Here is a 143,798-nt window from a genome sequence, read left to right on the forward strand (position 1 = left end):
CTGGAGGCTCAGGGTGGCTGGAGCCCCTCCAAAAATTTAGGGATTGCACTAATAAAGAAAGAAAGAAAACCCTGAGCTTGGAATTTAAGCTAATTTATTTCACTTTATTAAAAGTGGACAAGTTTAGTCATGGTACAAAACTACTCATTAGAGTGATATTTAACAACTATTAGTTTATTATTTCTTAACTTTATTCCCACCCCCACAATAAAAAAAGTTGTCTATGCCCCTATAGAGGCTGCAGTCCCATTGTTCTAGGCACTGGAAACTCTAATAAGATGGACTCTGTCCCCAAATGCTTACAATCTAAGTATAATTCAAGGAAGAGGAGGTGAATGCAGCAAACAGCTAGGGGAACACAAGGTAACAATGAGACAGTTACTTCCCACCTTCCTCTTCCTGGTGTGGGGGGTGGACTGAGGTAAGCCTTAGCACCCCCTCGCCACGAGGTCCCCCCTCACTCCTCTTTTTCCCCTGAGGCCCCGCCCCCTGGCCAGGCCGGAAGCCAGAGTCAGGGTTTGGTAAGAGCCACCCAGGAAGCCTGGGCCGCTGTGGGGAGCTCTGGACCCTCCACCTGCCCTGGGTGGTGTGCCCCAGGAGGTGGGGACATGGGCCAGGGGCTGTTCTCAGGCTCCCTCGGCCCAGGACAGGGGGAGGGTCCAGGACTTCTGTCTGGTCAGGGGGTGGGACCTCAGGGGAAAGAGGAGAAGCAGGGCGGGGCCATGGAGAGGGGCAGGACCATGGAGAGGGATGGGGCCTCGTGCCACCCACCCACCCCATGCCCCGAAGTCCCAGCTAGGGTTGCCAGGCATCCGGTTTTCGACCAGAACGCCTGGTCGAAAAGGGACCTGACGGCTCCAGTCGGCACTGCCGACCGGGCTGTTAAAAGTCCAGTCGGTGGCACAGTGGGGATCCAGGGCTAAGGCAGGCTCCCTGCCTGCTCTGGCTCTGCACGGGTCCCTGCGGCCCCTAGGCACATGGATAGACAGGGAGGCTCTGAGCGCTGCCCCCGCTCCCAGCGCCGGCTCCACAGCTCCCATTGGCCGGGAACCATGACCAAAGGGAGCTGCGGGGGCAGTGCCTGCAGGCCCCAACATCTTTACCCAGTCCGGATCCCTCTCCTGCACCCTAAACCCCTCATTCCCAGCCTCACCCCAGAGCTTGCACCCCCAGCTGGAGCCCTCACCCCTCCAGCACCCCAACCCCCTGCCCCAGCCCAGAGCCCTCTCCTGCACCCTGAACCCCTCATTTCTGGCCCCACTCGGAGCCCGCATCCCCAGCCCAGAGCCCATACCCCTCCCTGCACCCCAACCTCCTGCCCTAGCCTGGAGCCCTCTCCCGCACTCCAAACTCCTCATCCCCAGCCCCACCCCAGATCCCGCACCCCCAGCCATAGCCCTCTCCCCCCTCTCGCACCCCAACCCTCTGCCCCAGCCTGGTGAAAGTGTCAGGGATGGTCTAGCTGTTTCCTGCAACTCCTGCCTCAGCGCAGGGGGCTAGATGAGATGATTTCTCAAGGTCCTTTCCAGGCAACATTTCTATGATTCTATCGTTACATCCTCTGATTCCTGTGATATAGCTATCTAGTCAAACCAAATGTGTTTGCAGTGGGCTTTGTCGAAATCTTCAATTCTCTTTCTTCCTAACATGATTACTATAAATATTTATATTCATTAATTAGGCTCAATTCTCCCTTTGCAAAAAATTACTGAGGGAATTTTGAATCAGTGCAGACAGACAAAGGAACGGGCCATGATTTTCAGCAGACAGATAAAAGAGCCAGGATAGCATCTGCTGTTCAGTAACATACCTCATAGTTAAAGGAAGACTGTGCCATCTAGTAGTTAAAACAACGGTCTAGACGCTAGAAAGATCTTGAGTTCTTATCCTGGCAGAGCTTGAATGAGCATAGGGAGGCCATTTGATTTGACAACAGGTAGGTTACTGGTGTGTTGAGACCATAGCCTATCTTGCTGACCACTATTGTCTCATTGTTTCCTGGTACTCCCCCATCTGTCTGTTGTCTCTTGTCTTATACTTACATTCTAAGCTTTTTGGGGAGGGACTTTCTTTTTGTTCTGTGTTTATACAGTGCCTAGCACAACAGAATTCTGGTGCATTACTAGGATTTATACACACAACGATAAAATAAATAATAATGATCTGAAATCCCAATCCAGCCAGCTGGAATGCTAGGTAATCCCAAAAAGCAGGGCCTTCCTAAAAGATCTGTACTTGGCTTCCTAGAATATAGCCCGAGGTTGAATTAACATTTCTGTAATCCCCACTGTGAAACCCAAGTTGTTGCGAGCTCTGCCCACAGGGAGAGCCTTGGCAGCAGGGCTCCACCAGACAAAACCTGTTCCTCGTGGGCCTTATCCAGAGCCCTGAGATCAATGTAAAGATTCCCAGTAACTTCAGTGGGCTTTGGATCAAGCCTATTAAGAATGTTCAATTATCCATCTTTTAATTTATCACTGAAATGTCTATAAAACTCCCCAGGGATGCGGGCTAGGGTTTAAAATACTCCTACCCTGCATAATTTCTTCCTCTTTTCATAAAAAGTAAGAGGAACTGGTGATTATGCTAATTGCCTCGAGAGTCGGAAGAACAGAGATTTTCATGGAATTTGTCTGAATTTATTATCACTGCTATATATTTGACTAAAGAGACCCCCTACGATTAAAATATGTTCAGGGTTTTATTATGGGTCTTTTGGCTTGAACTGATTGTGCCTTCAATTAATTGCGGTCTAATTTTTGGATTTTAATAGCTCTGTCAAACAGGTCTTCAAAATATCTACGTCTCTTATTTATTTACAGGAATCATTCATCCATTGATGGCTATTGATTTGGCAAATCCATTTGAGCTAAAATGCCGCTGAATAAGTATCACGGTGGTGTTTTTATTAGTTGAGAAGAAAAGCCTTTCCCAGGCTAACCTCTTTTCTTGCTGAGCTTCTCCTGAGGGCTGATGTGAAAATAAAACCCAACTATGGAAGCACTCATGTGGATTTTCAGAAGCAATATTGTGAGAATGCTTCCCCCCACTGCCCCTAGAGCACTTTCACATGGATTGAAGATGCAGGTTGGTATTATCAGCAGTAAGAGACTGATTCAACAAAGCACTTAAGCATGTGCTTAAGTGATTTGCCAAAGCAGGGCCTTCAATCTTAAAAGGGGAACCAAGGAAGAATAACATGGGTATTATTTATCCAGATTTGCTTTGAATGGCTGAATGCCCTTTAACTTTAGCTATGTGGGAAGAAACATCCTTCATCAGAGGGGTAGCCGTGTTAGTCTGAATCTGTAAAAAGCAACAGAGGGTCCTGTGGCACCTTTAAGACTAACAGAAGTATTGGGAGCATAAGCTTTCGTGGGTAAGAACCTCACTTCTTCAGATGCAAGTAATGGAAATTTCCAGAGGCAGGTATACCTCAGGTTTCAGAGTAGCAGCCGTGTTAGTCTGTATCCGCAAAAATAACAGGAGTACTTGTGGCACCTTAGAGACTAACAAATTTATTAGAGCATAAGCTTTCGTGGGCTACAACCCACTTCTTCGGATGCATATGCATCCGAAGAAGTGGGTTGTAGCCCACGAAAGCTTATGCTCTAATAAATTTGTTAGTCTCTAAGGTGCCACAAGTACTCCTGTTATTTTTAGGTATACCTCGTTATCTCCATACTGATTTATACCTGCCTCTGGAAATTTCCATTACTTGCATCTGAAGAAGTGAGGTTCTTACCCACGAAAGCTTATGCTCCCAATACTTCTGTTAGTCTTAAAGGTGCCACAGGACCCTCTGTTGATCCTTATTAGTGTTGATTTGATGAGCTTTGAGAGCTATATGACTGTTTTTACAATATGCTCTTGAAGGGTTGGAAACTGACAGAGCAATGTAAAAAGCGGCTGAGGTACAGGGAGTGCTGTGGAGTTGGATCCTGCATTACTGGCAGCATTGCGGTGCAGCCATCAAGTTACGAGCCAAAGTGGGGAGGATACAGCTAAGCATCTCTTCTTTGCTCCCACTGTACATGCTTCCTGTCTCCTGCCTCTGTCCCGTACTTTATTCCCATGAAATCCCATAGCCCAAAGTCACTGTCCCCCTGGCTGCATGATGCTTGTGTTCCCAAAACTAGTGCCAGCTCCACACTAAAAAAGGTTTGCCAGTATAGTTATCCCAGCAAATCCTACTCGTATAGGCCCAGTTTATACCAGCAAAAAAGTGCTTTTGGTGGTATAGCTTATACTGGTCCAGTGAACGAGGTAAGCTATACGGTACTGGCAAAAGCACATTCTGCCTGTATAACTGAGTCAGCACTGGGGCTTTTGCCAGTACAGAAATGTCTGGTCTGTCTCACATGCCCCCCCCCTCCCCAATTGACATTACAATCCAGGTAAAAGGTTCTAGGATAGGCCTGTCCTTCCCTAGTCTAGGTTTGGTTATTAACCTAGCCTGGCTGTTAAAACGTCTTCTATGCTGCTGCTCTGAAACACAAAGGAACCTCAAAGAGGTTGAACTAAAACCAAATGTCCACAGGAGCCAACTCCTCCAATGGTCCCCATCCAGACAAAAGGGAAAAATTAATCCACCCCCTTTGTCTAGGTGAGGTTCCTGTGTCTAGCTCTTGGGCCAGACCTTCTACGCCTAACCCTTTCCACAGACTGCTTCCGACTGAGCACTTATCTCAGTAATTCATGACATGCCTTTCATTAGCATCTTTGCCATCAGAGTCACTTATAGACCCCTGACAAGTCCAAATGATCCATATATGCTTCGTTCCAATCATTAATACAAGCCATTCGACTGCAAATGTGTTCTCTGGCACCAATCAGTGGATCATTGACCTTACCCATATGTGCGTCATTAGTGTACATTTTAACTAGATAAATGAGAAACCTTATATTGTGAACAATTAATTTCACATGTAGAAATATACCTCTACCCCGATATAACGCAACCCGATATAATATGAATTCGGATATAATGCGGTAAAGCAGCGCTCCGGGGGGATGGTGCTGTGCGCTCTGGCAGATCAAAGCAAGTTCGATATAACACGGTTTCACCTATAACGCGGTAAGATTTTTTGGCTCCCGAGGACAGCGTTATATCGGGGTAGAGGTGTACATGCATTTATGGCCGTACAAAGTTAGAGATCTCAAAGGAACTAAGAGGGATTGCTAGAGGAAATGCAGCATGCTTGATAAAGAGAGAGAAAAGTGTGAATGCACGTTTATCTCTAGACAGACGGATGGATCCTAGCAACATTGCACAGAAAGACAAAGTGAGACACAGACGCATTCACAAGCTGACTCACAAGTAAGCAGTCAAGTGGCAAACAATTGACTAATGTAGCCGTGTTGCTGAGTCTCTGAAATGCCTGCAGTCGGTGTAATGTGCTATGTATGCAGACATGAATCCTTTTTCGTGTCCTATGATGCACAATATACTCCCTGCTCAGGGCTACTCACATGGCCATAGAGGCAATTGTGGGACATACTACCTATAGAAAATGCTGTTCTTGCTTTGGACATATATTTGTGGGCCATGGGAGAACATTCATTGCTTTAGTGCTATTCAAAACAGTATCCAAAATAAGAGAAGCTGCAGAAAGGATTTCACTATGAACACAGGCCCAGATCCTCAAACGTATTTAGGCACCTCTCTCCCATTGATTTCAGTGGAAATTAGAAGCCTAAATACCTTTGAGGATCTGGGTGACAAGGCATATACCTTTTGACCAATCTATCACATGTATGTACCCAAGCTGCTGCACCATCAGAGATACAAGAATACAACATTCTGTGGAGCTGAAAAGTAGTACCAGGCACCATAATGGACCTCTTATTATTCATTAGAGAATCAAGGGCCAACCAGGGAGTTTGAATCCACAGTACTGGTGGCCCCAAGCATTCAAGAATCAAAGGTTCTACGATGTTAGCACTGCTTCTTTTCCAGTTAAACCCAGTCTAATCTCATTTTCTCAATAGGATGCATTTTCCATTTCATTGCACATTAAACCAGCTTTCTGATTTTATCTTCATGGCAGCAAGGATCTGCCTAGAGAAAGAGCAATTATTAACTAGAAGACAGCGTCTTTTTCAATGTGATTTATTTTATGAGGGTTTCTGAAATAAATTATCAGTCTGCGATTGGCCATAAGGGAGAAGCACATAAAAGCTTACCACATGCATTGAACATACCATCTGGTATCCTTTACAAACTAGATTCAGGGTGGGTCAGCTAATTCTTTAGAGTGCATGATGTACACAGTGCACAGTGATGCATGGATATGAAAATGGAAGTAACTCAGTAAGAACCAGCTCTGCGTAACTGCAGATTAATTTCACATAGTTTACCATTCTAGTCCATTGTAAGCTTTTGGCGATTTCTTTCTGTCTGAACTACAAGTAATTTTGTATTCCAGAACTTTTATTGGGCTAAAAAATAAAAATCCTTCTATTAGACTGGGTGTTAAAGATGCTTCTTTTCTCCATTCTGTAATGGGTCCGAGTAGCTGGATTCACACAGCTGGTGCAAAAAAAGATTTTGTTATTGTTTCTCTGGATAGCTTGTTTGTGGTATGCACAGCCTGGAGGGTGTGATTGGATTTCCTGGCTCCGATGTTTGTCATCTCCACATCTCTGCTGTTGTCCCTGAAAAAGATTAAATCTGACTTGGTAGGAACAATGACAGCTCAATGCCTGTGAAATATAATTGAAGCACAATATGCAAATTCCACCCCCTTTTTTCACTCCTGCAACCCCAAGGAAGCCAATGTTTGTATTCATGGAAAATGCAATTGCTAACAGTTCTCACATGGAATAGCATTGCTGACACTTTATTCATATTTTAAATTCTAGATTAAGTATTTCCTAATGATCTTTCCCATATCCCAATCTACAATGAGTAGCTAAGGATGACAACTCTGCCACTGAAGAAAAATACAAGCTACTATAGAGCAGGGGTGGGCAAACTTTTTGGCCTGAGGGCCACATCTGGATATGGAAATTGTCTGGCAGGCCACAAATACTCACAAAATTGGGGGTTAGAGTGCGGGAGGGGGTGAGGGCTCTGGCTGGGGGGGCGGCTCTGGGGTGCAGGAGTGTGGGACCCCCGAGGGGTTCGGAGGGCAGGAGGGGGATCAGGGCTGGGGTAGGGGGTTGGGGCACTGGAGGGCGTCAGGGGTGCAGGCTCTGGGCAGCGCTTACCTCAAGCAGCTCCCGGAAGCAGTGGCACATTCCCCCCTCCGGCTCCTGCGCGGCCAGGCAGCTCTGCGCAGTGCTCCATCCACAGGGCCACCCCTGCAGCTCCCATTGGCTGCGGTTGCCAGGCAATGGGAGCTCCGGGGGTGGCCTTGTGGTGGGGGCAGCGTGCAGAGCCCCCTGACTGCCCCTACACGTAGGAGCCGGAGGGGGAACATGCTGCTGCTTCCGGGAGCTGCGCAGAGCCACGGCACATATGGAGCGGGCCAAGCCCCGGACCCCACTCCCCAGCAGGAGCTCAAGGGTCGGATTAAAACGTCTGAAGGGCAAACCCACCCCTGCTATAGACTGTACTTGTAATGTGGCCTATGTTTAATCATAGCCTTGTGTATGGTTACACAAAACATCCTTTCTGAAGTCATCATTCGCATGATACATTCCCAAATGAATCATGCAACATAATGTCAAATAGTTTTGTTTTTGTTTTTTAATTAAGGGCCATATTCTGCAATCAGATACTTTCACATAACTTCCATTGACCTCGTTTACAGTTACATATTTTAGAATGAACAAATAATATTGACTGGTAGATCCAGCATGGGACTGGAAGTCAGGACGCCTGAATTTTGTAGCTGGCTCTTACACACAGTTGTGTGGCCTTGGGCAAATCACAACCAAGGCTACATTTTCCAGCCTTCGTGTCTTTTGCACCTGCAACATATGCATTTGCACACATACACAAAATATGCCTTCACACAAAGAAATGGAAGACTGTATGTGCAAATAGGTATCTTTGGTAAAAATGCACAATCCTTTCTGTTTCCTGGGGGAAGAAGGAGGGCAATACATACCAGATCTCTCTCTCTTCACGCTTGCAGTATTATTGATGTGATGGATCTAGGGCAGTGGTTCTCCACCTTTCCAGACTACTGTACCCCTTTCAGGAGTCTGATTTGTCTTGCGTACCCCAAGTTTTACCTCACTTAAAAACTACGTGCTTACAATATTGGCTATAAAAATACAAAAGGGTCACAGCACACTATTACTGAAAAATTGCTTCTTTCTCATTTGTCTATATGAAATTTTAGTTTGTACTGACTTCACTAGTGCTTGTTATGTAGCCTGTTGTAAAACTAGGCAAATGTCTAGATGAGGTGATGTACCACCGGAAGACCTCTGTGTACCCCCAGGGATACGCATACCCCTGCTTGAGAACCACTGATCTAGGGCAGCTTTAGGTCAACATTTAAGGTGATACATTGTAACCTTCATTAGCTGCACATATGCTCTTTAATTAAGATTCCTGGCTACCAGGTTATTCAGTACAGCGTTCGCTAGACAGTCTGGGGGCACTGAGCAGCTGCCATGCTTGGACACCTTAATCTGGAGTATGCTACTAAATGAACCATTGTGAATGGCATTTTGTTGGCAAGAGGGTACATTTTACTATTATATTATTTCCTCATTTTTCCAACTTGGTCAGGGCCGTTCTGGTACAATCATCAGTGGTGATGACACTGGCCAGACAATCTAAAAAGCCAAAGATAAAATTACAGTAGTAAAGAATTGCTGAAGCCGGCCTAAATGATCCATTGTATTTCATTAAATGCCGAGTGAGCTGATTAGCAGAGATACTATTAAATCATCATTTACTTCATAAAAGGATTGGGACTGTAGTTAATATATTTTGGCTTAGGCAATAATAATTTATGTAAATAAATTGCATCAGCAAAGCTATTACATTCTCATTCCTATTTCAGCTATGGTAACATTTGGGGCCTCTCCTTGGTCCTCTTGAAGAGAGTGGTACTTTTGTAAGTGATTTCAAAGGGGAGCAGGAGCAAGACCTTGGAAAGTGATAAAAGAGGTACATTTATGACAACAGTCAAATGCATAGAATGAGGGGCCCAATTCTTCAGACATGCGTGTACTCACATGAATACATTTCACTGAATTCAATGGGACTACTCAGATACAAAAATGTTTGCAGGATCGTTACTACAGTTTGGAGTGTCAGGCAGGAGAATGTCCCAAAATCCTACCTAAATATATCACCAGTGCTTGGATATAATTTTAAATAACACATTGGAGGGTTTATGCTCATTAAGATGAAGACTCGATAGCAAGGGCTACATGTGCTAGGTACAATATATGGAGCTCATATATTGATAGATTCATAGATTCCAAGGCCAAAAAGGCCCATTATGATCATCATCTAACCTGGCCTCCCGGATAACACAAGCCATAGAACTTCCCAAAAATAATAGATCTTTTTGAAAAACATCTAATAGTGATTGAAAAATTGTCAGTGATGGAGAATCTACCATGACTCTTGGTCAATTGTTCCAATGGTTAATTACTCTCACTGTTCAAAATGTAGACCTTATTTCCAGTCTGAATTTGTCTAGCTTCAATCATTGGATCGTGTTAGACCTTTCCCTGCTGGACTGAAGAACCCATTATTAAATATTTAATCCCCATGTAGGTATTTATAGACTGTGATCAAGTCACCCCTTAACCTTCTCCTTGCTAAGATAAATAGATTGAGCTCCTTGAGTCCTAGATAGATCGCTAGACAGGCTGACAGATAGTGACACCTACCCCCTTTGTAACAGAGTAAGATCTTTGGATGGATGGTGCTATATAAATGCAAAGTGATGTTTATTTATTATTTATATATATAAATTTATATTGTTGCTACAGCTGCTTGACACTTTTCTGATAAAAATTTTTTTAAATAAAAATTAGGGTTTCATAAAAAATGAAGATCTACAAGATCTTCACCAAGCATTCTCAAAACTACGATACCTGCACGAGGAAATAAGGAAACAAATCAACAGAGCCCGAAGTGTACCCAGAAGCCTCCTGCTGCAAGACAAGCCCAAGAAAGAAACCAACAGAACTCCACTGGCCATCACCTACAGTCCTCAGCTAAAACCTCTCCAACGCATCATCAGTGATCTACAACCCATCCTGGACAACAATCCCTCGCTTTCACAGGCCTTGGGAGGAAGGCCAGTCCTCGCCCACAGACAACCCGCCAACCTTAAGCATATTCTCACCAGCAACCACACACCGCACCATAGTAACTCCAACTCAGGAACCAATCCATGCAACAAACCTCGATGCCAACTCTGCTTACATATCTACACCAGCGACACCATCACAGGACCTAACCAGATCAGCCACAACATCACCGGTTCATTCACCTGCACGTCCACCAATGTAATATACGCCATCATGTGCCAGCAATGCCCCTCTGCTATGTACATCAGCCAAACTGGATAGTCCTTACGTAAAAGGATAAATGGACACAAGTCAGATATTAGGAATGGCAATATACAAAAACCTGTAGGAGAACACTTCAATCTCCCTGGACACACAATAGCAGATGTAAAGGTAGCCATCCTGCAGCAAAACAACTTCAGGACCAGACTTCAAAGAGAAACTGCTGAGCTTCAGTTCATTTGCAAATTTGACACCAGCAGCTCAGGATTAAACAAAGACTGTGAATGGCTATCCAACTACAAAAGCAGTTTCTCCTCCCTTGGTGTTCACACCTCAACTGCTAGAAGAGGGCCTCATCCTCCCTGATTGAACTAACCTCGTTATCTCCAGACTGATTCTTACCTGCATATTTATACCTGCCTCTGGAAATGTCCATTATATGTGTCTGACGAAGTGGGTATTCACCCACGAAACCTTATGCTCCAATACATCTGTTAGTCTATAAGGTGCCACAGGACTCTTTGTTGCTTCATAAAAAATGAAGCATTTTATGAAAAAAATATTTTTGACCAAAATATTCAGGGTTTCTTCAAATAGCTAATCCCCCCCCCATTATATTCTTCTTGTATTAAGCAAATCCCCAGCATTTGGGGGTTTAAGTCAGAATTTTTCAAGTTCTGATTACTGGTGGTAGGGCTGTGTTTGTTTTCCTTCCCTGAGAGCTGCTGTTTCATTGTTTGTTTCATATTATATAATGCCAGGGTCATGTGACTTATTATTTCACATTAGGCTGTTGCTATTTTATTTGTGCTTTTCTTGGCTTCTTGCAAGGGGTTATTTCCATGATTAACCTCACTGGTCAGTGCGCTATTGTTATTTGTTAATGGCCCAAGCATGGGATTCTCTCGCCTTCTTCATTGCCGTGAACGACTCTGCCCCTCACAGCTGCACCTCTCTTGCCTTCCACTAGGGGCCGCTGTGGCGCCCTCAAAAATCGGCAGCGGAGCAGGGAGGGAGGGAGCCTGGACAGGGGAGGAGGCTGGAAGGTGTCACGTGATCCATCTCGCGCCGGGAAAGGCCGCTCGGGGCTCGGGGCTCGGGCTTCGGGCCGAGGGTGGGGTTTTTATCACGTGACCCGTCTTTGGGGCGAGGGGGCGGGGTCCGATCGCTCCTCTGTCCGGAAGGGGCGGGGCTAGCGGACGTGACCTTCCTGTCGGGTGGAAGAGACGCACTTCCGCTTCCGCGTGCGAGGCTGGGTCGCGGTGCTGCTGTTGGGCCGGCTTCCTCCCTGCTGCCCTCGGTCTGCGGCGAGCGGTTCCCTTCGCAGGTAGGGCGGCCGCTGACCCCGGTCGGGCCGCGGCCTCCAGCGCGGGCGGGGGAAGGTGGCCGGGCGGGACCTGGAGCCGAAGGGGCCAGAGGCGGGGATGGCTGAGGCGCGGGGGTCGGCTGGGGGCGGGCCGGGCTGAGGGGCTTGGAAGGCAGGTGGGCTCAGGGGCCCGAGGCGGGAAAGGGGGCGGGGGCCGGCTGGGGGCGCCGGGGCGGGCCGGGCTGAGGGGCCTGGAAGGCAGGTGGGCTCAGGGGCCCGAGGCGGGAAAGGGGGCGGGGGCCGGCTGGGGGCGCCGGGGAGGGCCGGGCTGAGGGGCCTGGAAGGCAGGTGGGCTCGGGGGCCCGAGGCGGGGGAGGCTCTGGCTCAGCCGGGGTAGCCTCCGTAGGGTTTGTTCTCAGATCGTAGTTGTGGCCTCTGTGGGTCTGATCCTCTAGCCTGGGGTCAGGCCTCTGGTTCCCTCCAGCGCCCCGCGGGTGGGGGAGGGAGGGTTGTGCCTGGGGATGGGGAGCAGAATCTGGTCTCTCCGCCCTGCATGAGGTGATCTGAGGATTTATTTTTAACGCGGTGGAAGGGCTGGTTTGCTTATATTGGAAGCCGCTGCTAAGCCCTTGCAGGGTGTGGATGTGGATGTGGATGTGTCATGCGAATCGTGCAGACGAGTGTTCCAAGGTACCTGTGTGACTCTTGCTTAGGGGATAAGCCACACTACAGTTCCGTACACTAGAGGTTGCTGACCTAGTTATTGCCTCCTGCTAGGTGCAATTTATCGCACTAAAAGTACTATGAAAAGGAGGTGCCTCAAAGTACAAACACCATATGCAACCTACAGAGTCATCCATCAAAGCTGCTATTTAATGCCACTTTGCTGTGCGCACAAACGAATGCCACCCTTGGGATGACACGAAATATTGCACAAAGGAATTCAGTTAATGCGGCAGCATGCTGTATTACATCAGGGGGCATTTTGGTAACCAGTTGGTTTGTTGCTTAGTAGCTGATCATAAAAATAGCATTTATACTAATTAGTGCTGTGTTCTTACACAACATGTAAAAAGCAAAGAGGTTCAGTCTAAACTTTGTTCAGCTATATATAGTGTAATAGTACAAAAAATACTGTGTTTTTTGATTGTCTGTTTAAAAAAGCATCCATTAAGCTTATAAATGCTTATTAAAATGTATATAAACTCGGGCACAAGGACACCTCATTGAAGAAAGCCTTTGGTGAGCCTATTTCCTTTCAGTATGACTTTAGTTCAGATCATGTGAGATGTAATACTTAAACTTTTGTAAGCTGTTTGAGTTAGTATCACATGACATTCTGATTTTAGAATTAATGTGCAATATTATGTACAAGTTAAATAGATTAATTGGCTAATTCACAGATTTGAAGATTCCCCACTGACGAATTTGAGCATAGATTAGTGGGGTTCTGCTGGGTTGGGACTAAGCCTGACACAGCAACATTTCCATCAATGAATTGGAAGTGTCACTGATAAAATTTGCAGATTGGCAGAGTGGTAAATAAGGAGCACTGAGTACTCATACAGTGTGATTTGTGTCACTTGGTAGCCTTGGCCTGTTCAAACAAGATGGGTTTCAGTACATCTGTATGCGGAGTTGTACATCTAGGAATAAGGAGTGCAGGCCATACCTGTAGAATAGGGGGTCTGAAGTCTGGAAAGCTGTGACTTTAAAAAGGATGTAAGGTGTCTTAGTGGACAAGCATCTGTGTATGAGCTCCCAGTGCAGTGGTGTGGCAATATGGAGGTGATTTTACCTCTGTATACATAGTCATCCTATTCCATGTGTTAATCCCATCAAATGTGGACAGAACTTCAAATCCTCTTCCTCCAAGAGCCAATTTTCTGATGCTGTAATTAAGGCTACGAATCTCTCACGGAAGTCAGATTCCATGATCTCCGTCACTTCTGCAATGGCTGGCCCGGGGGCCGCATGAGCAGCTCGGGCAGCTACACCAGCCACTGCTGGCTGGGGCAGTCTCAGGCCACCGCACCTCCCCCCCACCCCAGCAGTAGCAGGAGTTTGCGTGTGGAAGGGGGCTCTGGGCTGAGGCAGTGGGTTGGGTTAGGGTGCGGTGAGGGCTCTGGTCAGCGCTTACCTGGGTGGACTCCTGGAAGCAGCGACATGTCCCTCCCTCAGCTCCTAGGCGGAGGCGTGGCCAGGCAGCTCTGCACGCTGCCTCCGCCCACAGGCACCACCCCCACAGCTCCCATTGGCTGCAGTTCCCAGACATGTCACCGCTTTCAGGGGGCTGGGTAGGGACCCCGCCAACGCACCTCTTCCCCCACCCCACACACACCTCCCCAGCACCCAAGTTTTAGTTAGAGGCATATAGTAAAAGTCATGGACAGGCAACAAAAATGATTAGGGGTATAGAACGGCTTCCATATGAGGAGAGATTAATAAGACTGGGACTTTTCAGCTTGGAAAAGAGGCGACTAAGGGGGGATATGATAGAGGTCTATAAAATCATGAATGGTATAGAGAAAGTAAATAAGGAAGTGTTATTTACTCCTTCTCATAATACAAGAACAAAGGGCCACCAAATGAAATTAGTAGGTAGCAGGTTTAAAAACAAACACAAGAAAGTATTTTTTCATGCAACGCACTGTCAACCTCTTGAACTCCTTGCCAGAGGTGTTGTGAAGGCCAATTCTATAACGGGGTTCAAAAGGGAGCTAGATAAATTCATGGAAGATAGGTCCATCAATGGCTATTAGCCAGGATGGGCAGGAATGGTGTCCCTAGCCACTGTTTGCCAGAAGCTGGGATTGGGTGACGGGGCATGGATCACTTGGTGATAACCTGTCTGTTCATTCCCTTTGGGGCACCTGCCATTGGACAGGAGGACAGGATACTGGGCTTGATGGACCCTTTGGTCTGGCCCAGTATGTTCTTATGAATTTTCGTTTACTGCCCGTGACCTGTCCATGACTTTTACTAAAAATACCCATGACTAAAATATAGCCTTAGCCATAATCCTGTCACACCACATGCTAACCTGTCTTTGTTTATGACTTCCCACCACTTTTTGGGTTGGCTTCTCTCTTTTTCCTTTACTCTTTATCTGTTGGACTCTCTTACCCACATAGTTATCAGGACTGTGCTTTACATGACCAAACCATATTTTTTTCATGTATGGATATTATTTCAAGTGCATCTCTAACATTCATGTTCTTCCCATGGCCTTTCCTGCTTACACCACTTATTCACCTCAACATTTCCTTTTCTGTGGGACAGATCACTTGCTCATGTTTCTTCTTTGTTGTCTAACACTCAGGCTTGACCTACACTAGAAAATTAGGTCAATTTAGCTGTGTCAGTCCAGAGTGTGGAAAAATCCACACCCCTAAGCGGCATAGTTAAGATGACCTAAGTCCCCATGTACAGACCACTAGGTTGGCAGAAGAATTCTTCCGTTGACCTGGCTACTGCCTCTCAGGAGGTGGATTATCTACGCCAACCCTCCTGTCGGTGTAGGTGTTATCTACACTGTTGCATTTTAGGTGTAGAAAAGCCCTCAGTACCATATACTAAAACTGGATAGACCACTGTTTTATAGATATTTACCTTTTAATCTTCTTGTCACATACTACAGCACTTTTCTCTCTCTCTTTTTCTCTCTCTTTGAGCCAGGCATTTATTATCCGCGCTCTAATTTCACCATTTTTCCTGATTCTGAAACCCATATACTCGAAACATTGCATTTTCGGTAATGTCTGCCCATCTAGTTTCAAGGATAATTCTTCGGTGTTCATGTTATTGAAGTTATATACCATATACTTTCTTTCCTCTGTTTATTTTGAGCCCATCTCTCTTCAACACATCTCTCAATTTATCAGTATCCTCTTCTAGACTTTCTGCAAACAACTTGCACCAAAGTTCTGTATATTTCTTGTGAGGTATCCAGGATGAGCATAAACAAGAAAGGGCTCAGTGGTGGAATGCAGTGTACACTTCTGGTATCCATATCTTAAAAGTATGTTGAAAAATAAGAGAGGGTGCAGACAAAAGCCACAAATTATTTCAGGGCCGGAGAAAATGCCTTACAATGAGAGACTTAAACAGTTCTATCTGTTTAGATGATTGAAAAGAAGATTAAAAGGTGACTTGACTAGAGTGTAAATACCTTCAAGGGGAGAAAATATCAGGTACTACAGCGCTCTTTAATCTAGTGGAGAAAGGCATAACAAGAGCCAATGGCTGGAAGCTGAAGCCAGAAATACCAAGAGGAGGTGATGGATTCTCCATCTCTTGATGTTTTTAAATCAAGAATGGATGTACTTCTGGAGAATATGCTTAAGCCATACCCAAGTTACTAGGGTCAGTACATGGGTAACAGTGAAAATGAATGGCTTGTGATGTACAGTTCAGACTTTATCTAATGGTCCCTTCTGTCCTTAAACCCTCTGAATCTGAGAATAGAAGCTATGTAATGCTAAGAGAAAGTGAAAGAATAAAAATGTGGTGAGGCAACAAACAGAAATCCCAGCAGGAAGGAAAAGAGTGGGGTAGGAATATGAAAAGAGAAGTTTTAAGAAACTTACATGCCCAAATAGTTCAGTCTTCTACGGGAAACACTCTTATTTTGATTTTTAAGGTGAAGTAAACTTGGCTCTTGAGTTGTAAATAATTTTGATACCAAGGGCCATGTGTGTTTATGGCAATTGCCCTGCCATTCCTTATGCCTGTCCTGGAAATAGCTGTTAGTTAGTTCCAGATAACATTTAAAAATCCTACGAAGCCCTTTTTCCTGTTCAAGCCCAGTTGTGGTGGCACAAGGACAGATGATCAAATCTCAGTAGCTAGTTAATGACCGAATTATTTGCGCATCTCCTCCACATGTATTTATAGTCCTATAGTGAAGAATGATTGTGCGGGTCAGATTGAATGATATATTTGGTGTGGAGGGGGACTGGAAAAAGTGGCAGGGCTTCTCATAAAGCATGAAGTATAGAAAAAGAATGGCTAATAGATCACCAGCACTTAATGTTAGGGTTAACTGAGTAGTGTTGGGAAGGGGGGAGAGAGAGAGAGAGAGTGAGTGAGTAGCGGGAGGGTTGGATATGATTTTAAAAGTCAGTGTAAATGTTACTTGTGACTTCAGGAGTGTGTAGTCCAGTTGTTGGTTCTGCTGTGGAATTGGAGGCTGCTGGATGGAATTGGAGGCTGCTGGAATGTTATGCCCCATTTCATCTCTGGATTGGAATAGTGGGGTATCTAGCAGGCCTTCTTCTTACCCTAGATGCTGGGGGAAGAGGGAGGTGGTTGGCATCTAGAATCAGAAGCTTTTCACAGACCATTCTGGCAGCTCCATCTCCCTTCCCCTGATTCACCCTGTTGTGGCTGTATATGTAGGTGGAGGCTGCTGAGGCTTGGTGTCTCAAAGCTGCTGGATCTGTTGGAGCAGGGCATGGAGCTGGCATGGAGGGTGTTTCCAGAGGCAGGGGTCTTTATAAGACAGAATTTCCTTTGTCTTGCCACAAATGGAGGGAAGCGTGACTTGGGTTTGATTTCTTTCTTTCAGTTCTGTAATCATCCCCACTCCCTGCCAAACTCTTAAACTAGATAACGCCTTTCCCCCTTATGCCCAAAAAGAAGCATTGGAAATAGAGTACTTCATCTTCCAAATTCTTGCGCAAAAACCATGTCCGTTAAATTAATTGGCTTCATTTTTGTTCTGTGTAAGTGATAGCACTTGTGTAATGGTTTTCTAGGAAACGTATAGCAAAATAGCTGGTTTAAACAGGAAAATGAGATTCCATATACTGTTAACCACCCCCTTTTCATAAAATGAAGTCAGCATCTCATTTGCCACGAATCCATGTAATTATGAGCCCATGGCTAGCAGTGACTTTAAAATGGAATTATTGGATGGTGCTGAATAAAAATACTTTCCACTTCTGAGTCCAACTAGCTGTGGAGACTAGGTGGGTGAGGTAATATCTTTTATTGAACCAACTTCTGTTGGTGAGAGACCAGCTCTTGAGCCCCACAGCTCTTCTTCAGGCATATGAAAGGTACTCAGAGTATCACAGCTAAACACAAGGTGGAAAAGATTGTTTAGCATAAATAGTTAACGTGTATTCTAAGGGACCATTCAAGGTAGAGTGGTTTCTCACCAACAGAAGTTGGTCCAATAAAAAATATTACTTCACCCACCTTGTCTCTCTAATATCCTGGAACCAACATGGCTACAGCTCCGCTGCATCTAACTAGTTGTAGGCATATATGAAGAGTATCAAGGGAAAAAGTCAAATGAAGCCTTTACAAATTGATCTGGCATTTTGCCAATTGAGACTTTAATTGAAGCATAATGACCATACTGGGTCCGACGAATGGTCCACCTATCCCAGTATCCTGTCTCTGACAGTGGCCAGTGCCAAATACTTCAGAAGGAATGAACAGAACAGGCAAATTTAGATTGATCCATCCACTGTCATCCAGCCCCAGCCTCTGACAGCTGGAGGCTTATGGACATGTGGTTGCATCCCTGACCATCTTGCTAATAGCCATTGATGGACCTATCCTCCACAAACTTATTTAATTCTTTTTTGAACCCAGTTATACTCTTTGCCTTTCCAAAATTCCATGGCAACAAGTTCCAGAGGTTGACTGTGCACTCCGCGAAGAAGTACTTCCTTTTGTTTGTTTTAACCCTGCTGTCTATTTCGTTGGGTGACCCCTTGTGTTATATAAATGGGTAATACTTTCTCAGACTATTCATGATTGTCTAGACCTCTGTCACATCCCTCCTTTTTCATCTCTTCTAAATTGAACAGTCCCAGTCTTTGTAATCTCTCCTCAGGTGGAAGATACTCCATACCTCAAACATCTGTGTTGCCCTTCTCTTTACTCCAGTTCTAATATTTCTTTTTTAAGATGCAGCAGCCAGAACTGTACAGAACTGTATTCAAGATGTGGGCGTACCATGAATTTATATAGTGGCACTATGATATTTTCCGTTTTATTTATCCTAGTTGTTCCTAATATTAGCATTTTTGATTGCCACTGCATGTTGAGCAGATGTTTTCAGAGAGCTGTCCACAATGACTCAAAGACCTTTCTTGAGTGGTAACCGCTAACTTAGACCCCATTATTTGGTATGTATAGTTGGGATTGTTTTTCAATGTGCATTACTTTGCACTTATCAACATTGAATTTCATCTGCCATTTTGTTGCCCAGTCATGCAATTTAGTGAGATCCCTTTGTAACACTTCCCAGTCAGCTTTGGACTTAACTATCTTGAGTAAGTTTGTGCTGTCTGCACATTTTGCCACCTCACTGTTCACCTTCTTTTTCAGATCATTTATGAATATGTGGAACAGCACAGGTCCCGATACAGATCTTTGGGGGATCTGTATTTTCACTGCGTTGAACAACTTGAATGGAATATTAATTTAAATATAATTTCTAAAACATTTTAGTGAAAAACTACATAAAATATAATTAATTCACCTTAATGTATCTAATATGTTTTAAGGGTTTACTTTTAGGGCTCTGGAAAGGGGAGGGGTAAACTGGTATGGCAAGTCTACACTAAAAATATAACCACGGTAGGGGATACTAGATTGTCCTCTGACCTGGCACCAGATACATGCATGAGATTAGCCCATTTATGCACAGAGCATTTAAATTTTACTTGATGTCTACTAGTTTGAGGGTTAGGCCTACTTGCCAAAGTAAAAATTATTGTTAAAACCTCACACCAGGCTATGTCCTTTGTAATTTAACGGAATAAAACAATTGTGCATTGTTTTTAACGGCAACATTGTCAATCACCACAGAAAAACGTTCATTGACTATATTTGACTAATTTTACAGATATTTAGCTAGTATTTTTCAAAGTGTTTTTTGGTCAAATGGTGCAAAACATGTTGAATGTACCATTTGATAAATATATTTGATGAACGCTGTTCAGCCAGCCCTATTTATATTGGTTTTGCTTTGTTATTCTTTCCCTTTCCGGATTCACTGCCCATTGTCTTTTTTCTATAATAAATCATGAGTATCTATTCCTGAGCTGGCTTTGTGGTCTGTTTCTTCTCTTCCCATTATGTTTTGTATTCTAACTCCTGCCCTAGAAAAGCTTTACTCTTTCCCTACTTTCCTCACAAATCTCTTCAGGCCAGAATAGATGATAAAATGCTGCCTTCTGGCCTTAAGCTCTGTCCATCAGTCTCGCCAGCTCACTCCTGCCCACCTCATGCCTATCTATGCACCATAGGGCTTAGAAGTTAATTGGAGATCTAATAGCCTGAAGATTAAATCTACTAGCCAGAGATTGATACGAAGGCCAGGTCTGCACTACAGACTTTTGCACCTCCACTTCTTTATGCTTCCCTCTAGCCTTCCGGCCACAGTGATGAAGGGCCATCTGCCACGCATTCTATCCCTCAAGATTTCTGGTTGCTAGAAAGTATCTCCACTACTCTGCACCTCCTTTGTTTGTGGGCATCCTCAATGAGTAGCTCAAGGGCCAACCTTTGCCAACCCTCAATTTGCCCAAGCAGCAGACTGAAACTGGTTTGATTCAGCTCACTGCTGCCCATGCTGCTCCAAATAGGAGCAATAAAAACTGACAAGATGTCAGTTTTCACCCTGCTTCAGTTTGGGAAGGTTCTGAGCAGCAGTAGACAATGGAATGGTTTGTCTTTAGATTCACTAAGACAGCATCTGTTTAGTCAGTTCACATTTTGAAGGTTGTCTTCACAAATTTAATGCTACTTAAAATGAGCATTTAGATTCTGCAGAAACTGAGGGCAGTTGCCTGGGGCAGCTTCCAACTTGCCTTAAGCACATGCAATTTTTAAGTTCTGGTTATATGGTCCAATTACAGGATAGGTAGGTCCCCATCTACCATGTTATGACTGGTTCCCTGATGTGCTGGAACTGCAATGTAGACAGAGGCCCTACTAAAACTGTCTCTTCTCCCATGAGAGAACTACCTTAGTCCGCTCTGGCAACAGATCGATATCTGTTCAGCTCTGAATCCTGAAAACAAAGCCATGGTTGGGGAAACACTGACATCTAGTAGAGTAGAACTGCTGTGTGTACTGAACCTAGACAAATAGTCAGGAATTAGTTTCCTTACAAGCTCCTGCCTGAAACACTTTGAGAATTGCTTTCAACTAACTTCATTTTTATTTTATTTTTTTCAGTAAAATGTCTGGAGCTGATGACTTTTCGGTAAGTAATCACATTTTTTTTTCTTAATCGCTTGGCCAAGCAACTTCATTCTGAATTCCAGACAGTTATTTAAGAAAAAATGGGGAGGTGATTCTTCTGGTGCTGCAGTTGTGATATTAGCTGTGGAGTGAGTAGATCAATTCAGAGGGCTAAATGTACTAAACTGTCAGCTGGTCTCCTTGGGACTTTCAGGTCTGAGATTAGTATTGCAATGTAATTCCAACATGATGCCTTCAAGGTAGTTATGTAGAAGATGCTTAATGACCCTTCTCTCTGGGTTTGCACTGAAAAGTTTGTTTATTGTCACATATGGTATCTCTCCTTTTGTCTTCAGTTTTATAGCTATAGTATGTCAGAATACCTCTTAACTTCTATTCTAAAGTGAAGCTGTTCTGAAGAGAGAAGCTATATGAAATTAAGCACAACCATGTAGGCGCTAATATAGCTTTACCTAACAATATTGTCCATCATTTGTAAATGTAATGGATTGCCATGCACAGCTAGTGATTACAATAGTAGGCAGTTTGCAGTCTCACTGGTGCTCTATTTTCTAGTTGGCAGATGCTTTACCGGATCATTCCCCTGCTAAAACCTCCAAAGTGAGCAATACAAAATCTGGTCAACAAACTGGTCAGCCAACACAAGGCTGGCCAGCTTCCAATCCTTGGAACACCCCAAGTGCTCCACCTACGGGGCCATCTGGATTGCCACCAAATACAACAGCCTCCAGTGTGCCATTTGGACCTCCCCCAACAGGAATGTATCCTTCAATGCCACCTGGACCGCCTGCTCCATTTCCACCTCCTCCTACTGGACCCTCTTGCCCTCCTCCTGGTGGTCCATATCCACCCCCATCTGTGCCAGGTCCTGTCCCACCAGGGCAATATCCTCCACCAAATATGCCCTTTCCAGAGCTTCCAAGACCATATGGTGGTCCAACAGAGCCAGCTGCACCTCCTGCTCCTGTTGGGCCATGGGGATCCATGCCTTCTGGAGCATGGGGAGCAACAATGGGAGGGCAATATCCTGCACCTAGTATGCCATATCCACCCCCTGGGCCATATGCCACTCCTACCCAGACACCCGGGGCTGCACCTACAGTACCGTGGGGTACTGTCCCACCTGGAACATGGGGACCTTCACCACCTGGTCCATTTCCTCCACCCACGGGATCATATCCAGCTCCAGGACTCTATCCTACACCCCCTAATCCTTTTCAAGTGCCATCTGGTCCTGCTGGTACTCCATCAATGCCTGGTGGTCACCATGTGAGTATTTAAATTGTACTGTGTTGAACAATTCCAAAATTCATCACACACAAGTGCTGATGTTGGGCAGTGGAAAGACCACTTAATAAAATGGTATGGACTGTTAGAACTGCTTTGTATTTTTTCCAGTCAACAGTTTAATGAGAAATTAGCTGCCTAGTGGAGTTAAAAAGTATGGGAATGCTCAGTTTAGGCAGTTAACTCAGATTTGAAATACTATTAAGCCTGAGAAGTATGACAATAGTCTTTAGGGTTGTATCTTATTGGCCTGCCAAAAATACTTCCATTTTAGGCATCACTTTGATTTGTTTTCTAAGCATGAACATGCAGCTGGGACCCCTTGCTTAAATGAGAGAATGGAAAGAATGATTTGTATAGAGACTAGAATCAAAGGCGATGTCCACTCTAGCACTTTTGTGGGTAAAACTTATGTCAATCAGGGGTGGGGGGAAAACACCCCCCCCCCCCCCCCCGACTGACATAAGTTTCATTGACATAAGCACTGGTGTGGACAGTGCTATGTTGGCGGGAGATGCTCTCCCACTGACAGCCTTACTGCCGCTCGTTGGGGGTGGTTTAATTATGCTAACTGGAGAGCTCTCTCCCGTTGGTCTCTAGTGTAGACATAGCCTTAGATTGTAGAACTATGGGTAAAAAACAAAACAAACCACTATAGTAACAATTGACTTGTACACTTAAATTTGTCTTTGCCTTTAATTGAGACATTTGCTTAGTGCTGATTTGAGGATGTATTGTCTTGCTAAAGCCATAAATTGACCTTGAATTTCATTTTTTAATTTTTACAGCTTTACCGTTGAATTCATGCTGGGCAACAAAGTACTGTAGCTTTCCACCTTCATCCACTATTTACAGAGATTTAAAAAAAAATGTGTTTCAGTAACTTTTGGAATTGTGACGAGCACTCGCCTCTTGTACGTACTTCTGAGGTATGAAGGAGCAATCTGCATAAATTTTAACTTGCTCATATGCTGGCATCTTTTGGTTTATTAAAGTGAATTAGGATGAGCAGACAAAGTCAAGTCTGGTGGTTCTTACTCAAGGCAGAGCTTCCTTTGGGGGAAAAAAGGAATTGCCAAGTGAGTAAGGATTACAGGATCAGGCCTAAAGTCTTACTAAACAGTTAAGCATTCACTGACATTTAATGTTTAAGTTTTGATACCAGACTTGTGGGGGTCACTAAATGGATGGATGGTCATATTTTGTCTATTTTCTGGTTATTCCAGGATATCAGTAAAAACAACATATTTTGAGATTTCTTTGTGAAATCTCTTAATATTTTAAACATGCTACAGTAATTCAACATACTAAAGAGAAATGGAGCATGTGAATTTGAAGGTGTTCTCAGCATTTATATAAATATACACTCAAGCAGAATTTCTCTCAGATTCTGGGACTACAGCGGAGCGGTCATAGGCCAAAGTACTTAGTCTAACTTGTATGCACACCTGTTCACATTCGCAAACAGGCATTTATGTGCAAATGAAGTAGCTGGATGTGCAGTTCAGTTAATTTAAATTCACAAATGTGAAGTTTGTGCATGGAAATGAGGGCATAATTTTGCCAGACCAAAATTAGTAGTGGTGACTAGAAGTTTGGCTTGTTCTCTACATGAAGATAAACTGATTCCCACTGGGAGATAATCCTGTCTCTTAACTTGGGTTCTATCCATCTGAAACTTGGCTTTGCTGCCAAGCTGTGTAAACTCTGCAGAACTTTTATTCAGCATCCTTGGAAATTAAGCCTGAGTTTAAATTAAAGTAGTCCAGTGGCAAAAAGCTGCTTTTGGCCTTCCACATAGTCCTATCGCCTAGATAGAGCCTTAGAATCCATCTCCCTTCTGCCATAGTTTGAAAATGAGCCAGTCTTATGTCAGAGCTCCATTGAACATAGTAATTGGGTAGTCCCTTTGTTCATACCTAGATGTATGTTGTACCTCGCTGAATGACGTGATCTGATTTGGTTTTAATTGAATGACTAGAATTCTGTGTAGCTGCCTTTCATCGGAAGGGTCACTGCTATCAATTTCATTCTCCTGACTGAGAATCTTTATGGAATTATCATACTGGTAGTTTTGCATTACCAAGACATGTTCTTCACTGAGACTTGGGCTTTTTTTAATTCATTATGGTACTTTGATTACCTAGACTTTCTGTGACCATGCAGAAGTTATTTTATCTCAACCTGGGAAATCTTAATTTAGCCTCTGGTGGTGGAATTAAAAAACTGAATTAGTAATACTGACGGATTAGTAATACATCGGCTCATTAGGAAATCCCTTTTCATAGTGGAACTGTGAAATCAAGGTAACTTTCTCTTCCCTCCCTTACTATGGACTTCTGCATGCACAGAGTAGTGGACTTTTAAAAATAAACTGACTGGCCTGGTAGTGATGTTGAATACATAGCCATAGTCTCTATGGCAGTTGCAAGAACCCTGAAATAAATTTTACAGAATAGTGCAGTCTGTGAAGGAGCTGTGGCCACTCGCATATTGACATGAGGTCTAATAAATAGCCAAGGTAGGTGTGTTTTGTACTAGGAAGACAATAGTGGAACTGAACACAACAAATTAAGATTTGTCCCTAATATTCAACATAAATCATAGTATCTATGAACACTGGAAATCAGAACCAGAAGAAATATTTTTAAATCGGCTATTTCATAAATTTAGTGTAGAATATTATTCCCATAGAATGTAGACTTCAAAAATTCATTGTTGAATTGACTTAAATTTCTCCAAGACTGATACGACTTCTACACGTGACTATAGCAAACATGCTTTGTTGCATCTGCTCAAGTGCATTCGACATGTGCGGCCTTAGTCTGTAAATTGATCTAAGGAAAACATAAATTATTTAAATGAATTGATCCTATAGTCACAATGTGGGTTGAACGTGCACTGGTCTGGATCTGTTTGCAGGGGAAGGGGCCAGATGTAGAAAATACAAAGTTAACATATCAAATTATTTTTAAATGGGGTTTTCCAAAAGTAAATAAAATAAATGTCTGGTTTCTTCCTGGAATAGGCAGGATTTATTACTGGAAAGGTTAGGCTAAAATTCAGATACGTATGGGACACTTTTTCATATTTCTTGAAGTCAAGAAAAACTGTTTCATATCCCCTTTGTTTTGTGAGCAAGGGTCCTTGCATAGTAGCAGTGATAGGGTTTATCTGTTAATGTATTGTATAAAAACTCAAGTTGTCACTATATGCTGTGTAGTAACTTTATCACATGTAATGTCAAGTGTGAGCAACTTCTGGCCTGAAGCTTTTGCAATGGAATTTGTACATTTCTATGCATCATTTAAGTTAAATTGCTGAGAAGTTTGTTTTGACTTGTGCTTTGAGATTGGCCTACTGCATTTGTTTACAATATGAAATATAAGCAATCACATCTTTAAAGTATAGACTATCACCTGCTGCTGTATTTTCTTTAGATAAGACAAATATTGCTGTACGATAGTGAAAAGCTATAAAAACAGGATTTGATATTTTTTGAAAATGCTGTCACTTTTGTATAAGATTAGACATTAAACGTATTTTCAAGACTGATGTTTTTCTGTCTTTCAATTCCTGCTTTTACCCACTTTTGCCACACTTCAAAGCACAAATTTCATATTGATTCTGAATAGCAAAAACAGGACTTCCCTGAGTGAAGAAAGTAAGAAAAAGCTGAACATAAATTTGGAGTTGTTTGGCCTCTAAAAAAGCTGCTTGTGACCCTTGGATGCAGGATATACAGAAAGCGTGGTTGTAACACTGCAGTGCTGTCTGTAGCACCTCTTATGTGGAGCCTGTTTTTAAAAACTGTCTTGCTAGCTAGTGGAAATTGGACATCGTGGACGTGACTTGTTCAGGATTCTATAGTCCTTTGGCCTTATCTATATTGGGAGAGGTACCATTTTATAAACTGTACACCTTTTCTCCTAGTCTAGACAAGGTCTATGCATATGTACTCCTTGTATACCACATGTGCCTTCCCGGGAAAATGAGCTGACCAGTGCCTGAAAGGTCATGCTCCCACCAAATGACTGGAGGATAGCTAATGTGACGCCAATTTTTAAAAAGGGCTCCAGAGGTGATCCCTGCAATTACAGGCTGGTAAGCCTGACTTCAGTACCAGGCGAACTGTTTGAAACTATAGTAAAGAACAAAATTGTCAGACAGAGATGAACATAATTTGTTGGGGAAGAATCAACATGGTTTTTGTAAAGGAAAATCATGCCTCACTAATCTGCTAGAATTCTTTGAGGGGGTAAACAAGCATGTGAACAAGGAGGATCCAGTGGATATAGTGTACTTGGATTTTCAGAAAGCCTTGGACAAGGTCCCTCACCAAAGGCTCTTAAGCAGAGTAAGCTGCCATGGGATAAGAGGGAAGGTCCTCTCATGGATTGGTAACTGGTTAAAAGATAGGAAACAAGGGATGGGAATAAATGGTCAGTTTTCAGAGTGGAGAGAGGTAAACAGTGGTGTCCCACAAGGGTCTATACTGGGACCGGTCCTATTCAACATATTCATAAATCATCTGGAAAAAGGGGTAAACATTGAGGTGGCAAAATTTGAAGCTGATACAAAACTACTCAAGATCGTTAAGTCCCAGGCAGACTGCGAAGAGCTACAAAAGGGTCTCTCACAACTGGGTGACTGCGCAACAAAATGGCAGATTAAATTCAGTGTTGATAAATGCAAAGTAATGCACATTGAAAAACATAATCCCAACCATACATATAAAATGTTGGGGTCTAAATTAGCTGTCACCACTCAAAAAAGAGATCTTGGAGTAATTTGTGGAGAATTCTCTGAAAACATCTACTCAATGTACAGCAGCAGTCAAAAAAAGCGAACAGAAAGTTGGGAGTCATTAAGAAAGGGATAGATAATAGACAGAAAATATTATATTGCCTCTATCTAAAGCCATGATACGCCCACATCTTGAATACTGCGTGCGGATGTGGTTGCCGCATCTCAAAAAAGATGTATTGGAATTGGAAAAGGTTCGGAAAAGGGCAACGAAAATGCTTAGGGGTATGAAATGGCTGCCATATGAGGAAAGATTAATAAGACTAGGATTTTTCAGCTTGGAAAAGAGACGACTAAGGGGATGTGATAGAGATCTTATAAAATCATGATTGGTATGGAGAAAGTAAATACAGAAGTGTTATTTACTCCTAACACAAGAATTAGGGGTCACCAAATGAAATTAATAGGGAGCAGGTTTAAAACAAACACAAGGAAGTATTTCTTCACACAACGCACAGTCAACGTGTGGAACTCTTTGCCAGAAGATGTTGTGAAGGCCAAGACTATAACGGTTCAAAAAAGAACTAGATAAATTCATGGAGGATATATCAATGGCTATTAGCCAGGATGAACAGGGATGGTGTCCCTAGCCTCTGTTTGCCAGAAGCTGGGAATGGGTGATACAGGATGGATCACTTCATGATTACCTGTTCTGTTCATTCCCTCTGGGGTACCTGGCATTGACCACTATTGGAAGACAGGATACTGGGCTAGATGAATCTTTGGTCTGACCCAGTATGGCAGTTCTTATGTTCAGCCAAAGTAAAAGTTGCAAGAGAGAGAGAGAGAGAGAGAGAGAAAGTTTAGGTAGGAGAAATTATATCTTCCCTCCTAGCTTACAAGGTAGCAGAAGTTGTTAGGGGTGATAATTGTGTTTTCTATCATTGAAACCATGTACACTTGCCTAATGCTGCTAGCACTGTAGTATCTAGAGCCAGCCTGCACCTCTCCTTTCTGGTCTGAGTGAATCCCCTCAAGTGATAGGCCTCTTATCTTTTCCTGTCTCGGTGGGATTTTGCAATTTTTCCACTCTGACACTGGGACCTGGGTACTGACCTATGTATACCCCCTGCTTATCGTCCTGCAGGAGCGCCTCTGTTTCTTTCCTTTGGGAACCTATAACCAGTGATATTTACCAACCACCTTCTTGAAGTATTTAGTCGTTGGAACAAGTATATGAGAGGATATTAAAACAACTTCTCTCTCACCACTAAGATGTTACCTCACCCACCTTGTCTCTCTAAGCTAGCGTGACCAGACAGCAAGTGTGAAAAATCGGGATGGGATGGGGTGGGGGGTAATAGGCGTCTATAAAAGACAAAGCCCCAAATATTGGGACTGTCCCTATAAAATCGTGACATCTGGTCACCTTACTCTAAGCCTCTCTCATGTCTAATTTGATGCTTCACTACATGCCAAGTTAGAAAGCCTTTCCTCTTAATTTACAGGTACAGAATAGAACCAACTTCTATTCTTCTAGCAAGACCAGATCCTCCTGTGTGTGTCCGTGGGACTCTGATTCTTTCTGACCAACACCAGTTTCACTGTTACTCAAGGAGAGTGGGCTAGAGTCATTGAGGCTACCTGCACTGGTGTTCTCCTAATGAACCGTTAGTGTAAGCTGTTAACTTTAGAAAGGGCCTCCTCCCTTTCCCTAGCTTCACGCACCTATCTCCACCCCCATGTCTTGGAACACAAGCACGTGAAATCACATGTTGGGATACAGGCCTTGTCTGCACTTAAAAGGGTTTGCTGGTATAGATACACCAGTAGGGGTAAACTGGCAGCCTTCCCAGTGGTATAGCTTAAACCAGTTCTCCGAATGAAGAAAACTACAGCCAAAATGCTGCTCTTGCAGGTACAACTGCATCTACACTGGAGCTTTTGCTGGCATAGCTCTGTCAGTCAGGGTGAGGGGGGGGAAAAATCATACCCTGGCCAATATGTATACGCTAGCAAAACTCAAGTGTAGACCAGGGTGAAGTTGGAGACTAGCTGTCTGATTTGTGTGGAAGTCATGTACCTTATGGCTTCTTTGCATTCTCCTACTGCCATGTTTCCACTAAAGGCATTATACCCAGAGCTCTGATCAGCAGCTTGAAACTCTAGAAGTGTTTGCAGTTAACTGTAACCGAAATCTAATAGACTGTATAGAGTCTTCCTCTATCAGGATCTCTTTCCCATTATTATGTAGAGGCAGCACCTGACATTGCTGCAAATATACATCCCTTCCCATATCTGATTAAACACACACATGGAATTAGCTCTTTCTCTAAGGAGCCTTTTTGAGAATCCAAAATCAAAAGATGAGAAATGACTCGAATTCCCTCTGAGATGCTCTGGCTGTACATAACTGGTGTGAGGATATTTAGTTTGTTTACATGGATCACAGATAGTAAAGTATCTCATAGGCTCACTTAAAGAAGATTATTATTACTGTTTCTTTATCAGGCTGGAGCTCTGATCACATGACCTGAGGCGTTGTTAGGAATAGAGTGTATACAAAGGAAGACTGAGTTATTTGCGAGCTATTACTTGTATTTGACTGAGCTGTTCGTAGATGCTGAAAACTGAAACTACTTACTCCAGTGTTGTTCTTACCCAAGGTTAAGTATTAAATTTCTATGTGACAGCCTTGTGCAAGTGCTCAAACCGTGGTAACGGTTATCTGCATGATTTGAACTGTGTGTGCGTATTCCCTTTCTGACCGGTCAGTCACCGGTTGCTTTTTTTTTTTAGGGATAACTCAGACCCAAGTGCAGCTAGAATATGATAACCGTAAATGGGCTTAGATGCGCAAAGCATGAATGCATGTAGCATAAATGGAAATAAGTGCTCATGCTCCTTGGGAATAGTCTATTACACAAAGGGGGGGTTGTTAGCCGTGATCCAGAAGACTGCCAGAGAGACAGTGTCATTAGGGCTGTCGATTAATCGTGTGAGTTAACTGCAATTAACTCAAATATTGATTGTGATTAAAAAAATTAATTGTGATTAATCGCAATTTTAATCACACCATTAAACAATAGAATACCAATTGAAATGTATTAAATATTTTTGGATGTTTTGTACATTTTCACATATATTGATTTCAATTGCAACACAGAATACAAAGTGTACAGTGCTCACTTTATATTATTATTTTGATTACAAATATTTGCACTGTAAAAATGTGAATTGAAAAATGCTATTTTTTAATCCCCATACAACTACTGTAATGCAATCTCTATTGTGAAAGTGCAACTTACAGATGTTGATTTTTTTGTTTGTTAAATAACTGCACTCAAAAACAAAACAATGTAAAATTTTAGAGCCTACGAGTCCATTCAGTCCTACTTCTTGTTCAGCCAATCACTAAGACAGACAAGTTTGTTTACATATGCGGGAGATAATGCTGCCCTCTTCTTATTTACAATGTCACCTGAAAATGAGAACAGGTGTTCGCATGGCACTTTTGTAGCCACCATTGCAAAGTATTTAAGTGCCAGATATGCTAAACATTCGGATGCCCCTTCATTCTTTGGCCACCTTTCCAGAGGACATGCTTCCACGCTGATGATGCTCATTAAAAAAAATGTGTTAATTAAATTTGTGACAGCTCCTTGGGGAAGAATTGTATGTCTCTTGCTCTGTTTTACTCGCATTCTGCCATGTATTTTATGTTATAGCAGTCTCGGATGATGACCCACCACATGCTGTTCGTTTTAAGAACACTTTCACTGCAGATTTGACAACGCAAAGAAGGTACCAATGTGAGATTTCTAAAGATAGCTACAGCACTGGACCCAAGATTTAAGAATCTGAAGTGCCTTCCAAAATCTGAGAGGGACGAGGTGTGGAGTATGCTTTCAGAAGTCTTAACAGAGCAACACTCCAATGTGGAAACTACAGGACCCAAACCACTAAAAAAGAAAATCAGCCTTCTGCTGGTGGCATCTGACTCCGATGATGAAAATGAACATGTCGGTCCGCACTGCTTCGGTCATTATCAAGCAGAACCCGTCATCAGCATGAACGCATGTCCTCTGGAATGGTGGTTGAAGCATGAAGGGACATATGAATCTTTACCGCATCTAGCACGTAAATATCTTGCAACACCAGCTACAACAGTGCCATGCAAATGTCTGTTCTCGCTTTTACGTGACATTGTAAAGAAGTGGGCAGCATTATCTTCTGCAAATGTAACAAAACTTGTGAGTGGACTTGTAGGCTCTAAAGTTTAACATTGTTTTAATTTTGAATGCAGTTATTTTTTGTACTTCTACATTTGTAAGTTCAACTTTCATGATAAAGAGATTGCACGACAGCGGTGAATGGAGAAATATTTCTTTTTTTACAGTGCAAATATTTGTAATCAGAAATATAAAGTGAGCACTGTACACTGTATTCTGTGTTGTAATTGAAATCAACATATTTGAAAATGTAGAAAACATCCAAAAATATTTAAATAAATGGAATTCTATTGTTTAACAGCACGATTAATCGTGATTAATTTTTTTAATCGCTTGACAGCCCTAAATATCATCATCATTCTCTACCGTTGGCAGCCTCTTTGGCACAGCGGTTACTTTAAATTTCCATCTAATCTTTCTTTACAGACATTAAACTTCACACGATTCCTGTGGCATTTCCCCATTTTACTGCTAGGAAATCTGAGCACAGGCACCCAGGTAATCAGTGGCATAGCTTGGAACAACTGCCAGTCCTCAGAATTACTGAATAATACCAGCTGCCTTTCGGCTGCAGCTTCTGTGGCTTAGCTACAAAACATCCTTCCTCCCTCTGTTATTTACTCTTCGTATTGTAGCTTCCTCCTCCATGATGGTGTCTTGCTGGTTCTGCACGAGGCCTGTTTCAGCAAATGCTCACCCTGAAGAGCATCCACGTTGAGGCGACAGGCAGCAAAATCTATCTTGCCGTGTTCTAATGAACTCATATAAGCTTCTGTTCTAAGGCTGGTTAAACATACAAATGACAGATCGCCAGGTTTGCAGGCCTTGTTTAACAGAATAGCCTGAATCTACTATAGTTTTTCTTGGGGGCTTGCAGATTGACTTTTTCTGCCAAAATTATAGCAAAAAATGGCACGTATGCAGAGTCCCAGTTTGGACAATAGAGGGCATAATGGCTATTGGCTTAACAGACAGCAAACTGTAATTAACAAGAGCTGATGCATCTCCATTGATTCTCTCCACATGGTCAGACACAATTTGCTACTCAGTAGTGTCTCAGTGAATCTAGCAACCCTTTCAATGCTTCATACTGCACCACCACACTAGGGCAACTTTCTGTTTTGTCTCTGCCTGGTGCTAGCCCCATGAATTGCTTCTGCCCTTGTTTCTGAGGGGAGAGCAAAGCCAGCATAACTCATGTACTCACTCATGAGTTAACGGGGTAGTGGCCTTGTTTTACTCACTTCAAATCCATCAGCCTGGAATTCTCCTCTCTTAAAAATCTAGACTTTATTATAGGTTGACGGTGGCAGATCTCAGACCTTCTCCCTCAGCCGCAGGTATGACTTTGAATGCTGCTGTTTTCTTCCACCTGATTTTCTTAAGTAGTATGAATCCCAGTCCATTTCAGCATCAAATGTCTTCACAACAGGCATTTTTATGATCTCTCATTTAGTTTGATTGTAAAGACAGAACACAAATTAGTAGCTTCCAGAATAATACACCCTCAGTTTATAATAAGACTTAATATACATTTATATTAAATTGTGTGCCCAGGGAACAGAGTGGAAGAAATAGCACCTGGAGGAAACAAATTCTATACGAACCATCCCATGTAACTAACAAGGCTGATCTAATTTGATTCTTTTCTGATTTAATGTGCTATAGTAACTAGTCATGGATAATACCCCAATCATCACTGTTCTATATTAAAAATAAAAAAGTGTCTCCCTTAAGCTAAATTCATCAAGTGCAAGAGACACATTGTTTGGCCCTCTATCAATCAGATCAGTTTGAACAGCCCCATCCTTTCTTCCTGAACCTACTGCAGATCACTGTTCCATGTAACATCAAATAGGGCCCTTACTCTCTCCCACTATCTTCCCCTAGACACAGCTTCTTCACCTTGCTCATTCCCACTCTAGCCCCCGTACAGGGCACAGGTCTATGATAGGAGTGGGTGGATGAGGTTCTGTGGGTTGCAATGTGCAGGAGGTCAGACTAGGTGATCATGATGGTCCCTTCTGGCCTTAAAGTCCACAAGGTAAGATGGGATTTGGGAGCTTGGGGAGGGGGAGAGCTGGAATCTATTTGATGTCATGAGGAGAAAAGGAGCTTGAATGGCTATTGTGGGGGGTGGAGCCTGTCAGGTAGAGAAAGGGAGAGTCTTGGAGGAGATAGAGGACCTTCAAAGGGTACCTATGCTCATCTGAACCACACACTAGAGGTTCACCCATTGTTAGGCAATGGTGGCTAGCAGATAGGGCACCAGAATGGGGCTCAGGACGCCTGGGCTCTACTCCCAGTGCTGCCCTTCTGCGTGAACTTGGGCAAGTCACTTCACCTCCCTGAACCTCTGTGCCTTCTCCCCCCACTTCCTGGCCTTGTCTGTGTAGAATGTAAGCTCATTCAGTGCACCCTATCAACAGTTCAGTGCACCTTCAGCTGTCCTAACAGAGGAGGATATTTAATGTCTGGCTTGAAGTTAGTTTTTAGATTTTTTGAGCTCTAATTTCTATATATTAGGACCGAAATTGCTACCGTCGTCACTTTAGTTTATCCTTGGAAAGCAGCTTCACATTCAAATCGACAGCAAGAGGCATGGGGGGCTCACAGGCCGAGTATGCAGCGCTCCCAGCTACAACCTTCTGCCTACTATAGAAAAGCTGCACCGTGTTCCACTCACTGGCATACCCAGCACCCGGGCAAGTGGGCTCAGCCAGTGGGGTGAGGAGCTGCCTTTGCTTTAGTTTTGCACGAGGGGAAGTGAAATGCACCATCCAGACTTCGACGTTTGTAAACCATTAAGAGAAGAAACTACACCCGGATTGTCGGCTCTACAAACAGCTGCTGTGCTTCACAATGGAAAAACAAGCAGGAGCAAGTCACCATTTGGCTACTATGTGCAAAGGTGGTGCCAGCTCCTTGCAAGAGGACATACCACAGATGCCGAATGCAGGAGCAGTATTAGAAGTATTTAAGTGCCTTGCTCCCATTGAAATCACACCTGCTAGCCGACATGGCCATGCTGGCAAAGCCCCCAGTCTAGATCCAGCTATGCCAACAGAAGAGTGGTTCTGTCAGCATAGCTAATGTTGTTCAGGGAGGTGGTGTTACTGCCGAAACACTCCTGTCGACAGATGCAGACTCTATGCTAGGACTCTGCCAGTATAGCTGTATCAGCAGAGCCTGCGTAGTGGAGACGAGCCTCTTGTCATTTGCTAAAGGCCCCAGAGGGAGAGTCAGGCAGAGCTGGGGTCAGACCATGGTTCCATGCTTTGAGCCAGAGGTATGAATTGCAGCGCCAGGAGACAGCCTTGTGGTAGCTTTGCTCGAGCCAGTGCACTAAAAAGCATGTGGCACGTGAATGGCAGACGGGGCTGGCTGCCCCAAGTACAATCCCAGCCGAAATGCCAGGCACGAACTTGGGCCGTTCCTGGCTCCCAGTCCTGTGCTCACACCACTCTGAATAATTATCTGCACGGCCAAGTGCGTTGTGTATCTTGTACCCTCTCGTAAGCATTAACAGCCATGTTTGAAATGGGCAGCCATTGCTCAGTGGGAGAAGGAGGCCCGAAGCCTAGCTGGCCTGGTAGTAATAATGCAAGTGAGATATTTGGTCAGTGATCATGTGAATGAATTAAATCACATAGGCCAAAAGCGAGGGAGGCGATTCACACGGAGCTTCACGACAGTGGCATTTGCTGAGTAAAAACTGTGCTAAACCGAAGGCTGCATCACTGCCCTGCGTAGCAGCCGTGGCACTTGGGGTGGTGGGGGTTACTCTGCTTTGCAACCCACCCTGGGCAATGTTTGAAAGCTCCCCGATGGCAAAAGCCATTGTACTACGGTGCTAGAGCTCGGAGCTGAAGAGCTGCCCAGACTCAGCCTTGTCCTAACACGACATTTCCTTGCTCTCCCTTAATAGGTTCAGATCAGGAGTGGATTTACCAGGAGACAAACCGTGCAGTGGCCCAGGGCCCCCAAGGACGGGGCGTCCCCAAAATGCAGGACAAATATCTGACAACCTGCCCCGAGTCCTGGCCAGCGGCGCAGCAGGGCTCAGGCAGGCTGCCTGCATGCCGTGGCTGGCGGCCCCACGCCGCTCCCAGAAACGGCCAGCTGCTGACACGTCTCTGCGCACCCCTGGCGGGGGAAGGGGGGCGCTCCATGTGCTGCCCCCGCCCCAGGCAGCGCACAGAGACCCGCTGCCCCCCTCTCCGCAAGGGGCGCGCAGAGACGTTCCAGCAGCAGGGCTAAGGCAGCTCCCTGCTCTCCCGCCGTGCCGCTTCGCTCCCAAACTTCCTCCCAGAGCCCGCACCCCCTCCTGCACCCCAACCCCTTGCCCCAATCAAGGTACCTCACTTTAGTTTCATTTACTTCCCATTACTTATAGGAGGAGGATGAAGAAAAAAAGAATGAAAAACGGGGCGGGGGGGGGGAATAAGAGAATATTCTGTTTCTTGGCTGAGTCCCGAGGGGGAGGAGGGGGCGCGAAAATGAAGCTGCACACAGGGCCCCACTAACTCTAAATCCGCCACTGGTTAAAATCACAGCAGAGAACCCCCCTGACCCCTGCAATAAGCCCTGGTGCCTCCCAGCTGCTAAAGCACTACCTCCCCCAGCCCAGCCACTCGAAACTGCCTCCCAGTCAGTATAAAATCCAGCTGCACCCCCCTCACACCATGACTGTAGGGCCAGATTTTCAGTTTCTGAATCGGACTCCCACGCACGCCATCAAAAATGACTTAGGGCATGAACAAGGCTGTGCCGTCCCTCTTTGCTGGAATAACTCCCTTGTGGTTTTGCAACTTAATTGTTTGGCAAGTCAAACAATTGCTTAACTGTTGGTGGCCTATCACCCGGAGGACCCAGGAACTGCTGTTCATCTGGTCCCTACCCTAACTGCCTTGGGTGGCTCTCCCAGGAGTTAAAACTGCTGCTGGCATAGCTCGCCAGGTTATTGGACCTCACAAGCCTTCAGCACCTTCTCACGGTGCTGTCCCTGGGGAAAGTTTTTCAATTTCAAAAGACTATCTAGGCCTCATTGCAATAATATCTGAGCTACTGCAGACTCTAGCTTTGTGGTCTTATTCTGCCTAGGACTGTGGTGAAGGATCCGGAGTTTTCCAGCCCCGGTTTTGCTGTTTCTAATGGTAGTACATTTCCACAGTTACAAATCAGCCTAAATTTAGAACAAGCAGCTGGTCAGTGGGGCTTTAGTAGTGCAATGAATGCATCTTTTTGTCATAAAGAACCATCAGTGGTTCATAAAATGTTCTGAATCCTTTCAGGGATTTCTAGCAGTTTCTTCCTTGGTAGAGAAGGTATGTGTGTGATTCCCCATCCAGCGTTTCTCCCAGGAGGCCTGAGCTAATGTCTGCGCCCTGTGTGATGCACGGTTCTTTTTCACTGCCATGTGCGTGGCAGAGAGCTGGTGGAACTATACATGCTGCTCGCCAAAGGTGTGTGCAGAGGGATTTGAGTTAGGTGGGGTTTGAGACGCGTGCCTGTGACTCAGGCTTTGGTATGTGGAGCATGTTTGTAGAGTGAAACTAAAAGCTTTACCTCCCTGAAAGAAGTGGGTGCAGGGTTCTTGAATCTAGGGAATGCCTCGAGACATATGAAACACTTGCTCTGGCCAAGGCATCTCCAATCCCCTGATTCCCATCGCCTGGAGGGAGGAGTCACTCTTTGAGAGAGGAGGAGATGTCAAGGCTGCTTCTGCTCCCCGTCGGAAGCTGATTTTCTGCTGAAACTAGCTTCCTTTGGGCTCTTGCTGCACACTCTGGGTACCACCCGGGCTTGTCCCCAGGATGCATCATGCTACTACCCTCTTTGTCAGTTGATGGGTTTTAGTGCCCATTTTAGTCACATGGCCAGTATCGCCAACCCTGTGCATTGAAAAATCATGAGTCAGGCCCCCAGAAGTCCTGAGATTGGCTTTACAATCCTGAGATTGTTTAAAAAGCAATGAATGCTGTGTTGTTTTTCTCTGCCTTCTGGTTTCTGTGCATTTCAAGCTTTCCTCCACCACCTGGAGAGAGAGAAACGCAATTTATTGTTTTAAATGCAAGCTGAGATTCTCGTGCAATCTCTTGACTCCAGCAGCCAGGCAAATATGGCAAGCCTCATGATTCACGTGAGAGCTGCTAATACTGCATGGCCATATTTTAACCCATGAGATTTCAATCAGAAACCCCAAAGATTTATTGTTTAGTTATTTATGGGTTGGTGTTTTTGTTTCCCTCCCCCCATTAAAAAGTTGATTTCTTCAAAAAGCTTAATAATATTCTGTGACTGTCACAGATACACAGGGCAGAATAAAGCCAAAGGCTGAAAGTAACAAACACAGTTGAAGGAACTATTTTCATCCAGTCCCTCCCCAGCCTTCTTCTGGGCCAACATTAGCCAACCCTGGGTGCTCCAAAACGTGAAAGAAAGGCAGGCAGTTACTTGGAAAAGGGTATGTCACTGTTACAAGGCTAACTGCACCTGTGAGCCCTCTCCAGTCTGAGTGTCCCCTTTCAGATGACAGGCCCTGTGCCCTCTCCTCTCTCGGGGTGGAAACCCGCAATTCTCCCATTCTTCGACTGGCCATAGCCCCAACCATGTGTCCCAAACATGATTTCTCAGCAGGTCCAACTGGGCTTGGGATCTGCAAGTCTTCCCACAGGAGCTGTGACCAGCGATTCATACAGTGACCAGACAGCCTTCTTACACCAAGGTACTGTTTGATCTTAGTGGTAGGAACAGTAAAAAGTAAAGCATGGAGGCTCATCTGCTTCAGACTCCCTTGCAGGACTTGTCTCTGTGTCAGCTCCCAGACACCTGCCCCTGTGAGACAGAGAGAGAGAGAGAGAGAGAGTCACTTTTTAACCCTTTTAAGTCCTATTCAACTGCCCACTCGCAGCCTTTGCAAACAGCTGTGTAACTTTGGGCTGGAGCCAAGGTAGTGGGATTTTCACAGCTAATGGCCCAGGCATTGTTTCTTACCCTCCTGACCTGTTTAGTAGCCAGTGATTTATCTGGGCCTGTTGTGTTATCTTCCTGCTTGTTTCCTGCCAAGTTAATAAATTTTACTAACACGTGCGTGCAGTGGATTAATCCCATGTGGTCATACAGGAAACATTCCCGTGACTGGGTCACATACAATGCTCATGAATTAATACAAAACAATATTGCTAAATTATTACATATGAGCCCCTCCTCCTTCATGGGCTAAGCTTGGGAGGGTGGGGGGAGAAGTAAAATAATAGAAATATATAATAACTGACACCGTTCAAGGGCTGGAGAGGTGTTTTAAATGGAAAATCAATTATATTTAGAAAGCGTGTCCATATATTCTGGAGCTGTTAAAGAGTCAGCATCACTAACCTGAGACACGGCATGCCCTGATCAGTGTGATCCATGTACTTGGTTCCCCCAGTCCCTCTCCTAGCCTTGCTTTATGCCCTGATCTGTGGGGGACCCTAATCTTGCAACTCATGTTGGCAGACCACTGCGCCCATGCGGCGCCCCACTGCAGCTGCAAGATCAGGGCCATAAATTGCCAGGTCTTCAGGTCAAAGACCGTGTTTCTCCTACCAGGCTGTCATATTTTTGAGTGTTGAATAAATAATAAAGTATAGGTGTGTGTGTACGTAATATACAAGGATCCCACCATTGGCATGCAGCCACTTCTGGGGTGGAAGGCAGAAGCTGTTAATAGTGCACAATAACACTCTGGGACAATTCAAGGCAGAGAAGTGATAACTGTGAATCATAATATTTTTTGGAAGTGGTTTTTGTGTTTCTCTGGCAGCAAACCACTGATTCTATTTCTTATTCCCAGGAGACAAAGCTTAACAATGACAACAGCCACGCCTAGGAATGTGACCACATGAGTACGGATCCGGTGAGTCATGCTATCTAAGGCAAAGTACACAATACACACTGTTAGTTCTCTCTAGACCAAATAGTTCTGTGTGCAGAGGGCTGGTGGAATCGAGCCCTGTAATAGCTACAGGGCCATCGGCTCCCTGCTTCTAGGCAGTGCTGTTTATTGTAGCAAAAGGAAAAATGAACCAAAAGCTGAGGGTTTGGTTCATATTTCAATTTTCATCAAAAATTTTCTTTAACTTTTTTTTGGGTTTTCATCAAAAACAAAAAACAAAGCTGGTTTCTGTTTTGTTTTGCTTTTGTTAAAAACTGGGGGGAGAGGGGGGAATCAGGTTGGGGTTTTCAATGAAAACCTGAAAATGTTCAGCCCCACAGGCATTTTTTGTGAAAAGTGCGTTTGTCAAACATGCCCTTTTCTGTTGGGGGGGCGGGGGAAGGAAGGCATTTTAATGGAACACTTTGGCCCTGCTCTAGTTAATGTTCACAAGGGATGAATGGCATTGGTGCCTATGCCACAAGGTTTTGTGCACACTAGTTTGTAACATGGTTGGCTCTGAACATGTCCTCGTACACCCTGGTTAATACTTACTCAAAGGCCCTGATTCAGGATAGCTCTTACGCATATGCTCAAGCGCTACACTGACTAGAGAGGCTTTCCTAAATCAGGGCCTAAACGCTATTCACTTTTGCCTGGGCTGCCACAGGTTGTCTTTGTGCAACATTGCCTTTGCATATTTAACCCTGCCTGTGTTACTGGTTTGGCTGGTTCTCATTTCTCCCAGCTTTCCATCCAGCAGAAAAATCCCAGGATGCAGTGACACATGTGCCTCCTCTAGGCACTTTCACCCCTGCTTAGGCAGTAGGGGACAGCTCCCCTGATTGTCCCAGCATGCACCAATGCCAGTGAGCTTTAGGTGTGTGTGTGCATGCAAACATGGCTGCATTGTGGAAAAAGTTGTTGTAAGTAGAAAATTCAAATCCCAATTTCCAAATTATTAACATGCAGCCAAACCTCCAGCCCTGCTCTACCTCCCTCTAGCTGGCCCCCTTTAGGGCAGAGATACCCCACATAGAGCTGTGCTCAGGGCCGGCTCCAGGGTTTTGGCCGCCCCAAGCAGCCAAAAAAAAAAAAAAAAGCCCTGATCGCAATCTGCGGCGGCAATTCGGCGGGAGGTCCTTCGCTCCGAGCGGGAGTGAGGGACCGTTCGCCGAATTGCCGCCGAATAGCTGGACGTGCCGCCCCTCTCCGGAGTGGCCGCCCCAAGCACCTGCTTGCCAGGCTGGTGCCTGGAGCCGGCCCTGGCTGTGCTCCATGATTTGCAAAGCTTACGGACCCCCTGCATGAATTCCCATGTGCAAACAAGCCCTGTGCAATGGAACCACACTACACTTATTCACCCTATCGAATTTTTGCTGCTGACCTAGTATGTAATTGTGAGGTGGTGCATTAATTTAGATGAAATATATGGGCCCAAAAGTCAAAGGTGTTAACATAACCCAGTCACTGTCCAACATTAACCAATTTTAAACAAGGTTTGGGATGCAGAGACCTCAGCCTGCCTGGTGCCATGGCAAACACGCCATTAACAAGCCTTGTAACCTTTTGTTAAAGACACAGAAAAGAAGGCACAACGGTTAAGACATTTGAACTCTAAAGTAGTAAATAAGGCTTTCATGTCCACAACATCCTTTGTTCCCTTTCCCTTTAGCTGGAGAGAGTTTTCGAAGTAAAAATCCCTTTGTTTGACAGTCTCTTAGATGGGAATAACTCTCTGTTGGGTAAAAGGGAAGTTAGTTGAGATGAGCTGGAGCCAGGGGTCTTGGAACAATTTGTATAGTGGGGGTGCTAAGAGTCATTGAACCAAACTGAAAACTCTGTGGATGATGGAAACCACTTCAAGCCAGGGGGTGCGGCCACACCCCGAGTTCCAACACCTATGGCTGGAGCTGCCGCTGTTGTTGTTAAAGACAAATCCCATTTAATCCCAGGTGGAGCCGATACAGGTGGCAATGTTATCTGGGTCTCTCTCTCTCTCTCTAGCCTGGTTTGGTCAGGACGTCTCAGGATTAGGATGTCGAAGGTCCAGAGTCTCAGAAGAGGTGGGGGTGGCAGTCTTGACGGTGAAGCATGGTTCAGCAGCCTCTGTCTGTTCTTCCTTATTGTCCCCCCAAAGTCTTTCTTTCAGGACCTGCGGTGGGGTGTCTGCCACACATCAGGCCTGAAGGGGTTAAGGTGGCTAGGTGGGCCAATTAACTGCTTAGGCTGCACATGGAGGAGGAAGAGGAGCCAGGAAGCAATGAGAACTAATTAGAGATGAAGTTCAGCTGGGGAGGAACAGGAGGGGCCTGTATAAAGCCCATCAGCTGAGAGCAGGAAGGGGTTGGGTAGGCCAATTGCCCTTATGTTCTGTCTGGCTAAAATTATGATGATAATGGTGACAGAAAGATTGGTGGCCTGGTTGGAAAATAATGGCATTACAGATAAGGTGCAGAGTGGTTTTAGGAGAGGAAGCTGCTCCTTGCTAAATGGGAAAAGGGAATACCAAAAAGTATGAGGCACAAGGGCTCCATGATAGCGGTCTTTCTAGATACTGAAAACAGGGCCGGCTCTAGGCACCAGCAAAACAAGCTGGTGCTTGGGGCAGCACATTTTTAGGGGCGGCATGGCCGGCGCCAGAATGCCGCCCCTAAAAATGTGCCCCGGCCGCCCTAGCTCACCTCCACTGCTGCTGCCACGGCGCGCGAAACAGCTGATTCGCGCGCCGCGGCCGCTCGGAGTCTCCCCCTCCCTCCCAGGCTCTCAAACCTGGGAGGGAGGGGGAGATCCCGAGCGGCCGCTGCTCCCCCTCCCTCCCAGACTTGAGAGCCTGGGAGGGAGGGGGAGAAGCGGCGCCCGTGCCTTGGCCACTCGGAGTCTCCCCCTCCCTCCCAGGCTCTCAAACCTGGGAGGGAGGGGGAGACTCCGAGTGGCCGCGGCGCGGGCGCCGCTTCTCCCCCTCCCTCACTCCCTCCTAGGCTTGAGAGCCTGGGGAGAGGAGGCAGGCTGGGGATTTGGGGAAGGGGCGGAGTTGAGGCAGGGCCGGGGGTGGGGTAATTAAAAAACGGGGGGGGGGGGGCGGCCAAAATTGTTTTTGCTTTGGGCAGCAAAAATCCTAGAGCCGGCCCTGACTGAAAAGGCATATGACATGCGATGGAGGGAAGGCTTGCTGTACAAAGTAGGTGCACTAGGGATAAGGGGAAGAATGTATGGATGGATTAGAGAATTTTTGAGTAAAAGGACCATGCAGGTCTGAGGTGGGAAAGTTACGTCAAATTTATATAATATTAAAAATGGTACACTACAGGGAAGTGTTATCAGCCTGACCTTAATTAATATTATGGTCTAGTTATTACTTAGTCCTGCCTTGAGTGCAGGGGACTGGACTAGATGACCTTTGAGGTCCCTTCCGGTGCTACACTTCTGTGATTGTAAGTGATCTCACAAAACAAATAAGTGCCAGAGTAGTGTCACTCTGTTCACAGATGATTGTGATCTGTGCGTTAGGAGCAGGAATATTGAGGTGTCAGAAAAGAGAATCAACAAAGCATTAAAAGAGACCTCTGACAGGGGAAATGCCTGGGGTTTCAAGTTTTCCACTGCTAACATAAGAACATAAGAACATAAGAACGTCTGTACCGGGTCAGACCAAAGGTCCATCTAGCCCAGTATCCTGTCTACCGACAGTGGCCAATGCCAGGTGCCCCAGAGGGAGTGAACCTAACAGGCAATGATCAAGTGATCTCTCTCCTGCCATCCATCTCCACCCTCTGACAGACAGAGGCTAGGGACACCATTCCTTACCCGTCCTGGCTAATAGCCATTAATGGACTTAACCACCATGAATTTATCCAGTTCTCTTTTAAACTCTGTTATAGTCCTAGCCTTCACAACCTCCTCAGGTAAGGAGTTCCACAAGTTGACTGTGCGCTGCGTGAAGAAGAACTTCCTTTTATTTGTTTTAAACCTGCTGCCTATTAATTTCATTTGATGACCCCTAGTTCTTGTATTATGGGAATAAGTAAATAACTTTTCCTTATCCACTTTCTCCACATCACTCATGATTTTATATACCTCTATCATATCCCCCCTTAGTCTCCTCTTTTCCAAGCTGAAGAGTCCTAGCCTCTTTAATCTCTCCTCATATGGGACCCGTTCCAAACCCTTAATCATTTTAGTTGCCCTTTTCTGAACCTTTTCTAGTGCCAGTATATCTTTTTTGAGATGAGGAGACCACATCTGTACGCAGTATGCGAGATGAGGGCGTACCATTGATTTATATAAGGGCAATAATATATTCTCAGACTTATTCTCTATCCCCTTTTTAATGATTCCTAACATCCTGTTTGCTTTTCTGACCGCCTCTGCACACTGCGTGGACATTTTCAGAGAACTATCCACAATGACTCCAAGATCTTTTTCCTGACTTGTTGTAGCTAAATTAGCCCCCATCATATTGTATGTATAGTTGGGGTTATTTTTTCCAATGTGCATTACTTTACATTTATCCACATTAAATTTCATTTGCCTTTTTGTTGCCCAATCACTTAGTTTTGTGAGATCTTTTTGAAGTTCTTCACAGTCTGCTTTGGACTTAACTATCTTTAGCAGTTTAGTATCATCTGCAAACTTTGCCACCTCACTGTTTACCCCTTTCTCCAGATCATTTATGAATAAGTTGAATAGGATCGGTCCGAGGACTGACCCTTGTGGAACACCACTAGTTACCCCTCTCCATTCTGAGAATTTACCATTAATTCCTACCCTTTGTTCCCTGTCTTTTAACCAGTTCTCAATCCATGAAAGGACCTTCCCTTTTATCCCATGGCAGCTTAATTTACATAAGAGCCTTTGGTGAGGGACCTTGTCAAAGGCTTTCTGGAAATCTAAGTACACTATGTCCACTGGATCCCCCTTGTCCACATGTTTGTTGACCCCTTCAAAGAATTCTAATAGATTAGTAAGACACGATTTCCCTTTACAGAAACCATGTTGACTATTGCTCAACAGTTTATGTTTTTCTATGTGTCGGACAATTTTATTCTTAACTATTGTTTCGACTAATTTGCCCGGTACAGACGTTAGACTTACCGGTCTGTAATTGCCGGGATCACCTCTAGAGCCCTTTTTAAATATTGGCGTTACATTAGCTAACTTCCAGTCATTGGGTACAGAAGCTGATTTAAAGGACAGGTTACAAACCTTAGTTAACAGTTCCGCAACTTCACATTTGAGTTCTTTGCTAAAACCAAAGGACTGATCTTTACAAAAAGGAAAGTTACAAAGGAATGTAAATGGTATCTGTATGGAGAACGAATAGATATAGTTAAAAGGTTTAAATTCTTAGGGGTAATCATAGAATCATAGGACTGCACTCAAGGCAGGACTAAGTATTATCTAGACCATTCCTGACAGGTGTTTGTCCAACCTGCTCTTAAAAATCTCCAATGATGGAGATTCCACAACCTCCCTAGGCAATTTATTCCAGTGCTTAGCCACTCTGTTTTTCCTAATGTCCAACCTAAACCGCCCTTGCTACAATTTAAATCCATTGCTTCTTGTCCTATCCTAGGGGGTGAGGGATAGCTCAGTGGTTTGAACATTGGCCTGCTAAACCCAGGGTTATGAGTTTAATCCTTGAGGGGGCCATTTAGCAAGCAGCAGGGGACAAAAAAACCTGTTAGGGACAGTACTTGGTCCTGCTAGTGAAGGCAGGGGACTGGACTCAATGACCTTTCAAGGTCCCTTCCAGTTCTATGAGATAGGCAAATCTCCATATTATATTATTATTATCCTCAGAAGTTAAAAAAAACAATTTTTCTCCCTCCTCCTTGTAACAACCTTTTATGTACTTGAAAACTGTTATGTCCCCTCTAATTCTTCTCTTCTCCAGACTAAACAAACCCTATTTTTTCAATCTTCCTCATAGGTCATGCTTTCTAGACCTTTAATCATTTTTGTTGCTCTTCTCTGGACTTTCTCCAATTTGTCCACATCTTTCCTGAAATGTGGCGCCCAGAACTGGACACAATACTCCAGTTGAGGCCTAATCAGTGCGGAGTAGAGCGGAAGAATTACTTCTCATGTCTTGCTTACAACACTCCTGCTAATACATCCCAGAATGATACTTGCTTTTTTTGCAACAGCGTTACACTGTTGACTCATATTTAGCTTGTGATCCACTATGACCCCCAGATCCCTTTCCACAGTTCTCCTTCCTAGGCAGTCATTTCCCATTTTGTATGTGTGCAACTGATTGTTCCTTCCTACATGGAGTACTTTGCGTTTGTCCTTATTGAATTTCATCCTATTTACTTCAGACCATTTCTCCAGTTTGTCCAAATCATTTTGAATTTTAATCCTATCTTCCAAAGCACTTGCAGCCCCTCCTAGCTTGGTATCGTCAGCAAACTTGTGTACTCTCTATGCCATTATCTAAATCATTGATGAAGATATTGAACAGAACCGGATCCAGAAACGATTCCTGCGGGACCCCACTCATTATTCCCTTCCAGCATGACTGTGAACCACTGATAACTACTTTCTGGGAATGATTTTCCAACCAGTTATGCACCCACCTTATAGTAGCTCCATCTAGGTGGTATTTCCCTAGTTTGTTTATGAGAAGGTCATGCGAGACTGTGTCAAAAGCCTTACTAAAGTCAAGATATACCATGTCTACCACTTCCCCCCATCCACAAGGCTTTGTTACCCTGTCAAAAAAAGCTATCAGTTTGGTTTGACATGATTTGTTCTTGACAAATCCATGCTGACAGTTATTTATCACCTCATTATCTTCTAGGTGTTTGCAAATTGATTGCTTAATTATTTGCTCCATTATCTTTCCGGGGACAGAAGTTAAGATGACTGGTCTGTAATTCCCCGGGTTGTCTTTATTTCCCTTTTTCTAGATGGGCACTATATTTGCCCTTTCCCTGTCTTCTGGACTGCCTCCCATCTTCCATGACTTGTCAAAGATAATTGCTAATGGCTCAGCTATCTCCTCAGTCAGCTCCTTGAGTATTCTAGGATGCATTTCATCAGGCCCTGGTGATTTGAAGACATCTAACTTGTCTAAGTAATTTTTTACTTGTTCTTTCCCTATTTTCCCTATTTTCGACTCTGATCCTCCCACTTTTTGCTGGGGTGGACCCCGCCCCCTTCCCTTTGTCTTCCCCCCTAGGCCCCACCCCTGGCCAGGCCAGTGTGGACCCCTTCCAGGGAGCCTGGCCAGTTGTGGGAGGGCTGAGAGCCCGGCCATGATAAGAGTTGCACGGGCAGCTGTGGGGAGCTGCGGCGGTGTGGACCCTCCACCTGCCCTATTCGGGAGATCCGGGGGGTGGGGACACGGGCAGGGGGCTGATTTCAGCCCCACCCCACCCCAGGCAAGGGGGAACGGGCTCCCTGATCCTGCTCCGGCTTCCAGCTTGGCCAGGGGCGGGTCCTCAGGGGGCGGGGTCCCCCCAGCCCCTCACTTTTGGGAAGGCTCCGACACCCTTGGGACATTGTGGCTTAAACAAGACTCTTTTTCAAATAAATAGACACAAAGATGGACTATGTGCACTCAGTAAGGTGGCCCCTTTTCTGGGTATGTTGGGGCTTTGATAAAGAAAGGGAGGAATTCAAACATCTTAAGGTTAAAAAAATTACATTGTTATTTAGTAAAAGCATCGGGGAAATGGAGTGTTATTAGAAAGGGGCTGCTGTATTACCTGAAAGACACAGGGTGCAGAGCAAGAGGATATAATCTGCAAATATTGAGGAATTATAGTTGGTGGTGACTATAGACTATTTAGTTAAGTCTGCTTTGCCCTAAAAAAAAAAGAAAAAAGAGTGAAGGCCAGGTAGGAAGTAGCCCATGGGGATACAGCAGTAAGGTTTAGGACTGTGCAGCTCTTGATGGCGTATTGTAGGGTCCCTGGGCTGGAACCCAGTATAGAGGGTGGGCCTGGGTTCCCCTATCAGCCACTGTGGAAGTGGCACTGTTAAGGAGCAGTGGGTCATCATGAGAGACTTTGATACATGCACCCCCCCACACCCCCCCGGAAGGGGGAAATTACAGTGACCTGGCCAGAGGGCCACGCCACAAAATGGGAGCACTTGAGTCCTGAAAGAGCGAGACTGAGAGAAGCGACGGAGTGAGCAACCGCAGGAAGGGGCATCACACGGGCAGAGCTAATCCCCAGATGTGGCCAGAAGCAGGCGCTCCAACGGTGAGTAGAGCATCTGTGACAGGGCACCAAGAGGGAGTGCTGAGTGGAATAACCCATCCCCTTATTATTTTGGCCACAAATTAGGCCTTGTTTCCAACACAATACTTTTAGTTTATTAATTTCCGGACCCACATTTTCTTATTTACCAAGCATGATCTTAACACACTCCTTCAGTTAGATCAGTGGGCTTTTTTGTTTGGACTAATTCCGTTTTTCTCTCTGGCTTTCTTGCGCCTCCTTATAACATTCTTTATTAAAAATAGCTTGATCTACTTTTCATGGTCAATTGCCAAGCAGGCAAAAACTTCTAGGCCCAGTTGTCACAAAAGACTATTATCGCTGGAGGTGCTGATATGGACCCTCCCCCCCGCCCATAGTGTTTGAGCTCCCTGACTTAGGGCGGAAGGTCTATTGACACACACAGTCAGTGAGTTATGGATTGCAGTTGAGAAGCAGGACAGTCGTGGGCATATTGTTGGTTTTGTTACTCAGCAACAATGCCTGGGCACAGCCAGTTTAGCTTGCACAACATGGAAGGTGACCTGCGATGGGGAAAAATGGGTTTGGTGCCCTTTTTTTGCTTCTTTCTGATGAAGGAAGGGAGGGCTGAAAGGTGTGGGTTTTCAGATTATTTTTTGACATGAGAAATTCAGGCCTGTTTTTGCGGAGGGCTGGGGAAGCAGTTGGGTTCTCTGACCCCACAGAGCTTTGCATTTACATTAGGAAACGTTCCTGTGTTTGAACCTGGCTGGGAGCGCTTGAGTTAGGTGGCACAATGCTGAAGGCAGCATCACTAGCTCAGGTTCTCCCCCTCAATACGAAGAGAAGCCCACAGCTACCCTGGAGGCCGGAGCTGATTAATTCAGAGGGAAACTGATTTTTATTCACTCTGTTTAAAACATGGGGGCTTGTTCATTAACACCTATTTCACACAGATGCTTAATGAACAGTGGGGAAGGAAAACTCCCCTTATTAGAGTCCATCCATGCCCCAGCCAGTACTTTTTCTCAAGTGCGCTTCAGTCTGAGGGACAGCTCCCATTTCAAGTCCCCAAACCCCTCCCTCTGGGTGTTGACCGTTATCGATACCCCCAGCAACAAAAACGCACATGAAGTTGGAGGCAGGGCAGGAAGGACTCCCATAGCAACAGCCCGGCAGTTTCCTTCCTTCATCATTTGTTGGAGTCCCTGGTTTGGGGCCTTCCCTGTGTCCCACCTTCTGCTCCACCCCATTGGCCATGGAGGGCTGAGTCCTGCCCCGTCTCCAAGCGCTAAGGAAACTCCCTGCTTGCTCCTTTGGCTCTTCCAAAGGAGGGAGACTTCCAGAGAGGACAGAGACGTGCAGGCTTGACGGTCCCGATACTCCTAAGGGAAGGGAAGCGACGCGAAAGGTAACAGCGTTCTCAGGCCTTGTGCCCATCACAGAGAGGGCGGGGATCCTGCTTCTGCCCCTCTTTGTAGATTAGCTTTCCAGTCCCCGCTCTGCAAAGCTGGAAGGGGGGAGAGGAGAGCTGGGGCAGGAGCCCAGCCCGGTGTCTACACGCGCGCCCTAGCCCTGGCCAGCGCTGTACCCCCAACACGCCGCGGGGGTGCACGGGCAGGCGCCAGATCGCCGACGTTCAGAGCGCGAGTGGCTCGTGTGGACAAGGTTCAGCTTTCGCAGCCCGTCCTGCTCTGCTGCTCCTGCGGTGGGTCCCCCCCTTTTCCTGCCCCGGCAGAGAGCTGCAGGCACTGGGCGGCGATCCGTCCCGACCCCCTGCCGGCGGGGCAGCCGCTTTCCCGCACCGAGCTGGTGGCTTCGCCCTCCCACCTGCCCCCAAGGAGGCTCCACAAAGTCCCCCACGGTCCAGCAGCTCTCGCTGGCCCCGGCTCCCCCCCGCACACTGGCTCCGGCTCCGGTTCTTCCAGCGGTTGCCGGGGCAGAATCCGATCCGGTTCGGCGGCCGCTGGGCGGAGCCGGGCCGCCCCTGCTCCCCGGCAGCTCCCTGAGCCGCCCGCCAGCCCGCGGTCCGCAGCAGCCGGCAGGTGAGCGGGGCCGGGGGCGCAGCCTCCCCCTGGGGCCGGGCTGCCAGCGGGGCGGGGCGGCCCCTGCTCCCCGGGGAGGTGCCCGCCCGCTGCCCAGGAGCTGTCCCGGGGGAAGGGGGGGCTGCCTGCCAGGGCGCTGGGGTCCGCCCTGGTCCTCACCCCGCCCCGCAGCGAAGGCAGCCCCTGCCCAAGTGGGATGTCGCTTGTGCCGCTGTTCAGCCAGCGGTAGCCCCCACTGAGCCTCCAGCGGATGAGGGATCCCCAGAGGCCCCTGTATGGTGCTGCCCAGCCGCTGCTCTGTGACCCCTCCCCCCATTTCTCACATGGGGAAACTGAGGCACGGAGGAGGTAAGTGACTTGCCCGTGACAGGATTAAAATCAGTCCGGGCCCTGTGTCTAGTCCATGGAATCTGCCCCTCAACTAAACCATTGGGCCGTTCTGTGGGGCGAATGTAAATCCTCTGTTTCCCCCTCTTCGGTCCCCCACTTGTGGGAGTGTGACTAGCACCAATGAATAGCAATAGGAACCAGCCACCTGGCTGTGGTTTCAGGCGGTTACATCCAGAGTCAACACTTCTGTTAAATCTGTTGTAGTAATGAAAGGTTGCTTGGAAATAGAAGCAGCTGTATAATCCCTATGCATTGTGTGTGTATAGTAGGTGTGTGCCCCTCCCTCTGGTGTGTGTGTGCAGTAGGTGTGTATCGCTCCCTATCCATTGTGTATCCCTCTCTGCTTTTCCTCTCCTCCACTCCCTATAGCTACACAAGCCTTTTAGCTGATGAGATTCAGGAATATTAAAATGGCCACATTTCGGTGCCTTTCAGTAGGAGCAGGATCGAACATTGATATTCATGTTTATGTTTGGTTGTGAGATGTGTAGCCTAGGATGGTGGTTCTCAGCTTTTTCCATATCGGGGTCCACCTTTCAACACTGCAATCCCCTGCCCTCTAGCTGGGATCCCTCCTGGCAGGGTGGTCACGCCCACCCACGCTGAGAATTCATGCCCGAAGACACAGACTGGAAACTAATGCGTGTGTCCTAAAATTGAAGACCTCTGCTAGTGTAACACCCCGGGGTGTAGATGTAACCACACAAGCTGGGGATTTAAAAGGTTCTTAAATCAGTGTTAACTTGTCCACGTTGTGGGTACCTTATAGTAAGTAGCAGCTAGTAATAAACACTCTGAGCATGCGATGTGAATGCCAGGAACGCTGATCATTTCATTTCCTGGCATTCCTGTGTTCATTGCAGCCTGACGGCTGTGTTAGCCGAGGGTTTTGTACTGAATTCTCTTTTCTGAAAATGGAGGCAGGCAGGTGGGCATACTGCGGGGCAATCGAGTGATTGGGTTCACCTCAAACTTTCCAAAATACAAAGGTCTGATGCCAAGCATGGAAAGGGTCAGGCCACGAGGGGAGATTTGGGGGGAGCTATGAGTGGAAAAAGTGGTTCTAATGAACGTTGTCATGTGACTTTAATCCCGGTGCTTCTGAATCTTCACCCTCCCTTGGGTGCGTGCGTGTACACACAGAGCTGGAGCAGTGAGTGGGCGGGAAAGCGGCCCGCAGGGTGAGGGATCTCAAAGGGACATTCTGTTTCCTGCAGCAGCAGCTGTGCCAGGCAGCCAAAGAGCAGAGTGGCAGCTGCTTGTCACAGCATGCAGCGTGAGGAAGGAGTGCTGAGATGGCCAGGGGTGCTGATGGTGGAGTTGCTGCAGAGCCGTCTGTGGGGGTGGGGCTCTATTACCAGAGGATTCCCGGTGCTTTTGAGACAATCCTTTGATGGCGCCTAGCTCATGGCGCATTGAAACCCAAGGGTTAATTAGAGTTTTCGCTATGGCTCTGAAAACCACAATAGCCTTTGCTGACAAAACATTATCATCTATGCAGAGCTAGGTTCAAATATCAAACAAAACATTCCTGTAGCCATGAGGAGATGTGAGGAGTTGTTGGTCTACACAGAGCACGAGGAAGGGATGTTGCCAACTCTCTCAGCTTTATCATGAGTCTCAGGATATTTGGTGTCTCTGCCTAAAGCCCCAGCTCTGGGAGTCACGTGACGATGTGAGAATTGGATTCCATTTGAAACAGGAAGCTTCTAGCCCAGGGGTGGCCAACCTGAGCCTGAGAAGGAGCCAGAATTTACCAATGTACATTGCCAAAGAGCCACAGTAATATGTCAGCAGCCCCCCATCAGCTCCCCTCCGGCTTCCAGTGCCTCCCACCCACCGGCAGCCCTGTCGATCAGCGCTTCCCCCTCCCTCCCCATCAGCTGTTTCGTGGTGTGCAGGAGGCTCTGGGGGGGAGAGGGGAGGAGCGAGGGCACTGCAGGCTCAGAGGAGGGGGCGGGAAGGGGTGGAGAGGGGGTAGGGCCTGTGGCAGAGCCCGGGGTTGAGCAGTGAGCACCCCCCGGCACATTGGAAAGTTGGCGCCTGTAGCTCCAGCCCCGGAGTCGGTGCCTATACAAGGAGCCACATAGTAACTTCTGAAGAGCTGCATGTGGCTCCGGAGCCACAGGTTGGGCACCCCTGATCTAGCCCTTACAGCTGCAGAGAAAATCCTAAAAATGTGAATACTAAAGATGCAAAAAGCAGAAGGCAAATACAAAGACCTCCAAAAGGAATATTTGTCTTAAAAATTAAGATTTAAAAAAAAAGTGTCCTGATTTTAGGGGGCCCTGATCATTGGTTTAGGAACACTCAGGTTGGCAGTACTGATAAGGGCAAAAATTCTCAGAATCTGTGTAGCAGATGGGCCAGATCTCTAGTGGCATCATTATGGTGATGCCTCTCAGGATGGGAATCTTGTTCCACTGCTTTTCCCCTTTCCCTGAGACTCTTCCGCCCCTCTCCCCCCCCCCCCCCCCGTTGACATACAAAATGTAAGGCCCCAATCATCTGCACATGGAATCCTCACTGACTTTAGTAAGCGTTTACTATTTACTAATTGCATCCAGCGGTAGCTTGGTACCTCACAATGCAGGCTTGCAAGATAGGGCCCGAAGGGCTTGTGTTGACTTCAGTGGGCTTTGGATCAGACATCCAGGCCTCGTGGTATTGATTTGTCAGAGACAAAACACCCCCCCCAGCCTGGCACAGGGCAGACAGACAAACGCCACCTGGGCTGGATTAACAGCGCCACCCAGCAAACTCGACCTGCAGGCTGGCTGTCTAGCAGCTTGAGAACTCAGCCTCCGGCTCTGTGTTGTAACTTGCAGTGTTCAGGAGGAGGAGGAGTCTGCCAGTCTCAGCAACAACACAGCAGAGCTGGAGAGCTTCGTGCAAACCTCCAGGGGGGAGGGGAAGAAATTGGGACCTAAATAATTTGTGCCCCTTTTCAGTAGTGCTTTGGCCCATGCTTTTAACCAGGGGAAGGAGTTGTCGTTTGTGCTTCATTCCATCCAGCGTAGGGTGACCAGACAGCAAATGTGAAAAATCGGGACGGGGGGTGGGGGGTAATAGGAGCCTATGTAAGAAAAAGACCCAAAAATCGTGACTGTCCCTATAAAATCGGGACATCTGGTCACCCTAGTTCAGCGGTTTGCCCCCGAGCTCTACTGAGAGCATTTGGATGTCCATGCTGAACGCAAGGGAAGCCCCACTCTGAAGTAGCTGTGCTACTGGTTCTGTTCCACTGCAGCTCTGACGTTCCCTCCTCCTTCCGAGGCTGCTGTCCCATCATCTTGTCCCAAAGGGACTGGACATCCTGTGTGACCTTGGCCAAATCACTTCTCCCCGCCCCTCATCGGGCCTCAGTTTCCCCTCCCATCTTTTGTCTCTCTTAGTTGTTTAGGTTGTAAACGGTTCCAGATAGGAATCGTCTCTCACTATGGGCTTCTCTATGCTAGAAAAGTGGGTTGAGGTTAGGTTGGAGTGTGTTAATTAACCTGCACTTATCCACAACACGTCCTCGTGTGGCTGCATTGCAATATCCCTAGCCTTCCCAGAGCAGGTCCAAATGTCCCCATTATTCTAGCATAGACCCACCCTAGGTTTGTGTACAGCCCCTAGCACAAGGGGCCCCCTGAGATCATTTGGATCTTCCAGGTGCTTCCATTAATACAGATCAATAATTGTGTTGCTCAGAGGGCAATTTTTGCGCAAACACTTGTGCTTCCAGTTGATTGAATTAATGCATTCAAATGTGTTTTGCATGGTGCATTTCTAGCATCTGTGAGTGTGCAAACATCGCAGATCCCAGAGTGTGCGCACTGAGAAGTGGAGGCTCTCCTATTCCATGAGTTGTAGCATTGTGGCCGTAATGGTAGTACTCTTAGGCCTTGGCTACTCTTGGGAATTCACTCTGAGGGGAATAGCTTGCAGTGCTGCGAGCGAGCGTGCAGCGCTGCAGGCACTGATTACACTGGCGCTTTACAGCGCTGCACTCGCTGCGCTTGGGGGGGGGAGGCGTTTTCACACCCCTGAGCGCAGCAAGTTGCAGCGCTGTACAGCGCCAGTGTAGCCAAGGCCTTAAACACTGACTTGCATAATGATCAACTCTCCTGTGGATGGATCCGGTGATGGGATCCGTTTCTGGTGAGAGGAAGTCAGAATTACTGTGTATCCCTGTTTGTGTTCATTTAGACAGCAATCTTCAAGGCACGTGCGGTGAGGGTCTACTGCAGGGGTGGGCAAACTTTTTGGCCCGAGGGTCACATCTGGATATGGAAATTGTATGATGGGCCATGAATGCTCACAAAATTGGGGGTTGGGGTGCGGGAGGGGGTGAGGGCTCTGGGGTAGGGCCAAAAATGAGGAGTTGAGGGTATGGGAGATGGTTCCGAGCTGGGGCAGGGGTTTGGGGTTCAGGGAGGGGGTTCTGACTGGGGGTGCAGGCTCTGGGGTGGGGCTGGGGGGTTGGGGGTGCAGGAGGGTGCTCCGGGCTGGGACCGAGGGGTTTGGAGGGCGGGAGGGGGATCAGGGCTGGGGCAGGGGGTTGGGGCACAGGAGGGGGTCAGGGATGCACGCTCCAGGTGCTTCCCGCAAGCAGCTCCCGGAAGCAGTAGCATGTTCCCCTCCAGCTCCTACACAGAGGGGCAGCCAGGTAACTCTGCGCAGCGCCCTGTCCGCAGGTGCCACCCCTGCAGCTCCCATTGGCTGCGGTTCCCGGCCAATGGGAGTTGCAGGGGCAGTGCTTGGGGCAGAGGCAGTGTGCGGAGCCCCCTGGCTGCCCCTAGGCGTAGGAGCTGGGGGGTGGACATGCCGCTGCTTCCGGGAGCCGCGTGGTGCCACGGCACGTGCAGAGTGGGGCAAGCCCCCGACCCCGCTCCCCAGCTGGAGTGCCGGAGTAGGGCAAGCTCTGGACCCTGCTCCCTGGCGGGAGCTCAAGGGCCGGATTAAAACGTCTGAAGGGCCGGATGCAGCCCCCGGGCTGTAGTTTGCCAACCCTGGTCTACTGCATCGTTGTTGTTTGCGTAACGGTAGCATGTAGGAGCCCTGGTCAAGGACCAGGACCCCAGTGTGCTAGGTGCTGTCCAAACACAGAACAAAAAGACAGTCAGGACCAAACAAAATAACTGCCCCCACATTACTGTCTGCGTTGCAGTGATTCCTGTTTACGGCAGAGGATGTACGTGCAGTTCAGCTAAGCAGCTAACAAAGACGTTCTCTGTCCCAGCTCAGTGCCAGTGTAACTATTTTGGTTGCTGGGTAAATTTAATTCTTTCCTTTGCTGGCCTCAGTGCTGCTCATGGTTAGAGCCCGAATCATGTTTACAGCCTGATTTTGGTTCCCTTTGGTAGAATTGTTCACCTAAAAATCAGGTGCAGTTTTGAGTGGCAGGGACGTACAATATGACTGATGCTCTATTAACAACGTAGGAGCTCTCTCTGAAGTCAGTGGGAATTTTGCAGCTAGTATACTGCTAGAGAGGCAGTGTAGCCTAGTGGCTAGAGCACTGGCCTGGGACTCAAAGGACCTAAGTTTATTCCTGGCTCTGCCACTGCCATTGTCCTGCCGGGTGACTTTGGGCAAGTCACTTCACGGCTCTGTGCCTCAGTTTCCCTGTCTGTAAAATGGCAATAATGATACCTCCTTTGTAAAGCAGTTTTGATGAAAAGCGCAAGACAAAGCTGGGAATTTTTTCACTGTACAGCATTATGTGACACTCTGAGATAAGCTAGTCGTATGCCATAACCAAACTTTCTTTATTATTAATGGAAGGAGAATCCTACTCCATCTGAGAGCAGTTGATCAAAATGGGTGAAGTCCTGACTCATATTTGTGCCACGCCTTAGCTGAAGGCTACACAGATCAGCCAGGCGTTCTACCAAGAGAGGTTACTATGGAGATATCCCTGAACTTAATTTTTTTTTTTTTAAATAAAAATCCATTACGTAGTTTGTGGTTTTTGCTCCAGAAACTTTGGGCTGCCTTTTTTTTTTTAGTATGTCGAAACATCCACTGTGGTGGGGGATGGGAGGTGAATAGTCTCTGGGTTTTGTATTTGTGTCTCCTAGGATAAGAGTCACAACCACTCACGTGACAAACGTAAATGAAAACTTGTTATGCGTCTGAATTATTGAAACAAGCCATTGTGCGACTTAAAATGCAGCTACAGTCAGGGGAAAGAATGAAATAAAACGGCACCTTCTTATTGCACAAAGCTGCTGCGTGTCTGAGGCAGGTCTGCCCACTTCACTAACACAAACCATCTTCTCCAGCGCACGGCTGGAGCGTGCTGCATTCTGTTCTGCCTAATGCATGACGCTGAATTCCTCTCACATGCTGTTTGCTCCGGTTTCTGAACCTTACTTGTCCGTATTGGTCTAAACCAGACACTTGCAATTCCTCCAGGCAGAGACTTTGTCTTGCTACGTGACTGTAAAGTGTCCTGCATTCCTGTAGCACTATAAAAATAATAATTAGAATGCTAGCAAATCTCTGGTTGCAAAATCTGCATTCCGGGAGGCAAGAAGAACAGAGTCGGTGGGGTTTCTTTCATTTCTTCCTATTGAGTTTTCAATTTGGCAGAAGTCTCGATTTGCAAAGATAAACTTGATGTGGTCCTTATTTACAGACTGAATATGGAGCTTTGATGCTATTTATGTCTGTAACTATAACTGTGTGTTACCACTTACTGATACAAATCTATTTCCAACTGTTATGGCCGGAGGAAAACATTGTGATGAAAAGTATTTGACAAAAAGGAAAACTTAAAGCTGACTACTCTAAGTGCAGCTCTGTCTTTTGCTGCTTATACACTGCGCAGGGCCAGATTCTGATTTCTGTAACATTGATGTAGAGCCAGAGTCACTTCATTGACTTCAGGGGCGTTACTCTGGACTTACACCGATGTCACAAATTTGGTGTCTAGGATATTGGAACTGGCTTTACACTTTATCAGGACTGGCAGCCATTCAAAAAATACATAAAGAAATCAGAACACAGTTTGTGGAAAGGCTGAAATCTTGTTACCTAACAAAGATTCAGTAAGAAACTGTCAGTACAAAAATCATCTCAAGTGCAAATTATAGTTATCTGGAAAATGACAGCCAATAGAAACACAGATATTACGGCCTGTCTGATTTTTTTCATACTGTCGATTTGAGAGATCCATTAATTAAAAGGACTCCCGTCTGTTGGAAAGACAGAAATTCAGCCATGCTTGTTCTCTCACTGTGGTCCTGATTCAGCAATATACATGTGCTTAATTTTGAGATCATTGGGATTACTCTGGTGTTTAAGGATGTGCTGAACCAGGACTTGTGTAACTGAATAAGCTGCTGTACACGACTGCTATGTGTTTAAACAGTATTTCCTTCACTGGATTTTAAGCCCCCACATATGATACACTTCAGATTGGCGTCCATCTCTCCAGGAAAGATAACCGTATTGATTCAAGTCCCGTACAGCAAAGCCCTTGCCAAGATAATGGCCCTTGCATGCATATCTCACAATGTAGTAACTATCCATTTAATTTGCAGTCCTTGAGCACTGAAGATTCCAGTGATGATTAGCCTCCTTCCCATTAAGGTCTCGACCCTCAGGGTTAATATAGAAAATAACATCATCTAAATAAGGGGGCACTAATTTTAAACATCAGTCCAGGTACAGCAGTGTAACATCTAGTATGGTACTGATATCTTCCTGTTTAATTTTTAGATAACAATGTTTCATATAGATGTCATTAGTCCTTGCTGTAGTTAAGAGACATTCACTCTGGAAGTAGCAATACTTTGAGGTGAAAAGTTGGCAGGCAAGACATAGGGGATATATTCTTCAGGACTTATTAAATATAAACCCGTGTGACTTTTAAAAATGCAATGCTGAGATCTGTATCTTGTAGATGGAATGTGGGAAAAATAAGTATTAACTGTCTCCTTTGTCTTTGTTTCAGGAAAATGGCAGACGGTTTTTCTGTAAGTTCTGACTTTTTAAACAAAATTCACGATCTTTGAGCATTATAAATGATGTTGCCTTGTACTAAAGCGTACAGTTTGTGTGGAAGCTAGAATTTCTCATCTTTTCTAAGCTGTATAGAACTCCTCAAAACTAAATTCAACTCTTAATCTGTACATTTAGTGCTGAAATAATCCCTCCTGGACATCTCAGGTTGGGCACCCAAAATCACCGGCTGCTCATGAATATTTAGGGTTGTGTGCACTGTCCCTGCTCTCATTGACTTCAATGGGAAGATTCTCATTGGTGTCAGTGGGAGTGGGCCCAGGCTCATGGCCATTATTCTGGCTTTCAATTGTATGTTTATTACCATAAACACCACACAGTGCAGCTTGCTGGAGTGTGGTGCTTCCCAGGGGGGTGAGGCACCTTGCTACCACCTGCCCTTAGCATGAGGGAGGCTTGTCTGTGCCTACTCTGGATCCACTGGCCTCTTGCAACGCAAGCTGCCTTCCAGGCCTCTGCAGGCCTTGTGTTCTCTGGACAGGTTAGCAACCCCCAACTCCTCAGAGTGTCCCTCTGAAGTGCCCAGTCCCTGATCCACTGAACACTCCCAGAACTCTCTGCAGGCCTTGTGTTCTCTGGACAGGTTAGCAACCCCCAACTCCTCAGAGTGTCCCTCTGAAGTGCCCAGTCCCTGATCCACTGAACACTCCCAGAACTCTCAGGTCCTCTACTCCCAAGGGAATAGCACACACCAGCGTACAAGATTCAATGCCGGATCATCAGTCTGCTGAAAACACAGCACTTAGATACATTTATAGTGAAAACAAGGATAAGTTTATCATCAAAGAGCAGATAGTAAGTAAGAATATTGGAAACAAATGGTTACATATAAAACAAAATTATAACATGCTTTCTAGAGCTTAAACTTAACTCACAAGACTTTTTCTGTCTCAACAGGATAACTTACTCTAAGTCCTTTTCCCACTGTTTTCAGCCAGGATGGCTGAGATCCTGTTTCAAAAGATCAAGCCTGTTGGCAACGTGCCTTCACAGGTTGAAGGCTGCCAGAGCATCTTTCTGCACCTTCCCCCCACAAATATACCAGAACAGATCTTTGAGATTCATCTGAAAACTGGGGTCCCTCCTCAATTTGCCTCTTCCTGTTAATTTCCTTCTGAAGTCTCCACAAGCTCTTCATTAGCATTTGACTCAGTGTGTTAATAGACTTCTACTGTAAGACACACAATGGTCCAGCAGGGAGATAAACATCTCCTCTTCCTGTCTGGAGAAATTTGCCTCAAGGGACGCTACCTTTGAGTGCTCTGCCTTTAACTACAAGGTCTAGAGAACATAATTTGCTGCATATATGTGTAACTCTTCACATTTTCCATACATAAATCCCATGATGATGATGATGACCAGTGTGCCACAGGTTTTTCATTAGAGACCTTATATGACATTATTTTGGTGAACCCAGGGGATCCCCGTGCCCTCTGCCAGTTGGCATCCAGAGTCTTTGGGTCTTATAGAGAAACTCCAGAGTAGCCTGTACTCCAAGCCAATGTCCCCTTCTTTCTAACCTCCCTAGGGCTCTCTCTCCAATCCCACTCCATGCCACTCTGGATCTCAAGGCTCTGTTCAGTGACAGGCCAGACCCTGTAGTTCGTGAAACACATTCCAAACCCCCTCTCCTGGTCAAGAAGTAGAATGATAATGACCCTGCTGTTCGATGTTCTGGCCTCTGCCTGTCCTTTCTCCCCATAAAGCACCAAGAGACACAAGCATGTAAGGAATCAAAACAGACTCACGTTGGCTGGCAGGATGCAATGGCAGCATACTGACGATGTTTGTCTTCCATCCAGTTATCTGATGCTTTAGCTGGAGCCGGTAACACAAACCCAAATGCTCCTCCAAACCAAGGCTGGCCTGCTGGTCCCTGGGGAAATCAACCTGTTGGTCCGGGGGCGTATCCTGGAGCGCCGGGAGCCTATCCTGGAGCGCCGGGGGCGTATCCTGGAGCGCCGGGAGCCTATCCTGGAGCACCGGGGGCGTATCCTGGAGCGCCGGGAGCCTATCCTGGAGCGCCGGGGGCGTATCCTGGAGCACCGGGGGCCTATCCTGGAGCGCCGGGGGCCTATCCTGGAGCGCCGGGGGCCTATCCTGGAGCACCACCTGCCCCTGGACAACCCCCAAGTGGACCTGGAGCACCTCCTACTGCACCACAAGTTGGACCTGGATTTGGATCTGTCCCTCAGCCAGGGGGACCTACTGCTCCACTGGTGACAGCTATATAATTTTTGAATAGCTTCCAGTTCTTAGACAATCTGCAGTGTCTGATAGGTTGAGAACAGGAGGGACCTGGCTGACTGAGAATGCAGTAGTGTGTGAATTAGGAACCGGAGCACATGGGGCTCAATCTTGCAAGGTGCAGAATCCTTCCTGGAAGGTGCAAAGTGCCCTCCTGTCTCCCAGCATCCATAGGCATTGAGAGTACTCGGGCCCCTACAGGATCAGGCCCATAGTGCTGTCACCCAGCCCTTTAGAGCGCTGGTGTTACTGCCTGGGAGGTGGAAGTGCCAGTGTGCATCCCTGCTCCTTCATGGTGAGTAAGGAGATGTTACAGAGCTGGGATCTTGCTGGAAGAAACTGATAGCTCTGAAAAACACCACGCTCCTTGTTGTCACCTTGCATCTAAATTAGCCCTGAACATTTTCATTCCTGAGGAACAATCCACTATTGCAATTTCTAAAGCAAACTTCCCAGAAAATATGTTAGTTATTCCCTTTTGTTCCAGGCAAACTTGGTTCCTTGACAGAGATCTTAAGTCATTAGCTCCCAGCTACATTTATACTGTAAAGCACCAGTAACTGGGAAGTCTTCAGTCAGCGTCCCTTTAATGCTAGGGAGGGGCGAGAGGGGCTCAGGGGTAGCTTTCCTGCGTGGGTCAGGCAGCCGGGTGTCTAACAGTCTCCTGAGGAGCCTGTTGTGTTCCTCTGATCACTATCAAGTTATGAGAACTTAGGATTTGTCTGTGTATTTTTATATATGTGGTTTTAAATGTCGGCTCCGAGTCCGGTTCTTGCTAATGAAACGTCCATGTTCTTTCACAGAGAGTCCCCTTTGACCTGCCCTTGCAGACTGGCCTCGTGCCTCGCTTCTTGATAACCATCGTGGGGACAGTGAATCCAAACCCCAGCAGGTAAAGTGAGCCAGAGCAAGGAGCGTCCCCAACGGAGCCAGGGTGACGATGCGGGGAGAGGAAGGGGCGAGGACAGAGCCTCTTCCAGCCACGCTGCCCACTGCAGCGCAGCAGCTGCCTGGGAGAGTGTCTGGCTGTGGCAGCAGCAGGTTGCCCCCTGCCCAGGCTCAGCATCTGGGGGCAGGAGACGACTCTGAGCGTGCCCGGGGGTGGGGGCTCCAACTCGCTCAGCCGCTGTCCTGGAAGCCAACCCCGGGCAGGAGGCAGCGCGCTGGGAGAGCAGCCGAACATGCCGGGGGGAGCTGGCCCAGCGGGAAGACAGAGCCCCCCCCCCGCCCCTGCCAATGTGGAATGGGGAGGGGACAGGGAGAGCACAGGGGCCCCAGGCAGGGCGGAGGCACAGGGGGAGGTCACGTATCCTCCCCTTTGGGCAGGGACCAGTCATCATCTGTAATCTGAACTACACTTCCCTGTTTGCTGTTTTATGCTAACTCAGTGCAGCCTCTGCTTCCTATGAATTGCCCAATGTGTCCTTTCATTAAGCAGAAGTTTCTCAAACTATCCCTTATAAGTGCAAACTGGCGTGTGGAAGGGGCTATTGAAGCAGCAATTCAGATGAGGAGTTCACGGGGGAAGCTATGAGTATGGGGCAGGAACAGTCAGCCAGTCAGAGTGCAGTGTCTAGTGTGCTGTGGTTGTAATTTTAGACACACATAGGGTGACCAGACAGCAAGTGTGAAAAATTGGGCCGGGGGTGGGGGGCAATAGGAGCCTACATAAGAAAAAGACCCAAAAATCAGGACTGTCCCTATAAAATCGGGACATCTGGTCACCCTAGACACACAGGGAGTTGCTGATATGCCAAGTCAGTGAAAGCAGGACCCCGGGCTGCCTGTTTCATTACGACTGTGTAACTTGCATTCAGGTACCACTCTCCTGAAAGATGAATGTCCTTTTTGGCAGGACAGAAGTTTCTTGGCTTTCTGCTTTTGAACGTTGCCTAAGCTGTACTAGAGTCAGTGCCGCCAGAAACGTACAACCTTGTTTTCATGACTTACTCCTCCGCTTTCTGTGACTAAAGGCAACCGCTGTAGGAAATAGCCTACGAGCTGCACCACAATAGAGTTCAGGGGTTGTGGAAAGAGCAGTTCTCTATCTCTTGCCCTCTCTTACAGATTTTCACTGGATTTCAAGAAAGGGCATGACGTCGCCTTCCACTTTAATCCCCGCTTCAACGAGGACAACAGACAAGTCATTGTCTGTAATTCACTGATTCAGAATAACTGGGGAAAGGAGGAGAGAACCGCTCCCAGGTTTCCATTTGAAGCTGGCAAACCTTTTAAGGTACAAGCTAAACTTTACCCAGCAGGCCTGGTGACTGGTATACCTGGTGCTGCACAAACTTTAAATGTGTATTTTCTAAATATCCGCTTCTAAATGCCATATATTGGACAGGAGTGTTCACTGACTCCAGTGCCCCACTGCAAAAAGGGCACCACCGTGGTACTAACTGGCCCTTGTCTTTAGCAATCAAAGGGAATGGGCATAAACAAGAATCTGCCCTTTCAGCCCTATAGCTGGACCTTCCAGCAGCCCTGGGAGACTCACATGGCTATTGTCCCTTTTGGTGACTAGAGGACTTAAATCGCCAGGGCTGTCATGCTGGTACCTTTCAACAGCACTACATTCAAAAGCCACATGCGTGTTAAATTCCTTCTGATGCCAAGACTGTGTGTAAAAGCAATAGCAGTAGCTGCTCTGTGGTGCGGTGTGACAGATACGACCAGGTTCCCTACCAGCCAGAGCTGGCCATAGCAGGACAAGCTAAGGGCCATGGAGTAAAGGCTGTGCTGCTTGCACAAAGGAGAAAGTCCAGTGAGTCTGGTTATAAAGAAACTTGCTTTAGTAAAAGCAGCAAAGAGTCCTGTAGCACCTTATAGATTAACAGACATATTGGAGCACAAGCTTTCGTGGGCGAATACCCACTTCGTCGGATGCATGTAGTAAGGGGCATGTTAAGATGGGTCTTACCTTAACTGGCAACTTTATAAAATGTATCCGTTCCATAACTTTCTCAACCGCTCCTGCCAAGGCTCAGGGCATAGCTTTTACCCCGTCAAACCCTCTCCACCCCCCACCCCCCCACCCCCATTCATGTTGCCTCTCTTTAAGAGTTACTAATTGGGTTGCTACACAGAGCTGTAATCATAGCCTTGTGATGCAGATCAGGGAGGTCTCCCAGCAGACCACAGGGAAAGCCAGCTGATGCAGAAAACTGCTGGTCAAGGAACCCTTTCTACAGAACAGTCTAGTGGTTAGTCAAAGCCAGGCTGACAAGGTCAAGGTGCTGCAACCTCTCAAGGGTTAGCAGGTCCTTGCCACTCTCACAGGGACTGGGGCATAGTATCAAAGGGATGCACCTTTGCCCCACCTGGCTAGCTAACACAGGGAAAAGTCTCTACTATAGGAAGCAAATGTCCTGTTACCATTGATTTGCTTTGATTTTGTGGTGGTTTGGTGGATAAAAATAACAAGCCCTGAAGCAAGTCCTTCTAAGGCCCTGAAGCTTGGAGGGTTTTTTCCCTTCCCTAGCTGGTGAAACAGCTCCCCAGTTTACACATCGCTACTGGAACATGTGGAAGTAGAGTTACAGTATCCAGGGCCCCTGCTCGCTCAATGTTTAAAACAGCCTTGCAAAGCTCTACTCGACACAGGCAAGTAAAACAGCAGGTTGTTGAGCAGGTGTCTGGACTGCTAGATATTCTTGACCATTTTACAAGGGAGCTTGGGCTTTAACAGGGAACTGTAACTCCCGGGATAGCATGCAGTGATACAGGTGGTGGACAAGACTCAAGCAAATGTTACTGAACTAGTCCTTATAAGGGAGAAGGGACTGAACCAACACTTGGCTTCAATTAGGGAAAAGAGATGCAGAATTAAGTGCTTATGAAAGGTATCAGAGGTTGACAATGAGGTCCCCCGTCCACAGAACTGGCACAGCATGGATGTCAGCCTCACTGCAAAGCTTTCCCACCAGCTCTGGAGGGACACTTTAATCTGAATCTTTGGTTAGTGGAATGGCAGCAGAAAGGCAAATGGCCATTTTTTGCAATAGACACTTACCCTCACAGTGCCAACTTGTTTTACATCCACTGCTAGCTGCTGCCAGCATGACAATGGTATTCGCCTAGACTTGATTCAGAACAGTGTCTATAGTCCCTGTAGCCTGAGACCTAGTCCCTGAAACAAATGCCACATTAAACTCATCTGCTTGACTCACATTTTTCAGATCCACATTCTGTGCGAGACGGATCATTTCAAGGTAGCGGTCAATGATGCTCACTTGCTGCAGTTCAGCTACCGGCTGAAGAACCTGAATGAAATCACCAAACTCAGCATTGCTGGGGACATCTCTCTCACCAGTGTTACACCTGCTATGATATGAGTGGGGTTTTGTAGTGTAACCTTCACACCAAGAAACATACTCTGGCCATTTCTTGAATAGCAGTTAACCTTAAAAAAAAATAAAGATTGCTGGCTTCATTTATCCTTTGTACAATAAACTTAATAAAATACTTGTACTAGAAGTGAAATTTGCTTTCGTTATTTAAAAAGGGTATCAGAAAATGGGTACAAAAAGCTTTCCTAGCAAGTCGCGGAAGTTTAAATATGGCAAGTATTTAGGTAAATGCATATTAAAGGCCCGAAGGGGTGTCTACCAAAGGACAGAATAGATGAACGAGAGCTTTGGCATGGGCCCACCCAGAGAAGAAGTGAGGACCTCATTGGAAGAACAGCCTGATGCATGTGACCATTGGTCCCATGAGTAAAAGGAACAGCCAGGTCAGGATTTCCCTATCAGACGCCTGATTGGGATGTGAATCTTCATGTTGTTTTAAACTGGCTCTGGGCAGAATCTGACTCCACACTAACTGATACAGAAGTAAAGCTCAACCATGCTCAGGATATCAATATTGGTCATGGTTTGGTCACCTCCTCTGAGGGATGTCACTAGGATCACTTTTCTTCCACATTCTCTCAACTTTAGAGATACTGCAAAACAGCCACTTTCTTTGCTTCTAGAGGAAGCACAGCTGGAGCCTAGAGCATTCGCTAACCCCTACTTGAACTCAATTCAGAAGGAAGCCTACAGCAAGATGCACTGTAATGTTTTGATCCTGTAAAGCACAATACAGCTCTCCACTCACCAATGTTAGCTGAAGATATTAGGAATAAATGAGGCTCAAGAAAAGTTACTCTAGAATTGCAGCTATTGGGGGAGGGGAAAAATCAAATCTGGAAAGACCTTTTCAGACAAGCTAAAAGCTTAAGCATGTCAAAAAATTAATGTTATCAACTCCTGTAGCATTTAAATGGTAAGTCTCATTAAAGTTGAAGATAAAAGTTAATTAAAAGTTGCAACAGTCTAGCCTGACCTAGCTTGTTTGAAAAAAAGATGCAGGTATCTCCCTTCTAATGGTCAACCTTCTCTGACAAGCTGAGGCTGAGAGAACAAGAGGGGTTACCCTTAATATAGGAAAAGCATGAGGTTCAATAGTAACCTAGTTTATAAAACGTGGAATAAAAACTGAGTTGAAAACTTGATTAGTTCTTCCACTTAGGACAATGAAGTCCTAGCTCCTTTCAACTACTCCATACTATGAGCTAGTTAAAAACTTAAACATGAATTCCTTTAAGTGGAGAGGATTTTCCCGGAAGGGGAATCTTCTGAAGAGACACTACTACACAAAGCAGCAACATGGGAAACTGACCTTTGCACCTGGTAGTATAGCTGGTGTGTAGTGAACTGAACAGTAAGAATACTCGGTGGGGCACTAGATTCCTAATAAGTTACATTCAGCTGGGAGAAATTACTCAGGTGTATTTGATTTAAATCACTAGCCAGGAAGACTCAATTTAATCATGGTGTTTTACATAAAAGTGCATTCTTGTTGGTTGTTATAACCTTAATACATATTCTTCACCACTCCGAGATAGATGTAGGTTTCATTTTTAGAAGGTACACACTATACATTTTTAAACAGTGATTTATTTTGAAAACTTTTCAGGTTAGTTTTACAGCTACATCAGAAAATAAATGATGGTTTAGTTATTTCATTTACCAAAGGTAATTGAAGCAGATATTTATGAAGTCATGTGGGGAGGTGAACTCTCTCCAATTCAACAGGTTAATCGTTAATATTTGGAGGATTTTCTTGCCATGCTCTATCAGGAGGACAACATCACCAGACAGACATTTAAATTGTTTTATTTAACTGAAACAACGTTAAGTATTCTGGATTTTTTTGTTCAACAGCAAACATATGCTTGTTTTGTTAAAATATTATATGTCCCTCACTTCTCACATTTATCTCCAGACTTCTTCTCCTTGTCCAGATCTATTCCACCCCAAACAATCTTTTATTCATTGAACTTTGAAACTTTGCACTTTTAGAGAGAGGTAAGGGATTGACTCTGCATACACAAATTTGCAGAGGGACAATAGAGTTGAGGTCTGTTATTTCTCACCTCTATCTATTATTTATTTAAAAACATTTTTGCTGTTAACAAGCATGTTACCTCTGGAGACACAAATCTACAGTTTGAGAACTTCAAAACTAAGCATCTCTGATGGTATCTTCTAGACTGAGCACTAAGTCCTATTGGGTAGATAGAAAGATTAACCTAAATAATCTATAAAAAGCCTGTGGAACTCCTAAAATTGGGTCCCTAATCCATGAACTATTGGAACTCATTTACAAAACTTTTCTTAAACATTACATGAATATATTGTCTCATACTATAGAATTAGAATTTATAATCCCTATTCCATCATGAGATACCTTTGAGCTATAATGTATCTTTAGATATGCTTTTTTGAGGGGAAAAAAACGTATAAAAAAAATCCAATTTAAATAAAAAAAATCAGATTTTTATTTATTTTTTAAAAATCATTGATTTTTATCCACCCTGAAATTACTCAAGCACCATGGAAATGTGTAGATACTTGCATCACAGAAAATACAGTACAGACAAGCTGATTGTCCTTCCCTTTCTAAAGTTTGACAGCGAGTTGGGGCTGTTAGCAACCTCCAACTTCAAGAAGGCGGCTTGCATGAAGAGGTGGGGAGGGGAGGGGGAGAATACACTGATCACCCCAAATGGGAAGGAGCTGGAGTGGTGGCCTTGCACCCTTCCCCCTTTTTGTTTCTAAGACTAACTGTAATTATTTGAAGTTAATATACTAAGTAGGTCTTGGAGCAGAGAGCACAGTTAGGTTACTTAAAAAAAAAAAAAAAAAAAAAGGTATCTGGCCAGGCCAAGCTTCTAGAAAAGGTTGCCTCTGTATATTCTAAGGAGAAGGCATGGCATGTTATGCCACAAGTACTTCAAGGAGGTTAGAACTCTGAAGCCTGAGAATAAGATGGCTGAAGGTGTGAGCAATACAAGTTAGCATTATCTATGTACTTAGATCTTCCATTACCATGCTACCTGAGCACCTCAAAACCCCCCTGAGAGATAGGACTATTATCCTTATTGTACAGATAAGGAACTGAAGCACGGAGAGGCTAAGCAACTTACATAAGGTCACAGAGGAAGTCAGTGGCAGAGTGCCCTAGCCACTAGACTCTCTTTCATCTCCAGGTGCGTTTACCATAAAGTTTAGCTAAACAAATTCCTCCTACACCCTGCTGGAAGGAGAGGCTTACAGGTCAGTTAATTTCTTTGAGGGGATCTGTTAAAGTCGTACTTTCCCTTCAATCTTAGAGAGTCCATTTTCGGGTTTTGATTCCATTCACATGCAGCACTCCCCAGGAAAGCTGCAATCTGAAGTCACATGAAGAACATCAGGACAGACATTACTTTAAAAGAAACCCTTAGTGGACCTGCTTACAAACTTATCAAGAATGAGTCATATGTAATATACGAGTTGTACACTTAAGGCAACTAACAGATATGCCTTAATTATGACATTACATAGTAAGGTGCAGGCAGTCTGAGTTGCCAGCAGGTGAGATGTGCTAGCCCAGAAGGACAGTGTCATCAGAACCCCCCCACCATTTAACACTACTGTATACAGACTAACATTTCACATACGAGTCTCCAACACTCCTTACTACACAGGATTTTTAAGAATACAGCTGAACAAGAAATTTGTCCTCTGTAAACGACGAATGGAGATGGCAATCTGCCTTGGGGACCGAGTTCAGCAAGTGGACCAGCACAGCAATCCTGAGACAGGTTCGCACCCTCATCTTTATTTCAACACACGACTAGTGTCATGAATACAGCACTTTCAGCTTAACATTCTGAAATAAGATACCCCTGTCAGAGGTGAGATGCAGCAGAAAGCACTGTAACCATGGAAAGATACTAGGTATCTGACTAAGGAGTTGGTTTAAAGTAAAGCTAGGGGAGAATTGGTATTTTATTATACAAAATTGACTATTAGACAATGAAGAGGCGAAAAGTCACTTTTGTTTTTTAAATGATGTGTGACAATTGGAGCTGATCTATAATAATTTATGAATACTGGATGTTGCCTTGGTTACTGGGATGTTTGCTGTATGAATATATTGATCTAGTTCAACAGGGGGCCATAAAGAAAAGGAAAGGTTCAGGATAAGCCACTTCTCCATAACCACTTGTGGGTTGTTAAGAGACAATGCCAAGACAGGCAAAGGCTCAGGAACACAGGAGATCAAAGAACTGTGGCAAGTTTAAGGAGTCTCTCTCTCTCTCTCTCAAGATGGAGGGGGAGTTTGGGGAAACCAGGGTGACATACAAGAACTTGCTGGGGGAGTCTTAAGAAAACTTGCCTCAGGTGCCATCAGCAACACACATACACACCGGTTTTCAAATCCTCTTTAAATGCTTTGTTCCTACTGTTAAAACCAACATATTGTTTGTTTTAAGAAAGCTCGTTGGTCACTGGATAGCACTGATCGCTAACTCCTAAAAAGAACCCCCATCAGATCTGCTGAATAAGCACAGTCAATACACAGGGCTCAGTGTAAGTGTGGGAGAATTGTGGAATTCCAGAGTGTAGGTAAAGACAAAGGGCCCGAATGGGTGCACTCAGAGGCCAGAAAGGGGATAGAGGTGCGGCTAGAACTGTAACAATGACTGCACACAGTACGCCCCATCTTTTGTACATAAATTATTTTTGAGGCAAGGAAAGAAATGAAGGAGAAAAGCAAAAACTGAATAAAATAACGTTTATATTTTGAAGTGGATAGGACATGTGTGGAAGCTTAGACATGATATATTATCCCTAAATAGGAGCGTCATCATGCAAGTCACTATGGATACAGCAAGCCTACTTATCACCCTCCCTAGCTATTACTGTACAGCAGTTATCAAATTGCAACATCATCTGCTTCATAAAAATGTTACAAAACGTTTTTAATAAGTAGCTCTACTATTTAAATACCAGGTTAGACACATTTACTCAGTACACAGTTGTTCTCAAGGGTAATATCCTGGTACTTCAGATGTCCCTCTATGTATTCAATTAGTGTAATTTACACATTCTGAATTCAAAGTCAGTCTTCATTTTTCCACAGAGGGGGGAGACAAAGGAGAAAATACAATTAGATCATTGTGTATTTCAGCTGCTGCAAACTTCTGTGCTTCATTCCTGACTGGCGTGAAGGGGAGGCTGCAATTCAAGCTTGGCTGTAGGGGAAATTAAAGTGTGAAGTGAGTGTTCAAGCAACAGTTATCCAGTCTACAGCACATAACAAATTCACTAAATCGTATTACAGCAGCAGATTACTGATTAGCACAGTGATTTAAATGCCAGACTGACAGGAACTGTCATTGTCAATCAATTGTTTATGCCTGGTGCAGGTGTCTATGAATAGTAGACATGTATAAGCCCTTGGGACAAGAGGTGGTGGACAATGTTTTGACAAAGGGATTTTATTAAGGGAATTCTCATCCCCTCATTCAGTACTATGGGCACTAATCACAGCTTTAAAATACACAAGTTTAAAGGTAAAACATAGGTTTTGCTAGCAGAATCCTTAAGAGTGCTGAAAGGTGCAGAATTACTAGAAATATTAAGTATTGGATGGAGTGCTTGACTCAAATGTAGTGATAGTTGTTGTGCTGCACATTTTTCCAGAGCAAGAGCCACGAATTAAAAAAAACCCAAAACCAATTTACCAATGTCACTGGGGCCCCCTCTTTGGTCCAGCACTTTGCTGGCTTGTTTCCAATCACATAAGGAGAGTTTAAATATCAGCTCAGTTTTGGAGAGAAAGGGACCAGTTACAGTAGCAATCCACATGCAAGGTGGGATCTTCAGAGGAGCCAAGGGAGCTGGGCACCCAAATCCCCTAGATTTGGACACCAACTTTCCCCTGGGGCTCTTTTGACAACTTCAGCCCTAGAAAATATTAGAGCTACCAAGGCAGAGATAGAATAGAGACCTGAAGCATTCTCGTATGAAAGAGGGAAGGAAAAGGACAGATGAAGGCAGAAAGCAAGGAGCATATTATCCATTTTTAGCAGGTATTAACAGAAGGAAATAAGCCTTCACCTGGTTAGCTATCATGCCTCAACTTTTCAGGAGGGAGAAGATCACTAAGGGTTGTTCTACAAAAATCTTGAGCTATTTTATCCTGGATCCACCTAAGCTGTTCCTGAGTCACCACAAAGGGCAGCATGCACTAGAGCAGTGAAGCGTGAAGTGAGGGTTATCAAACTTCATTGCATCGCGACCCCCTTCTGACAATAAAAATTACTTCATGATCTGGGGCGGGGAGGAGGAAACGAACCCTGAGCCCGCCCAAGCCCCACTGCCCTGGGTGGAAGGGCTAAAGCCCAAGCCCCACTGCTCCAGGTAGGGGGGCCAAAGCTGAAGCTCAAGGGCTTCAGCCCCAGGCAGGGGGCCTGTAACCTGAGTCCTGCCACCCAGGGCTGAAGCCCTCGGGCTTTGGCCCTGGGTAGTTGGGCTCGGGCTTCAGCAAGTCTAAGCCAGCCCTGGCGACCCCATTCAAAGGGGGTCGCAACCCAGTTTGAGAACCGCTGCACTAGAGTAACTAGGTCTTTGATACTGACTTTTTATGGAGTTGAATTCATTGCAGTAGTTCAGAAAATTTTACAAATGCCATTTAATACGAAAGTTTAATGGTGCTGCCATGTAAATGGATTGTTTTAGTCAAGTAAGACTAAAGGTGAACTTACCACGTCAAAGGGAGTTCCATCACTAGAGATAAAATCGCTATGCAAAAGATCTGGAAAATAAGACGACATTTCAAAACTTAAAAGTTACACTGCATTGCTTGATTGTGCTGGAAAAGTATACATTTTCTGCACTTATTCCTGACTTCAGTTTGTTTTCATAGCGTCTATCAACCTTTGCTTCCGCTTTTTATAGCGGGATTACACACCCTATTGAAGATTATACAATTAAAAAAACCTCTCTTGATTAGTATGGTTGTTTGCTGTTGTGCATTCAGTATAATACAAGGATGTCAGTGCAAATATCAAATAGACACTGACACTGCACCCCATTTAGAGAGACTAATAGTCCTGCAGCAATAAGTTCATGTGTTAACAAGGTCCATTAATAAGCTTAAGATGGTCAGATAAAGCCTTATTCGGATTGTAAATTCCTAGTAGTAAAACACAAACCATGTGAAATAACTATAAAGAAACCCACCTGATTTAAATTCTGGTGTGTGTGGTTTTTCAGCCTGAATGAAATCAGTTTCTGACTGGGCATTCTTTTCTGGGCTGCGCATGACAATGTCTTGACCCGTAAGATCTGTAGCAGACAGTTCCATATCTTCTGTAACATCTAGCATTTCTATTTTAGTGTCAGGATCTTCCAATGCTTGAGAATCAACAGGACCTGAACGGCTCCTTTCATCTGGGCGTAAACACACCTCAAGGCCAGCTACATTTGTTTCCTGGAGAATTAAATGGGATAAGTAGAAAGTAAGATCGCAAGAGAGACATAAATCAGTACTCAGTTCTGTTTTGTGCTTTTTGTTTTGTTTTCATTAAAAAAACAGATCAACTTTAGAAATGGAAAGAAAGCACAAAGTGTACATGAGGGCCAGGACACGTGCAGGCCAAGAGATCATGGAAGATGGTACTCCACCATGTGTATTGTTAAGATACAAGGCCTGTGGATTGGAGTTAGTCTACGGATAATTTGTTAGAGTTTAGTAGATTTACACAAGAGACTCTTCAAAAGACAAACAAAAACAAAACAAAAGGTGGCCTCTGTAAATCCATTGCTACGATCTATTTCAGATGAAATCTAGTTTCTTTGGTGCTTCTTTGACAAGCTTTTAAAGAGGAAAATGCAAGGTAAATTCTCCCTCCCTGAAGAAAACAATTTACACTTACAGCAAAGGTGTCTGAAGAGTATTTTAGGTAATCAGTTAGTTCTCTTGCTACATTGTTTCCTCAAAGCACAGAACTACCTACTGAGCAATACTTAAGCTTGAAAAGTCCCATAGGCAAGGCTATCTCCCTGAGAAAAGCTATGAGAAACTTCTTGGGGGAAGAGAAGAGGGGCAGTCATAACTGAACAAATGTTTCATATACAAGATCCCTTCTGCAGACAGTGATGTGGAATAAGTTCATGGAGAAGTTAGATGCAGGTAAAGCTAATATAGCATCTAGACATTCTCAGAGGTGAAACAAGTGAACAGCAAGAAAACTCTTTGCTTGCTCTTTTAAGTGTAGTAGATTATGAGGATAAAAATCAATGCAAGAGAGTTTTAGCAGTTTGTAGGAGAATGGCTTTAAATTGTTGGACTCAATTGGCCACAAAAAGGATTAAATGTAGATCCATATAAAGAAACAAAGCTTAAGATAATCTGCCATTCAATACTAATGATCCTATGCAAACACCTCTCCGAACTTTCAGACACTCTGGAGGAACTGGAAAGTACATTCTCCTGATTTAGAATCCATGGTATCCACTGCTTTATGGGGTAAACATTAACAGTTTCTTATATACTGAAGATAGATCTTTAAGGCACATACACGCACTAGTCAATGAAGACACAACTCACATTAGTTCTCTCTGCTGCACCATCTGTCATAGAGCATTGTTCTTCTGCAAGTGGGGAGCCACTGAAAGAGAAAAAAGACAGTTACCTGTTCCGTAACTGGTGTTCTTCGAGATGTGTTGCTCATGTCTATTCCACAGTAGGTGTGCGTGCATGCCACGTGCACCGGTGCCAGAAGTTTTTTCCCCTTAGCAGTACCCGTGGGGGGTGGCGGGGGGGGCAGCGAGAGAGAGAAGAGGAAGCACCGCTGCGACCCCTGGAGTGGTGCCTTTATATCGCGCTATAAGGGGAGCCGCACTCTCCCCCCACCCTCGGTTCCTTCTTGCTGGACAACTCCAACAGAGGGGAAGGAGGGCGGGATGTGGAATAGACATGAGCAACACATCTCGAAGAACACCAGTTACGGAACAGGTAACTGTCTTTTCTTCGAGTGCTTGCTCATGTGTATTCCACAGTAGGTGATTCCAAGCTATATCTGTTGGAGGTGGGTAGGAGTTCATGAGTTCCCGGGACGCAGTACTGCTCTGCCGAACCCAGCGTCATCCCTAGTTTGGGAGACAATCGCATAATGCGCAGTGAACGAGTGAACTGAAGACCAGGTGGCAGCCCTACAGATGTCCTGGATAGGGACATGGGCTACATAGGCAGCCGATGAGGCCTGAGCTCTCATTGAGTGCGCCTTGACGATCGGTGGCGGGGGAACCCCTGCCAGATCATAGCACGTGCGTATGCACGAGGCGATCCAGTGAGAAAGGCGCTGGGTGGAAATAGGCTGCCCCTTCATACGCTCGGCCAAGGCAACGAAGAGTTGCGAGGATTTTTGGAACAGTTTAGTCCGATCCAGGTAGAAGGCCAGTGCCCTACGCATATCGAGCGTGTGAAGGTGGCGTTCCTCATTGGAGGAATGGGGCTTGGGACAGAGCACGGGGAGAAAGATGTCCTGTTCCATATGAAAGGCGGAGACCACCTTTGGGAGGAATGCAGGGTGTGGGTGAAGTTGGACCTTACCCTTGCGGAAGACTGTATATGGAGGTTCCGAGGTCAAGGCCCTGAGCTCTGAGACACGTCGGGCTGACGTGATTGCTACAAGAAAGGCTACCTTCCATGAGAGGCGAGACAAGGAACACGTGGCCAAAGGTTCAAAGGGAGGCCCCGTGAGGTGGGACACCACCAGGTTTAGGTCCCACTGCGGTACAGAGGATCTAGCATACGGGAATGAACGGTCAAGGCCTCTCAGGAAGCGGGAGGTCATAGTATGGGAGAAGACCGAGTGCCCTTGCACCGGCGGGTAGAAGGCCGATATGGCCGCCAAGTGTACCCTGACAGAGGCGGGTGCCAGCCCTTGGGTCCTAAGGGCTAGGAGGTACTCGAGGATAAGCTGGAGTGGTGCGGACGATGGGGAGACTCCCCACTCCCCCACCCACCTGGAAAATTGGGACCACTTCGCCAGGTACGTCTGTTGTGTGGACGGCTTCCAACTTTCCAGGAGGACCTGCCTACTTCCTCAGAACACCTCCTCTCCTCCTCGTCTAGCCACTGAGCAGCCATGCTGTCAGGTGGAGAGCGGCCAGATTGGGATGAAGGAGGCGCCCCCGTCCTGGGAGAGGAGGTGCAGGCGTAGCGGCAACCTCCTCGGAGGGGCCGCCAGTAGGTCCCCGTACCAGTGTTGACGGGGCCAGGCTGGGGTGATAAGGATGATACGTGCTTTGTCTGTTTTCACTTTTTCTAGGACTTTGCCTATAAGGGGAAACGGTGGAAAAGCACAGAAAAGCTGGTCCGACCACTGCAGGAGGAAGGCATCTGAGATCGAGTCAGTCCCCAACCCCCCGGAACAAAATCAGGGGCAATGCTGGTTCTGGCGGGTCGCGATCAGGTCCACATGGGGAATTCCTCACTCTCGGAAGAGCCGGTGAGTGACCTCCGAGTGGAGCATCCACTCGTAATGGGGGGAGAAAACCCTGCTGAGGCGATCGGCCTGTGTATTGTGGGCGCCCGGTAGGTGGAAGGCCCTCAGGGACATGTCGTGGGCTATACAGAATTCCCACAGGCTCAAGGCTTCCCAGCAGAGGGCCGAGGACTGTGCCCCACCGTGCCTGTTGATGTAGAACATCGCGGCGTTGTCCGTAAGTACTCTGACCACCTTGCCGCGAAGCTGCGTGATGAAAGCTACACACGCCAACCGTACCATCCTGAGCTCCCTGACATTTATATGGAGGTACAGGTTCGAGGCTGACCACATCCCTTGGGTTTGCATGTTCCCTATGTGGGCTCCCCAGCCCAAGTCCGACGCATCGGACACCAGGTCTATCGACGGGGCCGCCTCCTGGAAAGGAACCCCTTGGAGCATGTTGCCCAGGGAGGACCACCATTGTAGGGAGGCGATTACTGGGGTCAGTACCATGAGACCTTGTCCAGGCTGTCCCGGGCCTGGGAGAACGGAGAGGCTAGCCATAGCTGGAGGGGCCTCATTTGGAGCCTGGCGTGGCGGACCACATACGTGCACACCGCCATGTGTCCTAGGATCTGAAGGCACGCCCTCGCTGTTGTCACCGGAAGTCGTGACCGAGGCGATGAGACCTTTGAGGGTTTCGAACCTGCCCACTGGGAGAGAGGCTGTGGCCCTTAAGGAGTCCAGTAGTGCCCCTATGAATTCTATATGCTTCATGGGGACTAGCATTGATTTGGTCTTGTTTACCAACAGGCCGAGATTGGCGCATGTGGACAGGAGCAGGTCCTGAGAGGGTGAGTTGCCCTTGAGAAGCCAATCGTCCAGATATGGGAACATCTGGACCCCTTCTCGTCTGAGGTAGGCCGCTACCACTGCCATACACTTTGTGAATACCCTGGGCGCTGTGGATAGGCCAAATGGGAGAACCGTGAACTGGTAGTGGTTGGGCCCCACCAGGAAACGGAGGAAGCGCCTGTGCCCTTCTAAAATATGTATGTGGAAATACGTGTCCTGAAGGTCCAGGGCCATGTACCAGTCCCCCGGCTCCAGGGAGGGGATAATAGAAGCCAGGGACACCACGTGGAACTTGGAGTGGACCATAAACCGATTGAGATTCCGCAGATCTAGGATGGGTCTGAGACCCCCTTTCACTTTTGGGATCAGGAAATATCGGGAGTAGAAGCCCCTGCTCTGGAATTCTACTGGCACTCTCTCCACTGCCCCCAGGTGTAGTAGTCGTTCCACCTCCTGACCTAGGAGGTGAACATGCTCCGGGTCCCCCGAGCCCACCAGGGATGGGGGGGGTGGTTGGGCGGGGGTGAACTGAACTGCAACGTGTAGCTCTTGGAAATGGTATTGAGGACCCAGCAGTCCGAGGTTATTCGTGACCATTCCCCACGGAAGGCAGACAAGCGGTTGCCGAACACAAACTTTATTAGTAGGGGGGTTTCCATGGCAACTGCCTTGGTGCCCCCCCTTCAAATAATCAAAACCTCCTCTTTCCCTGCCTCTTGCCCTTAGAGGGCCCAGGCTGTGGGGCAGAGCGGGACTGTTGTTGAGGCCGGCGCTTCTGGTCTCTCGGCCTCTTGTAAGGGGGCTCATATCTGCTCTGGCAGGGTGAGCTGACGTCTGCGGTTTGGCCTTGTCCTTAGCCGGAGGGACGTAGAGGCCCAAGGTCTGCAGGATGGTACGAGAGTCTTTCATCCCGAGCAGCCTGACATCCGTCTGTTTGGTGAACAGGACCTTCCCATCGAACAGCAGGTCCTGCATGAGGGACTGGGCCTCCGCTGAAAGCCCAGACAGGAGGTGCCACGACGCCCTGCGCATGGAGATCGCGGAGGCCATCGAGCGAGCTGCCGTATCCGCCGCGTCCGCCGCTGCCTGCAGGGCTGCTTTGGCTGCCGTCGCCCCCTCGTCCACCAATGCCTTAAAGTCCTTCCTATCCCGCTCTGGGAGGAATGGCTCGAACTTCGGCAGGGACTCCCATAAATTAAAATCATATCGGCTCAGTAAGGCCTGATGGTTGGCCACCCTGAGCTGGAAACTCGAAGAGGAGTAGTTTTCTACCAAAATAGTCTAGTCTCCTGGCGTCTTTATTCTTGGGCGTGGGCGCGGGCTGGCCCTGCCGCTCCCGGTGGTTCACCGATTCTACCACCAGAGAGTTAGGTGCCAGGTGAGAGTAGAGGTATTCGTGGTTCTTGGCCGGCACGAAATACTTCCTCTCAGCCTTCTTGGAAATCGGGGCCAGAAAGGCAGGAGTTAACCATAGGGCATTGGAGATGTTGGCTACTCCTTGGTGAAGGGGTAAAGCCACACGGCCCAGTACCGAGGGGGACAGTACATTAAAAAGGGAATCGGACAGGCCCTCCATCTCCTCTGCCTGCAGCTGGAGGCTCGACGCCACCCGCTTTAGCAGGTCTTGATGCGCCATGAAGTCTTCCTGTGGAGCAGAGGGTGGCGGTGTCGTGATAGTATCATCCGGTGCAGGAGAGGAGGTGGGCATGGGGCTGTGGGCCGCAGCCAGTGCATCAACCCCCAGGTCGGAGTCCAGGCGCGGAGCCGACAACTCATGATCTGTTGATTTGTCCCTTGGCCTAGATAGCAAGGCTGACGGGGCCCCGGACGCCCCGGCCACCAAGCGGGTTCCCGGCTGGGTGGGCATCGGTGGCCACGGGGCCCATTGACACCATTGTCCCGCCATGGGGTCTCTTGCCAGTGTCCATGCTGCAGGCCAGGTGGCGCTATCTGGTCCGGCTGATGGGTACGGCCCAGCAAGGGGCGGCTGGGTGCCAAGGCAGAGGTCACCACCGACCAAACGGTACCATAGGAGCGGTGGGAGCAACGGTGCCTACAATGCTGTCTTCCAAGGGATCGGGCGCTCAATGTCGAGGACCGGTACCCCCCGGAAGTACTGTTCCGAGATTCGCTTCAGTGCCGGGAGCTGCAGTGCCGGTGACGCGCGGCAGGAGCCCCATGTGTGATGTCTGACAGAGCGGGAGCGTGGACGTCGGTCACCCCGAGACCGGCTACGATAGCTGTGTCGTGAAGAGGAACGCCTTCGATGCCTATCTTGGTGCCTGCGCCCGCTGTTGCGTGGAGGGACCCCGAGACTCCTGCCCGGATGGCACCGAACCAGGTAACCTGGCTGGTATTGAGGGTGGTGGAGGCGAGCTGCGAGTGGACCTGTCGCTGCGTGCCGAATGAGGTAGAGAGCGGGCTTCGGACTGAGAGCTGCGCTGTACCGGGGAGGCCTGTCAAGCACCCAGCGGCGGTTTGCCTCGGGACCGGGGGCCTGCCACCGGTGGCCTGCCACCTGTGGCGCCCCGGGCACCGGCAAGCTCAAAATGTCTCGAGTGGCCCATTGAGCCTCCGGTGTCGATGGGATCCAGACCGCAGGAGAGTCGCATGTCGACGCTGCCGGGCTACTCCGTTCAGCACGAGTCAGAGGTTTCGAGCCCGGGGGGACACCAAGGGCTGCCCAACGCGGGACCAGCCTCTCCCCCTCCCTTCTCTCGGCACTGCTGTGAAGTCGAGCTCTTCCTTTGCTTCTTGGAAGGGGAGTGGTGCCGACTGGGGGAGGGGGCTTCGCTGCGCACCGACGATGCGGTGCCAGACGCCAAGTCCACTCGGCATACTGGAGTTGGAGCCAGCACTGATTCCATGAGGAGAGCGCGAAGTCTGACGTCCCTCTCCTTAGTTCGTGGCTTAAAAGACCTGCAGATCTTGCAGCGTTCACTCGTGTGAGTTTCGCCCAAGCTGCGGAGACACTCAGCATGCGGATCACTCCTTGGCATGGAACGGCGACAGGAGTCACACGACTTGAAGCCTGGGGCACGGGGCATGCCCCGGGCCCGCTCTAACAACTGAAAACTGCTTTTTACGAGCTACTAATAACTAACTAAAGGTACCACTAAGATCAACTGGAAAGGCTGCAACAGAGCTGGAGCAAGAAATTCCAACACACCTTCACTGGCAGCAAGAAGGAACTGAGGGTGGGGGAGTGTGCGGCTCCCCTTATAACGCGATATAGAGGCGCCACTCCAGGGGTCACAGCGTGCTCCCCCCCCTACGGGTACTGCTAAGGGAAAAACTTCCGGCACTGGTGCATGTGGCGAGCATGCACACCTACTGTGGATAGACATGAGCAAGCACTCGAAGAAGAACCTGAACATTCAGTCTTCTCTAACCATTCTCAGCTTTTGGCATAGCCAACCTTGACCCCATTACATAGTTTGTTCTGTAGTTATCGTAGAATCATAGAACTGGAAGGGACCTTGAGAGGTCATCTAGTCCTGTCCCCTGTACTCAAGGAAGGACTAAGTATTATCTAGACCAGGGGTAGGCAACCTATGGCACGGCACGCGAGCTGATTTTCAGTGGCACTCACGCTGCCCAGGTCCTGGCCACCGGTCTGGGGGGCTCTGCATTTTAATTTAATTTTAAATGAAGCTTCTTAAACATTTTAAAAACCTTATTTACTTTACATACAACAATAGTTTAGTTATATTCCTACCCTCAGAGGTTAAGAACAACAATTTTTCTCCCTCCTCCTTGTAACAACCTTTTATGTACTTGAAAACTGTTATGTCCCCTCTAATTCTTCTCTTCTCCAGACTAAACAAACCCTATTTTTTAATTTTCCCTCATAGGTCATGCTTTCTAGACCTTTAATCATTCTTGTTGCTCTTCTCTGGACCCTCACCAATTTGTCCACATCTTTCCTGAAATGTGGTGCCCAGACCTGGACACAATACTCCAGTTGAGGCCTAATCAGCGCGGAGTAGAGCGGAAGAATTACTTCTCGTGCCTTGCTTACAATACTTCTGCTAATACACCCCAGAATGATACTTGCTTTTTTTGCAACAGCGTTACACTGTTAACTCATATTTAACTTGTGATCCACTATGACCCCCAGATCCCTTTCCACAGTTCTCCTTCCTAGGCAGTCATTTCCCATTTTATGTGTGTGCAACTGATTGCTCCTTCCTACATGGAGTACTTTACATTTGTCCTTATTGAATTTCATCCTATTTACTTCAGACCATTTCTCCAGTTTGTCCAGCTCATTTTGAATTTTAATCCAATCCTATCCTATGCACTTGCAACCCCTCCCAGCTTGGTATCGTCTGCAAACTTTATAAGTGTACTCTCTATGCCATTATCTAAATCATTAATGAAGATATTCAACAGAACCGGACCCAGAACCGATCCCTGCGGGACCCCACTCATTATTCCCTTCCAGCATGACTGTGAACCACTGATAACTACTCTCTGGGAATGATTGTCCAACCAGTTATGCACCCACCTTATAGTAGCTCCATCTAGGTTGTATTTCCCTAGTTTGTTTATGAGAAGGTCATGCAAGACTGTGTCAAAAGCCTTACTAAAGTCAAGATATACCACATCTGCCACTTCCCCCCTATCCACAAGGCTTGTTACCCTGTCAAAGAAAGGTTGGTTGGTTGGTTGGTTGGACACAATTTGCTCTTGACAAATCCATGCTGACTGTTATTTATCACCTTATTAACTTCTAGGTGGAGCAAATAATTAAGGAATCAATTTGCAAACATCATCTTTCCAGGTACAGAAGTTAAGCTGACTGGTCTGTAATTCCCCGGGTTATCCTTATTTCCCTTTTTATAGACGGGCACTATAATTGCCCTTTTCCAGTCTTCTGGAATGTCTCCCGTCTTCCATGACTTTTCAAAGATAATTGCTAATGGCTCAGAGATCTCCCCAGTCAGCTCCTTGAGTATTCTAGTATGCATTTCATCAGGCCCTGTTGATTTGAAGATATCTAACTTGTCTAAGTAATTTTTGACTTGTTCTTTCCCTATTTTAGCCTCTGATCCTACCTCATTTTCACTGGCATTCACTATGTTAGACATCCAATCACCACCAACCTTCTTGGTGAAAACCGAAACAAAGAAGTCATTAAGCACCTCTGCCATTTCCACATTTTTTGTTATTGTCTTTCCCCCCTCATTGAGTAAGGGGCCTACTCTGTCCTTGGTCTTCCTCTTGCTTCTAATGTATCAGTAGATTGTTTTCTGGTTTCCTTTTATGTCCCTAGCTAGTTTGATCTCATTTTGTGCCTCGGCCTTTCTAATTTTGTCCCTACATACTTGTGTTATTTGTTTATATTCATCCTTTGTAATTTGACCGAGTTTCCACTTTTTGTAGGTCTCTTTTTTGAGTTTTAGATCATTGAAGATCTCCTGGTTAAGCCAGGATGGTCTCTTGCCATACTTTCTATCTTTCCTACGCAGTGGGATAGTTTGCTCTTGTGCCCGTAATAATGTCTCTTTGAAAAACTGCCAACTGTCTTCAATTGTTTTTCCCCTTAGACTTGCTTCCCATGGGATTTTACCTACCAACTCCCTGAGTTTGCTAAAGTCGCCTTCTTGAAACGCATTGTCTTTATTGTGCTGTTCTCCCTCCTACCATCATGGTCGGGTCCTTGTCACTACTCACTACACAACTCATTTTCTGGACAGAAAGTAAATGTATACTTATGCACAATTAAGTTATATTTGAGATGCAAAGCCTTAAGATTCGCTTTAGGTCAGTGGAGGGAGGAAAACAAGGACTTGACATCTTTTACCCAGGCAGAATTAATGGTAAGATTTAGCAAACATTAATATTGACAACTGTATGTGCTAAAAGTTAACTGGTAACTTCTGCTGCAACTGAAGTTAGAATGAAGCTGTATTCAAGTGTCTACCTTTGTTCAAGTGTGCTGCCAAACAGAGTTTTTCTAGTAGGAGCCTGGAGCCTGTTAGGATTTTGTGGAACATGAAAGCCTCTGGCTGCTGGTGTAGTCTGTTTTGCAACAGTGTCCTCCGAGCTGCAGAGAATGGCAAGACTGCTTTGGCGCAAAGTTCTACTGGCTGATCTTGGAGTTGTCAGTTGTTTAGAAATCCGTTGGGAAGATCTGCCAGGTGTTTTGGAAGGCAAAGCTGAAAAATGTGTTTAAAGTTTCATTAGATGGGAAATGTTTCTATAAGATGGGACAAATTCAGTGACCAAAATTCTGATTAGAAACACTTTCTAATTTGCTGTTTTTTCTATTTGTTGAACTTAAGTGGTTTATTCAGATGGCAAGTTAAGAATAAATTTCTTGTGAATTCTACCAGGTAGAATATAGACAAAGGTGAATAGGTCACTAACATAGTTTAAATCCAAAAAAATTACAAAATATGAAAAAAAAATCTTTCAAGTATTCTAGTAAACATCTTGGATTTTAACATTCCCTTGCAGTTTACAGCTGTGCTAGTACAGGAGAACCAGAATCTGAAACTGAGTAGGAATAAGAAAGTACTGTAGTCAGTTTTACTATACATACCAACTGAAGTATAAACAGCACAAATTATACAGTACACGTTTTTGTATTAATTAATTTCAACTTTTATCTCTGGTTTTATTAACAATGGAGATTTTTAAACCTTAAGGTTTAAAAGGACACGGTCATGTTCATAGTCTTAACTGCTTCACCTGACAGAAGCAAGCCCCCCCACAGACTAGAACACAAAAACTCAAAGCAGCACCAGACCCCTGCAAGAACAGATGCAAAACCTGTAGAAATATCTCCACTGCTACAATGATAAACACCCCCCACAACACAAGGTGACTTGGGCTCGCAGGGCTCGGGCTGCGGGGCGGTTTACCTGCAGTGTAGACATCCAGGTTCGGGCTCTACAACCCTGCAAGGTGGAAGGGTCCCAGAGCTCAGGCTGCAACCGGAGCCAGAACATCTACACCACAACTGAACAGCCCCACAGCCTGAGCCCAAGTCAGCTAGCACAGGCCAGCCGCGAGTGCAGTGTAGACAAACCCTAAATGCCCCAACAACAACTATGTGGGTGAAACTAAACAATCACCATGCTCTCATATGAGCTCACACAGAAAAATGATAAGACAAAAACAATATCACACCAACCTGGAAAAGATTTTAGAGGACTTTCAATTCTGAAAAATCCTGCCTCAAACACCACTTTTTCTTCTTCTTTTGGCATCTCTTGGGCTTCCGAGTCAGCTGCTGTCTCTCCCTGCTTCATTTTCTCCTTCATGGCCGCTCTTATGGCAGCAATACGGTTTCGGGCAGCAGTTCTTCCAGCAGCCCCTTGTTTCGGCTTAGATATCCCACTTGGGACAGCTTTCTTCTGAAAGTTGTAAAAGAGAATCTCTATCGCATCTTAAAGCTTAGAGACAAAAGGCAGTTATACAAGAACATCTTCGGAGCTGCTGGCCACTGTAAATAGTGCCCATACAAAGGTGGCGATGGGGAATCTAATCGCTGGAAAGATCATCCCTGTTCATGCCCTTGATCTCTTCTACTGTCATTCAACTATTTCAGGGTTTTGGGAATGGACAAAAAGAGCAGAGCAATTTCTTTTCAAGGAGTGTTGAAGCCTAGAGTTCAAAACTTCCTAACACCTTGCTGATGGCAATCAGGGTTTCTTTTGCTCATGTCCTTGTAAGCAGTGGGCTGCAGAGACTCCTAGTGGCCAGGAGATAGAGATGCAGGACAGCAAAAGGGATGCTACTAGCTTACCTGTAAAGTTTCTCTTCCTAACCACAATGGTCCAACAATTTTTTAACTTGAAGCTTATATTCTGGTGCATAATTCTGCAGCAAAGAATGGATTCTGCAGCCAAACTGTGGAACGCACACAGCCTGACTGTTAGTCCAATGAGTCACTGGAAGCGATTACCTACCTTCCACTTGGCAGACTGTATTAAATACTTTAACAGTTATGTTTTTGGAGCATCAGACTGTTTCATACCCAAAAAATCAGAAGTATTCTAACCCCAATAGTCGAACTGTCCTACATTTACTCCCCTTTATTACAGTTTAGCATTTACAGCACAGGTTTAGCAAAGTCACCCATAACTTTCTACTTTTGCCACTGGCATGACTGCAACGACCTCACCCGAAAAAGCAAACTGAGTTAATATTGCATTGACAAGAGTCCTTCCTCTAGAGTACAACTGAGATGTTAGCTACTACACTTTAAGTTTGTGGCTTTGTAGCCGCCTTCCCTCTCGGGGTCTGTGGCACCCCCTTCTGGCAGGGGCAAACAGCAGTAGGTCTGGGCTCTGGCACTTTGAGTGTGGACGCAATAGTCAATAGTTTATGGCTCTCAGCTTCCTGGCTGGGGCAAACAACAACAGCTGTCTCTGAGCTCTGGCCCTCTGGGTGGAGCAGAGCAAATAAACATTCTATAGCCCTCAGCCTCCTGGCTGGGGCAATCACCCAGCAGTCTCTGATGCAGGCCTTCTGGCCTAGGCTGAGTACAGTATGTAGTCAGCCCTAGAGGTGGGGCAGTGGCAGGGCGTAGGGGTACCCGGGCCCACCCTACTCCACCAGGTGCCAGCTCAGGGCCGTAGCAGTGGCGGACAGTCCCATAATTGGGTCAGTAGGGAAACACTGCCTCGTGCCCTGCCAGCACAACTGGACCAAGATCTGGTTTCCCTGAGCTACTTCCTACCCAACTCTGTCGGCGTTGCTCCATTGCCACCAGGCTCTGTCCTGCAGTGCTTCCTCTGATGTCTCTCCGGGGCCTTTTGCCTCTTGGGTCAGTAGGGCATCGGTCTACTCCATGGCCAGTCCTGGGTCTTGCCCAGGGTGTGGCTCTTGGGGAGTCGTCCACTTCCTTCCCCAGTCCACCTGCAACTGAGCTGTAGGGCCCTCCTCTTATACTTCCTGCCCCGCCCTTACACTTCCTGTGAGGGGGGCGGGGCAGGTTTGCCTGCACCCACCCTGGGGAGTGTAATGGTCCCTCCCTATCAGGTCCTGAGGAAGCCACTGCCTTATTACAGGCTCTCTACCTACTTTAATTCTGAGGCCTACTCTACACTAGAAGTGCTATAGCAGTGCAGCTACACTGATGCAGCTGCACTGCGGTAGCACGTCTGGTGAAGACACTATGCCGATGGGAGAAAGCTCTCCTGTTGGCATAATAAAACCACCCCAGCGAGAGGGGGTAGCCATGTCGGCGGGAGCTCCTGCCGACATAGTGCTGTCCACACCGGTGCTTAGGTCTGTGTAATTTATGTCGCTCCAGGGTGTGGCTTATCACATCTCTGAGCGACATAAGTTATACCAACATAACTGTAGTGTAGACAAGCCTTAAGAGATGGTATGCCTTTGCTGTGGTTCTCTGTGCAAGAGTCAAGATTTCAATTCCTAGTCCCAATTCCTTGGGCCAGAAAAGGCTAAACTATAGGTCACTACTGCCAGTTAATTGGGGGTGGGGGTGAAAGGGTGAAGACTGTTTTTTGAAAGGAGTTCTCTAATATTACTGGTTTTATTTAGAGAGGAAAAACTGAATGAGCAGGGCTTCAGGAGGCATAGTAGCCTTATACTACAAATATTCTATTTAGAACTGTTCAAAATGGTTACATGTTAAGTCTTAGAGCAGACTTTTAGGAGTTGCACATACCTTGATGGCTCTTTTGCTTGGGATGTTAACTGGCTGCCAACCATTCTCTTGAAGTTTACTCAGGTTATCAAATTTTTTATTCACATCTTCTATCTGTTGAAGATCCAAGAAAAGACTGCTGCAGAACTAGGTTATGGTCAAAATACACTAGATTTACAGCTGCATAACTTATTTCAATCAAATGTCTTTTAAGCATAAAACAGGTGGTTTATTGGGTATTTAGGTACCTTTACATTAAAAACATAAGAACGGCCATACTGGGTCAGACCAAAGGTCCATCTAGCCCAGTATCCTGTCTTCTGATAGTGGCCAATGCCAGGTGCTTCAGAGGGAATGAACAGAACAGGTAATCAAGTGATCCGTCCCCTTTCACCCATTCCCAGCTTCTGGCGAACAGAGGCCAGGGACACTATCTCTCCCCATCCTGGCTAATAGGCACTGATGGACCTATCCTGCATGAATTTATCTCGTTTTTTTTAACCCTGTTATAGTCTTGGCCTTCACAACAGCCTCTGACAAAAAGTTCCACAGGTTGACTGCATTGTCTCAAGAAATACTTCCTTTTGTTTGCTTTGAACCTGCTGCCTATTTATTTCATTTGGTTACCCCTAGTTCGTGTATTATGAGGAGGAGTAAATAACACTTCCTTATTTACTTTCTCCACACCAGTCATGATTTTATAGCCCTCTATCATATCCCCCCTTAGTCTTCTTTTTTCAAAGCTGAAAAGTCCCAGTCTTATTAATCTCTCCTCATATGGAAATTGTTCCATACCCCTAATCGTTTTTGTTGCCCTTTTCTGTACCTTTTCCAATTAAATATAGAAGCGGGCTGAACTACCAACAGATTCTAGTAGGAGAAATGAATCGCTGGCTCCCAGTTAACATAGCTGATGTGACTAACACTAATATACACACATTAGATTCCAAGATACTTGGGTTTATTCAAAACAGTCCTTGTCACACTGGATGATCCAATGAAAGAACACACTGGATCACCTTCAGGAAATCCAACACCTAGAATTAAAGTAGTCTGCTTACAGCCTACTGTTCACATGCTGAATTAGAAATAAAGAGTGACAAATTAAGTTGTGTCCAAGAAATTTTCTTAGAAATCATTAGGCTTAAGGGCTATGTGGAACACATTATTGTGCAACAGTACCTACAACGGCAACACCCAGAAGTGCAGGCTCTCCGCTAGGCAGGAAACATTTTTAGTGTAGAGTTGTTGCAAGATTTGCTACATCTCTGCCTCCTTTCCTAGATTCCTTCTCCTAGCCTGTTCAGTCCCTGCTCTTGACATCCTGAGACTATGGACACAAACTTGTACTACAACAGTACCATCTCCTTGGCTCGTCTTTGAATCTGGTAAGGAGTTTGCTGTCCCTGGTCAGTCTGGAGTTACAACACTTGGTCCGTCCCTGGTGAACTGGTTCTCTGAGGTAACATGCATCTGATTCCACCAGTTCTCCTCTCACCTCTCACTCACACCATGTGCAAGTGACTGAGTAGTGAGGGAGAACTGGGCAGAGCTGGGGATTTTTTTCCGCCAAGTTTGTCTCCACAGCACCCTTATGCTTCCTCCTAGGTAAAGGTTTTCTGCTGCCTTTCCAGCAACCAAATAGGTGTGTGTAGCATATTCCATTCTTTCAGCATATACAAAGTTGGCTGCATTAGCCAAAGGTTTCTTCCCAAGTGCTTGTGACTTTCCAGGTGGCAGACCCACCCATTTCCCTGAGAAAATCCAAGGACACACTCCAGTTCCCTTGGGTGGTCATTGCAAGCTAAATATATTTTTGCCTTTTGATTTGACTAGTTATAAATTTGCTGGGTTAAAAAAGGACAAAAGAAGCACTAATCAATTCCAGTTTAGGAAAGGCTCATTTTCCCCCAGGCTCAAATGCATTTCACTACTGCTCTCTGAAACACACGAAAGATGCTCTTCCCCACTTCTCTCAAAAGATCTAGTCTAATGGTAACCTGTACACTATAACACAGCTGTGACCACACAGTCACAGCTGTGTTACAGTGTACAGGTTACCATTAGACTACTAAACCAGCACCTATAGTTTTGTTTTGTGTACACAGAATACATTAGGGTCTGAAAATCTACAAATGCAGCCTCCATAAAATGAACACAGTGGATTGAAAGAAGTTTCACATGAATTTCGTAGAGGTTCTGTGCTTTGTTGTAGTTTAACATTTTAAGTGCATACCTGAAAACTAACCATATCCCAAAATCCATCCAGATCTGTGCATGTCGTCTCCTTATCACCCCGTTTAAATTCAGAGTTATCCACCAGTCCTTCAAACTGTTTAAACCTCTCTGCTATGAGCAGTCTCGTTTGACCAACTGTTGTCCGAATGAGATCTTTTGCTGATGATAACAAGTTAACAGTTGAAGATACACATTAAAAGAACATTTCATTCTACCGTTATTGTGGTTTAATCTATTTATGTCTAATAGCATAGAGTGCCAGAATTCGCTTCCTGTATAACCGGACTTCAGATTCACTGCATCCAGAGCAATGTTTCAAAACAGCTCATATGGAGCAGCAGCCAACCACCATATATGCAACTCTTCTAGGCATGCTAGATACTTTTAGAAGTAGCACAACCTCCAGAGATCTTAAAAGAGGAGGTCTGACTATGGCATTGGACTCATGTTCCCCAAACAAGAACAGTTACTCTATGTTAAGTCTTAAATTTGGTTTAAAAGCTATTCTATAGCTTGGCTATGTTTCATGCTTTTTTTTTTTTGGTAAAAGTCACACAAAGGGCAAAGTTTGAAAATGAGAAGTTGTTTTGGTGGACAACTCCATTTACTTTGTTAGTGTCAGCAAACTGCATCCTAAATCTCATGCTTCAGGGTTTCAGCTGGCCACCAGAAGGGGGCAGGAATGGATTCCCCCCACCCCACAGCTATTCTGGGAGGGTTTTTATTTATCTTCTTCCTCTGAAGCATCAGAAGATGGCCATCGCTGGAGATGGGACGCTGCGGGGTGGCCAGAGCTCTGAGGTGGCACCAAGCACACACACTCTCTCTCTCTCAGGTGCTTGGTCTGCTGGTTCTGGCTTAAATGACCATACTATAACTAATCACCATATGTGAGGTTGGGAAGGAATTTCCCCCCACGTCAGATTGACAGAGATCTTGGGGTTTTTTTGCCTTCCTCTGCAGTATGTGGGTGCAGGTCACTTGCCAGGATTATCTGGGTATATCTCACTTAATCATTTTCCTGCCATCATGGGGGCCTCGGTCCCTCCTAGTCTCTGCCTGTGGCTCTTAATAGTCTAGTGTCCTGTGGGTTGTAAGACTGGTCTCATTTCGGTTGTTGGGTTAATGTGTGGGTGCTAGGTGGGGTTGGTGGCCTGGTGCTATACAAGAAGTGAGACTAGGTTACCCAGTGGTCCCTCCTGGCCTAAAACTCTGACACTCTATGTGAGCTTTAATGCTAACCTTTAAAAATATTCTGGACAAACTCTACACTTTGCCCAATACAGTTTTTTCATGTGTCTCAACCAATGCAATTTGGCCCATACAATCAAAATAAATTATGCTTTTCCCCCCACCCCCAGTGATCAGACAATATAGGGTTGGGATGAAACCCATTCTGTTCCCTTCTACATGTTTGTTCTCTTACCATCCTCTGGTATGTCCAGTTCAAACTTTCCATCCCACTGGAGACAGTGTGACATCAGCCTCTCAGTCTCAGAGGCAAGAACGTTTCTTAAAAAGAAAAGTGAGATACCCAACCTCTGTTATATTTTACAGTAAAATTTGATCCTCCCTAACTGCCATTAGTACTTTTGCAGCTGCTGGTGTTCTCTCTTAGTCTCTTACTAGGAGGGAAATATTTCTTCTTTCTGCTCTAGGAGAGGTTTGATAGAATATACCAGCAAGCTATAAAAGCCTAAGCAGCCAGTCTTGGAGACTGATAAAAAGAGAACTTTCTCCGCTCGCTCTCCTAGGGTTAAGAAGGCATTAGTCTTCATCACTTTAAATTCTGTTTTTATTCAATATGTATATAATACAAAGCACAAAAAGAGAATAGTAATTAACATCTGCTTGGTACATATAGGAAGATAAAGACACTGATCTATTCCAAATTAACATTTAAGAGATGGTTTGTCACTGGCTTTAAGAACTCTAGGAAAGGCCAGTATGAGAGTTAAACATGACTCAGATTATCCAGCTACCAAGAAAACCTCTTACTATTGATGTTGTTAGAGTTTAAAGTGACTTATTGAGTTTGTGTTTTATTGATATTCTAGTTTTTAGTGCTCTGTTCTGAAGTCTTGTTAGCCAAGTAAGAAGCTAATCTTAACACAAACCTGAAATAGGGAACGTCATGATCTGTTTCTCCTGCTTTGGTTTCAATTGCAGAGATATCTGCAGACACTGGACTAGTTTCATGTGAACTCTGCATAGCATCTTGCGTCTTGGTTGAGGCACATTCTGAAAAATATATGAAGGATATTTGATCACCAGGACACTGCACTTGACAAACAAGGAAGAGAGGATTACATGAAATGTGAATCGCAATACTATACCATTCTTCACTTTCAGTGAATTTGTAGCAATGTGCTGTTCTTGAGAGCCTTTATCAGTCCCTTCCTGAGCAGGTGGAGCTTGACTTTTTAACAAACACTCGTTTCTTGATTCTTCTTTAGAAACATTACTAAGGAATAGAAAAGTTAGAAACAGTTACTTGGCATGCCTTAAAATGGGCTAACATGGCCAATAATATACTACATTACAGGAACAAGGCATTTTTAAGTGCAGTTAACCAAATCTAAATGTTAAACATGTGTGCCTTGAGAAGTCAAACTATTTTTACTAAAAAGCAACAAGTGTGTATTTCATAGCATGTATCAAGAGACTGCAGAGAGCTCTACTCCTAAAGGCACATGATTATAGACCATGGTTTCCTTTACCACTACACAGTCAAATATAGGCTTGGTGGGTAGTGATCAGAAATCATTTCATTAAATGTCAGATATCCTTCAACTGACATGCTGCTACAGTTTAATATTAGACAGGTTTCCACAGCAGAACTGCCATTGCAATTTGAATCCCTTTTCATCAACAAGGTCTAAGCTGTAATGGAAGCAAAGTCATTAGAAGAGGGAGTTCTTACGCTTCAATTTTCATAGGGCTCCAGGAGAGACAGGGTGTCAAAAATGCATTTGCCCTGGAAGGAGTCATGGGTGTAACTTTATAAGTTGTTAAACCATCTAGGGGCTGAAACACAAAGTTCTGAGGAGCAAAAGAACATGTTCTCTGTCTCACTGGAACTGGAATATGTGTCACCGGTATGTTTTCCTTTTCTAGCAGGGTCTCTTCCTGATGAACTTCTGATGTTGGATTTTTAGAGTTACTGACAGAGACTTCAGTTAGTTGATCCATCAAAGTATTTCCTTCCACTTCATGTTTATGTGCCTGTAACAGCACAAAATAGACAAAGCAAACATTCAAACCAGTTCTTATAGTAGAAATAAAGTTGAGGTTATTGTCACTTCTATTTCAACGTTAGTCCATATTACTGCAAGTACTACAGGACTTTCATTAGCCCGTTTGTTTATAAGCCGACCCCGCCAAGATGGATAAGTAAAAATAGCAAAAACTGTATGGCCCTTTCATAAGCCGACCCTATATTTCAGGGGTTGGCAAACTTTGGCTCCTGGCCCGTTAGGGTAAACCGCTAGCGGGCCTGGACGTTTTGTTTACCTGGAACGTTCACAGGCACGGAGCCCCTCAGCTCCCAGTGGCCGCGGTTCGCCGTTCCCAGCCGATGGGAGCTGCGGGAAGTGGCGCCACAGGGAGCTGAGGGGCTCCATACCTGCAGACGCTCCAGGTAAACAAAACAACAATGTATTAGATATTCAATTGAATGATTCCATAGAGATTAAAATCATCAAATTTTGGTGTAGACCCATTTATAAGCCGACCCCTGCGCTTTGATGAGTCACTTTTCATCAAAAATATTTGGCTTATGAATGAGTACATACGGTAAGTACTATATTTATATTCCAATTGATTTATTTTATAATTATATGGTAAAAACGAGAAAGTAAGCAATTTTTCAGTAATAGTGTGCTGTGACACTTTTGTATTTTTATGTCCGACTTTGTAAGCAAGTAGTTTTTAAGTGAGATGAAACTTGGGGTACACAAGACCGATCAGACTCCTGAAAGGGATACAGTACTTTGGAAAGGTTGAGAACCACTGCTCTAGAAGACTAAATTTAGATCTAATCCTCCGTAAAAAACGGTTACCTACCTTTCGTAACTGTTGTTCTTCGAGATGTGTTGTTCACGTCCATTACACATTAGGCGTGCGCGCGTTGCGTGCACGGACGTCGGAAACTTTTTTCCTCAGCGGCTCCCGTCGGGCCGGCAGGGGTCCCCCGCCCCGCCAGAGCGGCGCCCCGCTCTAGCGTATATATATCCCTGCGGGCCCGACCCTCCCTCGGTTCCTTCTTGCCGATGAATCCGACAGAGGGGAAGGAGGGTGGGAGGTGTAATGGACGTGAACACCACATCTTGAAGAACAACAGTTACGAAAGGTAGGTAACCGTTTTTTCTTCTTCGAGTGATTGTTCACGTCCATTACACATTAGGTGACTCTCAAGCTTACCATTGGAGGAGGGTAGGAGTCAAGTAATGATTGATTGAAGCACAGCCCTACCGACCACCGCCTCCTCTCTGGTCTGATGATGGACTGCGTAATGGGCTGTGAATGTATGCACCGACGACCAGGTGGCCGCTTTACAGATTTCCTGGAGTAGAACCTGCGCCAAGAAAGCCGCCGAGGATGCTTGGGCCCTAGTCGAGTGAGCCCTGATCGCCGGGGCTGGTACTTTGGCGAGCTCATAGCATGTGCGGATGCAAAGCACAATCTATGATGATAATCGTTGAGCCGACATAGGCTGGCCTTTCATTCTGTCCGCAATGGCAATGAACAGTTGTGTCGACTTGTGGAATGGCCTGGTCCGTTCCAGATAGAATGCCAAGGCTCTACGGACATCGAGGGTATGCAGGCTGCGGTAGCTTGGGTCCGTATGGGGTTTGGGGAAGAACACCAGTAAACAAACGTCCTGCCCCATGTGAAATTGTGAGACCACTTTAGGGAGGAATTTGGGGTGCGGTCTCAGCTGTACCTTGTCCTTATAAAAAACTGTATAAGGGGGTTCCGAAGTGAGGGCTCTCAACTCCGATACCCTCCTAGCCGATGTAATGGCCACTAGAAACGCTACCTTCCATGAGAGAGCAAGAGGCTAGGGGTTCAAAGGGTGGTCCCATGAGTTTAGTTAGGACCAGGTTAAGGTTCCATGTAGGGACCGGCGGGCGTGAGTAGGGAAACACCCTTTCCAGCCCCTTGAGGAATCGGACTACTGTGGGGTTAGAAAATACCGAAAAACCCAACTCTCCCGGGTGGAACGCCGATATGGCGGCCAGATAAGTAGTCCAGTATTGATGGGATGGAGGCCTGCAGAGGCTGTATGTGATTAGGCTCGCACCAGTGGGAGAACCTCTTCCATTTGGCAAGGTAGGTCGCTCTTGTGGAGGGCTTCCTACTACCAAGGAGAATTTGTTGGACCTGGTGGGAGCACCTATTCTCCGTAGCGTTTAGCCAGAGAGATTCCACGCCGTGAGATGTAGCGACGGTAGGTTTGGGTGGAGTAGGCGACCCCGGTCCTGCGTTATGAGGTCTCGGTGCAGGGGTAGGGCAATCGGGGCGGTCGATGACAGTTCCAGCAGGGTCGTAAACCAATGCTGGCGCGGCCACGCCGGTGCGATGAAAATAATTGTTGCTTTGTCCCTGCGGGTCTTGAGCAGGACCCTGTGGATGAGCGGGAATGGTGGGAAGGCGTACCTCAGGCTCCCGCCCCACTGAATCGCGAAGGCATCTGGGCTGAGGTTCTGGAATGAACAAAACCGAGGGCATTGGCTGTTGTCCTTGGTGGCAAAGAGATCCACCTGGGGAAAACCCCACCTCTGGAAAATTGAATGCAGGACGTCCTTTCTCAGCGTCCATTTGTGCATGTGGTACGACCTGCTGAGGCGGTCTGCTAACCCATTTTTGGACCCCCGGAAGATATGCTGCCACCAATTGGACTGAGTGGGCTATACAGAAGTCCCATAGGAGGAGCGCCTCGTGACAGAGGGGAGAGGATCGGGACCCGCCCTGCTTGTTTATGTAGAACATGGCAGTAGCGTTGTCCGTCAGAACTGACACGCTGTGGCCTTCTATGGTAGCGTGAAAGGTCTGGCAGGCGAGGCGAACTGCCCTTAACTCCTTCACATTGATGTGGAGCAACTTTTCCTCCCTGGACCATAAGCCCTGGGTCCGTAGGTCCCCTAAGTGTGCCCCCCAGCCCAGGTCTGACGCACTGTTACTAGTGTCAGGGTGGGCTGCGGTGCAGCAAAAGGGACTCCTTTGCAAACTTGCTGTCGATCGAGCCACCAGCGGAGGGAGTTCGACACCCGAGCTGGGATTGTCACTACCAGGTCCAAGGGGTCTCTGCTGGGGCGATACGTTTGGGCTAGCCACAGCTGTAACGGTCTGAGTCTCAGGCGGGCATGTCTGACTACATGTGTGCAAGCCGCCATGTGTCCCAGGAGTTGCATACAGCATCTGGCTGTGGTCGTGGGAAATTGTTGAATGGAGGTTACGGCTCTTTGAATGGCCAGGAACCTGGGAACTGTAAGACTTGCTCGTGCCTCCACCGAGTCCAGGACTGCCCCTATGAAGTCCAGTCTCTGCGTGGGGATCAGTGAGGACTTGGGCACATTGACCAGTAGACCGAGCTTCTGGAACACCTGTAACGCCAGTGCCACGTGGGAGCGGACCTCGTCCTCTGACCTGCCCGCGAGGAGCCAGTCGTCCAAGTACGGGTATACCCGCATCTTTCTTTTTCGAAGAAAGGCTGCCACCACGGACATGCATTTCGTGAACACTCGAGGGGCCGTTGCTAGGCCGAAGGGCAAGACCGTAAATTGGAAATGGTGTTGGTTGATTGATGAAACGCAGGAACCGCCGGTGAGCAGGGCGGATGGCGATGTGAAAGTATGCATCTTTCATATCGAGGGCAGCGTACCAATCCCCCGGATCCAGGGATGGGATAATAGCGCCAAGGGAGACCATGCGAAAGCGGGCCTTCACTAAGAATTTGTTTAGTTTGCGAAGGTCCAAAATAGGGCGGAGACCCCCTTTTTGCTTTGGGAATAAGGAAATATCTGGAGTAGAACCCTTTCCCTCTTAGGTCTGGAGGGACCTCTTCCACCGCCCCTGCTCTGAGGAGGGTCTGCACCTCCTGTATAAGGAGTTGCTCGTGAGAGGGGTCCCTGAAGAGGGACAGGGATGGGGGGAGGAGAACTGAAGGGTGTATCCCACCTCTACCGTGCGAAGAACCCAACGGTCCGATGTTATACGGGACCAAGCACAGTAGAAATGGGACAAACGGTCCCTGAAACATAGGGGAGGATCCGGTATGAGGGTCAGTACGCTGTCCTCGATCGCAACTTCAAAATCCTTGCTTGTTGCCAGGCTGCGGCTTGCCTTGGCTAGGCGTGTTGTTTCGCCTATGCCTGTTGTCCCTGCCCCTTCTGTGGTACGGTTCCTGCCTGGGGCGAGGGTGGTACTGTCTCTGCTGCGGTGGTTGGGGCTTAAAAGGTTTCCTCTGTGTCGCTGGGGTGTGCATTCCCAACGACTTGAGGGTTGCTCGGGAGTCTTTGAGGCTATGTAGCCTGGCATCCGTTTGGTCCGAGAACAAGCCTGACCCTTCGAACAGGAGGTCTTGCAAGGTGTTTTGCACCTCTGGTGGGAGGCCTGAAGCCTGTAACCATGCCGAGTGCCTCATCACCACTCCTGACGTGATTGTCCTGGCAGCTGCATCCGCCGAGTCAAGGGAGACCTGCAGAGAGGTTTTGGCTACCGCCTTCCCTTCGTCCACTATGGCTGCGAACTCTGGTTGTGAACCCTGGGGCAGGGAGTCCTTAAACTTGGAGGCTGATGCCCAAGAATTGAAATTGTGCCTGTTCAGAATCGCTTGCTGATTAGCGATCCTTAACTGGAGGCCCCCAGACGAGTAGACCTTTCTACCAAACAAGTCCAAGCGCTTTGCCTCCTTGGCCTTGGGGGCCGGGGCTTGCTGGCCATGTCGCTCTCGTTCGTGGACCACAGATACGACCAGCAAACAGGGTGTCGGGTGACAAAAGAGGAAGTCGAACCCTTTGGAGGGGGCGAAGTACTTCCTCTCTACGCCCTTCGCAGTTGGTGCACTGGAGGCCGGTGTTTGCCATACTGTCTTATAATTAGACTGTACCGTTTTTATGAGCGGAAGCGCGATTCTGGAGGGGCCTTCAGGGCTTAGGATGTCCACCATGGGATCCTCCTGCTCTACCGTCTCTTCCGCCTGTAACCCCAAATTGAGGGCTACTCGGCGGAGTAGTTCCTGGTGCGCCCGATGGTCAATCGGGGGAGGGCCTGATACTGTCGTGCCCGCCACGGCTTCATCTGGCGAGGAGGAAGAGGTTAAGGCCTTCTGTGCTTCCTCCTCTAACCCTTCCTGCAACTCCTCACCGGCTGGGAGCTCCTCTGGAGTCTGTCCAGTTGAGTGGGCCTGAGACGGTACCGGGCTCGGTGCCGTGTCGGCTCTCTCTTGCTCCGGTGGTCTGGAGACCGTGGCCTCCTTGTGAGAGGAGGGGCGCCCCTAGGGGGAGCGGGACCGGTGTCCCGAGGGGCCGGATCTCGAGGCCCTGGACGGGGGGGCCTTGCTGGTGGTAGGCCCACGGAGTCCAGAACGGCCACTGTCCTGGCGGGCCCCACTGTGGGTGCCAAGCGGCTTGGTGTTCCCTGCTGGCTGGTGTCCTGTGGGAATATCTGCTGGAATGGCCCGAGTCTGCCTCAGAAACCACGGACGGTGACCATGAGGGCCACGGTGGTGTCATGGGACGGTGCCGGTCCAGGGTCGGAGAGTGGTGCTTCCGTGACCGGGACCGGGATCGGCGCCTTGTTGACCGGGACTGGGACCGGTGCCCTTGGGACCGGGAACAACTGCTAGTGGTCGGTCTCGGGGATCGCGTGACTGACACGTCCCAGTGCCTGTCGAATAAGGAGCCGGGGAACGCTGGACTGGTGCCAGGCGCTTGCTAGGGCCAGACGCCTGTGAGGCTCTCTGCGCCGAGGGTAGCCGGGAGTCCACCGAGGCGGAGCTCGACCGGGATCGGCGCCATGAGTGGTGCCGAGATGGTGACCCTGATGGGCGCACCATTGCCGGCTTGCCTCTGGATGGCAGTCTCGGTGTCGGCTCCAGATGCTTGTCTTTGGCCTGGAGGGGGCTCTCCGCGGACAATTCAATAAGGTCCCTTGCTGCCTCAAATGTGTCCGGCGTGGAGGGCTGTTCCAAAAGCTCCTCCAGCCCTTCCTCCTCACTCATCCCGGGGCTCGACGGGCCTTTCGGCGCCGGAGCCACTGGCACCGGGATCTGTCCTGGGGCAGCAATGCCCTTGGGCGCACTCGAGGTCTTCACGGGCGCTACCTTTTTATGTGGGGAGTGTCCTCGGGCCTTAGGTTGGCCCTTCGATTTTGTCGGCGAAGACGACTGGTGCCGGGGGCGGTCCTGCTGTTTTGGTGCCGTAGGCTTAGGGTGCCCCACCGGTGCAGGATCACGAACCGATGCCGGGGCACTCTGCACCGAGGCCGGATGCGTCGAAGTGGAGGGCTGTAATGCAGCCTCCATGAGTAGCTGCTTAAGTCGAAAGTCTCTCTCTTTCTTAGTCCTGGGCTTGAAGGCCTTACAGATCTTGCAGCGCTCTTTCTGGTGCGATTCCCCCAGGCAACGGAGACACAAGTCGCGGGGATCGCTAATCGGCATAGGCTTGCGGCACAAGCCTTGAAGCCTTGGGCGTGCGGCATGCCCCGCCACCCAGGGCCGGTGTCGGGATTTGACCAAACACCTAAAACAAAGGAGCTTAACTATCTACTAAAGAACTGATAACTGCTAACGTTAACACTGATACTACTAACGCTAAGGGACACTCTCAGGCGAGAGATAAGAGTTATTCCAACGCCATCACGGACGGTAAGAAGGAACTGAGGGAGGGTCGGGCCCGCAGGGATATATATATATGCTAGAGCGGGGCGCCGCTCTGGCGTGGGGGGGGACGGACCCCCTGCCGGCCCGACGGGAGCCGCTGAGGGAAAAAGTTTCTGACGTCCATGCACGCGACGCACGCACACCTAATGTGTAATGGACGTGAACAATCACTCGAAGAAGAAGTGTTATTTACTTTAACTGAATTACCTTGCTTTTTTAAATTAGAGGCTTACATTTCATCCTCAACTTGCCCATTGTGTTTAGATATTAGTGATGTTACAGGGTTAGTGTACTGCCAATACTTAGGCACATTAGCCAAGCTATAGACAAAATGAACGCCTCCATCCTAATTATAGCACTGGAGTCCTGAAAGACGGTTACTTACCTGTACTGCAACTGTTGTTTAAGATGTGGGTGAAGAGGTGTATTCCACTCAGGTATGTGCATGCCAAGTGCATCAAAGCTAGAGAACTTTGCCTAGCAGTACCCAAAGGGATGGTGCTTGCGACTGTTGCCCCTTAGCCCCTCCCCAGGCTATTTAAGGGTAGTGTGGCCCTGCTCTCCGTCACTTCCTTCATACCGAACGTCAAGGATTGAGACTGAGGCAGAGGGGACAGAGGGTGGATTGGGGAATACAAGTCTGCACCCATATCTCAAAGAGCAACGATTACAGTACAGGTAAGTAACAATCTTCTTTTTTGAGTGGTTGCAGACATGTATTCCACTCAGGTAACTCACAAGCAATATCAGAAAGAAGTGGGGCTTGAAGTCTCCTTAAAGAGTAACAGCAAGACAGCCTTCCTAAAATTCATGTCTGATCTGGATGCAGACGTAACAGCGTAATGCTTGCTAAAAATATGTATGGAAGACCACGTAGCAGCCCTGCAAATATTCAATATCAAAATGTCACTGAGAAATGCCATCGATGTCACTTGGGACCTTGTCAAATGGGCTCTTAATCTCTGCAGAGGCGGGGTCTGAGCTATCTCATAATAAGCCGTTGTAACATGGGATGTTATTCACCTCGGAATTGCCAGCAGAGAGAGCACCTGACCCTTTTGCAATCCGCAAAGGAAACAAAAAGACAAGGAAACAAAATGGCTTAGTTCTTTCCAAGTAAATGCCAAGCATTGTCTCACATCCAAGGAATGAAGACACTGTTCATTAGCATTTGAATGAGATTTTGGAAAAAATATAGGTAAGTAAACATTCTGATTAAGATGAAATAGTGACACCCCCTGAGACTAAAAATTTAGGTTGAGGTCTCAAGGCAATCTTGTCCTTGAAAAAGTGAGTATACAGAGGGTCTGCCATCAGGGCCCTACAGCTCACTAACTCTTCTCGCAGAAGTTATGGCTGCAAGAAACACTGTCTTTCTGCCTAGGAGAGACAGAGAACAAGTTGCCAAGGGAGAACCCGTAAGGGAGGCTAACAGTATTAAGTCTCACTTCCTTCTCTGGTAGAAAGAGACAAGTGACCACTTTCAGAAATCTGACTACTATGGAGTTCAAGAAAACTGATTGTCCTTGGACTTCAGGATGAAATGCTGAAATCACAGTCACACAGACTCTCAACAAACTGAGATACAGACCAGAGGACTGAAGATGTAACAGGTACTCCAGGATGTCCTGAATGCAGGATTGTATCAGTTGAATCCCCCGGGCTAGGCACCAAATGGGAAAATGTTTCCACTTTTCCAAATAGATAGGCCCTAGCGGAGGGCTTTCTACTGCTAAGCAGAATCTGTTGAACAGCTCTCTTTATCTAGCCATACTAGTATTCATGCTGGGGACAGACTGCTCAGTGCTGGATGTGAAATCTGACCATGGAACTGAGTCAATAGTTCGAGTCAACAAGGAAGAGGAATGGGTGGACAAAGACTGAGGAGGTTGGAAAACCAACATTGTCTTGGCCAAACTGGTGCTATAAGAATTAGTCTGGCATGATCCATCCTTGGCTTGAGAATGAGCTGAGGAATGAGTGGGATCAGGGGGAAAGCATACATCAATGCTGATCCCCAATTCACATGAAAGGCATTGGCTAAGGAATCTGGACTGAGACCTGCTCGAGGGCAAACTTGATTGCACTTCTTGTCTTCTGTCAAAATCAGGTCAATAGCAGGAATATCCCATTCTGTGAATATGGACCTCAGTATACTGCTCTTCAGAGACCATTTGTGATTCTGGGAGAAATTCCTGCAGGACGATCAGCTGAGTGACTCTGGGCCTGTGGTAAACGAGGAGCAGTGGGAATGATGTTCTCTTTGATTCAGAACTGCCAGAACTTTATCATCTCCTGACAATGCTGATGGGAGTGGTTTCCTCCATTTGTTCACATAATACATTGTGGTGATGTTGTTAGTGAGTATGTGAATTGCCGTGACCCAATCTGCACTTGAAATACCTTGCATACATTGTAAATGGCCCGAAGCGCCACAACCTTGATATGAAGAGATGCTTCCTGCTCTGTCCATAAACCTTGTATCTTCAATTCCCCCAGATGTGCTGCCTAACCTATTGTGGAAGCATCTGTAACTATGATCCCATCTAAGGGGACGTGGGGAGAACACAAGCAAAGAGAACACCTTTGTATACTTTGAACTGTCCACCACTGAAGGGAGTTCAGAACCACTGGATGCACTTGGACCAGCCCATCCAATACCTGACAATTTGGGCAATAGACCAACTTCCACCAGATTTGAAGAGGACGAACGTGAAATCTTGCATGCTGGACCATGTAAGTGCATGCAGCCATTTGACCCAACAACTTTAGGCACACTTAGATGGTAGAAGTGTGAAAGCAGAGACAGACATAGGCGACAAATTGCCTGGAATTGCTCATTTGGTAGGAATGCCCTGGATTTATGGAGTCTAGGAGGGCCCCAATGAACTTGATTTTTTGAGTTAGTATTAATGTCCAACCTCCCCGCATTTAAGATCAGACCCAGATAATTGAAAAGGTGCAGTGTTGTTGCCTTGGAATTGAGGGGAATGTTACCCCAGAATTTGATCAAACTAATTGCAACCATGTTGTGTGCATTCAGTCACCATGAATTAATAAAATAGACCACCACACAGTTAAGGATTAATTTGGACAAGCCGTGCTTCTGGAGGCAAGGTCAAATACTAGCTGTAGGCTTGCAGTTTCTGCTAACCACAATGGGAGTGGAGAAAAGACTGAAACTGAGACTGAAAGAAAATAAGTGGATGGAGACATTGAGTTTGGGCGCCTTTGATATAGAAGCTTATTATGACTAAGACTGTTAGGAATGTTTTGTTGAGAAGTAGTTTATTGAAGTTAGGAGAGGTGATGACCCAGTAGGGGTTACTATGAGCTGTGTGTTTTGTAAAGGTTAGTTATAAAAAGACAATAGAGTGTACTTTGGAACAGTTCTCTGAAGCTATCATGAGAGACTTTTTCCTGACGCCATACTCCCCGGCAGGAAAGCTAGTGGCTATTGCTGACCTGCTGCTAATTACTCACTACCATCTCAGATTCTAGGTAATTATTTGAGATGTTCTAAACCTATTGTTTATGTCTGTGTGTGCTTACATCTAATAAATAGTAGTTTTAGATAAGAGCATGCTTACTTTATCAATTTTCATCAGCCAGAAGCGCTGTGTTCCCATTGATTTATTCCTGACACCGCTTGAATTGAAACAGTTAAGTTACCACTGCTTTGGGTTCTGAAAACCCTGAGTAACAATGTGAACTGAACATGCGAGAGGACTTGTCTTGACCCTCACTAATCAGTTGTTCAGATATGGGAAGATGTGAATTGCTCTTTTCCTGAGGTATGCAGTCACTACCACCATGCATTTGGTAAAAACATGAGGAGCTGAGGACGGGCCAAGGGAAAGCACAGCGTACTGATGTTGACTGCCATGACAAGTCTCAGAAACTTCCTATGGCTTGAGAAAATCACCACGTGGAAATAAGCATTTGAAGATCTGGGGCAGCAAACCCGTTGTGATTTAATGCAAAAAGGATCATTGCTAGAGTGACCATACAGAATCCCACATATTTGATGTATTTGTTAAGACTGTGGAGATCGAGAATTGGCCTCATCCCTCCTTTGGGTTTGGGGACCAGGAAATATCGGGAATAGAATCCCTTTCTCCAGTGATTCAGCGGGACCTTCTTTATAGCTCTCTCTAAGCACACAGAATTTAGACCATCTGAAGAAACAGTGGCTCGCAAGAGGGGTTCTTGAGGAGGGACAGGGTAGGAGAGATGCAGAGGAACTGAATGGCATAATCTGAAGGTGCTTAGGACGCATTTGTCAGGGATTACTGTATCCCAAGCACCATAAAAGCAAGACAGCCTGTCCCCAAACTGAAGAGATGGGGCACAGAAGTCACAAATGGAATGCTGTCCTGGATCTGAAAGTCAAAATGTCTGCTTACTCGACGGAGGACAATGGGCTGGGCTCACTAGCTAAAATTAGACCCAGAAGGCTTCTTCCTCTGCAATCTATGCCCTTTCCTAGAGGAGTCCTGCTGCTTAACAGGGAAGGATGACTGCCAGAAAAATGGCTGTGAGCGATACTGTCGCTGCTGACTTCCGTAATTATGCCTCCCTGTGGCCGGGGTTTAAACCCCCAGGAAACAAAGTGGCCCAGGAGTCCTTAAACAAAATGTAAAGTTCGTCAGTTCTCTCCAAAAACAAAATGTGACCATTGAAAGGTAAGTCCTCCATGCACTGCTGAACATCAGGAACTATGCCAGAATTCTGCAACCACAAGACCCTTCTCATAGTCACAGCTGATGCCATACAGTAGAACCTCAGTTACAAATACCTCGGGAATGGAGGTTGTTCATAACTCTGAAATATTTAACTCTGAACAAAACATTATGGTTCTTTCAAAAGTTTACAACTGAACATTGACTTAATACAGCTTTGAAACTTTACTACACAGAAGATAAATGCTACTTTTAATCATCTTAATTTAAATGAAACAAGCACAGAAACAGCTTCCTTACCTTGCCAATTTTTTTTTTAAGTTTTCCCTTTATTTTATTTTTTGGAGGTTACATTTAACAGTACTGTACATGCTTTTTTTTTTGGTCTCTGCTGCTGCCTGATTGCATACTTCCATTCCAAATGAGGTGCTAGGTTAACTGGTCAGTTCATAACTCTGAGGTTCTACTGTAATTCTAAAAGAGGCATCTGCCACATCCAGGGCCGATTGCAATGAAGTTTTGGCCGCCAGATGGCCCTCTCCAACAAACACCTTAAATTCTTCCCTGGACGTTTCTGGCAAGTTATCCATGAATTTGGAGATAGTGTCTCAATTGATGAAGTCATATTTAGGCCAGGTCTACCATAAAGACCTATATAGGAGTAAACTATGTCGCTCAGGGGTGTAAAAAATCCACACCCCTGAGTGACAGTGATATCAACCTAGCACCCAGTGTAGACAGCGCTATGTCAGTGGGAGAGCTTCTCCCATCAACATAGCTATTGCCTCTCTGGGAGGCAGATTAACTACACCGATAGCAGAAGCTCTCCTGTCAGCCTAGTAACTGCACCTTCACTAAAGCGCGACAGCGGAGCAGCCACAACAGTGCAGCTGTGCTGCTATTTGTGAAGACAAGTCCAGAGATAACAATGCCTGCTGATTTACAATGCACATTTGTAATGGTAGTCATGTACATTTCTTACCCTCCACCCCCGGCAAGTCCAGCCTCTTAGATTCTTTGTTCTTGGGGGTGGATTCATCTCTCCCCTGTCATGATCGGTCATTTACTGCTGTTACTATGAGGGAGTTAGAGGCTGGATGGGAGTAGAAGCAGTTGAATCCCTCCATGAGAATGTTATAGCGCTTCTCAAAATGCTTTGCTGTAGGTGGTAATGAAGCTGGGGTATTCCTCAAGGACTTTGCAAACTCCAAGAAGGCTTAGTTTACCTGGAGACTTACCTCCCTGGAGTTGACACCTGGAGATTATCCAGCAACTTATGTGTCTTCTCTTATGTGAACTCAGCCTGAATGCCCAAGGCAGAAGCCATACACCTCAGGAGATCCTTAAAAATCTCAGGCACAGGTGAGGAAGAGTGCAGGGCCAATAGAAGCTCTGGTATGAGAGAATCAGTCTGGACCAGCTCAGGAGGAATGAACTCAGACTGTGCATGTAATAGAGATAGCTCACGATGAGAAACTGCAGCCAGAATCGGCAACCTTGCCTTGGACTGCATCAAAGAATGCGATTTGGCAGACCAAGGACTGTACTAAGGATTCCAAGGAGGCAACTGGGAATAGGGATAAGACATTGGTGACCAGTAGATACTAGGGCAGGGGCCCCATCCCTACTGCGAGAATGGTGCCAATCTCTATACCAATAGTGATTTGAGGATGGTCATGAGGATTTCCGAAAACAGTGCTTCAAAGGCGAGGGAGAAGTGGAAGATGTCCCCAAACTCTGTCTCGACAAGACCAGCAAGTTGTCCACTGGTAGAGGAGGAGCCATCCCCAACGAGGCAAGCAAATTACCTACCTCATCCAAAAACCAATATGGAGATGGCATCAGTACCAAGGATGAATTAGCAGTTGGTGCCTCCAGTACCAAAAGAGGCATCACAATTCCACACAATACTGAAGCAAACGAGGGAGGTACTGACACACCCTGGCACCCCAATATTCACCACTGTCCTGTAAATTAGGATATGTTTTGTACAAAATATGCCTTGTGAGGTATCATTCTAAAAGTCTTGATCTGCTAGACATTAATATCTCGTTGTATTGTATGTGCTATTGTTGTATTGTATGTGCTATTGTTGTATGTAAAGTTTTGAAGTTTGGTTATGTATGTGTTACTGAAATATGTTGTGAGGTTGAAAACACCCACAAGCGGCCTTTTGGATACAACAGTAAAGAGGCCAAACAATATTAATGGCTTATTGAGGAAATGCACACAAGCACAAGGATTACCCCAGGAACTGTGTACAATAGAAACCTCTCAGAGATCGTTCCCATAGTGTAGTGCTGTTTGACCCAGGTCACAGCAAAAGAGCTTTCCAGCAAGTGAGACGATATAAAAGGGTGATAATATCATGATGGTACCTTACTCTCCCTACAACACCACACCTGGAAACACCTGAGGAATAAAAACTGAACAGGGGGGAAGTGATGGTCCCCGGCTACGGGATTGCTAGCTTGTGTATAAAAACCTGGGAAAGCCAAGGCAGCTTGTACCTTAAGAATCTACCAGCCTGTTTATCACTCAGGGTGAGAATTTGGTAATTCATATCCTACCTATCTAGTGTGTTAAGCTCAGTTTGCTTTGATCTGTTTGCCATCACTTATAATCACATAAAATATATCTTTTGTAGTTAATAAACTTGTTTTTGGTCTGCCTAAAACTGGTGTGTGGAAATTATAACTTGGGGCAGAAAGCTCTCTCTCTCTCCCCACATTGAGGAATTTTATAAGCTTATGCTGTACAGTTCCCAGTGCAGCGCAAGACAGTATCATTTTGGGTTTACCCTCCAAAGGGGGGGTGCATACCTTAGGAACTGGGAGGTGCCTTAGCTGAGACTTCCCATGCAGTGTGTAGCTGCAGCTGGATGTGTCCCTACCTGTGTGCTGGTGAAAGAGACCGGGAGTGTGTCTGCAGCTTGTCAAACCCTTACGGGTGAAAAAGGAGCCCAGGCTGGTGAGTCAGGCAGGCTCAGTGGTACCCCAGCTCCAGGCGGCACCCCGGGGGGGGGAGGAGGGGCGCCAGGGGCAGGGAAGAACCCATCACAGGTACCAATCCCAAAGATGAGGTCAGCAGCAAAGGCATAGTCGGTGCTGAAGAAAGCAAGCAGCCTACTGGTGCAGATGCTAAGAAAAAGGATGTTGACCACAACTCTGAATTCTGAGTCTTAGGCAGAGTAGAATACAGTGCTGACGAACAAGACATCTCTGCAATCAGACCACATGGCGCAGAGGGCACAGCAGAAGCAGCATCCCTGGCTGCCAAATGCTCTTGAATTATTGGGGAATCAGGCTAGGAAAGGCAGAGCAGGTCTGACACTGCCTTATATGCTAATGGCGTACAGTCAGTGCCAACCCTGACATCGGTATCGGACTCAACAGATGTCATGGCCAATACTACAGTTGGCACAGTGTCCAACTCATCTCGTCGCAGTACTGGGAAGCGGTGAGACAGCCCAGCTCCATCCTGCATACTGGAGGAATTATAGTGCCAGCCAGCACTCCTCTTAGAAGATTAAGAGAAATCCCTGAGTTCTGGAATGGTCTCGGTCTGTCTTGTTGGACCTCTTCCTCGGAATAATCCCTCATTCTGTTATGTGAAGCACCAGACCTGGTGTCGGAAGCAACATTCCATGTCATCTCTGAAGGAGAGTGCAGGGCTGGACAGTCTGTGGAGGTCCCTGGTACCAAGGGGGGGGACTCATGGCCTGCTCTAGAAGGTGCTGCACTTCAGATGCAAATAGCTTGTCACCAGTGTTCTCTTTTTAAATGATTGGCAGACAGAACACCCTTCTTTAGATGTGCCCTTTTCCCAGACACAACAAACACTGCGTGTGGGGGTCACTAGTGGGGACAGCCAACCCACATGACTAACCCAAGGGTTAAACTTCGTCAAACTATGGGTATGTCTACACACCAAAGAAAAACCCGAGAGCCCTGCGGGGTGGGAGGGTCCCAGAGTTCGGGCTTCAGCCCGAGCCCAGAAGTCTATCCAGCAATGAAAGAGCCCTGCAGCCTGAGCCCAGGGAATTAGAGCCAGCTGGCATGGGCCAGACATGGGTTTTTCTTTGCTGTGTAGACAGACCCTGTCTGTCTATCCTAACTACTATGACTCAATCTAAGCGTACCACTAAACTAAACTATATACAATAAAGGCCCCCAAAAACAGAGAGTGAGGTAAACTACCACATCGAATGTTCCAACTCTCGTGGCAGGTGGTGAAAAGGAACTGAGGGGAGTTGGGTGGCACCACCCTTAAATAAGCCAGGGAGGGGCTAAGAGGCTAGAGTACTGACCCTACAGGTATCACTAGGCAAAGTTCTCCAGCACACCTAAGCAGAATACACATCTGCAACCACCCTAAAAAGAATGTGTGTTATAGTTGGATGGCTTATTCTAGACCCCATTTTCAGTGGCTTAAACTTTTGGCACAGAAAGCTGACAGATATTTTTGAGATACTCAATCTGAAGATGATTTTTGGCAACTGCTGAAATTCTTTTCAGTTATATAAGCATGAAAAGCTTGTTCAGACACTTGTTCACTCAGTTCAAAGACGGTTTTACTTAACTCTCAGTACAGTCTTCAGTGAGGAATGGAGTATTATGCTAAATTTTGAAGTGGTAGTTAAGAAACAAGGTACTCTGCATGCTGTTTCCTTATGACGCAGCAAATGAAGTTTTATGTGTGCATATAGAAGGTGAATATCTGCATATCCCAGATAAATGCCTCTATATTAATTTAAATTAGGGCTGATGATCAGTAATTAAGTCACTGTGGTTACACATGGTTAAGCAAGCAAGATTTGGCCAGCGGTGTTGAAAATGCACAGGAGTATCTGAACCAGACAACTCCTCCAAAACATTTTGGAATACCAGGAGTTTTTGAAAGAGCATGATTACACTGTACATTCGATCACACAAAAACTACTTGAACATGCCATTTCTGTAGCTACATTTGTGTTTAAAACTCTATCTCAGTCAAGTATGATCTTGTAGGTACCAGTTAAAAGCCAAACAACAGTATGACACTCAAATAGATATTAACTAAGCCTCCCAAAAAGCCTAATAGGCTTGGCCTATAACAAAAAATTAGGCCCATTTATTTTTAAAAGTGTACATGCAGTTTTGTTCACAAATGCCACACAATAATACCTGGATGTGCGTGCACAAGTCTAGGATTTTTGCACACAACCCAACTTGCCTAAAAAACTACTGACGTGCATATAAAGCTCATGTAAGGGTGCATGCGCTCTTCTATAAAAGTATAAAGCCAAACTTTTAATCTGTACATTGCTATAAACTACATATGCCAATTCTGAGAAACTGTTTTGGAAGTGTATGTATTTTCCTCATGAAATAACTAAAGACCCTATTCCATACAAAGTTCCCATGTCTACTTAAATACAATCTCATCAACACCATGTTTATGGTAACAAAGTATTTTCTGATCAAAGTAGCAAGGGCAGTGGTCTTTTAAATAAGAATACTAAAATTAGATTAATATTGCTCACATCGAATATTTAAAGTCTGGTTGTAAGCAAAAAGTTCTGAAACTTTACAATGTGAAGAGTTAAGCCTAAATATATTAATATGAAAATTTTAAAAAAAACAATGCAACAGTAGTTATAAGTTAACCTGCAAGTTGCAAGCAGACCAACGAAGACATGAGTCAAAGCAGTGGTCACTATTTTAGCTACAGTGCCTATATAGTACAGTTGCTTCTTGTAGACACTCCTGAATATGTTAATACCCTTTGTTCAATTTTCATATTTACAAATATCAAGTAACATACCTCTACATTCTCAGCTTTGACCTCTTTTTGCTGTTTTCCTCTACTTGCTGTCTTTTTTTGTTGTTGGTTACCTAAGGCTGAACAGATTCCATGCCAATTAAAACAGATAGCTTATTTATACAGCATCTTTCATCAGAAGGTTTCAAATTATTATATGACCATGAAAACACAAACAAGTAAAAAATAAGGCATATCACAATAGTTACAGATAGGGAGTAGTTAAAGAAAAGTTGTACAGTTTATACAAAAAGATGCTCTAGGATTTAGCAGCATGATGAGAGCCATGCTACCAAGAACTGATATCAGATTTCCCCCCCCCTCCAAAACACAAGCTGTTAGTCTTTTAAATGATTTTTAGCTCCCTATAGGGCTAATACTGAAATATCTAAAGAATTATACTACTCCAGCTTCCCCCAGATAAAACGACAGAACACTAAAAGTAAACACTGCAATATTTCCTTAAAGATTGAAGTGACATTGTCAAATAGTTTTGAGTCCAGAATTTGATCTACTTTCCTCTTGCCACATGGACATACTAGGATTAATGTTAGTCATCCATATGATCACAACAGTGGTAGTGGCCTGTTTAATTCAGGGGGTACATCCCATGCGTAATGGGCAGCGTGAAAGAAAGTGTTACATTCTGACAGCTATCTTGAGGACAAGAAGGGATAACATTATTAAACATTTCTCTCTCAGAGCCCTGAAGGTTGGGGTCCCACTGTTCTGGGCAATGTACAAACACAGATGGAGAGCAGCCCCAACATCAGACAATGTATTTCTTTTGATTTCTGTTACTAGACAGAGATAATTTATAACCTAAATCTTTTAATGGTTATACAACCAACTAGTATGACATTAAGCCAGATAAGAAAAAGCACAAGTGTGCCAGCCTTTAATTAACATAAGGTATAAAAACTTCCATATTGCTGTATTTTCCCCCAACTCTCTGTCGACTTTTGCATATTGAGTTAAACATTGAAATGGAGGCTGCAATTACAAGACCTTCTTTCATAAGAGAAATTACTGATTTCCACATTTAGACCCTTCCTTTCTGTCTGTCAGTTTGATACTAAGTTTTCTGTGCCACCTCTGAACACTAAGTCTTAGCTGTACAAGCTGAAATAGTTTTTCTATGAATACCAAGAATATAGGAGTCTTACTGCTTCACTTACTCATAGTGGTAGCTGGCTTTGACATCTGTTTGGTCAGAGTAGCGGAGGTTGCTCTGGTGATTCTTACATTTGAGGCTGTAGGGACTTCAGGTTGCATCACCACTGCAAGGAATATCATAATTCCCAAGGCTATTTCACCATAACTTGCAAGGAGGCAACATTAAAATGATATTATCAATTTAGGCCCAAAGTTCTGGTTTTATAAAAGCCAGTGGTAAATGCATTGGCATCAACACCAGATGCAGGTCGCCAGACTTTTCTCCATGCTAATGCAGTTAATGCTCACAGAGCACTGAGGGCAGAGATCAATCCTTGCAACAGGAGCGTGCTTTGAGTTGCCAAAGACAGCGCAAAGCCTCAGAATGTATTACGGCAGTGCTTAGAAACCCTAATTGAGATCAAAGCCCATCGCACTAGACACAGTACATATGCATAGTAAGAGTCCCTGGTCCTGAAAGTTTGCAATCCAAATGGACCAGACAGACAAAGAAAGAAAAAGTGAATATTATCCCCATTTTACAGACACGGAATTGATAGTTACTTGCCCAGGCTCAAACAGGAAGTACAAGGCAGATCTCGGAATTAAACCCAGACCTCCCAAGTCCCAAACTTGTGCCTTAACCACAAAGCCATCGTTCTTCTAAGAATAAGTCTTTGAATACACTTTTCAGGCACAAAGCTTTAGCCTAGGATCTGAGTAGATAAAAGTTATTGATTTATTAAAAAATAAATTCTACGCTTTTTAACAAAAATAAATCGGTTTACAATTAAATTGATGACAAACGATGCTAAGGCCTATATTTACTATCACCTATTAAAACCATTTAAATAAAAAATATTCTGAATCTACATGCCCTTTCTACTACACACTTTAAGTAACAAGTTAAAGGCTGCTTTTTATAAGCAGAATCAAGGACAAACATAGTAACTTTTGAGGTCAAGCTTTAAAAAAATGACGTAATATATGTCATGTATCGAAGTATCTATATCATTTTCCATCTTTATAATGGAGTCAATGTTGGTATTTTGTTTTTCCCAAATAAGAGTACTTCCCCCCCCTCTCTTGTTCAGAAAAGCTTAGTAGGAATACTTTTAGTTTCACTTTTTTCCTTATGTATACAACACAGTTAAGGTGGTTTTATTTAATGTTAAAATGCTGTTTGTGCATGTTTTTAATTGAATTACAATTTCCAAATGCAGCTTGACAACTGACTTTTTACTCAGATTGTTATCTAGTAAATTATGAACCTTTTAAGAAAATAACTAAAGTACTAATAGAAAGCATGACTAAAATCAATTATTTAAATCAACGTTTGCTACTTGCGGATTTAAATAATTAAAATCAGCGATTTACAACAATCCATGCTGGCAACTACTGAGATTTTTAAGTGAGTTTGAAAATTATACACAAATTATCTAAGGTATTTAAGGCACCAATATCACAGGGATATTTAAGGACCAGTGCCTACTCTGAAATCACTGTCTCTAAAAACATATGTTGCATGTTTTAAAAGTGTATGGAGCCATCACACAGGCAGTCCAGTAACTAGACAGATATTGTCAGCAAGAATAATTTCTTAATGTATGTGGCTGCTTAGGGTCACATTATACCAGTGACCAACGCAACCAGTACCAAATACAGCCACATTTATCTAATTGCCCTAATATCTCACAGGGGTATGAACTCTTGCCTCCGGCATGCAAGGCAGATTGTTTAATCTGTAAGCCATTTAAGCCTACTCTCTTCAGAACCATTTTTCAAAGTGTTGAGCCACTTTAGGAACGTCTGTTTGAACAAACTCATTCACACATTATAACATCTTTTTCAGAAAATGACTACACTGGATGTGTGGCACTTGCAAAACATGGTGTCTACATTAACATCTGTATCTCTAAAGCTTTTCTGTTTCAATGACAAGATGTTGTATGGACAGATATTTTTGTCCACATTACTTAATAAAACCCCTATATTTGCACATTATCTTGGTTTGAACAGCCTTTTTGGTAAAAATTTCACTTCTTTTGCCAGTCTAATTTGCAACCTACTCTGGACTGGATAATAGCAACCTGGCTGTATTAAAGCCTTTTGACAAACCTATCCTGAAGTTACTGGTGGTGAGCATATTTCGCATACCGATTGTTCACAATAATTAGAACTTTCAGGTTTGCTCCAAAACCATGAAGGCAAACTATGATTTGGGTAGAGATGCACTAACTATACAATGGAGCCGCAACATAGGGCAAGAGAAGGTATAATAGGGACGTAGGGAAAGAGAATGAAACCCTGGAGGCATGAAAACATGCAGCAAGCTACAGCCAGTGTCAAATTAAAAAACAGCCTTAATCTGAAATCCTTCTCAAGGCACAACCAAAGAAAGAAAAATGGTCAAAGGATATAGAAAGAGAGGTGCTGGGATGCTGGAGTGCTTTGCATGAGATCAGGCATGGCTGAAGTCGGTCCGATGGGCACAACTTCATTGACTGTGGTTGGGGGGGAAAAAAAAAAAAATCTAGCCTTTGAACAGAGGGACGGCATAGGTACTACTGGTCTGGGGAGGGTGCACACCTACAGATGACTCAGTTAAAAGATCAAGAACTATGGGAAGTCCTGCCTGGGTTGTGCTGAAAGTGTGGACTCAAATGGAAATCAGGTGGACAAGTTATTTTTGGAGCACAGGCTCTTACAAAGTGTATAAGCAACGTTTTTCATTAGCTTTAACAGGACAATTTGAAAATAACATTCCCTGAAGTATTCACAAAGTGAAACTGAGCAGTCCATTTTGCTCAAGCAGAGGGAAGTGTAAAAAAATAAAACAATGCAAATAGGAAAAAAGTAAATTAGACTGAAAATTCACCTTTCCATGGCTAGTAGTATGCTAGGCAATCCATGCCCCAATGCTATGACCTTTTAACCCAGTGTCCCCTTTCACATTCCAAATCATTTTACATTCCTACCTTTCTTTTTTTCAGTCACTTTGTCTGCACATGTCTGTCTGCGTCCAGTTTGGGTAGGGCGCACACTATGCCCATTGGTAGCATGGTCAGCATAGATCTACAAAGAAGGTATATTTTGTGAAACTTCACCTTTCTAAAAATAAGCAAGACTAATTCTTTCCCCATCTTTCATACTTCCTTTGTACGTCTTCTAGAAAGCCCTGATTAGTGTCTCGTTGATTTTAAGTGTTTAAAATGAGAGACTGAGGTAACTGAAACAGCTCATTTTAGACACGTCTCTCAATTTTACATTATACTTCTGACCCTTTCTCAACTGGATGGGTGAAGAGTGAAGCGAGTCCTTGAACTGGGTACTGATTTCTGCTGGACCTTTATGCACATGTAATGCAAGTTAGATGCCAATTCTCAGAAAACTTTTAGTACATAGAGTGAAAGTTATGCGTAGAGATCCTTCAAATGTAAGTTCACATTATGTCAGCCAAGATTGTTAGAGAGTCAAAGTGTGACCACTTTCAAAGATTATTTCAAATTAAGTTGCCCCCAAAAGTATACAGATAGTGCCCAAAAAAGGTAGATAGTCCAAATACAACATTCAATTAAACCAACAGCAAGACGGTATTGTAATGTTTCAACCTTGAAGAGTTGTTCAAAGCAGAGAAAGTTAGTCACGAAAGATATCAGAACTAACTGCATCTGAAATGCACAAAGTACTCTAGTCCATAAAGAAGCAAGTCAGAACGAAGCAGAAGGTGGTGTCAAGTAAACAGCACACAGTATAACTTAGAGAGAGTTTATTCTTTGATGTTAATAAAGTATTAAGTGATAATCAAGTTAGGCATGAACGGTGCAAGACAAACAACTCTGAACTCATTCTTGCTGACAAAATAAAACGGAACTGGGTCCTGCACCCATCACTCCAAAGGTCCAGTGCTGCAGTGGGATACTTGCATACAGTCAGTCTTTACAATTCTTGAAGAGGGGTCTCATTTCAGATTGTACAACTGCTCAGTTGACACATTTGCTAGTTTCATCACTGAAAATTAGCAAAGCAATATGCAGAAGAAAGAAAGGAATGGTTAGCATTCTAAGCATCAGATTTGCTATTTTAGACTCCCTGGAGACCAGCTGGGATCTATATCTATGGCTACTCAATCCCTCATCTTTAGAAGGTTAAATGAGTAGTATGCAATGTAACATGTGAGGACCTTTTAAATGAGACATTAAAACCAAGAGATCTTGTTCCACTGTATAAGAAGATAAAAATCCATGGCCTGTTTTGTAGAAGTAAACACCTACGGTGCACCTAGTGTTCAGGGTGGTCCTCAAACCATTTATGCCATGAAGCCAGAAAGTAACGTAGAATGAGAAAATACAGGTTAGGAAAGGTTATTTATCTTCAAAGATCTGTATGCAAGGCTCATCATAGTTCACCAATTCTCCAAGCCAACATAATGGCTACTGAAAGACTTGGTAGGAGAAGGAGGAATTTAAAACTTGTAAAGATGACCTGAGCAGAAAGAAGTTGGAGAGACAAGGTGGGAGAGGTAATATCTTTTATTGGACCAACTTCTGTTGGTGAGAGAGACAAGCTTTTGAGCCACAGGTCTGTGGCTTCAGGTCTGTGACGAAGAGCTCTGTGTGGCTCGAAAGCTTCTCTGTCTCTCCAACAGAAGTTGGTCCAATAAAAGATATTACTTCACCCACCTTGGCTCTCTAATATCCTGGGACTGATATGGCTACACTGCATACAGAAAGAAATCCTACACATTTGTAAACTATGTTATTTGCTAGTACAGGCGTTTTCAAAAAATTTTTGATAGTGAGAACCAGATATTGGATTGTCTCATGAACCACCTCTACTTTGTGATCATATGTCATCCCTGGGGTAAGTAGAGCAATTGTTTTCTATGAAAAAACAATATTAAGAAATTATTTTTGATTGATACAGAACTAAGTTAGTTTTCTTTAGTGCAATTTAGCAGGTGGATGCAAGAACAGGCAGCACCGTGTGATCAGTCAGCTCCCTGGAACTATAAGCAAGTGTTTATACCCTTATCTGTAAAGCTTGTTTACAATAGTTAGAACTGTCAGCTCGGCAATAAAGTTTTGAATGCAAGTACACGTGACCCAAAACTAGGGATTTTAAAGGAATTACAACATTCACAGTTATTACGCACATCTAATTCTCCCAATTTGTAAACAAAAAAAACAGAAGACAAACCATGGACTGCTGAGATCTAACTGACATAACAGTTTGTTCCACTTGGCTCTTTGCCTTTGATCTTGTAATCCTTGCAGAAGAAGTAGGAGCAACCTAGACACATCCCCAAAGAAACAGAAGTTAGCATATTCCTTTCCCCTCTCCCCAGTTGCAGCAATTAAGAAGAAAAGGCTTTGACATACTAAGGACAGGTGTATACTACAAAGATTTGCCTGCGGTGCTATGCTAGTTAATCACATCCCTGAGAGCACTATGTAACCACCAACCCCATGTAGATGCATCTTATCTTATACCAACAAGAGACTCCTTTTGCATTATAGCTTATGTTGTTTGGGGATGTGGTTTAACTATACTGACAAAAGAATTACTTTTGCTGGTATATTCCTCCCTTCCGTTAAGAGGTACAGGTATATCGGCAAAGCCTTTGTAGTGCAGACTAGCTCTAGGTCAGGGGTCGGCAACGTTTGTCATGCGGCTCGCGAGGGTAAGCACCCTGGCGGGCCGGGCCAGTTTATTTACCTGCTGACGCGGCAAGTTCGGACGATCGCGGCCCCCACTGGCCGTGGTTCGCCGTCCTGGGCCAAAGGGGGCGGCGGGAAGCGGCGCGGGCGAGCGATGTGCTGGCCGCGGCTTACCCTGGCGAGCCGCGTGCCAAACGTTGCCGACCCCTGCTCTAGGTGCTTCTGTCCTAGTTCAAGAATGCAAGTTTATACATCATAGAAATCTATTCCACTTTGTTTATAAAAAAACAGGCCAGTCATCACTGGTATAACATTGACGCCATTAATGTTACACCAGTGATGAAGTTAGTCCACTGTCTTTGAATTAGTAAAAATGATATGTATAATCTCTATTAATTTCTTACTGTAAGATAAAACAATGAAAAAAACTTAAAGCATTATTTAACATGTGCCATTGAAGACCGGTACAAATTTTACTCTTCATTACCTTCTCCTTTGGCTTGACTATCACTGGGTTCTGTGGTACAAATGGAAGAAAGCCAGGTGCATTAGGTCTGTAAAGCCCAACTTTAAACACTCCCCGTTTAGCTTTCTCTCTTTGTTCTTTTAGTTTTCGAAGTTCTTTTTCCTCTTTGTAGCGCTGGAGCAATTGCTTGCGCTCATTTTCACTTTTATTGACGGCTGCATCTGTAGTTTGTTCTATGAAAAGACAGAAATGGACATTTAACAAAACTCTGAAGATATTTTAACAAAATTTGAGCGAGTACAGTATAACATGACCAGAATACTAATGTTGCCTGGAAGGTTACACAAGTCATTGGATAAATATTTAGAATTCTCCTATTTAAGATACAAGAGGATGATGCCGAATTGCAGCAGAAAGTTGCTCTCACTGTTTACTTTGAGATTGTGCTTGCATTACAAGTTTCAGCTAAGGGTGTCTATTATTTATTGTGTATTAGTGCTAGGAGCCCTGGTCATGGACCAGGGCCCCAGTTGTGCTTGGCACTGTACAAACAAGAAAGGAAAAGACAATCCCTGCCCCAAAGAGTTTACAATCTAAGTATAAGACAAGGAACAACAGATGGATACGGATAGTATAAAAGTGAAACTTGTATCCATCCAATGGAATTCAGGTACAACCCTAATGCAAATGAGGAGCAAATCACAGAATCTGTACATCTCATAGCAAGTCAGACTAAAAGAAGTGAAAGCAGCCAAAAAACTGAAATGTTTTGTAATTGAGAACTAATCAGATAGTGATTATGTGAGAGATTAAATACTTATGTCAACTTGGAGGAAAAAAAAAAATCACACTTTCATCTGAAAAGTTTGTACTTATTGATATAAGTATCACCTACGATGACTAAATGAAAGATATTTTTGTTTTTCAGTTTACTTTGTGCATTGTGCAAGTCAGTTTCACTGTTTGTTCTATATAGTTAGTTTCTCCCTGGTTAAAAAGACCCTTAATGTCAGAGCAGCAAGTCACAATTTTTAAAGGTATTTATTAGAATGTCTTAATTTTTTATTTAAATACTCTTTCAACAAGTTCAGATTGATAATACTGTTTTATGAGAGGGTCAGGGACTGCTTCATACGGCTCCAGGAAGCAGCAGCATGGCCCTGCTCCGGCGCTCCAGACGGGGAGCAGGGTTGGGGGCCACTCCACACGGCTCCCGGAAGCAGTGGCATGGCCCCCCTCCAGCTCCTACGCATAGGGGCAGCCAGAGGGCTCCGCTCTGCACGCTACCCCTGCCCCAAGCGCCGCCCCCTTGGCCAGGAACCGCAGCCAATGGAAGCTGCAGGGGCAGTGTCTGCGGATGGGGCAGTGTGCAGAGCCGCCTGGCCGTGCAGGAGCCAGAGAAGGGACATGCCACTGCTTCCGGGAGCCACTTGAGGTAAGTGCCGCCCAGAGCCTATACCCCTGAGCCTCTCTCCGCGCCCCAACCCCCTGCCTCAGCTCTGATCCCCCTCCCGCCCTCCAAACTCCTCAATCCCAGCCCAGAGCACCCTCCTGCACCCCAAATCCCTCATCCCCAGCCCCACCCCAGAGCATGCACCCTCAGCCGGAGCCCTCACCCCCTCCCTGCACCCCACTCCTCCGGCCCAGCCCAGAACCCCGTCCCGCACCCTGAACTCCTCATTCCTGGCCCCACCCCAGAGCCCGCACCCCCAGCCAGAGCCCGCACCTGAACCCCAATTTTGTGAGCATTCATGGCCCACCATACAATTTCTATTCCCAGATGTGGCCCTCGGACCAAAAAGTTTGCCCACCCCGACCTACAGAGTCGGTGCCTATGGCTGCAATATGCTATACCTTCCTGGAATCTGTTTTGTATCTGAGTTCTTGCATGTCTGCAGCAGTGCACTTAACACGATATCGTCATATCTCCTCCCCAGGACTTCTCCACTCTGCTTCCCTGCAGAGTTGGGGAAAGTAACTTCTTCTTGGCTGCTAGTCATTAGGAGTTAATGGCCCAGTTGCTGGGTCTGCCATTCATATGTGTTAATTCCAGCCAGTTCTTGTTAAGATACCTTGTTCCAACCTAGACCCTTTAGTCTATGGTACATCTACGCTGCAATAAAAGACCCATGGCTGCGGCTGGCCTGTGGCAGCTGACTTGGGCTCAGATTGTGGTGACTAAAAATTACAAAGCAGACATTCAGGCTGGAACCTGGACCCAAAACTATGCTTAAGAGGGTGGTTCCAAACCCATACACTGAAATTTTCAGCCCTGCAGCCCAAGCTCTATGAGCCCGAGTCTATTGATCTAAACTCTGAGACTCAGTGCCACGTGTTTTTTATTGCAGTGTAGATGCACCTTCTGTGACATCCAGCTATATGTCCAGAGCTGGAATCAACCTTACAGTAAGGGCTTGTCTACACTACTGAGCCTTTGCCAGTATAGCTATGCCAGCAGCGGCCTCTGGTTGAGACACAGTAAGCCAACAGAAGGAGTTCTGCTGGCATAGCCACACCACCTCCCCAAGCAACATTAGCTAAGCCAACAGAAGCATTCTTCTGTTGACCCAGTTCTGTCTAAACCAGGAATTCTGCCAGTATAGCTATGTCAGCTAGCGGTGTGTGATTCTTTTCCACACTCTTAACCAGCACCACTTTGTAGTGTGGGTGCAAGTATCACCACTCAGTGGGTAAACTGAGTCACACATTTTCAAAAATAATACCAAAACATTCCTGCATTCTCCACAGCATTTTACATACATTGGTATGTGTTATAGGTGGTTGTAAGCCAGAGATATAAGCAAATGATTGAGCTGCTGGCTAGACAATTTATTGCAGTCATTAATCATTTATTAAAACATCTACTAATCACAGGCAGCTTATAAATGGAATCAATAAAATGTGCCCACAATAAGATATGCATGAAATCCAAAGCAGGTTGAAGAATGAACCATGATCACTGAAATGGGGGAAAAAAGGGAAGAATTGTATATTAGTCTTATCTATCAGTCCAATTAATAGTCAGTAGAACTGGACTGGTAACCAAAGGACTCAAATCTCCCATTATCCAATTTATAATGCTCTCCTCCACACACAGTTAAATCCCTATGACTGCAAATATAGCTTCTTCAGCCATAAAACCAGCTTAAAGAAATTTAAGAAATATTTTAATGCTCAACAGTACTATAAGCTTTTACTCACTCCGTTTGGCTGTGGTCTTTTCCTGAGAGCACACTTCGTTCGTCTCGTCCAGTTTAGGAAGTCCCCTCTCTTTTGATAACTGGACATTGACATCTGCCAGTCCAAACTGTCTGCTCCTTTCAAATTGCTTGTGTCTGTTCTCCTTTTGAATCAGTGACTTCCTGCGTGCAACCTTTGTTCTAAGCGTTTCTGTGCTCAGATCCTTTCTATATCGATTGGCAAACTGGGGTGTAGCAGCCATCTTAACTATCCTAGAACAAGTTTATAAGGAATTAGGAAATAAGACAAATGATCAAGTTCTGGTTTATTGTAATTTTACATTAAAGCCTTTAAAGTAGCCACTGAAAGCTTCCAAGTACCTCATTTTTGTTAGAGTTTCAGTAATGGCTGTTCACTACAACCATATGCATCAGACACTAAAAATACTTTTAACCAGTGGATCCTAAGCCACTGGCATCCTACTGGTCTGGTAGGGTAGGCTTTTGCCACCGGACTGGTACTTGCCTGGCTATCCTTACTGGGTGGTGTCCTATGCAACCACACCTATTCATGCTAAGGAATCATACAAGTAAACCAAAACACCGTAGAAGCTACTTAGAAACCATTGACAATTTAGATTATGACCTTGTTGGGGCAGGTGTAGATAAATCTCTGCATTAAACATCTTCACATAAAACTTTCATATGACTTTGTATTATGCCTCTATTTTCATACAACTTTGTATCAGATCCTTATATAGAAAACTTTGTATTGAGCCTTGGTATAATGTTAAAAAAAATGTCTTTTTGCTAGGAGTAGAATAAGATCTCCCCCCCGCTTTTAATCAATTGCCCTGTTGAATGAATGAGGCATGAATGAGCAAGGCCTGGAAGGCAAGCACCTTCAGACAGCTAGTTGGAGAGGGGATGGAAGCCAGACCCAAGAATAATAAAACTAGTCAAGTGGGCTCACTAAAGAAAAGCAGACATATTGACAGCCTTGGGGGTTAGAAGCAAGCACCTTCTTTTGAAAACACCCTCTTTGAACAGCATTAGGACAACACCCAGAAAGAAGCAGTACAAAGGACCAAGGGACACAGACACAGATTTTGAATCTGGTATAGATTTGCATGAGAGGGAAGCTGCTATAAATGTGAGGTGTCTTGCACAGGACCTTGGGTCTCGTCTTGTCAACATGGGAGCATCGATCCGGATTGGCAGAAGCCCGGCTCCACCCCTCCCCCATCTAACTCACCTGGCCATTGAAGTTAAGGGGAGCAACTAATTGGTAACAACAACAAGACTGAGTATGCTTGTGTGTGTGTGTGTGTGTTTGTGAGTGCATGAGTGTAATATATATCATATGCATATGATACAGTGTTGATTGATACATGTATTACCAATAAATGTGGCGCTTTGCCTTATTCCCCCTGAAAAGATCCTGTGCAGTACTTTAAGTACAACACAGGGACCTTTTGTGTTGTGAGAGTTCCTAGCACAATGGGGCCACGACAGTTGATTGGGGCCCGTAAATACTACTGCAATACAAATAATAACTAACTACCACCATTGTAGAGAAAAAGTGGATGAGGTAATATATTTTATTGGACCAACTTCCGTTGGAGAAAGAGACAAGCTTTTGAACTACAGAGATCTTCAGGTTTGGTAAAGGTAATCAGAGTGTCACAGCTAAATACAAGGACAAATTGTTTAGCATAAGGAGTAAACATGTTCCAAGAGACCTTTAAGATGAAGCGGGCAACTAACACCTCTGCAGTCATAGAACAAAGGATGGTTAGACCTGGTCTAGGCTAGAAGATTAGGTCGGTTTAACTACGATCAGTCAGGGGTGTGAAAGATCCATACCCCTGAATGACATAGGTCAATTGACCTATCTATCCCCCTGTAGACAGCGCTAAGTCGATGAAGGAATTAGCTACAGCCTCTCAGGGAGGTGGATTACCTACGCCGATGGGAGAACCCCTCCTATGGGTGCAGGTAGTGTCTACATGGAAGCACTACTGCGCCACTGTAGTTTCAAGTGAGGACAAGCCCTTAGTATATTAAATTGTTGTAGTGAGTCACAAAACAAAACCAGCATCTCTGCTGAGTCCATGATTTTTGAGAGTCTAGCAGACTTAAGAATTTAAACGCCCAGGCTCATCTTTTGAAGGTGTTGAGTAGGTTTTCTTTGAGCTTGATGGTGACCACATCCTGAAAGAAATCTTTCCCAAACCCCCTCTTCTGGCCTACAAACAACCCCTCAACCTCATCATCACAAGCAAGCTCCCACAGACCAGGACACACCAACTCAAAGCAGAACCAGTCCCTGCCAGAACAACAGATGCAAAATATGCAGACATATCTCCACTGCTGATCAACACCCCCACAATACATCTCTCAAGATCTGTGGGTCCTAGACATGCCGATTTGTTAGTCTCTAAGGTGCCACAAATACTCCTCTTACTTTTCACGAAGTGATGGCTCCCTATCTGACTTTTCAGTCCTCATACTCAAAGAAAACCCACACACCTTCAAAAGACAAGCCTGGGCGCTTACATTCATAACTTTGTTATGACTGCAGAGATGTTAATTACCCACTTCATCGTAAATGTTCTTGGAAGATTTGTTTACCCCTTATGCTAAACAATCTCTCCTTGCATTTAGCTGTGACAGAGTAAGTACCCTTTCCAGACGGGAAGGAGAGCTCATCTCTTTCATCAACAGAAGTAGGTCCAATAAAAGACAGTACCTCACCCAACTTTTACCTCTCGTATTCTGGAACCAACACAGCTACAACAACACTGCATCCCATCACTGTAGTATTTTGGATAAGGATCCTTTCCCTACTTTACTTGTGACCTCTATGTGCAGCATAACCTGGGCCCCAGTTGGTCCTTACAACGGATGCTTCTGATACTTATACATGTTCTAGTCAAGTCTACACTCCACCCTGGGCTGTTCAAGACTGGAGACTTCAAGTTGAGGGTCTGGACGTTTGTATTAAAGTACACATATGAAACCAGTGGTGGGTGAAAAATTCATTGATATTTTTCTCTCTGCAGCAATCCCCACCCCACGTTTTAATCCCTCACCCCACGTTCAAAGCAGCAACTGCAAACCACGCCGGTGTTAACTCTGCAGGCGGCAAGCCACACAACACACTGTGGTGTTTTTTTTTTAGACCAGCATCGGCAATTGTGTGGACGCCGCAGGCAGAACCGAAAACGGCGAAAGTGATAACGACCCCGCAGAGCTTCGCCTCACCAGATGGCGACGTGCTTTACAAAGGAGGGGCACCGCTAGCCTCGTTTCACAGGTGGGGAAACCGAGGCACGGCACGGTGAAGCCACTGGTGCCAGTCCCCCAGCAGAGCCCCCCCTGGAGCTGTACGCTGGAGTTAGTGTCCCCCCTGCCCTGCCCCCCAGGTCACCTCCCTTATTGCAAGGTAGCCCCGCCCCCCCTTGGCGTTAACGGCTTCGCTCCGCGCTGGATTTTGCGCCCCCCGCCGACGCTCCTCTGTAGTGAAACCCAGCCGAGGGGGAGGGGGGGCACTGCCAGGGAACAGAGCCCGTCCCGTGCCGCCGCCGGGGCTGTGGAGCGGAGGCCGCCCGCCGGGACTGTCAGGAGGGGCAGGGCCCATGGAGGAGGGGCTGGCTCGACCCCTCGAGGCGACAGGGAGCGGGGCTGCAGCCGAGGGGCGCCGCGCCGCCCCCAGCCCTTCCTACCTGCGCTGGGCCCAGAGAGACCCCAAGTCCCCGACGCCTGCACAACCCGGCGGCGCGCGGATCAACCACCCCTTTCGCTGGCCCCGGTTCAATTCAAACCTCACCCTGCCCACCTCATTGGCTGAGCCCAGCCCGCCGGCGGCCGCTCATTGGCGTCACCGAGCCTCCCACCGGCCGCTCATTGGACACCGCGAGCTCTGTGCCTGCTGTTCACTGGCTGTTCAGAGCCTCTCCCGCTGTGTCGGTCATTGGTTAGCAGGCGCGTGCCAGCCGCAGAAGCCCTTGGGGGAGGGAGGCGGGAGTGGTCTGTGATTGGTCGCGCCACGGGCCCGTGGGGAGGGGGAATGGTCTGTGTGAGCAGCGCCCCCTGACGCCGCAGGCGGGAGCTGTGAGGCGGTGCCTCAGTCCAGGCCCGGGGGGCACTGCCGGGGCGGGGCAGCGTCAGGGGTCTGCCCAGGGGGCGCTACCGAGCTGCTGGGCCACCGATCTTCCTGCCACCAGCCCCCACTCTCTATGTAGAGTTTGGGGAGAAGCTGGTGTCATGGCCTTGGAAGTGCAGGGCTGTCCTGCACCTTGCGCAGGGTTTGAGGTTAGATTCTCTCACCCCCCCAAACTCCATATTCTGCATAATATGTTTATAAACGTTTTGTGGAGGGGGAAGGGGGAATTTTGCTTGAATTCGATAGTATCCCCTTTAAGAGCAATAGAGGATCCAAAGGGTAGGTGTGAATTGGGTGACACTGGCAGTACAGAAAGCAATAAGCTCTTCAGGGCAGGGACTCTCTTTTTGTGCTAGGTGCTGTACACACAGAACAATGGGGTCCTGGTCCGTGACTAGGGTCCTAGATGCTTCAGCAATACAACTAATAAAAAAAAACAACAAACAGGAAACTGATCTTTAAGACCTTTCAATTCTGCTCCCGTTCAACACTAGGCAACAATATATACTGTAGTTGGGCTTAATTTTGTAAACAACAAGGAAAAGGTAGGATTTTCAGAAGTAGTCAGCGTTGGCCTAACTCTGCTGAAGTCTTTTGAAAATCCCACCCATAGCATGTTATGTGTCCTCCACGTTTCTAATTTCCCACTCCACTCACATACGCCAGGCCTGACCCCTATTTTTTCCCCCAGTAACCATATCCGGAAGAAACTGATGTTCAATTGTGAAAAGGTGGTTTGTGTTTAATATGATTCTTACATATGGAAAATGTATCAACAACAGAAAACTGAGCCATACAACATTCAAAGATAAAAGTAGCCGTTCAAAAATCAGCCACATGGTGGCATTGCAAAAATGTAGCCTGTGGATTGAAAAAACAATATTGCCAAATAGGATATTGCTAAATTTAAGACACATTAATAAGCATAGAACATAGGCATCTTTTGCAGGCAGTGTAAGAATGTTCCTTTTAGCATATCAATCCAGCATGCCATCAGGCTTTATAATTTCAGCTTTCAAACCACAAGAAAGTTGTAAGAAGTTCTGAAGGTATTGAGCCCTATACATTTTTATAATGGATCAGCACATTTTTAGCTGCACTTGGGTACAGTGAATGGGAACAGCAATACATGGATTAGACACCAATTACTGTGCTGAGCCACAGAGCTGCCTCCCATAGAAAAAGTTATATTGCATAATGTAAGGCTGTTTCTAGTTACCTCACAATGTAACAATGTAGCCCTCCGTGGAGAAAGAAGTGGTTCGGGACTATTTAGAAAAACTGGATGAGCACAAATCCATGGGGCCGGATGTGCTGCATCCGAGGGTGCTAAAGGAGTTGGCGGATATGATTGCGGAGCCATTGGCCATCATCTTTGAAAACTCATGGCGATCGGGGGAGGTCCCGGATGACTGGAAAAAGGCTAATGTAGTGCCCATCTTTAAAAAAGGGAAGAAGGAGGATCCGGGGAACTACAGGCCAGTCAGCCTCACCTCAGTCCCTGGAAAAATCATGGAGCAGGTCCTCAAGGAATCAATTATGAAACACTTAGAGGAGAGGAAAGTGATCAGGAACAGTCAGCATGGATTCACCAAGGGGAAGTCGTGCCTGACTAACCTAATTGCCTTCTATGAGGAGATAACTGGCTCTGTGGATGAGGGGAAAGCAGTGGATGTGTTATTCCTTGACTTTAGCAAAGCTTTTGATACGGTCTCCCACAGTATTCTTGCCGCCAAGTTAAAGAAGTATGGGCTGGATGAATGGACTGTAAGGTGGATAGAAAGCTGGCTAGATCGTCGGGCTCAATGGGTAGTGATCAATGGCTCCATGTCTAGTTGGCAGCCGGTTTCAAGCGGAGTGCCCCAAGGGTCGGTCCTGGGGCCGGTTTTGTTTAATATCTTTATTAATGATCTGGAGGATGGTGTGGACTGCACTCTCAGCAAGTTTGCAGATGACACTAAACTGGGAGGCGTGGTAGATACACTAGAGGGTAGGGATCGGATACAGAGGGACCTAGACAAATTAGAGGATTGGGCCAAAAAAAACCTGATGAGGTTCAACAAGGACAAGTGCAGAGTCCTGCACTTAGGACGGAAGAATCCCATGCACTGCTACAGACTAGGGACTGAATGGCTAGGTAGCAGTTCTGCAGAAAAGGACCTAGGGGTCACAGTGGACGAGAAGCTGGATATGAGTCAACAGTGTGCTCTTGTTGCCAAGAAGGCTAACGGCATTTTGGGCTGTATAAGTAGGGGCATTTCCAGCAGATCGAGGAACGTTATCGTTCCCCTTTATTCGACATTGGTGAGGCCTCATCTGGAATACTGTGTCCAGTTTTGGGCCCCACACTACAAGAAGGATGTGGAAAAATTGGAAAGAGTCTAGCGGAGGGCAACAAAAATGATTAGGGGTCTGGAGCACATGACTTATGAGGAGAGGCTGAGGGAACTGGGATTGTTTAGTCTCCAGAAGAGAAGAATGAGGGGGGATTTGATAGCTGCTTTCAACTACCTGAGGGGGGATTCCAAAGAGGATGGATCTAGACTGTTCTCAGTAGTACCAGATGACAGAACAAGAAGTAATGGTCTCAAGTTGCAGTGGGGGAGGTCTAGGTTGGATATTAGGAAAAACTTTTTCACTAGGAGGGTGGTGAAGCACTGGAATGCGTTACCTAGGGAGGCGGTGGAGTCTCCTTCTTTGGAGGTTTTTAAGGCCCGGCTTGACAAAGCCCTGGCTGGGATGATTTAGTTGGGAATTGGTCCTGCTTTGAGCAGGGGGTTGGACTAGATGACCTCCTGAGGTCCCTTCCAACCCTGATATTCTATGATTCTATGATTCTAACATCTGAAGAAGTTTCAACCTATTTGTCTGACTGTATAGACTACTATTGATTAGAGCAAAGGCCTGGGAGCTAGGAAAATACTGGCTATAATCAGAAGAGCTACTGCCTCACTTTAAAAAGCAACAGAGGGTCCTGTGGCACCTTTAAGACTAGCAGAAGTATTGGGAGCATAAGCTTTCGTGGGTAAGAATCTCACTTCTTCAGATGCAAGGTGAGGTTCTTACCCACGAAAGCTTATGCTCCCAATACTTCTGTTAGTCTTAAAGGTGCCACAGGACCCTCTGTTGCTTTTTACAGATTCAGACTAACACGGCTACCCCTCTGATACTTGCCTCACTATGTAACACTAACCAAGTTACTTTGGCCCTGTCCACCCTTGGATCAGCAATCATATGGCCGGGTTCTCAGCTGATGGAAATTGGTGTAGCTCTGGTTAAATCAATGGAGTTATGTTAATTTGCACTAGCAGAGGATCTGGCCCCCAGAGTCCAATCCTGAGAGGTGGAAGTTGAAGGCACTCAGAACCTCACATAAGGTGCTCAGTATGTTTCAAGATCATACCTGGGATCTATAGTCATGGCTAGCATGGCTCTGATCTGAGGAGAGACAAGAGTCAACGAGAGCTGCACCCAGTTACTCTGCAGCTGTCATCCCCACTTTCTAAGTTACATTCAGTTGCTAACCACTGAAGGCTCAAAAAATTGATGCAAGTTCTGATACTTGGCCATTTACACCTGACATGCAACTTACACTACTGTTTACATGACCACTGAATTTGGCCCAGAGACTTCTATGGGAGTTCCTTGCTGACTTCAGGCTATGTTCAGATGAATTTGGGCTATGGTGGGCCACTAACTCTGGTATAAGTGGATTTAAGGATTTCTTCCTTCCAACCAAAATCATTTCAAGATTTTCTTGGATGTGCTGTACTTGAAGCTGAGGTGTGCCTTGCTTTTCAAATTACAGGTATTTTTGCTCCCAAAAGTGTTTAGGCTAAAGCATTTGATGTTTTAAATTCCACTGAACGTCAAGATCACACCTAGGTCCCATAAAATATTTGAATGAGTGCCATGATTTTAAAGTACTGCAGTGTCACTTTTGAAAAAAAGGTAGTAAGTTTATTGAGTTTAAAAGAAATACGTTATCATTTAATAATAGCAATAGATAAGACAGACAACCTGTAAGTTTAAAGTCCTTATCCCTTAAATTTCATACACATCATACATGCTTGAAAGATCAAATGTGTCACCTGACATGTGCTTCTGGTCACTATATAAAATTATATCCCAATTTTAGCCATCAGAGCTTTGAGAACCAATTTACATTTCTGTATTTCATTGCAATGCAACTCTAAATACCAGACATTATTTCTTTATTAATATATTGTTGTGGATGCATAATATTTGGGAATTTCCTTGCCTGCCCCTGCTCTCCTCTTTATTGCCCTTACATTGGGTACTGTTCATTTGAAGCAAATGTCACCCTTCCCCTGCACAAAGTTTTTTTTATAAGCAGGCCCTATATGTGTAACAATATGGAGTTTGGGGGTGAGAGGGTCTAACCTTAAACCAGGGGCAAGGTGCAGGACAGCCCTGCAGACTCCAATGACATAGCATTAGCCCTGGTCTGAAATTTGCTACAATTTCTGCACACCTACATGGGATTTCTGCCCACTGGAACTGTATAACTGCAGCCCAGGTGGCCACATGCCCACCACTCACCAGGCTCACATACACCTGCCTCTCCATGATGGACCATTTGTGTGCATAGAGTGCAACTCAGCTCCTTAGTGCAGAGGGTACAAAGCCCGTATCCTACATTCTGGGCATAGTTCATCCTGTGTGTTTCCTGTCATAGGGTGGCTGGCTCCTGTAAAAGAAGTAGGTCCAGTTCCCCTTTGCCAGGACAGGTGCTCCCATGTGGCCAATTAAGAGGGCAGGGTTATAAAGGATCAGTGAATACTACAGTGGGGGGAGTTTCAGTGAGTCAGAGCAGAGGGGTCAGTCAGGAAGGGTAGGTGACAACTGCTAAAGCCAAGGGGACTCAGTGAGTTCTGAAAGGAAACATAATGTGGTTCCTGGGAGAAGGCTGAAGAGCAGTTTGCTGTATGGTGTCCCAAGCAGCCAAGGAGCCGTGTCTGGAGAAGCTGAAGGTGGTGGAGTTGGCAGCAGCACATGTTGCTTGCTTGTTCTAAGATGGAGAGTTGGAGCCAAGCACTAGAGAGGGCTGAAGGCAGGGGACCAGCTGAGAAGCTTACCTGCTGACATCTCCAGGGTTGGACAGCTAGACTCAGAGGAACTGAGGGCTGGGGGAGTGAGGGATGCTCCCAGCAGACAGGCATTCCTACTAGGATTGGGAAGAGGGTGGGGCTGCACTCCAGTTGGAAGGGTTGGGATGGCTGGCCTGGTACAAGGACAGAATCGGAATGACAGAGTCTGGGTGTGGTCAAAGGTGCTGGTATGTGGGGTGTCAATGGATGAGATGTCTTGAGTTTTAATGACTGCTTGCACTGGGGTGAAAAATGGACTGCATGTTAGGGCCTCTTGTTATGAACTACTTGGACTCTATTGTTGTAATAAACCAGCCCCAAGGAGGGGAAGTATAGCAACAAGAGATCCTAAAGTGAAGTTATTGTTACTACACAGGGGAAACTGAGGCTGGCATGCCCCTCATGCTGTGGCTTCCTGCAGGAGGATGCTTTGGGCAGGGCTGCCCTATGACAATCCCTCTGCCCACTTGGAACAGCTCGGGTGCACTTTTATTAATATGTCTGAGAAGGTTCTGACGTTAGCACAACTTTTAATAAGTTTTTTAGACAATAGACACCTCAGAAGAGAGCTGAAGAAATGGGGTGGAGTGTCTTTAGCCTGTCCACACCATTGACACATCCAGAGGCTCATGGGGTCACATAATAGTGGGGCAAATGTGAAGGGATGAGACAGATCTGACAAGAATATGGTGCCATACCAGAGAGATGGTAATGAAGGGCTGTCGGATTCCATTCCATTATACTACACCTACCTTTAAAAAATGTCTTTAACTGGATTTAGGACTCCTAAAACAAACACCATTTACCGTAAATTGAAAATACTGTGTAGCGGGGTGGCCAAACCGCGGCTTGAGAGCCATATGTGGCTCTTTTTCAGTTAAAGTGTGGCTCGCAGAGCCTTCCCCACCCACCAGACTAGGGTGGGGGGTAAGCTCAGGGCTTCTGCCCTGCGGTAGGGTTAGGGGCTTCAGCCCCATGGGAGGCACCTGCCAGGGCTTGGGGCTTCAACAGGAGTGGGGCTGATGCCCCGAGCCCTGGCAGGTGCCTCCTGTGGGGCTGAAGCCCCTAACCCCACCACCCTGCCACAGGGCTGAAGCCCTGAGTCCTGGCAGGTGCACCCAGCTCTTGAACTTCAGTAGATTATCGTATGCGGCTCAGAGGGTGAGTAAATTGGGCCACCCCTGCATGTACTGTAGTGAGCTGTTGTTTTATTCTAACAAAGAATTACAGATTATTTACTTGTGCATTGTATCAGAAAGGACACAAACTTAAAAGGGAGGCAGAGTCTGAATTCTTTGCTGCACTAATCCTTTATGCAGTGGAGTCTGTAGTAAAATAGGGTCCTAATTTGATAAGGTCAGGGCCCCTTTGTGCTAGGTATTGTACAAACTCAGTGAGAAGCAGTGCCTGCCTTGAAACACTTACAGTCCACATAAACAGGGCCGGCTCTAAGATTTTTGCCGCCCAAAGCAAAAACAATTTTGGCTGCCCCCCCCCGTTTTTTAATTACCCCACCCCCGGCCCCGCCTCAACTCCGCCCCTTCCCCAAATCCCCAGCCCTGCCTCCTCCCCCCAGGCTCTCAAGCCTAGGAGGGAGGGAGGGAGGGAGGGGGAGAAGTGGCGCCCGCGCCGCGGCCACTCGGAGTCTCCCCCTCCCTTCCAGGTTTGAGAGCCTGGGAGGGAGGGAGAGACTCCGAGTGGCCGTGGCGCGGGCGCCGCTTCTCCCGCTCCCTCCCAGGCTCTCAAGCCTGGGAGGGAGGGGGAGACCCCGAGCGGCCGCGGCGCGCGAAACAGCTGATTCGCGCGCCGCTGCTCCCCCTCCCTCCCAGGCTTGAGAGCCTGGGAGGGAGGGCGAGTAGCGGTGCGCGAGCGGCAGCAGCAGCGGAGGTGAGCTAGGGCGGTCGGGGCACATTTTTAGGGGCGGCATTCTGTCGCCGGCCATGCCGCCCCTAAAAATGTGCCGCCCCAAGCACCAGCTTGTTTTGCTGGTGCCTAGAGCCGGCCCTGCACATAAATAGATGAAACAGACAAACAGTGTGAGAGGAAACAGAGAGGTGATGTGTATTATCCCAAGTCACAGAGCAGGTCACTGCTGAATTGAAAATAGAACTTGGGTCTCGTTGGGTATGTCTGTACTACTAAAAGACCTGCAGCACTGGCCCAGGTCAGCTGATTCTGTCTCACAGGGCTCGGACTGCGGGGCTAAAAATTGCAGAATAGACGTTCAGGCTCAGCCTGGAGCCCAGGCTCTGAAACAACACAAGGGGGGTGGGTCTTCAGAGTCCAGGTTCCAGCCCAACCCCAACATCTATGCTTCAATTTTTAGCCCTGTGAGGCCAAGTCATTTGATCTGGGCTCTGAGACTTGGTGCCGTGGCTTTTTTATTGCAATGTAGACGTACCCTTAAATTCCATTCCGATGTCCTATCCATTGGACCACAGCATCTCTGCATGCTAATAGCAACCCTGGCAAGAGCACCATGATCTTTCCACTAGTACACATATTCATGTGGGAAAGGATACAAACAACAAACACTCGGCCCTAGGATCATGGTGGATGCTATGAATGCATAAGCAAGAACCTTATTTCTAGTACTAGTGTCATAGTGTCCATAGCAGCTATAGCCGGTAGGCCAAATTCACACCAGTGTAGTTACCCTAAAGATGATTTAGATTCTCTGTCTAATAGAAAAAAGCCATGCAATGCAACTATATAGCCCCAATTTTTTGTTATAAGCTGATAAGCACAACTGAATGTCACTTGTCCCAAACTGGCTTCTAATGAATAATTTTTGTGGGAGGGGAGGGGGGGCAGTCAGGGTATTTAGTGATAAATATAAGAAGGATTTTGCGATTTGTTTACCTTCCTTAGCCACCTGGCACTTTTGCATTTCAGTAGCCTTGGACACTGAGAGAACAGTAGATAAAACAAAATAGTCCTATCTTATCAGGACCTGGAGAAATTTAACTCTGTATTTATAGGATTAACCAAGTCACTATAGCTCTTGTATGGCTTCCATCTTAATTAATGGTCATGTTCCTCAAAGCATTTCTTTGTTGCATGTTACTAAATAGAGCAGTCCTTTATCTCCTTTTAATTTGCTTTCACTGTGAACCAGTTGGCTGCAGCAATCCTGCCCAGCCTCAGTACTGGAGGTGCTGCTGATGGAGCAATGGAGACATAAAAGACATGTTTGTGCTGGGGGAAGAATCATTTTAACACATGGTAAAATTTCTAAAGCGCCTGAAGCCCTGGCCTTGTCTACACTAGAAAATTAGTTTAGCTACATGAGTCAGAGGTGTGAAAAATCCACCCACCTGAGCAGTATAGTTAAGCCGATCTAAGTCCCCATCTAAACAGCGCTAGGTCCCATTGACCTAGCAACAGCCTCTCAGTGAGGTTGGGCAGAGGCGACGCCTGGGGGGGCATGCAGGGTCAAGTGCCCCACTCCCGATTGGTCTGCCGGGAGCGGGGAGGGAGAGGGGCTCTGTCCTTCTATTCCTGCACCTCTCCCGCGGCACGTTTGGCCCCTCTCCCTGGCAGCCAGGTGGGGAGCAGGATAGACATGGCTGGGAGGCAGCCCCGGGCTCAGCTGCTGGGGACATGGGCTGAGCATGCTGGGGGGGAAAGGGGGCTCCAGCTTGCTCGGCCCCTGTCCCCAGCAGCCGAGCCCAGGCAGGGAGTGGGCCACCGCTGCCTCCCGGCCAGGCTCTCTCAGGCAGAAGTGGCTCCATCCTGCTCCCCGCCCCACTGCCAAGGCAAATGTGCCGGGAGGAGGCGCAGGGAGAGAAGGACAGAAACACCCTTTCCCCTCCGCAGATAACGTGGGGTGGGGAAAGTGTGGTGGCCCCAGGCTGGCCACACGGTGTGGGGGTTACTGGGCAAGGGAGACACGCAGGGCGGTTATGTGTCCTCCCCTTTAGATTGTGCCCCCCACCCCCCAGTATGGGGAGGCACCATTCTATACTGACAGGAGAATTCCTCCCGTCACTGGAGGTAGCTTCTACATTGCAGTGCTGCAACAGCGCAGCTGTGCCGCTGTGGTGTTTTAGGTGTAGCCAAGCCCATTGTCTAGGAGAAAAGGTGCTTTTTTCTTCTTCAGACAACTCAGTGAAGTTAACTCTATTGAAAATTCCATTTAGTACTGTAAGCAGAGTCAGGATGAGCTCTACCCTGACATCTGGTGGTAAATTATGGCGAGTGTGGAAAAGAACTCCAGGGGCTGATCTTGTTTGCATAGGCACACCCACTCGCCTGGCATGAGACAACAGCAACTGATAGTGGTTACTTTGGATGGGGTGGGATCCCCAGTTTCTCTGTTATTGGGGCAGGAGGAATAAAGTGTTGTTACCCTGATTATGTGAATCAAGGACAATGAAACTGTTTTATGACAGAGTGTCTCACCATCACCTAAGTAGCACTCGCTAGACAAGGGACATGGGTTCCACAACCCAGTGAATTGAGAGAGAAGGGGGACAAAGCCTGATGGCATGGGTCCCCTTTGAGGGCTTGAAACACCAATTGCATCATCTTCTCTTTCCACTGTTGAATATCACAGCTAACTTTGATTCTGTTAGGAGTCTAGTTACAGACTGCTGAGCTGAATTCACTTTGGGCCAATGGTGCACCAGCACTGGGGCTCCCCTACTATGAGCTAAAAGAGCTAAAGTTATTAAGAGCTGAGATCACTGAGTGCTGTGTTAACTAGTGGGGGAGCCTGAAGCTATATTGCTAAGCGGCTGGCGGAGCAGTTTGAGGGGACGGGTAGAGGAGCAGTGAGCAGTGTGGAGCCTTGCGGGGACAGTTGGAGCGGCCCAAGGAATGGCGAGCAGAGCTGTTTGTGGGGACGGCTGGAGCAGCTCACAGGTCGGTGAGCGGAGCCATTTGCGGAGACAGCTGGAGCGGCTCACAGGTCGGTGAGCGGAGCGAAGCAGCTTGAAGAGCAGAGCAGTTCGTGGGACGGCAGGAAGTGGACTGGCTCGTGGTGAAGGCTGCGGTGGAACCCCATGGAGAGACGGCTGGCCGGCCTTGGATCACGTAAGGTGCCCCTTAACACCCTGCGTGCCCCCCTTTTACTCTGGGGCTGCACTGACCAGGGACAGAGACTTTGGGGGTTGTTGGACTTTTGGGACTTTGGGTGGTTGCTGGACCCAAGAGACTTTGGGGGTGTTGGACTTTGGGGACTCTGGGTCATTTTTGGGTTGCTGGATTCAAGAACCAAAGGGAAAGGACACAGCCCCATTTGCTGGAGTGGGTTTGTGTTATGAATCCTGTTTGTGGTGTTTTTCCAATTTAATGCTGATGTCGTTTACCTCATGTTATTAAACATTTTCTGCTACACTCAGACTCCGTGCTTGCGAGAGGGGAAGTATTGCCTCTTAGAGGCGCCCAGGGGGTGGTATGTAATTGTCCCAGGTCACTGGGTGGAGGCTCGAGCCTGTTTTGCATTGCGTTATTGAAACGGAACCCCTAGATACAGAACCCGGCCCTTGTTGCTGCCAACTTAGATGGGCAGAAGGGTTACAGTACCAATACAGACACATTTTAACACTGGGAGGGTGATTAATCATTGAAACAATTTACCAAAGGTCGTGATGGATTCTCTATCACTGGCACTTTTAAAATCAAGATTGGATGTTTTTGTAAAAGATCTGCCCTAGGAATTATTTGGGGGAAGTTTTATGGCCTGTGTTATACAGGAGATCAGACTAGATGATTACAGTTGTCCCTTCTGGCCTTGTAATTTGTGAGCATATGAAAACACCTAGGCTATAACTTGATGGGCTAAAATTGAACTATAGGTGTTAAACTGTGTCTAGGTTGGTGTTAAGTGGGGTTTTCAATCAAGTTAAACTAGCTTCTATTCTATATATGTTCTTGTATAGCTCTCAGCCCCAGTATCTGAGCACCTTCCAGGAGTGCATTAAGTGATGTGACTAACATCTGTCACATACTGTTTAATCTCTCATCCCTTTCCTAACGGAAGAAGCGTTTGCAAGTAGAGTGTCTTGTTTTGGTAGGGTTTTGGTGTTTTTTTCTGGGGGCAGGGGGAGTGGGGCCTGGGTACAGTATATTAGTTATTGTTGGGGGGCTGTATGTGTACCCCCCTATGGGGACATCACCTGTGGATGGTGCTGGCATGAACAAAAAGATGCACAGTTTACATTAACATAATCCTCTTCAAACAGGAATATGGTAACATGAAGTAGGTACCTTTTAGTTCATGCTGGCAGCATCCACACAGGGCAGTTAGAGCACAACGTTTTGGTGTGCTCTGCAATCCACTCCCCCGTAATCCACACTGCAGCACCATACAGACAAGTCCTTTGTTCAGATAAGTGTTTTGTTGGTGAGTGCAGCATTTGTTCCTGGGGTTAATTCCTGCCTCTCCAACAGTTGTGGAAGGGAACCAAGGGGGGCTGGGCTTAGCTGGAGGCAAGTAGGGTTTTCTCAGGCACAGGACTTGGGATCCATTTAGCCAACCTCGGGCCGCCCCGTCACAATTGCAACAAAGGTGTGCTTTTTACATCAAGATAGATCAATCGCAATAGCTCTTGCTGTAAACTCCTAGTGGAGACAAGACACTGCAGTCTTCACCTCAATGGAACTAATCAAGGCTAGCCAGCTGTGGGGTGTAAACTTGACTTTGAGTAGTTACACTGAGATAAAAACGACACATGTCGCATCTCCCCTGGAATTGTACATTGAAAAATAATTGTATGTTAAAAAAATAACCCACACTTTTTTGCAGTAAAGACATAGCCTCAATTATGGGGGAAAATCTTTTTTTTCCCCCCCTACTGCTCTAGACAAAGTTTAAATGATTTAGGAGCCTAAAGTCCCATTGATTTTCAAGTCACTTAAGCACTTCTGAAAATTTTACCTAACGTCTCTTTGGCCTGGTGTACACTACAGAGTTAGGTTGATGTAAGTCTGGAAGCATCTACACTATAATGTTCTTCCTGCCAATGTAAGTCACCCGCTATGCCAACCTAATAACTACACCTCTGCGAGAAGCATAGCACTTAACTTGATGTAGTTAGGTCGACGCAGTGTCCGTGTAGACATTCTGTTGCTTACGTTGCCTTACCCCTGCTCGGGGGTGACCACTGGAGCCCCGCGCTGACAGCTGGAGTTCCACAATGGCCTACTTATGTCAGCGCAAGCACTCCTGGTGAGGACATGCACCGCTGGCAGAGAAGGAGCATAGTGTGTACATGAATGGCTGATTTAATTACTTCAGTGGCTGTAGGTCGACCTAACTTAAGTTGACTTCATTTTGTAGTTGAAACATGTCCTTTCTATGCTGATGCTGTCTCTTTTAGTGTTTTGTTTTTCCTTGATTGATCTTTTTGAGAAGGTGAAGGGGAAAGGGGAACTGGTTTCAAGATCAGTCACATAAAATGAGCACTTTTATAGACACACCGATCCCTTTCAATAAACCAGAGTCTATAAAAGATGCATCTGACTCACAATATTTGTTGACATTTTAAATTATGCACTTCCTGTTTCCAAAATTGGTCAGATCTGCCTCATCATGCTAACAGGGAGAGTAACAGTCAGTCAGATAAATATTAAAACTGTCACTTATTTTAGACACTGACAGCAACTTTGACAAGTTACTTTCTTACCCACATCACAAGGTGTAATTTTAAGGTCATCTCATTCCAAATTACCAGATACTTTTTTTTTTTTAACTCATCATACAAGACGTACTGGACTTACCAGATATAGGCTCTGACCCCACAAACACTTATGCACATGCTCAACTTTAAGTATGTGAGTAGTCCAACTGACTTCAATAAAGAACTCTCACGCTTGATGTAGGATTGGATCCTGAAATCAGTGGCTTAACTGCATGATGAATTTGGGCCATTGGGAGTTTTGACTGAGTTAGGACTTGACAGATCCTTTGAATTAAAAAAAAAAAAAAAAAAAATTGCCAGAGTATATCATTATTCAACTCATGTTTTATCTTATCTGTGTGGGAGCAGGAATTTGCCTCTAGTTATGAAATTTCACTGATCATGCTGTCTGTAAAGGTTAAAAAGTATTGTGGCGTATCAGACTGGTTCAGGTTGATTTGCAAAGGTCTTTTGATGAGGATTGCAGCAATGTTTGGTTCTGCATGCTGTTGTATAAAACAATTATAATTGTATAGTGGCCTGTATGTACTGATTTGTATTTAAAAAGTCTGCATGAGGATTATATTTTCAAGGGACTTCTATCTTCACAATCACTAGTAAAAACTGCTCAGGATATGTTTACGCTAGAGTTATTAACCTCAGACTAATTGATCATCAGATCACATTTGTGGAGGCTAGTATGGACACTCCACAATATTTGTCACCTAGAACAAATGTCTGAGGTTTACCCTGGGGTGATCTAGATACACTATATATACAGAGCTTTTCCTTATAGATCATCAATTTGAATCCAAACATGGCCAAAAGTTGTGGCCTACAGGAAATACGCTTGAGTCCACTTCCTTGTAGGCATATGTCCCCCTCAAAAGAGGCCTTCATTGGCACTCTCAGCAAAAGGGATCAACGAATGGATGTCCAAACATACTGGGCTTTCCTCTTCTAGAGATAGTCCTTGCAGGCACAAGTAAGGTGCATTCATTGGGGGGAGGTGTATATAAGGAACATAGACACTTTAAAATCATAGAAGTGTAGGGCTGGAAGTGACCGTGAGGTAATGTAGTCCATTCCTCCCATGTGGAGGCAGGATTAAGCCATTTGCTTAACCTGTCCTTAAAAACCTCCAATGACAGGAATTCCACAGTATCCCTAGGTAACCTGTTCCAGTGCTTAACAATCCTTATAGTTAGAAAGTTCTTGTTAATATCTAACCTAAGTCTCCTTGGCAGCTAACTAAGCCAATTACTACTTCTCCTACACTCATTGCACATGGAGGGCAACTGATCACCATCCTCTTCATAACAACATTTTACATATTTAAAGACTGTTATGTCCCCCTCATCCTTTTACTCTCTAGAACAGGGGTTGGCAACGTTCGGCACGCGGCTCGCCAGGGTAAGCACCCTAGCGGGCCGGGCCAGTTTATTTACCTGCTGACGCAGCAGGTTCGGCCGATCGCGGCCCCCACTGGCCGCGGTTCACCGTCCCGGGCCAATGGGGGCAGCGGGAAGCCGCGGCCAGCACATCCCTCGGCCCGCGCCGCTTCCCGCCGCCCCCATTGGCCCGGGATGGCGAACCGCAGCAAGTGGGGGCCACGATCGGCCGAACCTGCCGCGTCAGCAGGTAAATAAACTGGCCCGGCCCGCTAGGGTGCTTACCCTGGCGAGCCGCGTGCCGAACGTTGCCGACCCCTGCTCTAGAAGGAGCATGCCCAGTTCTTTCAACCTTCCTCATGGGTCATGCTTTCTAAACCTCTTACTTTTGTTGCTCTCCCCCAGACCCTAATTTGTTAAAATTTTTCTTAAAGCATTGTGCCCAAAACTGGACACAATAGTCCAGCTGAAGTCTCACCATTGCTGAATAAAGCAAAACAATTATCTCCAGTGTCTTGCTTTAGCAGGAGCACCTTGCTCAGCTGATACCTCTCTGACCCTGCCAAATGAAAGGTTACTGTCTTGCAGGAACTTTTCCCCCAGCATGCCTTTCTGGGACCAGGGCTTCTAAATTTGTAAAAGGCAAACAGCTGCTGTTCGAAAGGGGTCATTTTGTAATTGCTCCTTCAGTTCTAGCTAGCAAATATTCTCATCACAGACTAGTGAGGAGGGCTTTAAACTAGGTTCACTGGGGGAAGGAGACCAAAGCCCTGAGGTAAGTGGGGAAATGGGATACCGGGAGGAAGCACGAGCAGGAGAGTGCAAGAGGGGAGGACTCCTGTCTCAGACTGAGAAAGCGGGACAATCAGCGCGTTATCTTAAGTGCCTATACACAAATGCAAGAAGCCTGGGAAACAAGCAGGGAGAACTGGAAGTCCTGGCACAGTCAAGGAACTATGATGTGATTGGAATAACAGAGACTTGGTGGGATAACTCACATGACTGGAGTACTGCCATGGATGGATATAAACTGTTCAGGAAGGACAGGCAGGGCAGAAAAGGTGGGGGAGTTGCATTGTATGTAAGAGGAATATGACTGCTCAGAGCTCCGGTATGAAACTGCAGAAAAACCTGAGAGTCTCTGGATTAAGTTTAGAAGTGTGAGCAACAAGGGTGATGTTGTGGTGGGAGTCTGCTATAGACCACCAGACCAGGGGGATGAGGTGGACGAGGCTTTCTTTCGGCAACTAGCAGAAGTTACTAGATCACAGGCCCTGGTTCTCATGGGAGACTTTAATCACCCTGATATCTGCTGGGAGAGCAATACAGCGGTGCACAGACAATCCAAGAAGTTTTTGGAAAGTGTAGAGGACAATTTCCTGGTGCAAGTGCTGGAGGAACCAACTAGGGGCAGAGCTCTTCTAGACCTGCTGCTCACAAACCGGGAAGAATTAGTAGGGGAAGCAAAAGTGGATGGGAACCTGGGAGGCAGTGACCATGAGATGGTCAAGTTCAGGATCCTGACACAAGGAAGAAAGGAGAGCAGCAGAGTACGGACCCTGGACGTCAGAAAAGCAGACTTTGACTCCCTCAGGGAACTGATGGGCAGGATCCCCTGGGAGAATAACATGAGGGGGAAAGGAGTCCAGGAGAGCTGGCTGTATTTTAAAGAATCCTTATTGAGGCTGCAGGAAAAAAACATCCCGATGTGTAGAAAGAATAGTAAATATGGCAGGCGACCAGCTTGGCTTAACAGTGAAATCCTTGCTGATCTTAAATGCAAAAAACAAGCTTTTCAAGAAGTGGAAGATTGGACAAATGACCAGGGAGGAGTATAAAAATATTGCTCAGGCATGCAGGAGTGAAATCAGGAAGGCCAAATCACACTTGGAGTTGCAGCTAGCAAGAGATGTTAAGAGTAACAAGAAGGGTTTCTTCAGGTATGTTAGCAACAAGAAGAAAGTCAAGGAAAGTGTGGGCCCCTTACTGAATGAGGGAGGCAACTTAGTGACAGAGGATGTGGAAAAAGCTAATGTACTCAATGCTTTTTTTGCCTCTGTCTTCACAAACAAGGTCAGCTCACAGACTGCTGCACTGGGCAGCACAGTATGGGGAGGAGGTGACCAGCCCTCTGTGGAGAAAGAAGTGGTTCGGGACTATTTAGAAAAACTGGATGAGCACAAGTCCATGGGGCCGGATGCGCTGCATCCAACGGTGCTAAAGGAGTTGGCGGATGTGATTGCAGAGCCATTATCTTTGAAAACTCATGGCGATTGGGGGAGGTCCCGGATGACTGGAAAAAGGCTAATGCAGTGCCCATCTTTAACAAAGGGAAGAAGGAGGATCCGGAGAACTACAGGCCAGTCAGCCTCACCTCAGTCCCTGGAAAAATCATGGAGCAGGTCCTCAAGGAATCAATTCTGAAGCACTTAGAGGAGAGGAAAGTGATCAGGAACAGTCAGCATGGATTCACCAAGGGCAAGTCATGCCTGACTAACCTAATTGCCTTCTATGAGGAGATAACTGGGTCTGTGGATGAGGGGAAAGCAGCGGATGTGTTATTCCTTGACTTTAGCAAAGCTTTTGATACAGTCTCCCACAGTATTCTTGCCAGCAAGTTAAAGAAGTATGGGCTGGATGAATGAACTATAAGGTGGATAGAAAGCTGGCTAGATCATCGGGCTCAACGGGTAGTGATCAACGGCTCCATGTCTAGTTGGCAGCCGGTATCAAGCGGAGTGCCCCAAGGGTCGGTCCTGGGGCCGGTTTTGTTCAATATCTTCATTAATGATCTGGAGGATGGCGTGGACTGCACTCTCAGCAAGTTTGCAGATGACACTAAACTGGGAGGAGTGGTAGATACGCTGGAGGGTAGGGATAGGATACAGAGGGACCTAGACAAATTAGAGGATTGGGCCAAAAGAAACCTGATGAGGTTCAACAAGGACAAGTGCAGAGTCCTGCACTTAGGATGGAAGAATCCCATTCATTGTTACAGACTAGGGACCAAAGGCTAGGAAGCAGTTCTGCAGAAAAGGACCTAGGGGTTACAGTGGTCGAGAAGCTGGATATGAGTCAACAGTGTGCCCTTGTTGCCAAGAAGGCTAACGGCATTTTGGGCTGTATAAGTAGGGGCATTGCCAGCAGATCGAGGGACGTGATCATTCCCCTCTATTCGACATTGGTGAGGCCTCATCTGGAGTACTGTGTCCAGTTTTGGGCCCCACACTACAAGAAGGATGTGGAAAAATGGGAAAGAGTCCAGTGGAGGGCAACAAAAATGATTAGGGGTCTGGAGCACATGACTTGTGAGGAGAGGCTGAGGGAACTGGGATTGTTTAGTCTCCAGAAGAGAAGAATGAGGGGGGATTTGATAGCTGCTTTCAACTACCTGAGGGGGGGTTCCAAAGAGGATGGATCTAGACTGTTCTCAGTGGTACCAGATGACAGAACAAGGAGTAATGGTCTCAAGTTGCAGTGGGGGAGGTTTAGGTTGGATATTAGGAAAAACTTTTTCACTACGAGGGTGGTAAAGCACTGGAATGGGTTACCTAGGGAGGTGGTGGAATCTCCTTCCTTAGAGGTTTTTAAGGTCAGGCTTGACAAAGCCCTGGCTGGGATGATTTAGTTGGGAATTGGTCCTGCTTTGAGCAGGGGGTTGGACTAGATGACCTCCTGAGGTCCCTTCCAACCCTGATATTCTATGATTCTATACACTCAACAGGACTGCTAACTCAAGTTAAAAACATCACCACCCTTGAGTTAAGAGTTTCTGAGTGGATTTGGACTGAAGTGAGGGACAACACTCAACTTAACTTTGCAGTTTTAGGCTATGTCTACACTAACACCTTTGTTGGTAAAACTTTTGTCTGTCAGGGGTGTGAAAAAACACACACACCCCAACTGGTGTGGACAGTGCTAAGGAAGTGAGGCTAGGTCTACACTACAGCGGGGGGTCGACCTAAGATACGCAACTTCAGCTACATGAATAGCGTAGCTGAAATGGCGTATTTTAGGTCGACTTACCTGGCTGTGAGGACGGCGGCAAGTTGACCGCTGCCGCGCCGCCGTCTACTCCGCTACCGCCTCTTGCCGTGGTGGATTTCCGGAGTCGACGGCAGAGCCATCAGGGATCGATTTTATCGCGTCTTCACTAGATCGACCGATTGCTACCCGCCGATCCGGCGGGTAGTGAAGACGTGCCCTGAGAGATGCTCTCCCACCAACATAGCTACTGCTGCAGATGGCAATTTATACCAAAACAAACCTTTCCCCCACTCCACAGTTTCTTCACCCCCTTGCCAGACTCAATAGTTCTTTCCAAAGCTTAGATCCTGCTTCCTGGTGTTTCCTCAAGCCTCTGCTCCTGAACCTCACTATAGGTCATTCCAGCCAGGCCTTTTCAACTGCCTGGTGTGGAGAACCCCTTTCCTTCTCTTCTCTGATCCTAGATCATCTCTGGATCCCTTATAGAAGTTTTCCTCTCTAGCTCCTTTAAGCAGGGAATATCTACTAAGCTCATCGTAGGAATCAACTACCAGACCTGTCCTTTCTCTGAGGGAGTTGGCTCTTATAGGAAGCCCACACACCCAGGCTACCATCAGGTTATCCTGGTCAACTGACAACTGCAGGCAGAGGCAACTCGGGGGGAAGGCATGAGGGGTCACATGCCCTCACAGATTTCTGCCAGGGCGGGAGTTGGCCTGAGCATGGCTGAGAGGGCTGTGCCTGGGAAAGGCACCAGCACCTAGTACTCCTGCTAGGAGGCTCCTAGAACAGGAAAAAAGACTAACTAATCATCTCAGACTGCAGAACCAAGCCCAAATCCATCCCTTGGTGCTAGATAACTAGGCACGGGCATGGCTGTGCCCAACTCCTGTAACACTCTTCACCTACATTAGGAGAAAGGTTGAATTTAGATTAATTTTAACTAGAATATGTTAGCTAAACCCAGCCTAAACTAACCACTTTTTCTAGTCTTGACAAAGCCTAGGACTGTAATTACTTCCAAGAATCATAAAGCAACAAATCTTGTTCTGAGTTACAGCCTAAAGCTATCACAAGCAGTGCAGCAACTGCAGGAGTGATATAAATAGGAGCTAACGAGCAACACAATCAAACTGGAAAATACAATTTTTAAGGTATTTGTCAGTATTCTCATAGCCGTATGGTTAGGGCACTCACCTGGGATGTGAGTGCCACAGATTTGAATCCCCACCCCCTGATTTGGGGCAGAGACTTGAACTCACATGTTCTAGGTTAGTACCCTAACCAACTGGGGAGGGTTTGCTCTCAGTCTTTCCTGCTGAAGCTGTCCCACTTTGTATGAATCGTTCAGTATGTATGGGAGTAAGAAGCTGAAGCTGACTCTCCTTCTACTTCACCACCAAGCTATAGAGCCAACCTCTGGCTTGCTCTCTCTAGCCCAATGAATATTTAATTATTAATACAAAGTGCCAGGTGGGGGGGGGGGGAGAGAGAGTAAGACCCCCTGGGTCTCTCAATGCCCAACACTAAGATGGAGGTAGTGAGTGCCCCGTGTCTTGCTTGGCCTGGGGCGGCAAGCAGGTGTTTCTCAGGGTGTGTAGTGGGCTGGTACCCCTATGGCTGCCAGTGCATGACAATGTGTTTGTGTGTGTGTCCACGGAGGCTCCCGGTGCCTGGCACTGGGTGGGGGGCTGGGACTAATAGTTCCCGGTGCCTAGCACGGGTGTGTGTGTGATTTCTCCCGGTGCCTGACACGGGGGGATTGGCAGTTCCCGGTGCCTGGCGCTGGGGGGCCGGAGGGGGCTGGCGTCCCCCCGAGGCTCCCGGTCGGTGCCTGGCGCTGGGGGGCCGGCAGTTCCCGGTGCCTGGCGCTGGGGGGCCGGAGGGGGCTGGCGTCCCCCCGAGGCTCCCGGTCGGTGCCTGGCGCTGGGGGGCCGGCAGTTCCCGGTGCCTGGCGCTGGGGGGCGGGAGGGGGAGCTGCCTGGGCCCAGCTCTGCAGCGCCGGCTCCGCCCCGGGCCCGGATTGGCGAGGCCGCGGCGGCTCCACCCCGAACAAGTTGGCTCCGCTGTGGGGGATCCGGCTGCGCCGAGCGACCGGGGTCTCCTGAGCCTCCCGCCCGCCACCGGCTCCGGGACCCCTGCTGCTCTGGGACCCAGGCGGGCCCGCGCCCTGTACCCGGTAGGGCCGCGGCTCGGGGGAGGGGCCCGGGTCCTGCGCCGCCCCGGGAGCGGGGGCTCGGAGCGCCGGGGCGGCCGGGCAGGTGGGTCCCGCTCGGGAGGCTGAAGGGGGGATCCCGGCGTGGGGCCCACCCGGCCGGGCGGGCGCTGGAGAGGGGGCCGCGAGCAGGCCCTGGACGCAGCCGCGGTCTTTCCTGCCCGGCCGCGGCGGCGCTGGGGCCGGGAGGGGGCTGCGTCTGCGAGGGCGGTCGGGCCGGAGCCAAACGCCAGGCAGCGGCAACCGGGCCTGGTTTGCCCGCCGCGAGCAGGAGTGGCAGGGGCGCGGGCCCCGTAGGGTGCGGTCCCCCATGGCTGACTCCCCTCTAGGCAGCTCCCTGCTCTGCTGCTCGGGACCAGGGGGGCCCTCTCCCCACAACAGCCCCCCATCGGGCTCTCTCCCTCTGCGGCCGTGGGGCTGGGGCAGCCCCCCATCAGGCTCCCTTTCCCCCCCTTCCCTGCTGCAGCCATGGGCACCGGGCGCTCTTGCAGGGTGTGCCATTGCCCCCCTGCTGCGGGGATATGGATGGGGCACCCCTTTATCGGGCTCCCTGTCCCCCAGCGCTGGTGGGGCTCGCGTACCCTTCTTTGCATTTAAAGGGTGCTTCACGTTATCGGTCTACAATACACTCTTTGTCCCTTCATAGAGGAGCCACCCCCCTGCAGAAGGTTTGATGTGGCTAGGACACCCGCAGCCCTTATAGGGGCTCACTTCCCCTCTCTGTTGCTGGGATGCCCCCTCTGTAGGGCTTCCTGCTCTATCCTTTTCCTCCTGCCTGCTGCAGTTATAGTGGGGCTGGGAGGACAGGTATATGATGCTTTGGCTTCAGCTGTAGTGAAGTTATAATGTAGTGGGTAATGCCATCAGGCTGTGCCTGTGACTTCACTA

General features: G+C 46.5%; 3 protein-coding genes and 1 non-coding gene across 4 annotated transcripts; 2 read left to right on the forward strand and 2 right to left on the reverse strand.

Annotated features, from left to right (window-relative positions):
• Positions 1-11,663: 11,663 nt before the first annotated feature.
• MAPK1IP1L (mitogen-activated protein kinase 1 interacting protein 1 like) lies at positions 11,664-25,809 on the forward strand. The gene is made up of 4 exons (XM_065403096.1): positions 11,664-11,761; positions 20,945-20,972; positions 21,527-22,240; positions 23,047-25,809. Exons 2-4 carry the CDS (start codon positions 20,949-20,951, stop codon positions 23,056-23,058), a joined length of 750 nt encoding a protein of 249 aa, XP_065259168.1. The 5' UTR covers positions 11,664-11,761; positions 20,945-20,948; the 3' UTR covers positions 23,059-25,809.
• Positions 25,810-48,697: 22,888 nt separating this feature from the next.
• Positions 48,698-64,511, forward strand: LGALS3 (galectin 3). Its single transcript, XM_065403834.1, has 6 exons — positions 48,698-48,757; positions 57,730-57,751; positions 59,600-59,962; positions 60,848-60,936; positions 62,112-62,280; positions 64,226-64,511. The coding sequence occupies exons 2-6, from the start codon at positions 57,734-57,736 to the stop codon at positions 64,379-64,381; spliced, it is 795 nt and encodes a 264-aa protein (XP_065259906.1). The 5' UTR covers positions 48,698-48,757; positions 57,730-57,733; the 3' UTR covers positions 64,382-64,511.
• A 4,978-nt stretch (positions 64,512-69,489) lies between these two features.
• DLGAP5 (DLG associated protein 5) lies at positions 69,490-118,676 on the reverse strand. The gene is made up of 18 exons (XM_065403095.1): positions 118,436-118,676; positions 115,256-115,467; positions 114,308-114,400; positions 112,087-112,183; positions 109,132-109,233; positions 107,957-108,033; positions 90,507-90,808; positions 89,920-90,047; positions 89,701-89,824; positions 89,010-89,095; positions 87,582-87,742; positions 85,367-85,459; positions 82,862-83,084; positions 81,647-81,881; positions 72,978-73,038; positions 71,609-71,858; positions 71,131-71,180; positions 69,490-69,615 (listed from the first exon to the last, which is right to left on the reverse strand). Exons 1-18 carry the CDS (start codon positions 118,674-118,676, stop codon positions 69,490-69,492), a joined length of 2,661 nt encoding a protein of 886 aa, XP_065259167.1.
• Positions 110,644-110,777, reverse strand: LOC135878816 (small Cajal body-specific RNA 14). Its single transcript, XR_010561422.1, has one exon. It is a non-coding gene; the product is annotated as a small Cajal body-specific RNA 14 (non-coding RNA).
• Positions 118,677-143,798: the final 25,122 nt, after the last annotated feature.

Source organism: Emys orbicularis, chromosome 4, assembly GCF_028017835.1.
Source record: "Emys orbicularis isolate rEmyOrb1 chromosome 4, rEmyOrb1.hap1, whole genome shotgun sequence".
NCBI classification, from domain to species: Eukaryota; Metazoa; Chordata; order Testudines; family Emydidae; genus Emys; species Emys orbicularis.

Excerpts from the sequence above, each read along its gene's own strand:
- LGALS3 (XM_065403834.1), top strand. Across the intron at positions 60,937-62,111 it reads GTGAATCCAAACCCCAGCAG|ATTTTCACTGGATTTCAAGA; the intron begins GTAAAGTGAGCC and ends CCTCTCTTACAG. Across the intron at positions 62,281-64,225 it reads AAGCTGGCAAACCTTTTAAG|ATCCACATTCTGTGCGAGAC; the intron begins GTACAAGCTAAA and ends CACATTTTTCAG.
- DLGAP5 (XM_065403095.1), bottom strand. The coding sequence starts at position 118,676 with ATGGCTGCTACACCCCAGTTTGCCAATCGATATAGAAAGGATCTGAGC. Across the intron at positions 90,809-107,956 it reads TCAAAGCTGAGAATGTAGAG|GCACATAAACATGAAGTGGA; the intron begins GTATGTTACTTG and ends GTGCTGTTACAG. Across the intron at positions 71,181-71,608 it reads CACACCAGAATTTAAATCAG|ATCTTTTGCATAGCGATTTT; the intron begins GTGGGTTTCTTT and ends CTTATTTTCCAG.
- MAPK1IP1L (XM_065403096.1), top strand. The coding sequence starts at position 20,949 with ATGTCTGGAGCTGATGACTTTTCG. Across the intron at positions 20,973-21,526 it reads CTGGAGCTGATGACTTTTCG|TTGGCAGATGCTTTACCGGA; the intron begins GTAAGTAATCAC and ends TCTATTTTCTAG.